Below are 114,271 nucleotides of genomic sequence, written 5' to 3'. Positions count from 1 at the left end.
GGGCTGGGAGAGCAGAAGTGCTCCTGCCACCCCATCTCCCTCCTGCTGTGTTCCTGGGGCTGGAGACAGGCAGTGAGGTGGAGGTGGGCATACCAGGGTCACCAGCAGATGGACTTCCTCCACGTTGCCAGCAAGGGGTGGGGAATGCCCTGGTGTGGGCGGGGGTGTGCTTTCTGAGCTTCCCCTGTGTCTTACCACCCCCCATTTGGCTCCATCACTCTTGGCTCTCACACCTGTTTTCCTCCAGCACCAAAGCTCAGCTGCCTGCACTTCCTTAATGGGAAAAGACAAGCAGGATGGTAAGGCTGGGAGGGGAGATGCCCTGGGCAGGGGCCAGGCTTGTCCAGACCAGCAAGGAGGTCAAGGCACAGCATTCCGGCTCCGGCTGCGCATACCAGGAGAGCAGCTGGTGGGCTGGTGCCAGTTCATTCCTGAGCAGCTGTGGGGCCCGGCACAGGGGCAGTGGGTGCAGGGTGCTTTACTGAGGGCCCCCCTGCTGGCCCCAGGGCTCGATGCTGACCCATGGTAGGACGGGAGCTCAACAAGGGTCCCACCATGGCCCAAGTCCAGCACAGGAGTACGGGGTGACATGTGCCACCCAAGAGTAACACCATCCCAAGGACGATGCTGGCACTTGCAGCACCATTTTTGGTACCCCCATTGCACAGGCTTCATTGTCCCCCCGAGGCGGCTACCGACCCGGAGCCTCCCCTCTCTCCTCCCCTGTGCTGGCATTTGGCCCCACAGCAACCCGCTGACGAATCCCGCCTGTAGTTCCTATGGCAGAAGCCAATTCCTGCCCCCCACTAATCTGCCCGTGCATGCAGCCTCCACCTGCTGAGCCAGCGGAAGCCGTGCTCAGCCAGCCCCAGCCAGCGCCAGGGCTCTAAAACCCACTGCGGCTGCAGAGCCTCTAGGGTGGCAAAGCCTTTGCACCCTAGTCCTGCTGCCGTGGGAAATCCCAGCCCTGCTTGCAACCAGGTAGTGAGGAGTCTGCAGGCAGCATCATCTGGCACCAGGAGAGCTGAGCTATCAAGGTAAGGGCAGGGTGCAGGCAGGCAGGTGACCAGAGTAAGCACTGCTCCTGCCGTGCCTTGTTCTGCCAGGCACCAAGGAGAGGGTCTGGTTCCAGCCTCCTCTGCTGAGCCAAAGTCTTGTCCCCCGTTTCGGCAGCTCGGCAGTCCTGCTCAAGGTCACCCTGCAACCGGGAGCCCGTGCTGAGCTCTGGGGCCATTACGCACTGAGGGACCCCAACCAGGGTCCGGAGCTTTCTAGTCCGAGAGCTGCAAGGAGGGTTCGGAGCCCGACCCCGGCACAGGGGGGGGAGTGAAAGCGGGGAGCAGCGGCGGAGGGGCTGCCTGCCGGCACCCTGCCCTCCTTCCCAAGGCAAAAGGACAGCACGGCTATGCCCCTCTCCCAGGGCAGTAGGGCCAGCCGTCTGTTCCAGGAGGAGGGGAGACACTGGCGAAAAGCCAGAGCACTGGACATTCCTGTGCCGGAGCTGCGATAGCGGGGCGACCCCAGCAGCCTCCCGCTCTCAGGTGCGGCCGATGCAGCTGAGGGGGTCGCCGGGTCAAAGCGGGGTGCGAGGGGTGGAGGCAGCGGGCTGCAGTCCGGCGGCCGCGGGGCCGAGGGCTGTCCCAGCCCGCCCGCGCGGTGCCCTTGGCGCGGCGGGGAGCGCTAGGACCCGGTCTGCCGCGGCCGGCAGTGCTGGCACCGGGCGCTGCGGGACCGGACCGTGCCCTGCAGGCGGCGGCGCCGCGGGAAGGAGCCGGCAGCCCCCGAGGAAACGTGTAAGCGACGCTGCGGTGCCCCGGCTGCCTCGGGTGCGGGTGGGTGCTGGGGCGGAGCGGGGCCCCCGGCAGCGGCGGCGGCAGCGCGCGGGAGAGCCCTGGCAGCCGTGCCGCGGCCGTGCGGAGCCGCCGGGGCTGCGGGGCCGGCCGGCTGTCCGACCGGGGCTCCGACCCTGGCGCCCTCGGCCCCGCTCCTGTCAGGGCTGGGTGCTGCTGCCTTCCCTTCCCGTCCCTCTACAGGACCGCCGCGGGGCCAGGGAGCCTGTCCCTCGCAGTACCACGGGGCAGGAAACTCTTCTCCTTTCGCCACACCCCGAAACAACCAGCTGGGGACGGTGTTTGGTTATCCTGCCCGTGGGGATGTCACCCGACCACTGGCACGGCCACCACTTACTGGCCCCGTCACCTTCCTGTGTCAGACCAAGCTCTCTCTGAGTGCTGGCTCCCTCCCTGCCCCGCCAGTCACATGTTCCTATATGGCCTCGGGGGTGCCTGCACCACAGGGGACCCCTCCAGGGAGCCCTTCCCGTTCTTGGGGTTCCTGGGGCTGTGCCACCGCTCACCTCCCTGCCAGAACAACTTCGACAACCCCATTCGCCTCTTGCTGGCCCTTTGTCCCAGTAACTGGGCACTCTCCCATGACCCTTTCTATTTGTAGGCTGACCGCTGGGAGCTTGCCCTGCCCCCTTGCAGCATTCCCCATGCAGGTCCTTTCTCCCCAGGCACCATTCCCTGGCTGGCCTCGGTGTGATTTGGCCCAGGGCAGAGGTCCCGGCTGCATTCTGAGCTCAAGGCATGGCACAAGGCTTGCTTGCAGGAGCCTGACCTCGCGTGCAGGCAGAAAAGAGGTGAAGGGACAGGCAGAGCAGGGTTTGTAGCATGGTCCTTGACTCAAATCAGTCCAAATCAGTGGTGCCTCTCAAGGTCAGGGCACTGCTCTGCTGGCCCTGTAAAGGTCTTAGTGCAAGAGGCTGGTAAACAGGGTCCTCACTGCTGCTTTTTGTCCTTATCCCTTCCGTGCCCTGGTGCTGTCCTGGGAAGGGAGTGAGCAGGCGCTGTAGGGGCTGAAATGGATCAGAAAATGTAGGGAGTGAGGGAAGCTGGCACAGCTGGCTGGTAGGAGATAGTGAAATTTATTAATGGTCCTCAGGCTTGTGCAGGGAAGGTGATGGAGGATGTGGTGGAGAAGCACCAGCTGTGCTGCCCTGTTTTCTGCACAGACATATAAGAAGTCCTGCCATTCCCTGCCAGGAAATGCCCAGAGCATCCCTGAAGGCAAGCTGGGTGTCACTGGGACCAGCAGGATGGGAGAGACCAGGCAGCAGTAGCAGAGAAGCCTGTCCTCCATCAGAGCAGGCAATCCTGCCCTGAGCTACTGCCAGTAACAAGACCCTCCAGGGCTCTCCAGAAAGCTAGGGGGTTGTGAAGCTCTTTTACTTCTTGAGAAGCCTGCTTTTTTGCAGGGAACCCAGCACCTCTATGACTGCAGATGCAAAGCAGGGCCAACAGCAGCACTGCTGGGAACTGCACAGCAGCTCAGCTCTGCTGTGAAGCTTCCCAACTTTACCATCCCAGGACACAGCATTAGCAAAAGTCAGAAGAGACTTTCCCACCTGCTTGCATCCTCTGGAGATGGAAGATCCTGTGTGGAGAGTGGAGAAAGGCAGGGGGTTGGTGATGTCTGCAGCTCCTCCCCAGAAGAGGGATCTTTGTGAGAAGCCAGCCACCCCTATTGTCCAGGCTGACTTTTGTCATCTGGCTTGCCAGAAAAGAGATTTACTGGGTCTGGGCAGCAGTGTTAGAAGAGGAGGCTGTTTCCCTGGTGACTGAGTCCCTATCAGCTGAGTGTGGGTGTACAGAATAAAGCCTGAGGCCCCGAGTCTCTGGGAGGGTAGTGCCAGGAGCCCCTCTTGTCCCTGAGGCACTGGGTCCCTGGCACAAAGCTGCTCCAGCATGTGTCATAGCCCAGGAAAAAGGAGAGAGGCAGGCAAGCTGCCTTTTGAGAAGTTACCTCTGCTGAGGAGGTGCACTTCAAGCCTTTTCCCATCCCATCCCTATGGAACTTGGGGTTCTCAGCAGGGGACCAGCCAGAACTCCTTCCTCTGTGGCCTGGAGCTGAGCAGCAAGCACAGCCCTGCAGGACAGCTACCGTTCTCAGGGTGACTGTCACGTCCTCATGTGATCCATCCTGAGCCTGAAATCTGCTTCCTAACACCATCCCTGCCCTTCTGCACAGTGTGTTACCTATAGACAAACTCTGCTTCTTTAAACCACCTTCAAACAAAAATCTCCTGCTTCTGCCCTCGGACTTCCCTGCTTACTTCCAGATTTCCCGGCTCCCACTCATCCCCAGTCCCTCCATGGGTTAGCACAGTGCACACAACAAGCCCACACTTCGGGGTGCCCTGTCCCACTTTGTGCATTTGGCTCCCCGTGCCGTTTATTCCCCCATCTCCCTGCTGCCACTCATTGCCTCTTCATCCTCATGCAGGATGAGGATGCTCACCCTAGTGCTCAGGGCCGTGCCTGCCCTGCCCGAGGGGTGACTTGGGATGCCTCCCCACCGTGGAATGCCAGACCCTCTCCCATCAGCCACCAGCTCGCCGCTGCTGCGCTCCCCCACGCTGCTTCCCCACGCTGGCTCCCGCATTCCATGGAGCCTCTTAAGCCCGCGCCCGGCTAATTCCTTCCCCGTGCGCCCCCCGTGCGCCCCCCGTGCTCCCCCCGTGCGCCCCCCGTGCGCTCCCCGTGCGCTCCCCGTGCGCTCCCCGTGCGCTCCCCGTGCGCTCCCCGTGCGCTCCCCGTGCGCTCCCCGTGCGCTCCCCGTGCTCCCGGAGCGCCCTCCCGGTCACGCCGCGGCTGCCGCCAGGGGGCAGCGCCGGCCCGCGCCCGCCGATGAGTATGGGGTGCTCAGCGCCGAGCCGGGGCTGTCCCCGGAGCCCCTCGGGATGGGACAGGTCTGCAGAGGGGGTGGGAAGGGGCCAGACGCCAGTGCCTCCCCCAGGGACAGGCAAACTCTGCCGCACTCCCCCCAGCCCCTCGTGTGAGGGGGGCAGGACCCCCCGAGGGTTCCCTCCTCCCTGGTCCGTGCTAGAGCATCTTCTGCCCACCGGTGGAGACTCAGCTTTGCAGAGGGGCTGGGGGGGGGGGAGGGCAGTCCCAGTGGTATCCTGGCAGCTGGACTGCTGGTCATGGGTTTGGCTTGCCCTTCTTTTGATGTCCCATGTTTGTGCTCCACTGGGTGGCCTGGGGGCCTCGTTTAAGCTGGGAACCCGCGGAAGCATGACTAGCAAGGAGAAGAAATGATGAACGGCTGGTACTGTTGGAAGCTGTGGGAAAGGGCCCTCCTGGAGACCTCCCTGGGGGATGTTTAGGAGCATTCAGCCGCAGCTCCGCTGCTGATTCGCCCAAAGGGGAAAGCATGACTGGATGGACTTAGTCTCCAGACAGGATTTAGTCAGCCCTGCCAGACATTTGCACAGAGCGGAATTCCTCCACGCCAGCCAGCAAATGTCGGGCCAGGCACAGACCAGGGTCGGCACGGCTGTGAGAGCTCCTGGACCTGTGTTTGGAGCACTCGTCTCTGCAGGTGGCTGCGTGCCACGGTCCTCGTGGTGCCACGGAGTGACCACAGAGACTGCCCAGGGAGCAGGCTGGCTGGGAGAACAGGTAGGCACCTGGGCCCTGCCCTGCCACACAGGGTGGGCAGTCTCTGGCTGCAGCAGCATTCCCAGAGAGCTGGAGCATGGCTCTGTCTGCTGCCACCAAGGTACCTCAGGGAGGCTGATGGGAAGCCACCGGCTTCAAGCTATCCTCCAGAGCTGGCATTCACCCATCCTACAGAAAGCCACCTTGTGCCTTTTAGATGGTTCTCAGAGACCCTGGGAGTCACTTGGTACCTGGATCCACTGGGCTGTGGAAGGACTTTGTCAAAGGGGAAGCGGGTCCACACAGCAGCTGCCACCTCTCTTCCTCTCACCAGGTTCCCTGGTTCCCAGCAGCACAGAGCTCCCCTGTGGTGTTTTACAAGTGTGGCTGAGTGCCAGCCACTTCTTTCTTAATGGCTGTGCTCCGTCGTGGGAGACTGGTGCTGCCAGTTAAGGAGGAGGATATGCCCCCGGCACTGCTTCAATGGGCCAGATGACCTTGGCTATAGAGTGGCTCCCTCTGCCAGAACCAGCTCCATCCTCAGCCAAGGAGACCTGGAGTGACACCATGACAGGGTGCTTGGAGTGGTCTGTGCCCTGAATGCCACAGGGTGTTCCTGCCTGCCGCTGATCCAGGGGTTAACCCTGTTTCCTCTGCTACAAGTGGGAGCCTGAACTGTGTGTCTTGGATTTATCTAAGTCTCAGTTTGGGCCCTAGCAGGTGGAGACTGCCTGCAGTGAGGTAACATTTCACCCTTGGCCCGTGGCAGCACAGCTGTCACTCAGTAACTAGCACCCAGCAGCTCAGCTGCTAATTGGTACCATTAGTCAGTATTTACTCCCTTAATGCTTGTAGGAGAAAGCAAATGGGCAGCTGGAGCTCAGGGGAGGGCAGCAGCAGTGCAGGGAGGGAGGCAGAGGGATAGGGATGGGGATGGAGGGATTGCTCTTGGAAGGATTGTGCCCAGGAGATGGTGAGGATGGGAGACCCTCAGAAGTGATTTGGGCAGAGGGGCTTGTGTCCCCCTGCCTGACAGCAGGGAGAGATCCTGTGTCCCAAAGATGCTGCTGTTCCACTCGGGCAGGCTGCCCCCACCTCCAGCAGCCTGAGAGGGGGCTGGAGCTTGATTGGACCCCACTGTCCATGCCAGGTCCCAGGAGGCCTGTGGGCACCATGGGCCCCTTGCTGAGCTGTGTCCAATAAGTGGACAATGGGATTTGTTTCTGCTTGCCCAGCTGGAAAACACCCATGGCCCTGCCACTGGGCTGGAGGCCCTTCCTTGTCATGTCTCCAGACCATTTGCTCACCAGGGCTGTGAGTGCTTCAGGTGTCACCGCATTGCACCTCAGTGCTACCAGTGAAGGGCGATGCTTAGCATGGGGAGGTGGCAGGGGCAGCAAGGGCCTCTGTCTCCCCTGCCTTTCCTTGCAGGGTTTCACCCAGGGCTGCTCTGCTGCTGGCAGTGAGGTCCTGCTGCCCTCAGGCCACTAGTGAAGAAGTCACAGGCAGCTGCCTGACTTCATCCCTGCAGGTCGAGTGGTGCAAGGAGCAGAGGGACGACAGGATGCTGGAGGTCTGCGTGGCTCCCTGCAAGCAGTGATGTGCCAGCTGGATCTCTGTGCCACGAGCAGAGTTCAGGAGGGTATCGCAGCCCACTCCTTCCCCAGCTCATCCCAGCAAGGCTCAGGCCAACAGGTGAGCATGACCTCTGTCCTACCACCTCAACCCAAAATACAGGGCAGGGCACCAAGAGCCCAAAGATCATCGTCAGGAGTCCTGCAAGCAATGACTGGAGACCTCCCACCCCAAAAAGAGTCTGCCAGCAGCTCTTCAGCCAGGATCCTGCTCCAGAGTCAGCCAGGACCAGCAAGGGAATAGCAAAACTAAAACAATCAGTCCCTGAGCAATCAGTTCACTGACCTCAGCAACAGGCTGAGATGCTTTGTAGGCTATCAAAGCACCTATGATCACTGCAGTCTTGTTATAACTGGATTCCCAGGAGCCTGTAATAGGTTTTTTTTGCCCTCATTAGCTAATAGATTAATAACCTGCTGGCAATTGACAAAGGTTCAGCATCTTCTATGTTTCCCTTCAGGTGACTGATTAAAATGCCCCTTTTCCCCCTTTTCCTGTACAGCTGCCTTGTCACACATGCAGGCAATTGGATACAGCTGCTAATCTGTTTGCCATTCCACTCCTGCCTGCCTGCTCTGCCATCTAGACATACTGGCTCTCTGTTTCTCTGCTCTGTGGCACCAAGGGCCAGCACAGTGGCTCTGTGAGCTGACCTGCCCATGCCTTCCTCTGGAATGGGGCAGGCAGCATCCAGTGGAGGGAAACGCAGTCAGTGTGGGTCATGCTCACAAAGGAGAAGGGTGTTTTTGCAATAGAAAGGGGAGCTGGATGGCATGCAGCCCCCTGGCCTCAGCTCTGCTTCTTTCTCACATGCTGCGGACTGATGGCCTTGCTGTGCCTCAGTTTACCCTGTCCCTAGCACAGGCACAACAGGGAAAGAGACATCTCACTGCAGAGGAGGGCTAGTGGGTTAATTAATGTATGGTTGCAAAGTGCTTGCAAATCTCCAAGGAAAAGGGTGGATGTGGGTGCCAAGTGTGAAGGATTCTGGAAACATTAAGTGCCTGCAAATACTGCCTAGCTCCTCAGGCCCTAAAACTCTGATATTGCCCAAGAGGCACTAAAAATATTCCTTTAGCTCCTATGATGCAATATCCACTGCCTGGAATAAATTTCCCTTTTTGCTCTTGCTCTCCAAACCAGCTGTTTGTTTGTTTTCCCCTTTTTGGATTTCACAGCTTTAGTTAAAGCAGGGGATTGCTACAAGGGAGGAGGGGGAAAAAAAAGCAGCTTTTGTGAAAGGTTTGGCAGCAAGCGTCACTGAAGGGAAAGCACTTTGCCTGTTTGTTCTGCCTGTCACAAACTAGCAGTGAGCAGAGCATACAAACTGGGCTCCAGGTGATGGCATCGCAATGCCTGCAGTGCATGTTTGAGTTTTCAGAAAGAAAACTCAAAGGGCTGGGCAGCTACAGCCCCACAAGCATGTCCGTGGGACTCCCAGCCTTATGTAAGGGAGAGGCTTTGCTGGCTGCCTTCCTCCCTTGCTTTATCCCTTTGCTCTGGGGAGCGCAGCAATCTGCCAACAGCAGCAGCGTGTTCTGGCACTGAGCTTCTGCTTTGGGGATGGAGAGGGTGGGAACACAGCAAGCCCCCAGGCCCCACTCGAGGCTGCCTTTTCTCCTTGCCACAATTACACAGGGGAGAAACACCCAGCTCTGAGTCATACAGTGGTGGGCCCAGTACCAGTGCTGGGTAAAGCACAGCTGTTTCCAGCTCAGAGCTGAGACTCTTTTCGTAGCTGTTTGCTGTTTCTAGGAGGTTTGTTATTGTACACACAGAGGTGAAGATGATAACATGAGAGTCACTAGGGAGCAGAGGGTTCTTCAAATGCAACACCTTTGCCAAGATGAAGCAAGGCTGCTTGGCCCTGCAGCAAGAGCTCATGTTTGTGGGGCAATAAATGAGTTGTTACTGGCTGTGCAATTTGTTGCCTTCCCATGTCCCATAAAGGAGGTGTCACCCCTCTAAAAATGCACGCTGCTATTGACATTACACGACCCAAGGACTTGCACCGCTCTTGGGAGCTGCCGAGCTCCCTGAGGGGCTAAAGTGCCTCTACAGAGAAGAGAACTTTGAGCTAAATGTCTCCTGCCCTGCAGCAGCCGGGGCTGGATTTTAAAGGACACTCACTCTCTCCCAGACTTAGCCTGCTTCACCCCACAGTGTCTTGCTCACTCCAGGTCTTCTGCCTGCACAAGAGAAGACATTGTTGGGCCCTGTCCTGCAAGCTGGGTGGGGGCACAGGTCTGTGCAGGGCAGCAGCCAGCAGCCGGTGCTGCGCTTAGGAGCTGGAAGCCGCCCCTGTCCGTGCCTCTCCTGGGGTGGGTCTGTCTCCTGGCCTCCTGTCTGCCTGCGGTCACCAGCGGCTGGGACGCTGCTCAGTGCTAATGGATTTCATCCTCCATCTCCAGTGAGAGGCGTCTCTATGGAGAGATGTTTGATTCCGGTGATTGGGGAGTGGCTGTGCAGACAGGACCAGAGCCACAAATTAGAGAACATTTAATCCTGTGCTTTGGTGCTGGTAAGTGCTACGCGCCCTGCTGCTGAAAGCCTGGGGTGAGGCAGCGGCTACACCCGCCCTGTCCTGAAGGAGAAACTTCCTGGAATATCCACTCAAAGGTAAATTTTGTGGTGTTTCTCCTCCTGATGGGGTCTGAAGTTATAATAGTTGAGGCTGAGAGCCTAGTCCTGGCTTCTGGAAGCACAAGTGTCAGTTTGGCTGGGCAGTGCCAGTCTGGACCCTGGGCTCAAGTTCCTGGGGGAATTGGTTCTCACAGCTTTTAGTCTGTGCTAAAGTTGGAGCTTATTTAGAAAAACAAAACTGTAGAGATGCTCAAATGTTAGGTCACGCTGCTGAGCAGCAAATGTGGATATCACAAGGAGAAACACGGTGCGTAAGTTGCTGTGGCATCCACGTTCCAGGGACTACTAAGGGGGCCTGTAGGGCTCTGTGGGTGACAAAATGGCACATCTCAAAGCTAGAGAGGAGGTGACATAAGACATCCCAAGCAGGTGACCTTGCTTTTCTGTTTTGTTTGCATTTTGCAGAGAAGAGAAGAGATAGGAGAGGAGAGAAAAGATGAGGCAAGGTGGGGAGAAGAGAGGTCTTGTCTGTGTTGCAGCTTACCCAGAAGACCTTCCAGATCAGAATGGCTTACAGAAAGGGGGCTGAGGAAAGGCAGGCCCAAGGCTTGGATCTGTCATTGCCTGGGAGATACAGCCTGGGAGCTTTAATTGGAGATGAGAGCTTTTAAATTTAATTTCATCTGATATGGATCTTAAATTTAAGGGAAGAGCCTCCTGTTGTACTATCTGGCAGCATTGTCTGCCGCTCTCCTCATGTTGTTAGCGTACCCTACTACCTGCCCCCAGAAGCCCATAACCATGACAAATATCCATGGCCAGTGCAGAGGGAGAGATCCAGCTGTGGAGGCTGCTACTGAGCAGATCAGTGAAGAGGTCTTTTCTTCACTGGGTGAGACTCGCAGTGTCATTGTTGCAGATCAGAAAGCACCGGTAGCTGTCTCAGCCCTGTTACCACTGCATTTTTCTTGGGCTTTGAGGGCTTTTTGCTTATTTGGTAATGTTTTGTAGGTCTGTCTTAAAATACAAGCTTGGTGCTTGGATTTTGCAGGAAGATGTATGTTAGAGATCATCTTGCTGAGAGAGCGTGAGAACAAGAATCTGCCAGAGCTTTTGGGGGTGTTTTAACTTCTGGTTTTAATTTCTAACCCAAAATGATCACCATCTGCAGAGAATTTTCTGAAAGTGTTTATTAATGGAACAAATGTTTTAATAGTCAAAACTGCTTCAGGGACTTTCTGGTGCCACTGCCTGTGCCTGCAAAGCACAGAGAATGGAGAGAGCCAGAAGGGCCCAGTTTTCCTTTAAACACCCAGCTACACAAAAAAATATTTCTGTCACTGTTTAACCACATGTATATAAGGTTAAATTCAGGTGCATTCCCCTCTGCTGGGGGACAAAGTACCTGGGGAATCCTCCACGTTTGCACTTTAGCTGAGCAATATGTTTTGATCCCAGCAGAGTAGATATAAATTCTGAAGAGATAGAGACCTGGAGGCAGCAGCCAGAAGAAACTAATCTTACAGTTTGTGCCTGCCCTTTGGATACTGAATACACATGGTACTCATGGCCTCCAAAGACAGAGGTATTGCTAAGGTGCACAGGGCTCTGCACATTGCCTGCCATCCTGGGTAGCACCACCAGGAATACACAGTGCAAAAAGCTGTCTTCAATCCTCTCTGCGACTTATAGGATCATAAATGGTTTGGGTTGAAAGGGGTCTTAAGGACAACCAAATTCCAATCCCCCTGCCATGAGCAGGGATGACATTCACTAGATCACTAACTCAAGAAAGTTATTATATATGAAAAAAATATATTTTTATACACACACACATATACATGTGTGCAAAGCATCTTCTGAGGCTGATGTTACAGCCCTTGGTGCTGAAAATAAAGTGCCTTTGCATATATATGTGTGTGTGTGTGTGTGTGTGTGTGTGTGTGAGTATAAACACGCATATGTATATTTGTGTGTACATATATATGCAAATCCGTATATATGTAAACATATATATATCACACCCTTATGTGGTGACTGCCAGCAGAGTGCTTTTGTCTGAATTATAATGCAGCATGGGGGACGAGTGAGGAACTAGAGGCCAGTTCACCCTCCATTTAGAGCCATAATTTAATGCATGCCCTCCCTTTAGAGCTGTAATATCTACTAATGCATGGACATTAAGAGAAGCCCGGTGCTGGGTGCGGCTCCGGAGTTAGAGGGCGCTTGCTTTGAGTTCCTTCCCCCGAGGAGCAGGCGGCCGCGGCCCCGGAGGGTTTCCCGCCAATGCGGGGGGTGGGGATGGGTAGGCGCGGAAATGGGGGGAGCCAGGGGCGGGCGGGCCCGGGGAAGGAGCGGCGGCAGAGCGCCGGGCGGCGCGGGGAGCGCGACGCAGGTGGGTTCGCCCCGAGGTGCGCACGGCTGCCCCGGAGTGGGGGCGGCTCCTCTCACCCCTCTTCTCCCGGGGGCGAGGGGGAACGGGGAGCGGGCGGGAAGAGGTTCCCGCCGCCTCTCCCACGCGGGAACCTCGTGGCACTGAAGGCGGAGTTTAGAGCGCGGTTCGGAGGCGGCGGGTTTCCGTCCTCACCGCGGAGAGAAGGAGACGGCAGGCAGCGGTGGGCGCTCGAGTTCGAGGTACTGGCTCAAAGTCGCCGAGCTTTTGGCCACCCCGTCTCCCTCCGAGGCTCCGCGCGGCTTTTCAGAGCTGCCGGATGCGTGGGGAGCCTTCAGAGGGAGCCGGGGGATTCCCCGAGCGCAGGATTCGGCGCCACAGCATGCGGAAAGGCGGCATGCGAGTCGTGGCTTGGGGGACCGGGCGAGGGGTATGTGATGCATAGATGTGCTTTTCGGGAGGGATCCTTCCTTGCTACCTTGCACGGCAACTCCAAATTCCCTCGCGTAGTTACTGCCGCGGGGAGAGCATGTCGTTTTGGGGATGCGAAGCGGAGCGGCCGGCACGTGGCTCTGGGGATGCAGAGCGCAGTGATGCTCTGATACTTGGGATGCAGGACTTCACCGAGGGGATTGTGCCGCGGTCCTCCGGCTGCAGAGGTGCACATCCCTGCCGAGCGGTGCGTGTGCACGGCAGTGTCTGCCAGCCTGCCTCAGCCGTGTGGGACCCGCTGGCAGGTGCGTGGGCAGGGTGCCATGTGCTGCTGTGCGAGAAGTGGGGAAGAGCCCCCTTGGCTGGCAGAAAAACTGCTGGGTCGGGGTTGCCCCACGTCCCGCTCAAGAAAATGCTCCCGGTTGGCTGTGGGATGTTGTGGATGATTTCAATGAGTGTTTCTTTCTATTCCTGAGTAAACCGTCAGCATTAATGGAGAGCGGGTCCAGGCAGAAGTGCCAAGAGCTCGTGTGGAGCCCTTTTGTGCTGTCCTCCTCACCTCTGTAGTTAAATCTGAGGCTCGCACCCCTGCTAGATGCTAATACTGCCAGACCAACACAGTCCCTGCCTGTACTCACCAGCGCTGCCATCTGCCTCTCGGGAATGGGCTGTGGAATTGCAGACTGTGTGGGAAGGCAGCAGCAGCTAAGCCCTTGAGCTATGGGATCGCAGACAAGTAAAGCCTGTGTCCTTGATCCCAGGGCTAGGGGCTGCAGGAGGAATTTGTGCAGCTGTTGGCCACAGCTGGATGTACTTCCCGGCTGCTCTGAAACAGAACACAACCCAATGGCCCCTCAGTTGCCTGTTGTGAGCAGACACAGTTGAAGGACTTCTGTGAGTGCCGACATGGGAAATCCCACTCTCCTTCTGCCCTGCATCCTGGCTTGGTGACATTGTTCCCACTCACCAGCACCTGCAAGCTGCTGGACAGCTTCAGGCTTCCTCAAGCCTGCCTTCTCTACAAAGCTGTCTCAGGATGTGACTGTGTAGGGATGCTTTTCCCTTGGGTTCGCTGGTTGTCTTTGTGCAGTTCATGGGCCATTGATAGTATCAGTCCAGTGCTGACACCACACATATGCCCCCCAAAGCACTCCTGCTCATGCTCTTGTTTTTTGCTCCTGGAAAAGACATGTAGGCTTGCTCTTGGCTCACCAAAAAGCTTCTCAAAGAGCAAAGGTACTTTCTTCTCAGCACCAAGTGCTGTAACATCGGCCCCAAAAGATGCTTTGCAGGATGACTCGTCCCTCCACAACTAGTGCAGACAAGAGGTAGAGGCTGTACCAGATACCTGGAGTGAGGAGGCTAAAGAAATTCACTTCGGCTTAAATCAGCAGATGTGGCACCAGCACACAGGACAGTATGGTACCTCCGTCCTGCAGTTGTCCCTCTTCTCCATTCCTCACCAAGCTGCATAATTAACTACTGGCATCAGTTCCCCAGCATGGCATTGCTACTCTCATTATCTTGGGCTGGGAGGTGTTAATGAGCCTCTTCCTCTTTGAAGATGAGCCATGGGCTTTGTTGTTGCCCTGGCCTGACCTGTCTTATTCCTTGTTGTGGTATGGGGGTAAGCCAGAGTGCGGAGGACAAGGCACGCGTTCACCCACTCCTGTTCACCCACTCCCGTGCTGCACCTTCTTCACTGCCCAGCTTCATTTCCAGTTCTCGTGGCAGAGGCGGGGCCTAGGGACCAGCCCGTTGGGAAAGAGGGAGCCCAGGGCCACCTGTGTGCCCTGTCCAAATGGGAAAGCACCAGCCACTGGCTTTAGGAAGCCAGCAGACAGCTTCTGGTTGTTTCCATGGGACACATATAGATCTTGGTTGTTTTTGTTCAGTGCAGCGTCCAGGCCCTTGGGAAGTGTTACGGAAGCTGCCAACGCCCGCTCTCATCCACGGAATTCTGTTTGCTTGCGGTCCTTGCCAGCTCCATAGTGACCCCACAGTGTCAACCTCGATTACCTTCCTGAGCCTTCCCAACACTGAGCTCTGTCCTGAGAGCCCTGCCTGCCCAGCCCAACACTACTTGGGGCTGCAGGACTGCCAGCTCTCAGAGTCTCATCTCCATGCTAACTTGTACTCAGCTGCCAACAAACTGGGACCCAAAGCACTGTGCAAAATGAGCTACAGGCATTTGCAGCTGGGCAGGAGTCAGGGTTTGACTTGCCACACAGCTATCTTTGATGAAGAAGTGCCGTAAAGAGTAATTGCTTCTTAGGTTAAGAGTGTGTAAGATGTGGGATGGGCAAAGAAGTGTGCAGAGTAGGGGCAGAGCTTGTATGGGTGGTCTGGAGGGACTCTGTTCCCCAGCTGAGGCTGCAGCATCATCTGGGGCTCCAGCCCATCTTCCACTCCAGATTCTGTGGACCTAACTGGGCGGTGGGAGGAGGCTGTACATGGGCTCTGGGGTCACCGTGTGGGAGAGGAGCCGTGATGCTGCATGAGCTCAAAGCTCTGTGTGTGTGGCTGTCATGCACTAACTGTGACACAGATTGGTGAGCCTGGCATTCTGGGCGCAGTGCTCAAGGCTCTCTTTCAGCCTCTTGGTTAAGCCGTGGGAGAGCACAGTCAGGCTTCATCTCCAGCAGACTGACTTTCCTTGGGCCAAAAGGGAGCAGAGGCCTATTGCCTGCTTTGTGGCTCGTGCAGAAGCTGTCAGCAGGAAGTCAGGCAGATTTCCGCGGAGCCTTCTTGTTTTTTCCCATCACACGACTGCCAGTGAGACTTGCTTTAGTTCATTTCCTTTAGGACTAGTCTGATAGGAAGGCACCTCGCTGTGAAATTTCCAGATGGAAATTCCTGGAGTGAGCAGACCAGGAAGCTGCAGAGGGAGGAGGCAGGTAGGGGCTGGAGGTGAAGAGCAGGGCTTGGAGGGACGTGACTGGGTGGGCACCAGCAGTGGGACTGGAGGGTTGTGCCAGCCTGCTCTGGCCTGTTACTGAGGCTCAGTCACGGCAGCAGGACTGTGTCATCAGCTGTGCTGTGCCAAGGGCAAGCCATCCACCTGAATGTGTATCTGTGTCCCTAGACTGACACTGAAGTGGCTCCAGCCTCCTGCAAAGCTGCTGGGGAGAAGGGTGTCCTGCCTGGGTTGCCCTGCTTGACGTCTCCTCTGCTGCCCAAGCTGGGGCTCCAAACATGGTCCTCATCCCTGCCTGGTTCATTTTGCCCAGCACCTCCAGCCACAGACACAGTTTACACCTGTGGCTGAGGGCCTGTTCACCTGGCTCAAGCCCATGAAGGCTTTGGAGTTTCGAAAGAGTTTTTGTGCATGGTAAACCCTCATGAGAGAAACTCCCGTTTTAATCTTGGGGATAACTCCTGGAGAACAGCAAGGGAGGAAGGAGGGACTGGTGACAGATCTGGCTTCTCTGTCCTGCCCAAGGCTCAGGGTTGAAGTAGATGCTAGCCTTATCTGCCTTGCCTGCTCTGCCAGTGACAGGCAGTGTAATTTCCTGGCCTCAGGACCAAGTTGGAGGCAATTGCATTTTTTCTCCTCCCTTAGTGGTGTACCCTTATTTCCCTGATGGTATTTGCTCTGGACTGGAGTTGACTTCAGCCCCCACAAGGAGCCCACTGCTGCAGGATGCACACAGTGCGTGGCGCTTTCATCCCATCAGGGTTTGCAGGTGTTGGGTTGTGTCTGAGGATGGCACACTGGGTGTGTCTTCATGGCATCCCGGCAAGAGCAGGAGTGTTATCCATTAACCACAGGAGGACACAGACCAACGGCAACACAGCCAAGCTATTATGGAGTGATCCACCCTACCCTGCAGCTTCTTCTTCCCATTTTCACACCCTCTCCTCGTGGCAACACAAGGCTGGCGTGTCTGTGTGGTGAACCACGTCAGGACACCGATCTGCTAGCATGTTTCTGAATAGGGCTGGAGGCAGCAGCTGTGGGGTGCCCACGTGATGTGGGTCAGAATCTATGCCTTGCAGGGGGATGAGGAAGGTGCTGAAGAGCAGTGCACTCCCCCTGCCTGGGCTCTGCAGCTGGGCTTGCTCCAAAAGTGGAGCCTTTGACCAGAAACAAAACCCGGCATCAGTAAATAGCCTGGCAATTGATACTCAACACCCAAGTCTGCAGTGCCTCCCTTCCTTCCCTGTGACTGTGAAGGGGATGCGGTGTGTCAGAAGGGACTGCTTCAGCAAGGCTCGGGCCCTGGGCTCCCTATCACCTGGCATCACTGTGGAGGTACATCAGCATCCACCCAGGCAAGCCCTGACAAGACACCTTGCCAGATGGCCAGCTCACCTCAGTGGAGGCTGCTGGAACCTTGGATCTCCCAGTGGGGTGTCTAGAGCTGCCTTCATCTCCTCTGCTCCCCATATTAATCTGGGGAGGCTCAGAAGCTTCTGGAGCCTGCCACCCAATGCCAGTGGCTGAAAAGTGACATTTCCACAAGAGCAGAGCACTCAGTGGCTCCCATCCAGAGTTTTTCATGCTTCCCTGAGACATCCTGAGGATGCTCAGGGTGCCAGACAGGCTGTGATACCATGGCTGTGGCACACTGGGCGGTGGCTGTTTGCACTGACGTAGCAGCACTGGCTGGGATTTGGAGGGGATGTGACTTGCTCTTTCCCAGCTTGTGGCTGGGCTTATTATTGTTGGTTGTGTGTGAGATTCTGTTTTGCTGGCATTTGGGCAGACACAGCGGTCCCCACCTCCTGTTTGCTCTCTCCGCCTGATCCTGCTTGCATAAAGATTTTCCTGTTTGCCGCTGTTTAGCCAAGGCCAGTGCCAAGGGTGGGAGGTTTGGGCTCTGCTGACTTATTTGCTCCGAAGGAGGTGTCTGCCTCAAGTCTTGCTTTGGCTCCTCATGTGAGACCTCAGTCCTGCCAGGCTGTTTGGGGAAGCTGTTATTCAGGGAAGAGGGTGCCAGAGATGGTGCTTCTGCCCTGGGTGTTTGCTCCAACTCCTTTGCTCGCACCACATCGCTGACAGCACGCTGCCTCCTTGGCTTTCCATTCCTCGCTCCACAGATCGTGTGTTGCACTCAAAGCTCTTCTCTGTGTCTGCCACAGAGCAGGGATATGAAAACCCCGCTCTCAGCAGGGGTTTTCCCATCTTCCGTCTTCTTTCCTGCTGGAAAACGTGCAGGTGTGTGTGGCTCCTCGAGTCCCTTCAGCTCCTGGGACTTGTGGGGATGGTCTTACCCCACTCTTTGGAAATGGCTGCAGCTTTGAAAGTGAGTGGTTTTGGCACAAGCAGACCCGCACAGGGCATCCATCCCTTCTCCTTCCTTTTGTTTCTGGGGATTGTGGGGTGCCCCTTGGCTGGCACAAAGTGGGTGTTTGAGGTGAGGGCATGATAGACTCCCTGTCTCTTGGAGTAGAGCCAGTGAGAAATAGCTGCATTTAGCATCTGAAGCCAGTTCAGGATTTGTAAGATGCTGTGGCTGTCCGGGCAGTGAGCAGAGTCTTGGCAGGACAGGTGGCTGACAGACAGACTGCACAGGACCCTGACAAGTCCCAAAACCTGCTTCTGTGCTCACCATCCCCTTTCTCCATAGGACTGAGACATTTAATGCTAAAAGCAGCGGTCAGCCAGGGCCCCTGTTCTGAGCTGGCCTGCAAGCAAAAGGCCCCTTTGGTCTGTGGGGACCCAAAATAGCCCATGTATTTCTGTCCTGGCCACTGGGACATGCAGAGGACAGAGCCAGCCTCGACTTACCACAGGTCAGTGGTGTTTGGCTCCTGCATGTCTGTCCCATCCTCTGCCAGGGGGGCTGCTGCTCAGTGGGGAGGAATTTCCTCTCTGAATTTTGGAAGCTGGGGAGGTGGTAACACCAAGGGAAGATTGTGTTGTTCTGGCTCTGGTTTCATTTCTCTGTCCACCACTAAATTGGAAACAGCTGTGCAGCCCAGACCAGCCTCCAAAGAACTGCTGAGGGGGAGCAAAGTGATCTCTGCTCCTGGGCCAGCACCCCAAACAGGACTTGCAGCCTTCTGCGGTGCCTTCCAGGTACAACTTTGCCTGGCCTTGGAGATGCTCTCCCGCCTTCTTGGGGGCAGCAGCTCAGCAGCTCCCACTGGGTTTGGGCAGCTCTTGCCTGCTGAGGGTCCTGCCAGTTCTGCACCTTTGAATCTGGCTCCATAGAGGAAAGAGCCAGAGCTGGAAGGACAGCCTCTCTCTTGGGAGGTGGAGGTGCCATGGGGTGCAGGAGGTGGCCAAGTGGGCAGGGGGTTGGTGCAGGCAGGTGCTCTCACTGCTGGTTGGCTGCTGGCTTTTCCTGCTCTTCTAGAAACATCCCTGTTTTGGGGACAAGAGAGTGAGGGCTCAGATTCTCCTTGGGGAAAGGAGTTCCTGTAAAGTACAGGGTGGCATTTGGGGTGGGAGAGTGGTTGAGCTCCAAGCCCCTTCTGCCTTGCCCCTCACAGCAGGGCTGTTTTGAGGACCTCTCAAACAGAATGTAAGCTGTCCCCATTCTTCTCCTCCAGACCCTCACTGCAGGTTTCTCCAAGCTCAGCTCCCTTATGCTGTTCCTGGCCTGACTCCTTCCTGGGTCAGCCAGCTCTGAGCTCGGTCCTGTAGCCAGCAACATGAAGCAATGAAGGGGGAAATCATCTCTACTCTACATCCCAGCACCCTAGGGGTGCCAGTGGCAGGTGGCCTCCTGCAGTCCTGCTCTTCCCCTCTGGTATTGCTCCCCAGGCAGTGACCTTGGGGTGGCCATGTGTTGTTGGGAGACATGGCTCTACTGAGCCCAGGAGATGGCAGGCTGTGGAAAAATTCATCTTACCCCTCTTTCATTCCTCAGCTGCGGGATTCTATCCACTGGGTTTCCTCCCACACATTCAGTGAGTCCTTATCTTCAGACTTGTCTGGCTAAGAGCTGTTTTGCTCTCAACCTGTTTTGCTGTGGGCTCCTCTTTCTGGATCTCACCTTTGCTCTCCTCAGCTGCAGACAGGAGGGGAAAGTGGGACATGGTCCTGTAGGCTCAGCCCATCCCTCTGACCTGCTTTAGCTGCTGCCCAAGGTGTGGCCAACCAAGATACCATGGTGTAGACAAAGACAGGGATTCCTCCTGAGCAAGCATGAATGCAGGGAGGGGAAAAGCTGCTAATGCAAAAGAGGTGCATCTGACAGCCACATCCCAAGGGGTCTTACCTGAGTGCTGTCCCAACCCACCAGGGAGCGTCCCTCCTCCCACCTGACTGTGTGGAAATAAGGACGTGCCTGTGGGCAGGCAAGAGCCATAACTGTGCCTTGTGTTGTGCACAAGGTTGGGATTGCCTTTGTCCTCTGTGCATGGCTGTCCTGGCGTGTGGTGGCCTGTGCCACTACTGCATCAAGACCCAGGCTCCTCCATGCAAGGAGGACCCTCTCCAGCTCAGGGCTGCCTCTGGCTGCTCCTCATGCTCCCAGATGAATTTTACATTAATGATATCTGGTTGTTCTCCCCAGGTATCCTGTAAGGTTTTTTCCATTTGGAAGTGGAAACGTGGTTTCCTGCCATTGTGCTTCTTCCTGCTGCAGCCCCCAGATCGATTAGAGGGAAGTACTCCTTCCCCCAGCACTTCCCTTCCCTGTGGCCCCCAAGCAGCACCTCCATTGGCCAGCCTGGCATCCCTGGGGACTTGGACCAGCCCTGCAGACATGGGCTGTGGGGGTCTGCCGGCTGCAGAGGATTGCTGGATGAGGATAAAGGTCTGGGGCAAGACATCCCTAGGCTCTCCCCAAACCCGTGGTGGTCCCTCAAGAAGCCAAGGTCAGGTGTCGTGAGCTTGGTGAGCTGTGCATGCCCATGGGTCACTCTGTGCCCCTTCCCACCTCCTTGAAGCTCCTGGAGGTGCTGAAAGCTGTCTGGAAGCACCGTCCAGGTGATGGAGATGGTTTCTGCCTGGGCTTGGAGGCTTCTGCAGCTGCACTGAGTGAAGCCCTGAGCAAATCCCTCCCTCAGCCCTTGAGATAAAGGGTCTTTATTCTAAATTTCCACAAATGGAGACTGAACCTGGCCCTGGAAAAACATGTCTCCTTCCACAGCCTCCCAAGAAGCAGGTTGGGGTTGTGGCTTGGAGGGGATGGTCCTTTCCCTGGGGAGAGCAGCCTAAGCAGGTGCCATCAGAGAAACCAGCTTCTTGGAAGAATCCTGTCTGCAAACAGTCTCCTGAGATCAGCTTATCTCTCCTCTGCTGACGCCTGCTCATAAATGACGTTTCCCCCTGCTCCTGCCCTTCCCCAGGCACTTGTATCTCCTCCCGCATCCCCAAACTGCTGGCCCTGGAGCAGGCAACAGCTCCAGTATTTGTGGGGCTTTTCCTACCTCTCCCAAGGCTGCGTTGTCCCTGCATCGTCCTGTGGCTTGAAGTGACAAGGAGCAAGGGCCTGGGACCACCCTGCCCTTCTGGTAAGCTTGTTGCGGTGTCATTGCAATGTCCCTCTGCAGCATTTGGTGGGCAGGAACACCCATCTCTGCTCCTGGGGGGGTTTCTCTGGCCAGGGACCAGATCGCACCTGGGCTTGGGCACTTGCCATGTGCTGAGGAGAGAGCTGTGTGGGTTCATCCTGGGGCTGCCATCGATGGGGTTTGAGCAGTATTAGTCAGGGCTGAGAACCCACTCAGCTGCCCTGCTGAAGAGGTGGATATTCAGGACTTCCTGGGACTCAGTAATAGTCTGATAGGGATAGTCAGACAGCTGGGATAGTCCTAGCTGTGCCACCTGGGGTAGTTTTAAGGCTGGCTCTTCCCTGTCACTGTCCTCTGCCCTCTACCTGGTAGGAAGCCCTTCAGGGAGAGTGCTGGAGTCTCTGGGGAATTTGCTGCCCAGCCGGATCACTTTACCTGCCTGGGGCGAGGGCCCCCAGGGAGCCTCTCAGGGCTCCTTGAACTCTCCAGATAAGGAACTTCAGCCTGGTTGGTCTACGCAGTTCAAAACACACGGGCTGAATGCTCCCCCTGCACCACACGGCATCTGAGATAACAACAAGCGCTGGGAGCAGGGTCAGGATCCACAGCTGCTGCTTTGTGAGGAGTTTGCAGTGGCTACTGGTGCAGCAAGCCCAAAGGCAGAGGGGGTTTATAGGTGCTTCTTCTTTTGTCCATGGAGGAGTGAAGGGAGTGAGGTAAAATGGGTCAGAAAGGTTGCCCAGGGACCCTCATTCTGTGGGGGGAGGGTGCTGCACAGAGCACCTTGTAAGAGGTTTTCTTCTGCTGTCCGAGCCCTGGCAAAGCAGAGGACTTTGTCTGCAGACAGCAAATCAAGGGAGAAAGCAGAAATACCTGCTCCCTCCTACTCCCCTGCTAAGCTGTCTGCTCAGGACCCAGCCATGGAGTAGAGCTGGAAGAGCAGATGGCATCACAAGACTTTACTGAGAGGCAGAGAGGACAAGAAGAATAGAAGTGCTGTGAGCTTGCTGATGGGAACAGCCAAAAAGCACTCCAGAACTAGGACACCTGCTGCAGGATATTGGGTGGATGAGTGATCAGAGGAAGAGATGCCATAGCAGAAAAGACAGATAAAGCTTTTACCTCACTGTTAGCTCTGCACCTTCCTTTGGGGAGCTCCTCAGAGCAGAGGAAAGGTAAGGTTAGAAAGCAATGGTAAACAGCAACAAGTGTCTTGGTTCAGGCAATGTTCCCCAGAAGGAAAGGGAGGGTGAAGTGCCTGCTTGTGACTGTGGCCCCTAGTCATTCATTTGCAACTGCTCCAGCCCCCAAGAACTGGGAGGAGGGAAAGATATGATGTTATTTTCTAAGAAGGGATGAAGGAACTTCAGGGAAAAGCCAACTGCTGAATCTGCTGCATGTCCTGGGTGTCTGTGCAGGGAAAGGGCCTGTGGGAGGTGAGGAGGCTCCTGTGGAGGGGCACCTAGGACTGGAGCAGCACTTCTTAGGAAGTCTCGACTCAGAGTGCCCACACTGCTTCCTCCAAAAAATTCCGGCTTTCAGCCGAGTTCTTAAGGGAACTTGCTGGTCAAGAGGGAGAGTCCTTACTCAGCTCCATAATTAGTATGAAAACAGGAAGGACAGTGTAGGAGTCAGCAGTCAGTTTTTCCAGAGAAAAGAGATCTTTGCATTGGTCAGATGTTTTTTCAACACATTCATGAGTGACCTGGAAAAGAGAATGAGCAATGAGATGACAGGGCTTTGCTGAGGTGATTGGATTACTCAGGTTCATGGGGAAAAGTGCCAGCTTGGAGGAGCAGGCAACTGAAATTCAGTTTAGATACATATCAAGTGATAGACAAGGGGGGAACGGAAGAAGCCCCAAATCCACAAACAAGATTATACAGTGAGCTAGCCATGAGCCGGCTACTCACAGCAAGGCCTGGGGCTATTTCAGATAGCTCAGTGTGCATGAAAGCACATGCTGAATCATCTTTCCCGGTTACAAAGCAGAACCAAAGCAGGAAAGCTTTGTGCCACTCTTCAAATTGGTGTCTCACCCCCACACAGTCCCTGTGTGCCCCCTGCACCAGCATCTCTGTAAGGATCGAGAGGAGCCAGGGAAGATTTGGAGAAAAGCAACAAGGAAGACTGAAGGCATGGAGCCATGCCTGAATGACTAAGTGAGCTAGAATTTCTGTTTGAGAAATGTGCTGTTGGGTGGATACAATCCAGGTCTGTAAAGCAGCCACTCCAATGTTCATCCACCCTTTGATGTTGAAGGCAAGGGAGTCCTGGTGAGGCCCTGCGTGTGGGGAGAGCTGCTGCCCCCTCTCAGGAGCTCCTGAGTTGAAGAGGGAAGCAGGATTTCACAGAAGTGAAACCCACTATGGCTACAAAACATATGAACATTATGTCCCTTCCAGCTCAAAGGCTGGCGAAACAGTTGGACAATTAGTTACCACTCATGCCACATTTACTCTTTCCTAGCATCTGCTTTTGCACTCTGATGGAGACCAGCCTTTGAGCTGGACCAGCCTCTGCTTTGACTCAAGGCACCTGCCTACCCTTGTTTTGGGAGGGCTTGTTTTTGTCTCAGCCCCACAGCGGTGGTGCGCAACTGTGCACACTCATCTGTCTTGGGCAATACAAGCGTGTGTCCTGAAGGTGGAGGTGGAGTTGCCTGAAGCCCAGCACAAGGTAGGAGGATCCACAAGCAGCATGGTCAGAGTTCAGGCACGCATATGAAATCTCATGAAACGGGCCGTCTTGTAAGTGTTTCCTATCTTCAGCTGAGTCATGGCCACCAAGGTTTCATGTGACCTGCATACCTGTGCTGGGCTTGTTCCCAGATAAACCTTGAGGGGCCCCTGGATCAGCCTTCCTGGCAGGAGAACTCTGGTGTCTCCCAGTGGGCAAGCAAACATAGGGGATGGGGCAAAAGGCTGGTGCTGCAACTGGTCCTGTCCCATCTTGGCCATGCTTGGAGGAAGTACTGACATTATCCCAGCAAAATGATCCCCTGACAAGTGGTGTCAGGAGGACATGAGGTGCTTGCCGGTGAATCTGCTGGCAACCCCTTGGCTATGGACTTCCAGGACACTTCGACACTTGGTGTGGTGTAAACGGCTTTTCTTTAAAAATTTGGCATTTCTGGGTATAATTCCATGGTGCCATAACATGCCTATGTGGCACCAGGGAATTTCTCGACTGGGAAACTAAGCATGCACTGTGCTCATCCTTGGTGAAGGCAGCAGGAAAAGGTGATGTGGGGAAAGGGAGAGGTAGGGAAGTGTCCAACGCCAGGTGACAAATGGCTGCCTGCAGGTGTGGCTGTCCTGCAGTGCGGGTTTTTCTGCAGAGCTTAGGCAGTTTTGGTGACAGCTGGCCCTGCCATCAGCTACCAGGGCTTGGCTGGCAATGGGTCTGCACATGGCCACCAAGGATGTCACTCAGCATCTGTCACAGTCTTTGTGTGTCATCAATGGGCAATTAAAATTGTGCCATCTCTTGTTTGTACCTGTTCAAATGTTCTAGCTTATGGTTTGTTAAGCCCACTCTTTATGATCTTGCTTCTGCTTACACATCAGTTCCATGGGGTTAAGACAGAGTGCTTTATGCCCAGGAAGAAAAGGGATGTCCTTATGCCAAGGCCCCACATTGCTCCTCCTTTTCTGTGTCCCTCAGGATGTGCAGCCACCAAGCTGGTGGCTGGGCTAAACACCAGCAGACTTCTGCGGGGGGCGGTTGGAGCTGTGCTGTGCCAGCTGGAAGAGTGGCATCCGTTCCACATCCCATCGGGTAGGGCAGCCCTCCCCAAGTGGGAGCAGGGCTGCCACCTGTTGCTGGTGTTGGTTCATGTAACCTCTTCTGTTTGTTGTAGGGTTCTTTGTAACAGCCAGCAGCTGGAGTGTTGCCTTGCTGCCCTTGGCAGGCACTGTCTCTTTGTGGAAAAAATTAGGAGGCATTTAGCGAAGTGAGACAGAAAACAAACAGAGCAGGGCAGGAGACTGCAGGCCTGCCAAGGAGGCTGGGCTCCTGACACAGGGATGTGGGCGCTCTCCAGACGGAAGCAGGAGGTGGTGGGAAAGCAGCATGGTGGAGAGCCCTGCCCCAGCACCCCCAGAGTCCTACTCCCGACCCCCCCTGCCTCCTCCCCAACACCCCCGGCTCCTCTCATCTCCTCCTCAGCACCCTTGCATTCCTCCCTTCCCTGGATGGTTGGGCAGCAGGACTTGGGCTGTGTGCCAGCTCTGGTACCCGATACCTCTTCTCCTCCTCCGCGGGTGCTGCTAGACCCACGGGGCTCCAGCCCCCGTGACTTTAGCCAGGGCCCGCCGCTCACCCCCGAGGGCGGGGGGTGTGGAAGCAGGGGACGCACTGCCTTCAAATACTCCGAACACAGGGCTCACCCTGGCTCTGTCGCCTCTCCCAGGTATGTCTATGGGGTCCGTCCCTGCCTCTGTTTCTAGGGACAGCAGTGGGACCTGGTGGGGGCTGGAAGGGGGATCAGCAGCTTGACTGGCAAGGGAAGCATGTTGGGGCTTGCTGGGGACCCACGGGGGAAGCTGAGGTTCTCTTGCCTATTTTGGGTTGAGGTCTGTTTGCTTGGAGACAAGCAGTGGCCCCGGTGGGGTTTCTGTGTGCGAGGGGATTGCAGATCCCTCTGCTAATCCCGAGTGAGGCACTGGCAAGCTGCCAGGAGGGGATTTTGGGATGTTTTCTCTGGAAGCCCGGATGGCTCACAAGGGCAAGGCAGGAGCTGTAATGCCCTCGAGCTGTCCGTGTGGGAAGGCAGGGGCGCGGTGCTGCAGATGGCTCCGACATCAACGGGGTGGCACCTGCCGGGTTGGCACAGCCCTCGATCCTTTGCAGGCATACTGTTGTCCTGCTCTATCTTTCCCAAGTGGCCCGAGGGGATTCCAAAATCCCTCTCCACATCCCACCGGCATTGTTTCGGCTCCATGGTAGCTCAGGCTCCCCAGCCGGCAGGGTCCTACTGGAGGAAGAGGCGAGCTCTGCCCAGAAGCCCAAGGGCACCTGCGCCAAGGACGGGCTGCGCTGCCTTCAGTGCGTGCCGGCGTTGGCAGGGACTACAGATCCCAGCATGCTGCTGCCTGCCTCTTCCTCCCCCTCCTCCTCCGCCCTACCTGGCAGGGCGCGGGCAGGGATGCTGCAGGCGGCGTTGGAGCAGGCATCCGCGGGGCATGTCCCGGGGGGGCCGGGGACACGGCGCCGGCAGCCCCGCTGCAGGTGAAGCCCTGGGAGAAGTGCCGAAGCACCCCATGCTACACCGCCCCGACTGGAAAAGGACAAGGCAGGCCTGCGGTTCCTCCTGGCGGCTAATCCCACTCTGCCCCGGGAAGAAGGGGTGACCGGGGAGGAGAGTCCCTTCTCGGGGCTCTGGGGGCCACGTCTCTGGGGCTCTCAGAGATATGCTTAAGCGGTGCAGCGCCTGGGCAGGTGGTGATGGGAAAAAAGGAGCGGTGGGTGGCCGGGAGGGGACAGCGGTGCCGGGGACGCCCTTGGCTTTTCAAGGTGACCCAGGAAAGCGCTGTGAGAGCCTCAGGGAAGTGGAATTGAAAACGGGAGATTTGCTGGTTCTGGCCAGAGAGGCTACTGAATTAAATGTGTCTTTTGTGCCACCGAGCCCCGGGCGTTGGAGGGAGCTGGGGCAGGCAGGGTGGGCAGACACAGCCCGCTGCGCACATGCTTCGCTCACAGCCCCGGGATTGGGGACAGAGAGCTGCAGGCTCACAAATCCCTTAAGAACCTGCTGCAAGCAGCTGGGCAGCCAGCATGAGCAGCCTGGGTATCTCGGGAAAGCAGTTTCCTTTTGGACGAAAGGCTTGCTGTGCCCAGCCAGCAGAATGAGGCTGTGTGCCACTACCCCTTGGCTTAAGGACTCTGAGCTGCAGGTTTCCAAAGCTTCTACGCTGTCCTCTCGTCATTTTCTGGGTTGGTGTTTGGCTCCCAGTACTGTCGAGTTGGGGTTAAAACCAGTGCTGCCCCTGCCTGGCATATGTCTCTCACTTTCCCATAAAATCTTCTGTTTGTTTTCCAGACGGAGAGCAGCCATAAGACTTGCTGGGACCTGTGCTAACTCTTGCCACACAAGATGACAGCAAGAGACGGGCCCCAAGACAGGTAAGGATTTGTTCTGATGTAGCTCTGGGGGCACATCCAGGATACCAGGAGGTGAGGGAGGACAGGGAGACCCAGCATCTGGGAGACCCCCTCTCCTGCATGCTAACTGGGCTACCAAGCTGTCCCTTCTTTCTCAGCTTTTCCTCAGTAAATGGGCTGTAAACTGTAAACAGTCCCCTGTAAACAAACCTGGGGAGCCTAACTCCCTCCCAGAGTTTGTGATGGATGCTGTGATAGGTACCACATGCTGAGGAGCAGCCAGCCTCTCCCTACGTTTGTAGCCTCCCGGGGAGGGCCTCCCACAGCCCCTCTGCAGGGCCACATATCTGGCAGCCCAGGCTAGCAAGGGCTGTGGGGCAGGGCACTAAATATTGTCTGGTGCCTCCCACTGCAGGGTTAGGGACAGTCAGAAGCAATACCCAGCTTCCACTTCAAACCCCACTCTGTACCCTTCATAGGTACAAGGCTGTCTGGCTGATCTTCTTCATCCTTGGCCTGGGAACGCTGCTGCCATGGAATTTCTTCATGACCGCCAGAGAGGTGAGGGCTTCCCTCACCCCTGCTGTTGTCCATGACAGTAATTGTCCCCTGCCATGTCTAAGAACCATGGTGTAGATGTGGCAGCATGGCACAGCGTGTGTGACCTTGTTGTGACAAGTGGTACTGAGGCAGCAGGAGGGATGGGCATGGGTCTGAACAGAGAATAAGGGTGGCCTTGGAAGGCCTCACAGAATCTCAGCCCCAGCAGGCTCCTTCCTTTGCAGTATTTCATCAGTCGCCTTCGGGACCCGGAGGAGACAAGCCATGTTGGGAACCAGACTGGTGAGGCCACCTTCACACCCTCCTACCTGCAGTCCGTATTTGACAACTTCATGACTCTCTGCGCCATGGTGCCCCTCCTTATCTTCACCTGCCTCAACTCCTTCATCCACCAGCGGTGAGCCTTGCTCCATCCTTGCCGCTGCCAGCCCCTATAGGGCCACCCTGCCCTGGCCTGTTCTCCTGTCCCAACACTGAGCCAAGCTACAGCCTGTTTGGTCAAGTCAAAGACAAAACACGGGTCTCCTGTTTTAGACTTTGGCTGGGATTCCTACAGTTAGAGCTTGGTCCCAGCCCCAGATTTTTAGGGCATTGGGTTTTCCTGACTAAGACCTTCTTTTGTAGGATTCCCCAGCAGATCCGCATCTCAGGCAGCCTGGTGGCCATTGGGCTGGTGTTTCTAGTCACCGCTATTATGGTGAAAGTCCCCATGGAGCCTCTTCCCTTCTTTGTCTTTACCATGATCAGCATTGTTTTCATCAACTGTGAGTGAAGCACTGGGGGAGGGAGAGGGACACAGCCCCATGGCTGATCCCTCTGGGAGAAAAGCATGAACCTCACTGTGGGAGAGCCAAGGGGGAGGGGGACTTGCCTTGCCTCACAGGGCAGGGGCCTTGGCTCCCTGCAGAGGTGCAGTCCGTCCTTGCCTTTGGTTTCTCATATCTGCTCGTCTTTTCCCCTTTGCAGCCTTCGGCGCCATTCTCCAGAGCAGCCTGTTTGGGCTGGCAGGGCTCCTGCCTGTCAGCTACACGGCCCCCATCATGAGTGGGCAGGGTTTGGCAGGCACCTTCGCTGCTTTGGCAATGATCTTCAGTATTGCCAGTGAGTAATCCCTGCCTTGCAGGTGACAGGGCCTTCCCAGACCACTGCTGTCACGGCACCTGCCGAGGTCATGCTGTGTGGAAGATGGCAGCAGGGGTTTTCTCCTCTCAGCTATCATCATCTTCCTTTCCTCTCCCTTCCTATGCTCTCAGTTGGTGCCCAGCAACCCGAGAGCTTCATCGGTTACTTCACCACGGCCTGTGTGACAATCGTGCTGGCAATCGTCTCCTACATAGTTCTGCCTCACATGGTGAGACTGCTGTCCTGGTAGGGAAGGGCTTGGGGACATCGGACCTTTGCACATCCCAGCACAAGAACCGTGGCCCACTAGCAGCCTCCACTTCTTGTGTCAGGGCAGGTTCTCCTGTTCTCCCTGAGCACTCTGGGATAATTCCCACCACAGATACCCTGGTATACTTGGGGTATCTAAGTCCCTGGGTAAGCAGGAAAGGATCAATATCAGACATAATTGGAAGGAATACTTTGCCCATATTGCCCATATCTGCTGTTGTCACACAGCACCTGGCGGCCTTCTTTCTGCACGCATGAATGAGTCCCCCCTGCTGTCTCTCTGCAGGACTTCTTCCGATACTACTCCATGAAGGACAAGACAGAGTACCGCGTGTACAATGCAGAGCTGGAGACCAAGAGAGACCTGATTAAGAAAGGTGAGGGGCTGAGAGAAGGAAAAGGGAAAGAGCTTAAAGAAAGAATGAGATAGGAGGACTGAATTAGATCTCGGCTTTATGGGGTCTGCTGTGCCCTACTTGTGTCTCTCCCTGCAGACGAGAATGGGATGGAGCAGAATAACTCAAAGATCATCCCTATCCACAACCCTGATGAGCAGCCCTCTGTCATTGCTATTTTTAAGAAGGTCTGTGAGTTTCCAGCAAGCCTTGTCCTGCCCTTCCTTGTGGGATGGGCACAGGTGTAGGAGAGCATGGGGAGAGGAGACCAGCCCTGCACTGGTCTCTTGCCCTGTGTTTGGTACCAGCATTTTTCTTTCATCTGCCTAGCTCTGGGTCTTGGCTCTGTGTGTCTGCTTCGTCTTCACTGTCACCATCGGCGTCTTTCCTGCCATCACAGCTAACGTGTCCACTGTCCTCGGAGAGGGAAACAAATGGGGTAAGTGTGCCAGGGATGGGGGTGAGCTAGGGAAAAACTGAGAACAAGGTAAGTGGGAGAAAAGAAGGTGGGGTTTGAAGGTATGTGTGGTGGGATAACTCTGTCTGGATGCCAGGTGCACACCAAAGCCACTCCAGCTGGACAGGGCAGATAAAATACGACAATAGGCTTTTGGGTTGAGATAAGGACAGTGAAAGATCACTCATCAATTACTGTCACAGGCAAAACAGACTCAACTTGGGGAAAATTAATTTAACTTATTTACCAGTCAAATCACAGTAGTATAATGAGAAATAAAATCTAAATCTTGAAACACCTTCCACTCACCCCTCCCTTCTTCCCAGGCTTAAGTTTATTTACAATTTCTTTATCTCCTCCCTCTGCAGTAGTGCAGGAGGATGGGGAATGAGGGTTGCAGTCAGTTCTTCACACATTTCCTCTGCCACTGCTTCCTTCTCAGGGGAAGAACACCTCCCACTCTTCCCCTCCTCCAGCATGGGGACCCTCTCATGGGAGGCAGTCTTCCTTGAAGTCCAATGTGAGTGCTTCCCATGAGCTGCAGTTTTTTATGAACTGCTTCAGCCTGGGTCCCTTCCATGGGACACAGTCTTTCAGGAACATACTGTTCCAGCACGGGTCCCTTGCAGAGTCATAAGTCCTGCCGGCAAACCTGCTTCAGAGTAGGGTGGTCTTCACAGGCAGCAGGTGGATATTGACTCACTATGGACCTCCTTGGGTTGCAGGAGGGCAGTCTGCCTCACCACGGTCTTCACCGCAGGCTGTAGGGGAATTTTGGTCTGACATCTGGAGCGCCTTCTCCCCCTCCTTTTCCACTGGTTTTGGTGTCTGTGGAGCTGTTTCTGTCACATATTCTCACTTCTCTCTCTGGGTGCAATTGCACATGTTGAGATTTTTTTTTTTCCCCTTTTTAATATGTCATCTCATAGGCCCTACGACTGTCACTGATGGCCTTTGCCAGTGGTGGGTCCATCTTGGAGCCATCTGACATTGGCTCTGTCAGACCTAGGGGTGCTTCTAGCAGTGTCTCTCAGAAGCTGCCTCTGTAGCCCACCCTGTTACCAAAACCTTGTCACACAAACCCAATACAGAATGCAGGAAGGGAAGAGGGAACCACTGCGCATGATGATTTGGATGTGGACACCAGCCTGGTTGGGAGACCATTCCAGGCCTTAGTGGGAAACTGGTAGGACCTAGATCTGAAAGACAGTCAGTCTCTGTGCAGTGGGTATGAAGGACTGGGGCACACTTGGATTCTCACTGACCATTCCCTTCTTCAGGTCTCTACTTCATTCCTGTCTCCTGCTTCCTGCTCTTCAATGTCTTTGACTGGACAGGACGGAGTCTCACTGCCCTCTTCACATGGGTAAGTGCTAGCAGGGAGCAAATGCCAGGCAGTGTCTATCCCTAGGTCCTTCAGCCATAGCTCTCACTGGGGCTGCCATCCATGCCTTGGAGCAGGAAGGAGGTGCAGAGATAACTCCTCCTTTAAGTTCTAAGCGCAGATTTATGGGTCAGAGCCGAGAACCACAGTGTTGTTCCGTCCTCCCACCTCTCTTTCAATATGGCTTGGATGAAGCTGCCTCCTCCATTTCAGCCTCTCTGTAAACAAACCTTCACTCCAGCTATGCAAACAACAAGACAGGATGGCGACAGGGAAAGAGGGTGAAAGACAGGGCAGCCCAAAATAAAACCTCTGGCCTTGGCACAGGACACAGCTGCTTCAAAGACCCTTGTCCTGAGAGCAGGGAGGGCCATGCCATGTGGGTCACAGAACTGTCCCCTGCCACATCCCCTTGCTCTCATCTCCTCAGGATGGGCAAGGAAAGGGGCTTTCCTGCCTGGGTCTCTTCCTGCCCCTTCACCCACCCTCCATGCGCTGTTTCCCCCTGTATTGTTCAGGATGTTTGTTTGGAGAAGCTCCTCAGGACTGTGTGCCCCATGGGGTCTGCCTAGGCCTGCCTTCCTTGCGGCCTGGAGCTGCTTCTCCGCTGGCCATCACTGCTTGTTGCCTTCGGTCTTGGCCATGAGCCGCCTTGCCTGGTGTCCAGGCCACAGCCTCCATGGTGGAATGACCCAGCAGGAGATGTTTCCAAAACAAGGCTGTGTGGAAAGTCTGACTGCATGTGGTTTGGGCCACATTTCCCTGGTTGGGGCCCTGCTCACTCTTTTTCTCCTCAAGCAGGAGAGGCAGCTGCTGTGTCCAGTTTGCCCCATAGACACGGCAGCTGGCCTAACCTCAGTTTCCTCCTATGTTCATGGAGTTTCCTGTGGCCACACCAGCCCAGCAGCTCCCAAGGCAGCTGTCGGTCTCTCCTCACCTCAGACCAGTGAACCCTGGCACCTCACTGAGGGGACTGAGACCCCTGTCACAGTCTAGGGGCTGCCTTAGTCCCAGCTGCAGGGACAACACGGGGGATGGTATCTCCTTCTTTGTCCCAGCCTTAGTTGCTCAGGAACTCTGGTAGGATCTAAGGAGACTGTAACTCGGTCCATGTGTTTCCCAGCACATTCCAAAACAGCCCTAGCATAATCCCTTTCTCAGATTGCTGGATCTTGCCCTGCTTGCTGGGGGATGGTGTAGGACACTAAGAGCTGGCTAAAACTGTTTGCAGGTGCTGAGGTGCCAGAGGGGCTTTACCTCAGCCACCCTTGTTCTGCACGCTGGCTCACTGCATGAGCGTGCATAAAGCTCTCTTGCCTGCCTGACTGTTGCCAGCAGGGGCTTAACCGTTGCCCACAAGCCCAGCTCAGTATTTTGGCTCTAGTGCTGCTTCAAGTCACTTGCAACAGGTCTTTCAGACCTAGAACCTACTTATGACTGTGGGTGGTGATGCTGAGATTTGTTGCAGCCAGGAAAGTCTCTCAGCAGCTTTGCCATCTCTGTGGCTCCTCCATAGCCCTGGCACAGTAGGGACAGCCCTGCCAGCATGCCATGGGATGGGGAATGTCCAGTTCTCAGCTGCTCAGCAATCTGTGTTTTTCTCCCAGCCCGGGATGGACAGCTGCCTCCTGCCAGTGATGGTGGTCCTCCGTGTCATCTTTGTCCCTCTTTTCATGCTGTGCAACGTGCAACCCCGTTACTACCTGCCTGTTGTGTTCTCTCATGATGCCTGGTACATCATCTTCATGATCTTCTTCTCCATCTCCAATGGCTACCTGGCCAGCCTTTGCATGTGCTTCGGGCCAAAGTGAGTGTGAGCTGGGGACAAGGGAAGGGTTGGTTATGCCCCCAGATGCCAGTCCTGGAATGACTAGTCTGCCCAGCTGGAGTCTAGCTCTGCCCAGCTCTGGCATCTGGAGAAGAGGCCACAGAAGGGAATTGTCGCTACCCTTAGTGTCCCATCTCCCAGGCTTGTGCCTCCATATCCTAGGGATGAGGAAGCTATCTGGGCTCTCCATTTTCCCTACCTGCCACACAGGGGAAGGGGCTGGATGCAGCGGGGATGCAGAGGGGAGCAAAGCATGGCACAGCACCCACAGCAGGGTGAGCAGCCTTGCCCAGCACAGGCAGGACAAGAGGCCCCACAGGGGTCAGAGAGGGATGTCCCTGGTGCCAGTAGCTTCAGGGTGGCCTGCCTGATGCACTTTATGAGCCAACAGTGTGGAGACTTGGAGTTCTTGTGGCTCTGGGAACCAGGGGGGATTTCTTCTTGCCATTCCTCCGCTGCAGACAAGCCTCCCAGCTCCACTGAACAGCAGGGCACTGGACACTCATCCTGAGGGTGGATCTGACACCTGTTTCTCCCCTAGGAAAGTGCTTGTGCACGAAGCAGAGACAGCTGGAGCTATCATGGCGTTTTTCCTGTCGCTGGGTTTGGCCTTAGGAGCTGCTGTCTCCTTTCTGGTCCGACTTCTCATCTAGCAGAGGCACACAGAGGGTGCAGGGACACCAAGAGATGGCTCCGCATCCTCCACTGAGGGCCTGGACACCTCAGCACTGTGGGGAAATAACAGCTTACACCTGTCCCTGCCAAGTCACACTGCCACAGCAGACATTACACCCAGGGATGGTTCCACTCCTGCAGGGTTGGCCTGGTTCCTGCCATGCTCGGCTGTGTGATGCCTTCAGGCCTACGTGCCTTCTCCTTCCCCATGCTGTGTGTGTTGTAAGACCCCCGGGATCTCCAAGAAGTCCAGCTGCCTCCCATGTTGCATAACTTCCCTGGCTCAAGGCCAAAAGCCATTTTCAGCCTCTTTGTCTCTGAGAGAGTGAAAGGCTGGTAACTAGTGTTACTCCTTCTCTTGCCCTTGTCTCCAAAGCACCTAGGAGATTCTCTCCTCTCCTCCTAGGGGGCCTGGAAATATCCCACACCCCTCGTCCTGCTGGTAGACTTGTGAATGGGGAGGAGAGCCCCAGCCAGCCTCACCATCCCTGCTCTCTGCTATACGCACATCCCCCCAACCTGTGTGTCCTAAAAGTGTAGACATCTGTGTCCCAGCCACAGAAAGAGCCAACACCGTGGCTTGGCTGAGGGAGGAGGAGGTCTCCACACCCCACATTCTCCCCCTCTCCCCTTATTTTTCGGTGATTCTGACATTGTTTTTTTTTTCAGCCTCCTGGTTGTGTGACAGGAGGTTCTACTGTGGGTTACAAGAGGAAAAGCAGCAACTCCCTTCCCAACAGAGCTGCCTTCCCTACCCATGTGTGCTACAAGGGAAGGCCTCACCTCTCCCTTGGCTTTCCTGTCCCTTGTTGTGTAAATGTGTCTATACAGTTGCCATTTTCTATAAAAAGAACAAAATACTCCTTTGGGTATGTGTTTTTGTCTCTGTCGCCACAGGGGAGAGGGGCTGTGGAGGGTTAAGGGTTGAAGTGAGAAGGCTCTGGCATTTCCTTACCATCCTGTAGTCCCCTGCCACCAGCATCAGAAATGGTGGGAATGGTGCGTGCATGCCCTGCACAGCCAGGCCCAGCTATGAGGACACAGCCAGTGTGGGAAGGGGATCATAGAAACATAAAATCAGAATGGGTCAGGTTGCAAGGGACTTGAGGATCATCCAGTTCCAAACCCCCTGCCATGGGCTGTGACAACTTCTACTCCACCAGGTTACTTGCAGCCCCATCCAGCCCAGCTCTGAAGACTTTGAGAGGTGGGGCATCCATGGCTTCTCTGGGCAACCTGTTCCAGTGCCTCACCACCCTCAGAGTAATAAATTTCTTGCCGAACATCTAAACCTTCCCTCTGTTTGAAACCATTCCCCTTTGTCCTGTAACCACATACTCTTTGTCCCTGTCCCTCTTTATTGTAGGTTTCCTTTAGGTTCTGGAAGACCACAATTAGGTCACACCAAAGCTTTCCCCACGCTGAACAATCCAAATTCTCTCAGACATCCCTTGAGGAGAAGTGCTCCATCCCTCTGATCATGTTGCTGTTCCTCCTACGGACTATTTCCAACAGGTCCCTGTTCTTACTGTGCAGGGGACCCCAGAGCTGGATGCAGCACTGCAGGTGGGCTCTAACCAGGGCAGAGAAGAGGGACAGAAAACTCCCTTGCCCTGCTGGCCGTGCTGCTTTGGACGCAGCCTAGGACACCACTGTCTTTCTGAGCTGTGAGTGCACATGCTGAACTCATGGCCAGCCTCTCATCCACCAGCACCCCAGGGATGCTGCCCTCGAGGTACTCCAAGGGACCACTGACACTTCTGATAACGAGCAGATGCACCTTCATATTTTGAAGTGCAGCGATCTGCAGCACTGCATCTGGGAGCTTTCCTTGAGCCTGGGAACAGCCAGAGTGCCACCTCCTGCTCCTGGGGTGAACTACACCAGCCTGCCAGTGGGAATCGCCTTCCCTCTGTCCCACATCATTCACAGCCATCACCGCTTTGCACCACCAGGCAACAAAACCCATGTCAGAGCTCGGGTCCCCTCATCCCACTTCCAGCTTCCTTTGCTGGTCAGGGCTTTTGTACCCATGGCTTCAACACAGAATCACAGAATGGGTGAGGTTGGAAGGTGAGGTGGATCATCTGGTCCACCATCTCTGCTTAAGCAGGGTCATCCTAAGGCACAGGCACAGGATTGTGTTCAGTTCTTGGGCATCTCCAGTGATGGAGTCTCCACGATCTCTGTGGGCAATCTGTTCCAGTGCTGGGTCACCCACACAGTAAAGTTTTTCCTCATTTTCAGGAAGAATGTCCTGGGCATCAGTTTGTGGTTTCTGCCTCTTGTCCTATTGCTTGGCAGCACTGAGCAGAGCCTGGCTCTATCCTCCACATCCTCTCTTGAGATACTTATAGGCATTGATGAGCTCCCATCTCAGTCATCTCGAGGCGGAATAGGCCCAGCTCCTTCATCCATTCCTCTAAAGAGAGATGCTCCTGTCCTTTAATCATCTTTTTTACCCTCCACTGGACTGGCTCCAGGGGCTCCATGTCTCTCTTGTCCTGAGGAGCTCAGAAGCGGACAGACTACTGCAGATACTGCAATGGTAAGGCTTAAGATTGATTTGTATTATTATTTCTCTTGGACACTGAAAAGACAACGTCTCCAAACACTGTTTTGCAGCGGCAACACGGGCCCGCGATACACTCCGGACCTGACACCTTCTGTCCCCGCCCCTTCCCCCGCTGGGCTTAAGTTCCACGCAGCCTCCGGCCGGCAGAACTACGCGGCTCCCGGCCTCGGGGGGAGCTGCAGGCTGAAGCTGGGGCGGTGCGGATTCCCGGTTCCCTGCCCCAGCCATGGAGCCGCCGTAACCTCTGTGGAATACTCTGGAAATGGTTTTCTAACCGTAGCTGTATTCCTCCGCGACGGGGCGCGGAAAAGAGTTCCTCGCCGGGGCTCCCTACCGCCCCTCGCCATGGCGCTAAGAGGTCCCGGTCCTGCTGTCCTCCGAGTGTCATGGCGAAGGGCGGCGGGCAGCCGCGCCTGGCGACCGCAGAGCGGCAGCATGAAGCCGAGCAATCATTGCACGCCCGCCCTCGCCATGGCCGCCGCTAAACGGCAACGCCGGTGCCTCCCATACACCATCGATCTGTGGCTCGCCGACCAAGACCCCTTTAAGGCGGAAGGATACAATGTGCCGTGAGCATCCCCCCCTCGTTCCGTGCCTATAAAAGGCGGCCGGTGGGGTCTGGAGCTCTTTCGCCGGTCCCTCACACCCGAGACGGTAGGGGCCGCACGGGGGATGGGGATGGGCCTGGGCCTGATGCCCCCACCGCCCCCTTTCTGGTTCTCATGCCCTGAAGATGCACTGAAAATAGGCATGTCTTTGTTTTGTAGATGCCCGAGAAAGTGCAGCACGAGGAGGAGGATGCGGAGACCTTCGCCTTCCAGGCGGAGATCGCCCAGCTCATGTCGCTTATTATCAACACCTTCTATTCCAATAAAGAGATCTTCCTGCGGGAGCTCATCTCCAACGCCTCCGACGTGAGCCCGGGCGGGAGCGGGCTCGTTCCTCTGCCGGGGGGTCGGGCTGGTGTCTTTCCAGGGGTGCCCGGGGAGGGGCCGATTCCTCGCTCTCCGGGAAGGCTTGTGCAGGGGAGGGGTGGAGGAGGCTGTCGAGTAGGGAGGCCATGTCGAGCATCCCTTTCTCCCCTAGGCCCTGGATAAGATCCGCTATGAGAGCCTGACCGACCCCTCCAAGCTGGATAGTGGGAAAGACCTGAAAATTGACATCATCCCCAACCTCCGGGACCGCACACTGACCCTGGTGGACACTGGCATTGGGATGACAAAAGCTGACCTCATCAACAACCTGGGCACCATTGCCAAATCTGGGACCAAAGCCTTCATGGAAGCCCTGCAGGTGGGTTGCCTTTGGCTACATGGGTTCCCTGGGTCACAGGCTGGCACTGAATGTACAAATAACAGATAAACAATAAAAAAACCTTCCTGCCTTGTTTGCCATGGGAAAGGTTGGCCTACTCAAGTGTGCTTCCCCTATCTTTCCAACACCAGGGAGGAGCTGAGGGTAGAGCTATTTGCCTGTTGGCACTTGCATGTTTTTCTCCGTGTGCTTGACCCAGTTCTTTGCTGCTGTGAATCAGTCACAGACATATTCTACCCCCACCCTGCTCTTAGCAGCTGCTCTCTGTTTTCACAGGCTGGCGCAGACATCTCCATGATCGGGCAGTTCGGTGTGGGTTTCTATTCTGCCTATCTAGTGGCTGAGAAGGTGGTTGTCATTACCAAGCACAATGATGATGAGCAGTATGCTTGGGAGTCATCAGCTGGGGGCTCATTCACTGTCCGAACTGACCACGGTGCGTATTGTACAAAAAGCCAAGCACGTTTTCCTGCCAGAAGCTCCCCTTTTCCTGGTGCTCCTTAGAACTGTGCTGCACTGTCAGTCACACTGGCTAATGCTGGCTGTCACATAATGTTGAGGCTCGAGGAGCTGGTCACGCTTGCTCTCTGCCCTGAAATGATGTTTCTCTCCCCACACTGCAGGTGAGCCCATTGGACGTGGCACCAAAGTGATCCTGTACTTGAAGGAGGACCAGACTGAGTACTTGGAGGAGCGTCGTGTGAAAGAGGTGGTGAAGAAGCACTCCCAGTTCATTGGCTACCCCATCACGCTCTATGTACGTAAGGAAAGGGCTGTGGGGACCAGGTGGAAAGCTGGAGGCAGGGGTGGATGGTGTTTGAAACAGGAGCACAGAAAAGGCCCTTTGTAGGATCCCTTTTGGTCCCTTCTGTGGTTGCTAGGTACTGAGCAGTGGTGCTCTCAGCTTCTGTGGCCAAAGGTGGTTTGAGGCTGGAGGCTTACTGGAGGTGGAGGTGGGTATCCAGCCACACTAAAGGCCTTTGATCTCTGCAGCTGAAGATCATCTTAAATCAGCCATTGAAAAAGGAGGGTTCCTGCTGCTTTTCTTAGACCCAGCTTTTGGTTGCATGATGAGGGGCTTTTGAGGACTGGTTCCAAGAGGTTTCATTCCAGATGATGCATTTGTTTGGCTTTGGAGGATACCATTTTTCTCATCTACAGCTAAAGGATCCTTGGTAATTTCTGGCTAAACCTAACTATTGCTTGTTTCTTTCTCCACAGCTGGAGAAAGAACGTGAGAAAGAGATCAGTGATGATGAAGCAGAGGAGGAGAAGGATGAGAAGGAGGAAGAGTCAGTGTCCAGAGATGAAGAGAAACCCAAAATTGAGGATGTGGGCTCTGATGAGGAGGAGGAGGAGGGGGACAAAGGCAAGAAGAAAAAGACCAAGAAAATCAAGGAGAAATATATTGACCAGGAGGAGCTGAACAAGACCAAACCAATTTGGACCCGCAACCCTGATGACATCACCCAGGAGGAGTATGGCGAGTTCTACAAGAGCCTCACCAATGACTGGGAGGACCATTTGGCTGTCAAGGTGGGTGCTGGGCTACCCTGCCTTCCAGGCAGAGGCCCCTTTCCAGCCCTAATCCAGACTCACCACATGATTGTGCTTTTGTGGAACTGAGCACTCTCAGGCCACTTGGTGATGGAGCAATCTGCACTGCGACTCCCATGCAGGTGGAAGGATTGGCAGTGCCAGTCCATTAGCAAGACAGGAGCATGTGGGGTCTCAGAGAAGCACTGTCTTTTCTGTCCAAGCCTGCTGTATGCCAGAGGACCTTGGCACATAGGGGATAGTGGGCCTGAGCAGGAGGAAATACAGGCTGCTTGGATGCTAGAGATGTTGCTGTGCCCCCTTGCCAGCCCCAGTGCTGAGGAGTGGCAGTTCAGCCTCCCTGCTGTAGGAGCTGGAGAAAGGAGAAGTGAAGCACCCCAGCAGCTGTTTTTTTTTTTCCTGGTTCCACAGCACTTCTCTGTGGAAGGGCAGCTGGAGTTCAGGGCCCTGCTTTTCATCCCACGTCGTGCCCCTTTTGACCTCTTTGAGAACAAGAAGAAGAAGAATAACATTAAGCTCTATGTGAGGCGGGTCTTCATCATGGACAGCTGTGACGAGCTCATCCCTGAATACCTAAGTAAGAACCCCCTGCCTCAGCCTCCCAGTGCAGAGCTGGGATCCCCACAGCCTGTGTTTCCACTTCCAGTACACAGGGACTGGATGAGGCACTAGCTGGTGTGGGTGCACAGCAGTCAGTGTTTTAGCTCTTTTCTTGCTGTGTTGAAGTTCAGAATCCTTAACCTGACACCTGCTTTCATTCCCCCTATGCAGACTTCATCCGGGGCGTTGTGGACTCGGAGGACCTTCCTCTGAACATTTCTCGTGAGATGCTCCAGCAGAGCAAGATCCTCAAAGTGATCCGCAAAAACATTGTGAAGAAATGCTTGGAGCTCTTTTCTGAGCTGGCAGAAGACAAAGAGAACTACAAGAAATTTTATGAAGCTTTTTCCAAGAATCTGAAGGTGAGTTGGGCACCCTACACCTGGAGGAGGAAAGGGCCCATGACCCATCTGCCTGAGGAGCAATCTTGTTCCTATGCTGTGTCTCCTCTGCATAGATGTTAGGATAAAGGGAGTGGGTCTCGTGAATGTCTCGGAGTGCCTTTGTGGGCACCTGTGCTCTCTGGCTGCCCTAGGCCAAACAGTCAAATGATCAGGAGCTGGGCAGATGGCTGTGCCTCAGGGGTGGCCAAGTGCATCCAAGTCCTGTCCTGGAGACAACATGCATCTCTTCTGCTCCCAGTTGGGCATCCATGAGGACTCCACCAACCGAAAGCGCCTTTCGGAGCTGCTGCGGTACCACACATCCCAGTCAGGCGAGGAGGTGACTTCGCTTTCTGAGTACGTGTCGCGTATGAAGGAGAACCAGAAGAGTATCTACTACATCACAGGTGAGCCAGAGCTCCTCTGAGCCTAGCAAAGTAGATGCAGGTAATCTGCATACAAACCCTAATTTAAAATACTTCCTGCTGCCTTCAGCAGGTCATCTCTGCTGAATTACAGCTCATTGCTGGGGGCTGGGGAAAGGCCACCAGGCCTAGAACCCTGGCTGCTGCTAGTTTTATTTTAGGGGTCCCAAGTGACTGGTGGTGTTTGTCCTGCTGTAACCAACTCTTACCTCTTGGTAATGTTTCATTTCTACTCTCCACAAACACAGGGGAGAGTAAGGAGCAGGTTGCTAACTCAGCCTTTGTGGAGCGTGTGCGGAAGCGTGGCTTTGAGGTGGTATACATGACAGAGCCCATCGATGAGTATTGTGTGCAGCAGCTCAAAGAGTTTGATGGCAAGACCCTGGTATCAGTCACCAAAGAGGGGCTGGAGCTACCTGAGGACGAGGAAGAGAAAAAAAAGATGGAGGAGAGCAAGGCCAAGTTTGAGAACCTCTGCAAACTTATGAAGGAAATTCTGGACAAGAAGGTGGAGAAGGTGAGATGGGCAGGGAGCTTAGCCCTGCGCTGGAGGGAGGAGGGCTGGGTCCTCCGTGCTGCAGGTGAGGGCCCCTGCTCAATGCATGCCTCTCATCTCCTGCAGAGGAGCCGCTAAAGGAGACTGGAGTCCCAGCATGCACCATCTTGCTCTAAGCAGCCAGGCTGCAGGCGAGGGGCACTGACCCAAATACGTGCATTGATGGGAGAGGGTAAGTGTGAGAAACGTGCAGTGGGTGCTCTCAGTGCTGGCTGAGCTGTCCGTATTAGTCTGCAGCAGTCCAGGAGCTGCTTGGAGCATCTCTGCTTGCTTTGGGGTGTCCCCAGGTGAACCAGGGGCAAAGACTTGGGCTGTAGTGTGCTATCTGGGCCCACTCCAGGGCTTATGGGGGCCTTGCTCAGCTAACCCTTGGCTATGTTGGCAGGTCACAGTCTCAAACCGGTTGGTCTCATCTCCCTGCTGCATTGTCACCAGCACCTATGGCTGGACAGCCAACATGGAGCGCATCATGAAGGCCCAGGCACTGCGGGACAACTCTACCATGGGCTATATGATGGCCAAGAAGCACCTGGAGATCAACCCTGACCACCCAATTGTAGAAACCCTTCGCCAGAAGGCTGATGCTGATAAGAATGACAAAGCTGTTAAAGATCTGGTGGTGCTACTCTTTGAGACTGCTCTGCTGTCCTCTGGTTTCTCCCTGGAAGATCCCCAGACCCACTCCAACCGCATCTACAGGATGATCAAACTCGGGCTTGGTAAGTAACCATGCAACTTCTCAAGACTGCAGCAGGCCTGAAAGCACATTAACTGGTCAGGCTAGTGTCTTGGGGCAGGGGGAGGCCAGTAAGGGAGCCATGCTGCTATGATGTGCTGAAGTGGCTCTGTACATAAGGTGGCCAGGAGAATCTGTAAACTTGGAACAAGGTACTTCAGGAGGGCTCAGGACTCTGGGTGGACTGCCCTGTCCTCCACAACACCAGGAGCCACCACCAGGATGTTCAGATGACAAGCTGAGGCTTTTTATTCCTTCAGAGTAAATGTGAAAAGTCTGTCATGGGTTATGTGACCCATCTGGAGAAACAGCTTGTGCTTGCACACAGCCTTTTCCTCCAAATTCACCGTTTAGCTAAAAATGTAAGTCAGAAGGTGCTGTGGCTTGGCACAACTAAGTCAGTAACTCTGTGCTGCCTAGTCTCAGTATGAGTAGGGTGTTCTGTTAGTCAAGCTGCAGGTAAGGGGATGGTAGTACAATTTTCTGTTCAGAGTATACTGAAACAGCAACCTGCAGGGTTGGAAACTGATGAGCTCTAGAGTCTTGCAACTGCTTTAGTTGTGACTTGACTGGATTTACTGCATTTTTCTCTAGAGAAATGTTCCTGACTTAAACCACATTCTCCTGGCTTAAACTCCAGGTTTTGTGACGCTAGGTGACAAATCTTTTGTAGTTAATCTTTATTGGCAAAGGAGTGCACTCTAATGGCATAGGTAGTATCCATATACTAGTGTAGATGTTAGTGGGAAGATGCTGCTGATTCAGGATTAGTGCCGGAGTTGACAGTAACTTGTAACAATGTTGACTTGTAATTATTAGCTTTTAGCCTGGAGGAAAGGAGACTGAGGGGTGACCTCATTGCAGTGTACAGCTTCCTCGCCAGGGGAAGCAGAGGGGCCTGCATTGATATCTTCTCCTTGGTGACGAGTAAAAGGACCTGAGGGAACATCATGAAGCTTTGTCAGGAGAGGTTTAGGTTGGATATTAGTTGAAGGTTTCTTACCCAGAGTGGTTGGCCAAAGAACAGACTCCCCAGGGAATTGGTCACATCACCAAGCCTGCCAGCATTCAGGAAGTGTTTGGACAACACTCTGAAGCACACGGTGTGATTCTTGGGGCTATCCTGTGTAGAGCCAGGAGCAAGACTTAAATGATCCTTGTGTGTCCTTTCCAAATCAGAATATTCTGATTCTGTGAACTATTGGATGCTAATAGCCCCATTCCTCAGGCTGGGGGCAGGAGACAGGTTTGCTCTGAGAGAGGCTGTACATCTGGGATTAGGTGTCATTTGGAGGCCTTATCTCTTCTTTCCTCCCCTCTCCCAGGCATAGATGAAGATGAGATGGCTGCAGAGGAGCCCAGTGCAGCTGTCTCTGAGGAAATCCCCCCTCTGGAGGGAGATGAAGATACCTCCCGCATGGAAGAAGTAGACTAAAGCAGGAAGGTTCTTCCTTCACCTGCCAGACCTCTATTCCATCATGTTTGCTTAGAAGATGGTCTGCTCCCACCAGCTGCTACTGACTTCTTGGTGGTGTCTGTTCTTTTGGCTGTGTTTGATTGGGGTTGTTTTTGGCAGGGTGCAGGAGGGCATGATTCTCTGTTAATAGTGATTCAGGTAGCCTGAGGCCTGTCTGTTCTGTGTCTTTCTGCTTGTGTAGGAACAGCTGATGGGGAGTATAGGTGTGAGGAGGCATCAGGCTTTCCTCTCTCCCCTTCATGGAGTGTCTCATGTTACCAGTAGGCATCAAACCCTGTCCTTATTCCATTGGGGTGGGAGAGCCCTTCCTGCAAACTGCTGCCTCCCTGAAGCCCCAGGATAGCATAATGTATTTTGGTTGGATTTTGTTTGATTATTTTTCTGGGTTTTTGTTCTACTGGAATTAAAGAATTGATGATTTACATTGTGGGGTCCCTTGTGTTTCATGCCTACTCTGCTGAGGAAAATGTCTCAGCCTCGGCCTGAGGGCACTGGACTCTGCTGTGTAGGTCTGTGCCCTGAATGCTTGTCTGAGCCCTGCTTTAGGAGATGTTTATCTCTTCCATGCCCTGGCAAGATGAAGTGGGTGGAAGGAACACATGACCTGCTGTGCACGTGGGGTCATCTCCAATGAGCAGTAGTTCTCCACCTGGAGAGCTGCATCCCCCCAGCCTAGGAGCAAATTTCCAATCTCTGTGGATCAGCTTGGTGAGCTGTGCTATGGCCTAAGCTGCTGCTGGCAGGTTTGATCTGAGCACTTCTGGGTCAGGACAGTGGCAGGAGCCATCTGCCTGTTCCACTGCAGTGTGGAGCAGCGTTTGGAGTGACAGCCCAGGACTGCAGTCAAGCTGCCTCTCTTCAGCTGTTGGGTCAAAGACTCAACTCCTTTCCTCCCACCTCCAGCCTGCCCTTTCTGGCCTTCTGCAGCTGCTGGGCAGTATCTGCCTTCTTTCCATCTGTGTCCTTGATGAGAAGCCTGGGACATCACCTCTGACTGAGCTGCCCCTTGCACTGAGCTCACACTCTGTGAGGTTTGTCACCCCTGGCCACAATGGCCCTTGGGGTTGGTCAGAGAAGAGTGACACTTAACTTCTCTTGCTGCATTAAGCTGTCTTGCTGCCCACATGCCAGCTGCCACAGGCACAAAATAGAATGGGCTTTAGCCAGTATCCATCTTCAACAGGGAGGCAGAGCCTGCTGGAATCGCTTGCCGCACACCAAGACACTGACTGTGCTGCCAGTGTGGCAGCTGTGTGGGTGCAGCCTGCTAGGGCAGTGGTGGAGCTGAGCTAGCAAATTGTTTAAAACCAGGATTTCTCTCGCTAGCAAGTGTTGCCAAATAGTGAATCAGTAAAAAATAACTTTTTAAGTTAATGTCCTGGTTTTTCTTTTTCCACTAATGTTTTGTTTAAATCTACATTTAAATTAGAAAGGTTATCCATTGTATTCCATTCCTAACCTGGCAATGTGGGTTTGTTTTGTTTTTAATCAAAGGAAATCCCATTCCATTTTCAGTCTGTTAGCAGATGGTGGGTGCAGACATGTGAGTCAATTTGTAGGGCAGGATGAAAATCTGTGAGGTTGCACAGGCACCTCCAAAAGCTCAGAGCTAGAAAAGGAGCACTGGTAAAACTGCTGGAGAGCCAAGTGCTCTGAAGCCTGAGCTGTGCTCAGCACCAGTTCTGGTATCCCTCCAGGCTCAGCTAAGTAAGTCACTACTGTCCCTACTCTCCTCTGTTTCTCTTGTAACCCTCACCTGAGTGTCCCCTTTTCCTAGCTGTGTTAGGCCCTAGTCCTGTCTCTGACCCCAGACTCATCCTTGCCTACAGTTTTTCACCAGGCCTCCCACACATACCAGGAGGATGGACCTTCCACACCTCAAGCCTCTCCTAGCTCTGGCTGCTGCAGTACACCCCATAAAGTGCTACATCACCGGTGGCCCTGGTTGCCATGTGCTCAGCAGGCCTTTGTATCACCTCTTGGTAGCTACACCCACTGGGAATTCCTTAAGTTGCACCATGAAAAGAACCTAGGAGCCAAACTAGGCTCATGCTAATGGCTCCTTCACCTGCCCACCAGCATAAACAGCATTCCTAACCTGGCTGTGCTCCCCAGTTGGGTGTGCAACCCTGGTTGATAGCAGCCTTGGTAAAGACAGAGAGAAGCACCTGTATTTGGAAAGACAACTCTGCTGTCCCAGAGAGACTAGGGACACAGGAAAAGTTGGAAATCTCTTCCCTCCTTCCAGGTACATCATAAAAAAAAAAACCCAACCAACCGAACCCTCCCCCCCCCCCCCCCCCCCCCCCCCCACATTTACACCCATGGCACTATATGCAGCATATTTTTAATTTAATAAAATAAAAAGAGAAAACAGTTGCCTTGCAAAAGTACCAAAACCTGCTTGTTTGTCAGTCAGGTTATGTTGACGAGAAAAGGATTGACTGATAAAACCCAGGCTTGTAGGGAAGAACAGCTTTCACTGCTCTGTCCCCTGCTGTCTGTGGAGCAGGAACAAGGCACCGCAAGCGGGCTCTGCCCCATGTCCCAACCCTCCAGGCACAGACTCTGGCCAGCCCCTGGGAAAACCAGGGCCAGTGCCTCCAGGTGGCAGGAAAAAGAGGGCTTGTTTGTGCTTGTCTGAATGGCAACTGCAAAGCCCAGAAACCATGGCACTGAGGGACTCCGAGGTGGTGCTGGGGCTTCTGGGCAGTGCAGCCTTTGGCCTGTAACAGCAGCAGATGTAACCAAAAAGCGACCTCAAAGGACTCGGCAAGCCTTGGGAACTGTCCAGCTCAGGTACTGCATAAAAATCATCCTGGGCTGAGGGGGCAAAGAAAGTGTCCTGGAGCAGGGGTAAAGAATCGATAAAACCAAAGTGGGAGGTACTGGCTTTCACTGCAGTGCCCTCCCAGAGCAGATTGCAGGCCTGGGGTAGGACAGTCTGGGAGTCCTTCCCTTGGCTGTGCCTGTACTACCCAGAGCCCCTCCTGGAATGGAGGAAGAGCACTCCCCACCCTTCGATGGGCTCAGCTTGGGACTTGCCTCACTCAGAGGTATTTCAAAAAGAAACCTAGTGTTTTGCTTGCCCTTTCCTCCTGCCAAGCTCTGCAGTACTAACAGAAATGGAGGAGCATTAGCCAGAGGCAAGACTGTGCCAGGGAAGAGTTCCCTTGTTCTTCAGTGACTTTGGGGGAGAAGCCACAAGACAGAGGTGGGGCAGGAATACCAGCAGCCCCGTGCTGGTGTGTCCCCAGGCCTGTGCCTTGGCTGTAAGTCTTTGACCGATTAAGGCAAATGGAAAGGTTTGGAGCTGCGTCAGCCCAGAGCGTTTCCTGGGCTTGTTCCAGCCCCTTTCCCAGGAAAAGCAGGTGGAAAACTGAGTCACTGGTCCTGCCTATCCATACCCCACTCTTCTCAGTTGGTTCTGAGAAATCCAGCAAATGCCTTCAAGTGAAGGCAGGACAGCAGGCATGGCTTAAATGCCATGGCCTCAGCTTCCTTAGACCTTTTGAACCGGGGTCTCACCCGGCGGGAGCTTCTTACTGCGCTTCTTCATGCGGCTGCGGGCGTAGACACGGAGGAACAGGGCCATGAAGACAACGGCTATGCCCAGCCCACCCACAACAGTAACAGTGTGCCCGTAGATGAGGCAGGAGAGGAGGATGGCAAAGGCCTGTCGCAGTGTCATGATAATGGTGAAGACAGCTGCCCCGAACTGGTTGATGGTGTAGAAGATGAAGAGCTGGCCACAGGCAGAGCACACGGAGAGCAGCACGGCGTGGGCGGTGAACTCTGAGTGGCGGGCCATGAAGCGCAGCGACTCCAGCAAGGCACCCTGCTCCAAGAGCGAGCCCACGGTGAAAAGGCAGGAGAAGACGTTGACACCAAACATCATCTGCACGGGAGACATCTTGTAGGTGAAGAGAGCGTCCTGCCAGTTGGAGGTGAAGCTGTCGAAGATTATGTAGCCAGCCAGGAGCACTATGCCAGAGAAAGTGGTGACAGTGGACACCGTCCTGTTAGGAGCGCTGGAGAGCAGGAACATGCTGACCCCCACGGAGATGAGGGCAGCAGTCAGGTACTCCCAGTACTCATAGCTCTTGCGCGACACCAGTTTGCCCATCATCATCACTGGGATCACTTTGGAGGCCTTGGCCAGCACTTGGGTGGGGAAGCTGATGTATTTGAGTGCCTCATACTGACACCAGCTGCTGAGGATGTTGGAAAGGGAGGCAAAGGAGTATTTGTACATAGGAGCCCCATGGCGTGGCTGCTTGGTCAGGGCGCAGTACAGACCAGCCACTGTGAAGGCCAGGATGCGGTTCATGAACACAAGGAACTGGGAATCCTTGAACTTCTCTCCAGGATCTGTTTCAGTGGCACCATACGTTCTCGTCATCACACGCTCCTGGAGGACACCCCATGTGAGGTAGGAAGCCTGCAAAGCAGCAGGAGCACAGCGAGAGTCAGGACCCACAAAAGCAGTTGCCAGCAACAACAGGAAGAACAGACCCCAGGAGATCCTTGCTTTCCCCAGTGTTGCTCACCCTCTGCATGGCAATGCTTCCCTGAGACACTGGTAGACGGGACCACCCTCCACTCCGCCCATCAGAGGGAACCTGCTGTCCCATGTGGTTACAACCAGGAACATCCTGTTCCAAAGCACACCTGCTCAGCAGACAGGGGACAAAAGCCCGCAATGCAAACATCCTGGTGAGAGCAAGCAGTTAGCTTTGAGCTACTTTAAGCCTGTGGAACCAGACTGACCGCATCAGGGAACATTACTGATACACAGCTGCGGTTTTGGTGCCAGCTCCCTGCGGCAGGTCCTGGCAGTTTTCCCAGTGGCCTCTGCATAGCTTTTCACTTCCAGCTCCCTAGGCCTGGTTTTTACATCCAAATCAATTCTAGTTTCAAAACCAGCAGACAAAATTGTCCATGAGGGGTGATCACTGTCCTGGCTGTCATCTCCACTACTTTTGGTGCAACAACACCAAGCCCCTCACAGAAGTAACAAACTTCCTCTCATCACACATCTCCCAAGAAAGTAAGACACAGAGAGATGGAAGAATTTGGTGGCCCACAGCATGTCTGAATAGGCTGGGGGAGTAAGCCAGAGAGTGAGTTGTTTCCTGGCTGTCTCTGTCCCTCTGGGAGCCTTCTCAGGAACCCTCGGCCAGGCCTGAGTCGGCAGACACCAGGGGAGCAACCCCGACACAGCCGACTGCGGGGAGACACTTTCTCGTGCCCCGAGGGTGCGGAGGGCAGCTAGGCCAGTCGCCTTAGCAGCAGAGGAGACACTAGAGACATCAGTGGAAGAAAGGGGCCGACTCTTAGCAGGGGTTCATCCAAGGTTTTATTCAGGAGCTCTGGGGAGCTCCTGCAACTCAGGGAGCCTCCTGCCGAGAGCCCCCGGAGTTGTGCCAAGGTTACATTTAAAGGGAGGAGGAACCAAAAGTAGATAACATTTTACCAACCAATAAATGACCCAAAGGTATGGGCACTAAGGGATAGACACTTAGGACAGCGTATAAAACAGGTCTTGGGGGGCTGACCCCTGGCCTCTGGCTAATCACTCGACGTCTTGAACCGAAGCTTCTAGATGAAGGGGATGGGATGCTGAGTGATTGACAGAGAGCCAGGGTGGGGATTTGGGGATGATCTCATCAATGGAGAGGAATTCCATAGGTAAAGGGAAGGTGGTACAGTCTGGGGTAAACTATTTGGGAAAACTACGGGGATATAAAAACCAAACTACTTCAAAGTATTACAAAGTATAAAAACACACTACAACACCTGGCTGCAGGACACCTGGATTTTTCTATCTCACTGCCCACACTGCTATTTTTTGTCCTCATAGATCAAAAAGGTTGCCCTTCCTCATGATGCTCAGGTGGTGGCTGAGACTTGGGGAATCTAAGATTTTAAATTCCTGTTTATCTGTAGCTGAATTAAGTATTTTCTCTCCAGTACTCAAATTCAGTCCATCAAGGCAGAATGCATCAGCCCCAGACAGTGAGTGACCCATGGGAGAGCGTGGGATAAAAGAAGGCTCAAACTATGTGCTGATCTGACATCAGAGCCAGAACAAAAGCAGCCTTAACAACCTGCTGAATCACAGAATTTTCAGAGGCTTTAGAGGACTGTGATCAGACAGACAGGATGCTCCAACCCAAATGACAAAAGTTAAATGGACCTCCACAGCTCTTGGAGGTGGATTGTCCTGTCCCATCCTCCAACCCTGCCTTGATCAAGGACAGCATTGCATGCTTGGTCTCCAAGGAACTGACAGTCATTAACCCACTGGCCACTTCCTCCTTCCACAATGGGACAGCCACACATGCACAGGACCCTTACCTGTAGACCAGCAGCACAGCAGAGCAGCTTGAAGACCTGTCGGGCTGTGGAGGACTCTGTGGGCTCTGCTCGGGGTGGCAGGGAGCCATCGTCCTGATGCATAGACTTCACCTCAGAGCCAAACACACATGATTTGATGACAGGGAAGCAAATGCCTCTGCCTGAACAGGATAAGAGAAGTTGGAGACATAATTAACCAAAGCCTGGACACCACATGCTGCACCAGCTTGAGAGGTGAAGCCTCCCTCCTCACTAGGCTCCAGATCTGCTAGCACGGGGGCCTCAGAGAAATTTGTTTCAGGATAGCAGCTGGACAGCACTGGGACACAGCTCTGTGAGCAGCTCAAGCCTGACAATGCAGGTTGAGGAAGAGAAGCTCCCACTCCTACCTGTCTCCAAGTAGTTCCTTCTCTTGAAGTACTGGATGAGGAGGAAGCCTGGTACCACAATACTGGCATAGCCAGCAGCATTAACAAAGAAACGGAAGAGCCAGAAGTCCCCCCACGAGTCCTGCAGGGCAGAGGCGATCTCTTCACCTGCAGCCATTGTAGGGAGGGAGGCCAGCAGGAGGGGAATGCAAAATCTGCAGAGAGAGAAAGAGGCAAGTGGTGGGCTACTGGTACACACGCAGCTCCACTCCACATGCCTGTAACACCCATCATCCAGCCTGATCCTCATCACCTGTAACATGGCCACCCAGACCCACTGCAGCGACAACAGTGATGCTGGCAGCACACAGAGTAGGAAGAGTCCTCTGGAGATGAAAAGCACAGGCCAGACATCTATATTTGCTTCTGGTAAAGGTGGTTGCTCTGGAACATGTGGACTTAGAACCCTGGATTCCCAGGATTAGAGAGAACACTGCTGTAACCATCTGGTTTTGACTATACTCTTACTCCAAATGTAAGGAGCACCTCCCACCTCACCTTTATAAGTTAAACTTCAGCACAGCTTTTGAGTGGAAAAGGAAAAGGCCATTGAACAGAAGAATTTACTCCTACCTAGAAGCTCATGTTTCAAGCCTGTGGCAATGAGCAACCTTCCTCTGGAATCAAACAGTTCAGAGCTTTCCCCTCCAGCTACACCAGGTGAATGGATGAGAGGCAGGGTTTGGGGCTGCCAGCTGTTTGGGTTCACCCACTTGGCAAAACACAGCCAGAAAGCAAGGCTGGAAAGGAACTTTCCTACCAGCTGTCTGGTTGAGATTTTACCACGACTATGCAATAAGGTATAGCTGCTATTCTTCAGCTGCAGCTGTAGGAAGTCATCTAACCAGCTTTAAAACAGCTTTAATAGTCCTTGAAGGAGTTCTTCCCTTCACTGTCCTCTCTCTCACAGAGGCAAACCTGTAATATTCAGGGGCACCAGGTACTCAATAGAATGTGCAAGCAGGTAACAACTTCCTACACCCAAGGCCACCTGCATCCCCCCTCACAAAGCAAGCTGCAGATTCCTGCATCAGGGTAAAACTTTTCCCTGGTCCATGCTACATCCCTGCCCCAGTTCCCTCAACTGAAAAAGCCTCCTAGTTGCCGTGGGGACCAGGTGAGAGCGCTGTGAGCTGGCTACATAAACACACACCAGAAAAGCTCCGTGACTGAAAAGGACAGAGATGTTAATTCCTCCTCCACCTGAAACAAGCGAGTCATATAACTGTGACCTCTAGTAGCCTCCACACAAAACTCAGAAATTTACAAACTTAGGGACTTTACTTTGAAAATGACAAACTTTAAGGACTTTATAGGCAAGAAAATCCCCTGCCATTTCATGAGCAAGTACTCCCATCAACCTCTTGGGAAAGATCTCAGGGACTTTTCTAATCCTCAGCCACTGTGGCCAGGCCCTTGGAGTTCAATAACCTGACCAAAGCTGGGGCTGTTTCACCCAGAAAACTCCCTTCTGTGACTTAAAAGACATAGAAATTCCCAGACCAGGGAGAGGTGCACATGGCTAGGGGTGGATTTCTTTGCCTGCTTCCTGCTCCTCTGTCTTCCCCCTCCCCTGGAAAAGACAGTCTGACACCTCCACTCAATCTCTCCTCCTGCAGAAGCACCACGGCAGGCTGTAAAGATGCTGTGGGATGCAAAAACAGGGCTCAGTGCTCCTGGGTTTGTCCGTATTAAGTAATTGTGGCTGACGGTGGGGTGCAGAAACGCCGTTCACTTTTGCAGAAGTCGGATATAAATGACAGGGTCTGTTGCCACATTTGCAACTTGAGAGGGACTGCAAGCTCCGTTCAGCACGATTGCGCCTGCTGTTACCCCGCCAGCTCCTGCAGCGCTGCCATGGGCGGAGAATCAGCCCCGCTCTCCCACAGCGACCGTGAAGAGGAGGCGACGGAGGGACAATGGCTCTCTATGCCTGCGCTAGCAATTCCCAGGCCCTGAGAGCTGACTGAGTGCAGCAGCTCCTGCCCTCTCTGCCGAGGCTGGGAAGGAACAGGGACGCCAGTGTTACAGGTAGAAAGCGGGGGGGCTGAGCAGGGAACATGCTGAGGCATGAAAGGAGCCTTATTCTGCGGAGCAGCCCAGGAGCCGAGACAACAGAGCCGGCCGCTGCTCCCCTGGGCACTGCAAGGGCAGCTCTCAAAGGCACCGCTTCAGAGCCGGGCTGGCACCCAGCCCTATGCCTGGCATGGACAATTTGGGTCCCGGCTCTGAAAAAGATCCCTGCCTACAGCCCTGATACTCTTCAGCGCGCCGGCAGCGCCTGGAAGGGCTGAGGTCAAATGCAAGAGCTGGAGCTGACAAGTCCATACTAACATCTCGGCATCTCGTGTCCGCTCCCTGTTCCTGTCCCTGTCCCTGCACGCAGCCTGGTCGCAGGAGTGCCTACCACTGTGTCCCCAGGGCGGACTGCCGCCTCTGCCCAGGGGCCACGAGCAGAGGCACGGGCTCCCCGCCGCTCCCCGCCGGCCGTGGGGCACCTCCGTCCCGGGCACGGCGCGGGGCTCCCGGGAGGGGCGAGCCCTACGCTTGCCGCTCCGGGGCTTCTTTGCCCGAGGCTCCGGTGGCCCCGCGGGAGAAGCAGCGAGCGGCCGGGTGCGGGACGAGCGTGGCCCCGGCGCCGCCTCCCTGCCCGGCGGCCACGTTCGCAGCGAGCAGGCCGGCAGCGCGGCGCAGCCTTCGCCCGCCCTCGCCGAGCAGGGCGGCTGCCGCCCGCGGGCCGGCCCGCCCTCCGCGCCCGCCCTGGCTTCGTTACCCACCTGCGGTCCGGCCCCGGCCCGGTGTCGGCCGGCATCCCTCGGCTCCGCTCCCGGCGCGGCGGCGGAACCCCGCCCGGCGGGCGCGCTCCGCGCCCCACAGCGCCCCTGCCGCTCCGGAGGGAGCGCGGCGGGCGCGGTCACAGGAGCACAGGATCAATCGGGCTGGAAGAGAGCTGAGATCATCGAGCCCAAGCGATGACCGAACACCACCATCTCAGCTAGACGTAGCACTGAGTGCCACAGCCAATCTTTCCTTAAACACCTCCAGCTAAGGCGAATCCACCACCTTCCTTGGCCAGTCTGTTCCAATGTCTCATTGCCCTTTCTGTAGAGAAATTCCTCCTACCATCCAACCTAAATCTCCCCTGGTACAGGTTGAGGTTATGTCCTCTTGTCCTGGCACTGGTTGCCTGGGAAAAAAGGCCGATTCCCACCTGGTTACACCTTCCTTACAAGGAGGTGTAGAGAGTGACAAGGTTCCCCTGAGCCTCCTTTTCTCCAGGCTAAACACTCCCAGCTGCCTGAGCAGCTCATCATAGGGCTTTTGCTCCAAACCCTTCCTTCACCAGCTCTTGCTCTTCTCTAGACATGCTCCATCACCCTCTTGAAGCGAGGGGCCCAGAACCAGGCACAGGACACAATGGGAGGCCTCACAAATGTAGAGGGACGATGACTTCCTTACTCCTGATGGCCATACTATTCTTGATTTAAGCTAAAAGCTTTCAAAGCTGACCCCCAGCCCCATCCCTACCCTCTGTCTCAGGTTAGCCCCCTCTGAACTGCCATCCCTGCACAGGGCACAGCCACAGCTGGTCTCCGGGCAGGTGCTGCCTGGGGGCTGCAAGTCAGTATGGCACCCACTGCAGCCCTGCTTCTGAATCCCCTATCCCAGCCCCAGGCATGGCTGCAGGGCCAGCTGGAGCCAGCATGTGGCCACCCACTGATGTTTTACAAGACACCTTTTTAAAACAAATAGTTTTATTTTAAAATAACAAAACAAACAAAAAAGTGCAGATCACTTGTTTCTGCTTTTTCCCTTTGCTCCCAGCTACAGCCCTGACCACACCATACCACACTGCCCCATAGCATCCGTCATCACTTCTTTGGGCAGCCTGGAAGTGCCTCATGTACCTTGTGAAAGATGTCCTTGAAACAGCCCCATGGGCTTGCAGCAGGGTTGAGGCCCTGCCAGAAGGTGAGAGGCAAAGATTCAAAAGAAACAGAGTAATCCAGCCCAGGACTGCTGAGGAAACCAGGCAAGGTCCAGAGGTCTGGGGGGTCCCTAATGTTGCTTTCCTGGCAGCATTCCCTCACAAGAAGGGAGGAAGAAGACAAGAGCTAACTCTAGAGCATCCCGGTCGATTGCACCATCCAGTATTTGTCCCAAACAATAGCAGCTGCTCCCAGGCAACAAGTGAGGAATTTTCCTGGCTGAGATGGGGTAAGTCATCTGTGCCTTCATTCCCACAGCACCTTTGGCTGATTTCCTAATGCATTGCATGTGCTACTCTGGCTGAAGAAATAAGTGGCAAGGAAGGGTGGTGAGCTGAACAACAGAAGGGATGGGAAGACAATGCTGCCACCTCTTCCACTTTCAGCCTGGGAGGATCTAAAACCCAGGGAAGACTTATACCCTAAGTTTTTTTACCCTGTTCCTAGGCAGGAGAGGGGGCAGGATCTTCCTGTCCTCTGTGACAGAGGAAACGACAGCACAGTAAAGCAGCAAGGTATCAGGCACAATGGCAGAAGCAGGGATCCACAACCTGGTCTTCAACATCTCCTATGCTCTTTCTTCAGCCCTGCAGCCAGATGTTCAGCAAGACAGCATGGCAATAGAGCACCTTGCTGGGATCCCCAGCCTCGGCCCTGAGCACTAGAGAGGCTCTTCAAGAGGGGAAGGCCCTGTGCTCCCACTCACCTTCTGCGGTGTGAAGGACTGAGGGAGCAGGCAGACTGGGGAAAGCCCTGTAGCCCTCAGGTCCCCAAGCCCCCGCAGTGATGCACAGCCCCCTGACACTGTGCAGTGTGGGGTGGGTTCCATCACATGAGGCCTCTGGTGCCCACAGCAACAACAAACATTTATTAGAGTGAGTGTTGACTCTCCTCACCCCACACTTATTCTGATGGGGTGCCAGTCGATGCTCTGTCCTGCCCACAGTGTGAAAATGAGTCCTCTCCTGCTCCTTCCCTGTGTGCGCTGGAGATCCCCACAAGTCAGACCCACAGCAGGGAGGGGAAATTCAGTCCTGCTGCAGTGCACAGATTATAAAAGAAAAGCCTCCCCTGTGTAGTGCTCATAATGCCACCTTCTTCCATCTGGGAAGGCAGCCTGAGGCAAACAAAACTCTTCCAAAGAGGGGAGGAGCAGTGGGATAAGTCTCCCAAAGTGTTTCTGCTCCCACTGAACTGCAGGCAGGCAACATCCTAGTGGGCAGCAGGGCAGCAGCACAGAGGAAGGAGGCAGCCCGAAGGGCCAAAGGAGTCCATCTGCTCATTCAGAGCACACAACAGGCTTCCCTGAGATCTTCAGGTCATCGAAGGGCAGCAAGGCAAGAAGCTGCAAAGACCAAGGGTATGGACATGTAAGCATCCAGGGCTGTGTCTCCATCAAGCTGGGGTAGGGGCCCAAATCTTCCCCCCCACCCAGTCCTCCAGCCTCCCACGTCCCCAGGGAAGTGCCAAGAAGCCCTGTCTAGGCTTTTCCTAGGGCTCGAGGCAAAAGGCAGTTATCCCACGCATCGCAGAGCCAATGCTTACAACATATAGGGAAGGATAGGAACAGCTAGAAACTCCTCCTAGAAGGGTCCCTCAAATCATCCAACTCCTGCACTCCCTGACATACTTGCAGAGCCACAGGCTTCCCTCCACAGAGACTCACATCATCGTTGCCATCAGCCAGGTCCTGAGCTGTCTCATTCTCCATGTTCCTCAGCAGGGTGTCAGCCCCAGAGTGTGAGAGGATGGCAGCGATGGCAGCATCCTTGCGGCCCACGGCCAGGTGGAGCGGAGTGCACCCGTTGTACATCTGGGCATCCACGTACGCCCCATGGCGCAGCAGGAACTGCACAGCCCTGCGGTTGTGGCACTCCACAGCCAGGTGCAATGGCGTCTTCCCGCTCGTGCCCTCCTGCAACCCATAGATCACGAGGGTGTGGCTGGGGGGGTTCCCTCAGATGGGCCCTGCAGCACCCACCCACACCCCCTTGACTGGGTGCAGAGGACAGTCCCCACCCTGATTGCTGTCACAGTACCCAACAACCTCTCAAGGACCTTTATTCTCTGCTCCCTCAAAATTCAGTGCTCCCAAGCCTCACAGCAGTGCCTGCCCCAGGGCTGAAGGGAGCGCCCCAAAGGAGAGACCCACCATCCCCAGCCTTTACAAAACATCACACCATGCCCAGTCTTACCCGAACATCAATATTGGCGCCGCTCTCCAGCAGCAGAGACATCATTGGGATGTTCCCTTTCAAGGTACTGATGTGCAGACAGGCCAAGCCTGTGATGGGGAGGCAGAAGAGAGCCACAGTCAGCCCAGACCACCCTGGGGCACAACAATCCCATTCTGCTGTGCTCCTGGATCCCTGCATTCACATCTCATGGCCTCTGCCCTAATCTGGCCACCAGCTCTGCCACTGTGCTACCCCCAGGTCTCACCTTGCCAGTTCTGGAGCTGCAGGTCCTGGTGGTGCCCACGGGGCTGAGCCGTGCCATCCGGTGTGGCTGGCCCCTCCAGCAGCTGCTGGGCGCACTGCAGGTGCTGCTGCTCACAGGCCAAGTGCAGCGGGGTGTTGCCATTACGGTCCTGCAGCCCGGGGTTCACTCCCTTGTGGATCAACGCCTGGATCACGCTGGGCTGCTCCAGGTACACAGCGAGGTGGAGCGGGGTCTGGAAAAAAATTAGAGAGGGAAGAGATGTCACCCAAGGGGTCTCCAGCTGGGTAATAAGATATAAACTTCATGATTTATAGAAGGTTGAATTATTTTTTTTATTAAGAAACCCATACTTTATTATAGACAGTTATGATGTAGCTGGACCTAACTGGTCCTCTAATTAAAATACTATCACTATTGGTTAATTAAGAAACTACCCTTTGGTAAACAAATCTCCGTAACACGTTCTACATGTTCACAATACTCAGTGTAGTAAGTTAAGAATTCTCATTCTTTTCTCTGATCTTCTCAGATCCTTTCCCAGAACGATGCCTGGGAAAGCTATGTTTTCTCTCTGTGGCCAGAGAGCTGTTGCCACAGGGGAGGATGCCCTGTAGGACACCACGTGTGATGAGCCCCACCAGTCTCCAGGAGCTAGCCTGGCAGCAAGAGCTGACTGCCACACAGGACATCCCCATCCATGTGGTGGCATTACATGTGGCTGATACTGCAGGGGTCACACGGCTTGCTGTTACCTTGCACCTCAGCTCACAGATCACCCATGGAGACATCTCATTCTCCCAAGTTATCTGCCCTGCCACATTCAAGCCATGCCTCTTCCATGGCTGTCTGCAATGTCCTGGGGCTGTGCAAAGAAGCTCTTCACCCCGCAGTGCTGGGAGCTGTCACACCTCTCTCAGGGTATCTCCACCTCCCTTATTCCCCTCCCTGCAAAGAGGCTGCACACACAGGACCTTCACCATGCTCTAGGGAAGCAGGTGTGGGCTCCTGGGGAAGGGGCAGATGGAACAGCCTATGGCATTTCTCTTCACCCGTCTTCTGCCTATCACAACAGCATACCTGGAAAAGATCATTTTGGATCTCCAGCACCTCCCTGGGTAGCTGAGCGATGCAGCAGAGTGCTACAGCTGGGACACAGTGGATAATGGCCAGATGAACCAACCTACAGAGGGTTAATGGTGACAGGAGAGAAAAAAAAAAGGAAAATAAGTCCCAAGTGCCATGCATGGGAGCAGAGATCCTTCCCTGCTGTATGAAGGAATAATCTTCCTGCTTCCTCCAGTCTCCTCTCCTCCAGCTTGGAGGTTCTCCATCTTGCCCTCTCCCTGGGGAAGCTCAGCAGAAGGCCAAGGCAGGAACATGGTCTGAGGCTCCACATGGCAGTCCTTCACTCTGATCCCCATGGGGAACAGACCCTCCTGTCCCTGCTAAGCAACACAGGGTCCTCCCTCAGATCTCACATGTGTAGGGTTTCAATCTAGCACTGCCCAAAGCCAGGCCTCCAGGCCTTTGGTGTAGGTCCAAAGAGCCTGGGAGGTCTTTCCCAGAGTCCAGGAGCCAGGTTTGGTGGCTGTGGAGAGAGGTCTGGGCTCTGGCAGCTACCCGGGGAATTCCAGTTCCCTACTGCCAGCTGCACACTGTACTTCTGCTTTCCCCTCCACAAAGGCAAACAGTCAAAGCTGGGCAGGAGCCCAGGGCTGGTCCAAGATCACCTGCATGGCACAGTCCCCATGCCAGGCAATCTGCCGGCCTCACACTGATTTCCTCTTCTCTTCCCCACATCCTTCCCTTTCAGCGCTGTCATGGCAGGGCTGGCACGCAGCCCGCCAGCACAGAGGGACACTAGAGATGCAGCTGTCCAAGCCTGGTGGCAAGCAGGGAGCTCTGGTCCTCAGGACTGCAGTCCCCACTAGGGTGGCCAGGCACCCGAGTCCCCCAGCCCAAGGACAGGTCTAATTTCCAGACAGCCCCTGCACAGTCAGAAGAGAAGCGAGAGCAGAACAGAGGCAGCGCTGAGAGGGAATTTCCAGTCTCCCCTGCCAACCTCCTGTCTCCCAGGTCCCCTGCACTGAAGGGCCCATCCTCCCACAGGGCAGCCCCCACAGGCCAAACCTGGCCACCGTGGTCAGCAGGCAGCATCTCCCGCTCTGCACAGCAGGGCAGGCATGAGCTCAGCCTCCTGACCCTCACCACTGCACTAGAGGCCCTGGGTGGCCTCTGTCTCTGGAAGGAACCAGCTCCAAACTGAACGCTGGGCTCTGCCACCCATGCTGCTTTGATGGAGACTGACAGGGCCAAGAGATGGAGGGTGAAAGCTGTGCCAGCCCTAGCAAGACACCCCACTCTCTAGACAGTCCAGCTCTGGGATGCCACCTGCAATGTGGGGCATAGAGAGCATCCCTCCACAGGCAGGAGAAAAACACCTGACCCTAAAGAACTGCAGACAAGAAGTGGGGCTGGGGCTGTCTTTTTGCCAGTTGCACTGGGACATGAATGTGCTGAGAAGCTCAGAGGCCAGTCCCCAAGAATGTCTTTTACTGACCTCCTCCCAAGTCCTGCTTGAAGATCAAGCCAGCATCTGGGACCCCAAGCATCTTCAGCTGAAACCTGATTTTGGAGGCAAAGTGGACTTTCCAGTTTCTAAAGGCCAGTTCCTCTCCACCTGCTGCCAGGGACAGGCTGTGCCCAACATGAGAGGCTTTGTCCCCGGGGAAGCCCCAGGTTATGTTGCAGCAGGGAAATCCCCGCTGGAAGGGGAGGCCACCCACACTTGCTTGCCTCTTGCATGGGGTGCCCCCTCACTGCCAGCACTCCCAGGGCAGGGGAGGGGGCTGCAAGCAGGGGCCGTGGGCAGGGTCTGACCACCCTCCATGGATCATGAGGCAGAGGCACAGCCAAGGGGCCCAGCCCAGGAACAAGGCAACCAGCTGTAAGGACAGCCCTCCCCATATCAGGCTTTTACTAACCTAGCATAGGAATGGTCTGATCAGGGAGGTTCCCTGCTGGATTTGGCATCAGTCCCTGTGGTAGCACCTCAGCTTGGTGTCCTTTGCACACTTGCAGGGACAGCCCCTGTTTCTCCAAACCTGCTCCCAGGCACCACGTCCGGGAAGAGGCTGCAGGATCTGCCTTGTTCAGGTACAGCAGAGTTAAGACTGCTCAAATAAGGGACTTTCCACGGCAATTCAGCTTGAACTTTAAACCGCTGGTGCTTTCGCTTTCCAGAGCCACGCAGGGCTCCCAGGGGAGAGAGCAGCGCTCATGGTTGTGTCCCAGGGCAGACAGCCCCGGTGCCCCAGGAATCCCCCGGGCCCCTCTGTCACTACCCACACCACACTGCACTGTCATGTGGGGACGAGTGGGGAGGTCACCCGGGGGAGATGGAAACCCCCGAGCAGCCCTCTGCCACTGCCAGCACCTCACTTTTTCTGGCTTGGCTGCCTTTGCAGCTCAACAAGGCAGTGGAGCCGCTCGGGGCTGGGCTGACACTGAGCTAGTTTGGGCATCCATGCTGCAGAGGCAACGGGGGTGACCGTTCCCCTGGCCAGAGCTCCAGCTTTCACCTCCAGCTGGGATGTGCCTGCTTTGAAGGATTGCTTTCCCCCCTCCCCCTTCCTTCTCCACCCGGATGCATCCTCCTCCTGAGCTTTCATTTCTGCATTCGTTCCCGCCTTTCCTCATTATCAGCCCTCAACTTCCTGAAATGGCTGCAAGAACCTGCGCTACTTGGGGGAATCATCCCAAGGCCGGAGGGCTGGGAGGAGCTCACCGTGAGCACATGTGCACTGAGGCATTCTGTGCCACCGGCAGTGCTGCCAGCTAGGAACTGGGATTGTCTCTTAACTCAGGAAACCTCTTACACCCAGGAGACCCGAGGTGCAGGCATCGTGCCAATCTCCACTTTTTTCCACCGAGGCTACAAGCACACCTCTCTCTGTGTCACAGCAGCCGCGTGGTCCAGCTGCTGATGGGCTGCTGTGTGCTGGCACATGGTGTTCCAGAGCCAGGGCATGACGACGGAGACACCCACTCGCTGTCAGAACCTCTCCATGCCCAGCCACAGCAGTGTGCCCTTGCCAGAAGAAGCCCTCTGCCCTGCCATACTTAGATCCTTGCCCATCCAGGGCTGCCTGCACATCTCTCCTCTGTTTTCCTCCACTTGCCTGCTCCCTCCCTCCCCATGCTCTTGCTGCAGTGCTCCTGGCTGCAGCCACAGGGGTGGGTGTCCAGCAGGAACTGTCAGAAAGGGCAACAGGGAGTTTTGAAAAGGGCACGGGATGGAGGAGCTGTGAGCAAGGGAAACACAGCAGGAGCACAGACTGCTGGGCTCATTCTCAGCTTTTCCACTTGCTCACCAGCTCTGTCCTGGCATAAGAGGGCTCAACACTGAGTCACAAAGGCACAGGACATCCCCGGCACAAAGTGATCTACCCATCATCAGAGAGATAACAACCCTGGAGCAGAGAGGTTGGGGCTATCCCTGGGGATATCCCAGGGAATGAACATGCCATGCCCAAAGTGATCCTAGCTTAGGCACAGGAAGGCATCCATTTCCACAGCACTGTCCATCTCCAACTTCTGAGTGACCTTAAGTGTCCAGTAAGAAAAGTTTCCACACATGAGGACTGGTGGCAGGAGAACAGGGTAAGGGGTGACACCCAGCTCTGACACACAAGCAGAACGGATGAACTCTCACCAGTTCTCTGGCTATCCTTTTCCATCTCTCTAGAAAAGGAGCTGACCATGCAGATCCCCCCTTCTGTAGAGCAAGACACCTTGTCCACAAAGCAGCCTTGCCCTTCACCATATCACCCCATAAACACCTTAATCAGGGGATCCAGCATTCAATGGAATTTGCTTTGACAAGTTTTTTCCCTCTCTAGATAAGGTCCCTGCCTGCAGCAGGAACAGCTCATTCCCAGCTCCTTGTTTTGGCTGAGTGCAGCAGTAGATCATGCAAACAATTCACACAAGAGAAACTTGTTCAGGGGAGGAAATGGCCCAGCAGCAATAGAAAAGAGAGCAAGGGAGGAGGAAAAGAGCAGGGGAATTCCACGCTTACCCTGCTCTCCTGTTCCAGCCCTGTAACCTGCACTGCTAACCGCTTCCTCAGCCACCAGCATGAACCTCTGCCAGCGGGCTTAGCAAGCACAGCTCATCCTGCCCTGCAGCCCTGAACCAGCCCAGCCTGGCTCCCTTCCTTCCTCCCCACATACCAATGCAACGCTGCCCTGCTCCATAAAGCTGTTCCAGCTGCCCTCTGGCAGCTCCAAGGGAGCAGTGGATCTCAGCTGCCTTATTCCATATTCTGTGTTCCTGCCCTGCAGGTTTCATCACCCCTTCCCTAGGAAGGGCACAGCTTGAATTTGAGTTGAGGTGGGGTTTGAGATGGGACTGGAGGGAGGCTGCAGCTAGAGGGATGCAAAGCCCTTTCAGTCACGTTGAGTTCAACATTCCTGACCTCCAATCTGGGCAGCAGCTGCTTCCCAGCCCTCTGTCCTGGGGCCAGAGTGAGGGGTGGGAACTGACAGGTGAGCAGAGGAGACAGTCTCACCTTTCCTGGGGTGTTCTGCAGAGGATCTGGTCTGAGTGCTTGAGGATAAGAGAAGCTGGAGGCTGACTGGCAGGAGAGGCAGAAGGGCTGTGGGCACCCCATTTTTCAGTGAGGTAGGAACAAGAAGTTACACTGACCTTACAACCTCTAGATTTTGCGCCCACACATTTGAGAATTTTGCTCCATTTCTGAGCAGATGGTGGTTCTGGGATTGCAGAAGCACTAAACATGTCCCATACTACTATCTAGGCACAGATGGGCCAAGCCAGAAAACAGGTCAGACTACTCAAGCAGGGGCCAGTCACCATCAGAGAAGCATGATGAACAGCTTCAATAAAAGCAGCAAACATCCCAAAAAGTCCATTGACTGTGGACAGTCCGTTTCAAACAGAACGAACTCACACCTGACTCCTTGGGAGGCAAATACATTCTACAGTTTCTGTACACAAAGAGATATCTTGAGGTCAGAAGAGCCTCTTGTAACAAGAGGACAGCGCCTGGACTTTGCCAGGGCCTGTACAACACACCCTAGCAATCATTTACAACCCCACAAATATCCTCACTGTCTCGGGATTTTCTTTTAATGAGGCACGAGACATGGGTCTAAGATGCCTCAGGGCCGCCCTTCAGCTCTGGAACTGCCCCAGTCAGAGGGGCTTCCCAACTCTGTGACACAGAGAGCATCCCACACAGCCCATTGATAGGCACGCAGCAACCACTCTCACAGCTCAGAGCCCCCAAGCGCTTCCTACACACTCATGTCTGACTACTCATTTTTTCACATTACACTAAAAAAACCCAGACCCAAGCCAATAAAAAATTAGTTATTTTGTGTTTAATTAGCTGAGCTCAACCCTGTCCCAGCAGCAGTCAAGCCCACCTGCAGAGTCCAAGGACCTAAAGCTCTCTGCACCTTGGCTGATCTGTTACAGCCAGGCTTCTGCATCCCAGGACACGGAAATTTCCAGCCATTCTTTCCCTTCCTCTGTGCTGAAGTTCCCTGTGTGTGTCCCCAGCTCCAAGGCAAACCTAGACAGGTGGAAAGTTTGAAGAAACTTCCTCTAGGCCAAGCTGAAGTCATCCAAACAGGGAAAAAACCTCTAGCATGCAGGATCCCAGAAGGCTGCCAGGACTTACCCACTTTATGCCAAGGCTGTATGTGTGTGACCCCTGCAACAGCCAGAAACTTCAGGGGCATTCCAAAGCAACTTGTGCAGAGCTGCCTGGCCTTGCTTAGAGAGACACCAAGCTCTCCTGTTTATCAAACTCCCGAACACACACAGAAGAAGAGCTGAGAGTTCAGGGACAGGGAGCTGGACACAGGAAAATCTCCCTCCTGGCAGACCCATGTTAGGACTCACTTTCTCTGATGCCCCTCAATTGGCAGCATGTTAGGGAATCACTTGGGATGGACTTGAATCTTGGCAGTCAAGCAAGGTTTCTGAAGAGCCTCTGGTAAAACCAAGAGCATCTCCACTTTCCATTAACTATGGCCATCCCACTGCTGGACAGCTGGCAACAGCCCAGCAAAGCAGGGGGATTCCCAGCCTGACCAGCAACAAGGTGCGCTCCTGCATCTGACTTCTTTAATCCTTCTGCTAAAACTGAGTCTCTCCAGTCCTCTGTTCCTTTTTTCTTCCTTCCTTCCCTTTCTTTTATCTTTGCTGAGCACTCCCCCAGGTCCACGGGGTTCAGCAACACCCTTGTACAGCAGGGCAAGCAGTGAGAAAGCAGCCAAACTGGAGTAGACAACATGAATGGGGACAACCTCTATTCCTCTGCTCAGGGGAGATCTCCAGCCCAAGACCACATGGCTGGAGAGGGTTATGATTGGCACATGCCAATGAATGGTTAGAAGTGGCTCTTGGCCCCTTGAAGATGAGCCTCATTCTCAGAGACAGCCCGTGCAGGCAAAGGAGGCCCCTTCAATACCATCATGTGAGGAGTTCAGAACATCAGCTCCCATGGGGCCCTGATTTTACTCGATTAACTGTCCCCAAGCCCTTGTTAAGGCATTTCAGCCCACGAGTCACAGGCACGTGATTTCTTATCAGCAGATGGGGCACCACTTGTCTCTGGTGGAAGGAGGAAGTCAGGCTTCCTCTGCTCCCCTCCCTCCCTGAAACAGACACCCAACCAAAACCACGCAGTCCCATTTTCCATCTGAAGGAGGCCTAGGTCTTCCTTCTGTGATCGAGCTGGGGTCCCTCAACTTTCATCCCTGCAGAGGTGCTGCACTGCTTTGCATACAGAGCCCCATGCAGAAGAAGACAGTCACTCTTCTGCAGAGGCACTGCCCCCAGCCTCTCCATCACCACGACATCAGGTACAACGGCAGAAAGTCGTGCGTGGCCCAAGGACCAGCATGGGCAGGAAGGAAAACATGTTTTTAAGTTTAAGATAGACTATACAGTCCCGGAGAGAGGAAACTGTGCTTAACTTCACACTCTCATAAATCACCTCTGCCTCTCCAGAATTGTCAAAGGCTGACACCAGCCCAAGGAAATGGGGAGGTTTTCTCTTGTGCTGGAACAATATCAGGTGATCCCTTCACACTCCATTTCACCTCTAAGGAGCTGGACCCACACTCATCCTTTTCCCAGGATGGTGGAATAGTGCATCTGCCAGGTGAGGTTGAGAAGGATGGGGATTCCTCAGTGAATCCTCACAAAGGCTGAGGTGGTCTGGAGGCTGGGCACAACAATAAATCTGCCTGCAGTCCCCTCAGAGGCAGCCAGGCCCAGAGCTGGAAAGCCCCTCTTCACTTCCACACAGAGCAGTCCCATCAGGACCCAAGTCAGCAGAAAAGGAGTTTGTTTACATGGAAGAGACAGATATTTGGAGCTGTTGGTCACAAGGAAAAGATGGATGCTTGGAGACCATTTGAGTTTGAGTGCACAGGGTTTGTTCTCTACCTGCCCACACAATAAGCAGGATACAGATCACTGCCCAAAGTGCACTCACCATCTTCTGCTTGCCACCCCACTCCTCATGCTTGACTTCTCCTGCCCTCACAGCTGAGCCACACTCTCTTGGGAACTAAGGTGCCTTATTACTGCAGCTCTGACTTCCCTGAGGCAGAGGGGCTGCCAGTGGCACAAGGGAGCCATGGAGAGGATGACATTTGGGCAAATAATTCTTGGAAGACAGCACCCACGCATTTCACTGGCCATTATACCCCCATCCTTCCTGTTAGCCAATTTCCTTCCTGCCAAAGTGAGACTCCTTCTAACTTTGGGCACAAGGAGAGACAGTTTTAGTCCCATTGCTTCATCCTGCCTGCTCTGACACTCTTCTGCTGCGGAGGCAGGCAGGGAGGTATCCAAGGAGGATCCTGCTGACACTCCAACCACCCAAGCATTGCACTTCACCTCTGCCTCCACCTCCTGTTTTTACCCCACAAGTGCCAGGCTGACAAACACAGGCACACCTTGAGATGGCACAGGTAGGTAAGTCTGAGGGAGCTATGGACAGTGAAGATTTTTGTTAGATGTACAGCCAAGACTTTTGCCAGCTCCCTCTGTTCAAGCCCAGTGCTCCTCTCAGCTCAGTACCAGCCAGGGCATCTGGGGAAACGGGAACTATTTAGGCAAAACCCCTGGACTTTTTGTATTTTCAAAATTACAATTACAGGAAAGTGTAGTTGCCCAAGTCTTCTGAAATATAATGATAGTATGATTTTAATTCTCTGCCTGGAGGTGTTTTGTGGCAGACATTTTAAAAAGGCACACAGGGAAATATGCTGCTGACAGAGATGAAAAGAAGAAATGAAGATGGGTTTGTCTGGCCGGATGAAATGGATGTAGCCTGTGGCCATCTGATCCCTTTTCTCTGGGGACCTTGTGTCACTGGATGAGCAATTGCACCATAGACTTTAGCATTACTATCAGCCCTGACTTGTTTGCACATACAAAACCGGTGGCAGCTCAGTGAGTTCCTGGGTGCTCACACTCCCCATCTGCATCGACCTGAGTGGTGGATGTTCAGCACTTCTAAATATAAATGCCACCTACCTCTGCCGCAGGGTCAGGAGGAGAGACAAGAATAGCAGAGGCACAAATCCACAGCCTCACCACTCTAACCACAAGAATAGTGTTTTTTCCCAGCAGTGGGAGTAGATCCCAGGAAAGCCTGTCTCCTGTGTGGACATGATGAGCCCAGAGCTGTACAACCAGCAGACCTACAGCTCCCTCCCTCAGTCTTAAGAGATTTCCTGTTCTGAAATGCACTGTGAGTGAGAGAAAACAGAAGAGCAAAGGCAACCTCTGAGAGCCTCTCCTGCCTACAGTAACCAAGACACCACTGATTAATGTTTTCCTGGTTAATAAGATGTTTGCATTAGGTCTCTCCAAGAAAGTCTGACAGGCAAAGGGCTTCAAGCACCAAACAAGACAGCCTCAAGCACTAAAAGCATCTCCAAGCAGCTGCATCTATGGGGCTCACTAATAAATCAGTAAGCAAGGAGCCCTGGGCACACCATGACAGACAAACCTGGGGGGAAGTGTTACTTCCACACCTCTGATTAAAAGATGCCTGGCTCTCTCCATGGGCACCTCGGCTCTAGCATTACAGCTGGGAAAACTGGCAAAGCTCCTCCATTCTGAGGAGCCACAGAACCAGCCTGTAGATAGGGCAGGACTAGAAAGCCTGTCTGGGGAGTGTGGGAGGCTGGGTTTAGTGTAACTTTGCTTGCCATGAGACTTCCAGCCAATCCTCAGAACAGATCCCAGAGTCAGCATCAATGAACTAATTAGCAGATGCACAGATTCCTTCCTAACAGGGAAGTAAACACTCAGGCTGTCTCCCAGCTCATCTTCAGCTTCAATCCAGATGCGTTCGGCCAGGCAAGGACAGAGCTTTCTTGCTGCTCTCGCTACTGCTTGATCATGTCACTGCCTCTAAGTTTCTCTTCCTCTTGCACCATTACTCAGTATAAAACTCTAGCCTGGTTTTGGGGCAAAGCTTCGCCCTCAGCTGTGAGAACACTTTGCTCACGCTCTGTGTGTACACTCATGATGAAAACCTTCCATCGAGGGAATGTAACACAGGAAAAAATGCTGTGATTAGCCGAAGGTAATTACCAGAAGCCAAACCAAATAACTCTGGTGTGATGCCTCTGCCCTTGAGAGGGCATTACGGATGTGAGAAGCCCCTCTCCTTAAGAGAAACACTTGTCTCTGTCACAGAAGATCAGGAGGGCAGCCCCACGTCGGGTGTGCGTCACAACTCTGCCAAAAGCCGTGGCTCTGTGGTAAAGCTGGCAAAGCAAGGCAATTCCCACCTGAGAACAAACAGTTCTTAGGTTGCTCGGTTGAGCAGCGTCTAACACAACCATCACAAGGTCTTGCCCTGCACGGCTAATCTTGTTTCAGGACTTGCTTACGTGCCATCTCAGGCAGCCAAGCCTTCCCCATTGTGGAGGAAACGTTGCATTCTCTGGGGAAGAGACAGTGGAGGAGGCTCGATTTGCTCTCCCCTTTCTTCTAGTTGCTAGCAGCTCCACGGCGAGTGGAGGTGGGCTTCCTACGGTGGGTCCATTCTGTGCCAAGTAGTCTGGGGTGCTTCTCCTCCTGCTCACTCCGCTGGACCTGGCTCAGATGCCTCAGGCGGGTGAGAGGGATCACCCACCCAAACCAGGATGCCAAGCATCCACGCACACCAAGGCAAGGCGGGAGGCTCTTAGGACAGGGGCCTGGGGAGACCTTAACAACACGGCTGAGCGGATGCTCCTCAGGGGAGGGCTGGAGACCGCGACAAACACAGCCTGGCTTATCTCTAGGCACCGGCTCCCCGCCGCTGCCAGGGGAGCAGCCCGGGGCTCGGGGAGGCAATGGCTCGCAGCTCCCCGGGGGTCACTCACGTGTCTCCGTCCTCCGAAAGGTAGGTGAGGGCCTCCAGCTGCTGCCGGCTGAGCCCCTCGGGCCGGGGCGGCGGCTCCTCGGGGCGGCCCCCCGGAGCCCCCGGCAGCCCGGGCAGAGCCTCGGGCAGGGCGCCGGAGCCGTAGCTGGAATCCAGCCGCTCTTCGGCGGCGGCGGCCTCGGCGAGGGTCTCCTCGGGGGCGGCAGGGGGGCCCTCGGGCGCGGCGGGGGTCTCCCTGCCGCCCGGCAGCGAGCGCAGCGACTCGATGCCCGAGTCGCACTGCCCGTCCTCGCCGTCCCAGCCGGCCGCTTCCTTGCGGCACTCGCCGCCCGCCGCCCGCGACATGGCTCAGCGCCCGCCGTCCGCCCGCGCCGGCCCGGGTCCCGCTCCCGGCCCCGCTGCCGGGGGGCTCATGGCCGGAAAGCCAGAGAGCGGCGGCCGGCGCAGAGTCTAAGGCGCCCCGGCTCCGCCTCCGCCGCCTCCTCCTGCCCCTGCCCGCACTGACTCAGCCGCGCCCGGCCCGCCTGCCCGGGATTCCCCCGCCGCCGCCCCGCCCCGGCACAGCCAGGGACTGCTTCTCCCCGCCCTCTTCGGCTGGGGGAGCGCACGAGCACCGGGAGAGAGGAAAGACGGTGGCCACGGCAGCGGGGGCCGGCATTCGGAGTGCGCAGGGCAGGGAGAGGGCAGCGCTGCGCTTCCCTGGGCCGGGCGGTGCACGCCGGTCTGTCCTGGGCCTGCCTCCCCCTGCCCGGCTGGTTTGGGTTCTTTAAATAGCGGGCAGGTCTGCCAGGGCAGGGAGCGGGACCTTTTCCAAGCAGGCGGTGTGTGGGTGAAGATACTGCAGCCTGTGCAGGTGCTGAGTGAAGCCACAGGCTCCGTGGGAAACAATATGGTGGATGTCACTTGTAGCAGAGGTGCAAACCAGGCGTTTGCTCTTCCTGTGTGTGCACATTAAACTGTTCCACCCACTGAGACCCCTTCTCATCTCTTCTGCCTTTACAGGGAAAGCCAGGACGTCCCTGTAGCTGCCTGCACAAGCCTCTTGGTCCAGCTGCTTCTCACCACCGCTCTGTGTTACAAACAGAAATGCTTTCAAAGCCCAGAGTAGCTACCAGGGCTCACACAAGAGCAGCCAAGACATGGAGATCAAAGCTGAAAATAGAAGGTCGAATGAAGGCCCAGCTCAAGTGCCTGTGAATGATTGACCAAACTGCATTTCAGTGCTCTCTTCCCAATGCCAAAACTCCTATGGATCTGCATAGATGTAATGTAATTACATGTAATGTAATTACTTCCAGTGTCCCAAGCAGTGAGCTTTCCTCAAAAGACAAACTAGATAGCTCTGAACACAGCTAACACTTTAAAATCAGTTTCACTTTTTGCTTTTATTGCTTGAGAGGACTTTCTGTCTCTGCAGGATGCCAATTCTTCCAGTTCTGAACAGGAGGGGAACAACCTCCTGCAAGGAAGCTTACCTGGGAAGAGCTTGGTGATGGATACTGGATGAACTCACAGGAACCCCATGCAGAGTGACAAATATTTCCCTATCCCACACTGCAGCTGTTGCTTTGGGTTTGTAGGAAGAAAGGTTTTGGGGTGTGAGGGCAGCAGCAGGGAGACAGATAAGTCTCTTTCGGTGTCAATTACTTCCAGTCACAAGTTTTCTTCCCATGCGCAGGATCTAGTTCCATGTCTCCAGTTGTGTCTCTGGCACTGTGTCACTGCAAGATTACAATTACTGAGGGAAAGGAGCTTCTCCCACATCTGTTAGCTCTGTTCAGTGCAGTATGGGGATCTGGGCCATATATCCATGTCACTCCCTCTCACACCCTGGTGCTGGCTGCATCCTAGCTCCACCTGTAGCTGTTGTTCCTGATCTGCACACAGATCAGGAACAGCTTTCCATACCCAACTACTAATAGGTTATCCACCAATTGCCTTCCTAAATGCCTTTGCCATTTTCTCTAGTAACATCCTAAATGCAGCTCCATCATGGAATGGTTTCTTGTACACTTTCCTGTGGATAAAGTGGTCAAATCAACACAAATTTGTGTGGTGATACACAAAGATTTAATTTTTCTGTCAGCTAATTGCAGCTTATCTTTGCATCAAGCATCAGTCACACCTTGATTATATTGTGATGTGCTGTTCCACTTGCGAAATAGGTGTGGATCCTAGTTCCAAGACTAGCACATGTCCAGGAACAGTTCAGCCAAAGCACAGAACCTGGAGTAGTAAGCCCTGGACCAGCTTTAGCAAAGAGGCAATTCAACACCCACCACTGGGGACTCCACAGTCCAGTCCCTTGCAAGGTGTCTACACCTCTGGCTAGCAAGTAGCCCCTGGAAGTGGCCTTCCTCTGCTGCTGATGTGAATTTATCTGGAGTTTGTGCCCTTGCAGCTTCCTTAAGGTGAGCCTTGAACTCTTTAGCTGGCTGGTGTTGTGACAGGGCTGTGTTGCTGTGGTCTGCTGCAGCTGAGTGGGGAGACCAGGCGTGCCCCATTGACATCAGCTGTGCCCCCCCCAGGCATCCATGGCCAGCCACTCTCTGCTCTGACCTTTCAACTGCACCCACTAACACCCAGCTCAGGCACCATCTCCTGTCACCCCTCTTCTGACTGGGTGTGCTTCTATTAACCTTTCAGACAATTTTACTGGAAAGTCTGAAAGAGGAACTTGGCCACTTTGCCCCATTATTTGCCTTCTGTTACTCATTCTGTGAGGGCTGGGCTCCTTTTTGTGCTGTCTTCCAAACAGAGAACTTTTCTGCCTGGCTGTGCAAGTTTTAGACTTCTATTATTTTCAGAGGCTTTAAATACAGAGAGATAACACATATGCATAAATCTCTATATATAATGTATTGAAGGCAATGGTAGAGGGATTAAAATTAATTAAATATGATATGAGGCAAATCTAGATGTTCTGATTTAGTTTAGAATGTTTTAAAAAACAAAGCTCTGATTCTTGGGTGTCTCCAGTCCCCTTTAATATGTGTCACTTAAAATGGTTAATACTGCAGGGAAAATCTAAAGAGGAAGGGATCTATTCCCACTAGAAGTCAGTGCCAGCACGCGCTGTTCAAGGCAGCAGCGCTTTCCCACCACATGGACATGGGAAGGAATCCCTAGGCTACCCGGACTCCTGGGTATTGTCCCTGATAGTCAAGCACAGCCCTCTGAGTGACTAAATAAAAAGAAGGCCTGGCCTGGCTCCAGCATCTTCTCTGTTCTTTGAGCTGTTAACTGGGTAAAATAAGTGAAATGCAGCTGAGAGAGATGGAGAAAGGCAAATTATACCCAGTCTGTGTCTGTTCTGAGAAAATATAATGGTCCTTTAATTACCAGCTGTGGTCCTGTCATTTGTAAGCAACATGGGTTACCTGAAATTGTGATAAGCAGTTATTGCCACAATAATTCACACCAGGCGACGTGACTGGTGCTACCTTCCCCCTATGCAGACTGTCCCCTGCACAGCTTTCATCCCACATGAGCACTGAGCTGCCCCATTCCCTGGGGATGCAGCCCTTTTCCCTCATCCCCAGAATCAGAAATGCTGAGTCCATAAGAAAGGTGCTAGATCCCCATTTGAGGAAGGTCTTTCTGCATTCTCCCCACCAGAGATGTTGCTGGCACCCCAAGCAACAACCTGGACCTCTGTCTGGAGCTCCAGCTCCAGCTCAGAGAGCTCAGCCTGTGAGCTGGGCATTCAAGGGAAGCAGAAGCCCTGGAAGAGGATGAAAGTTGCAGAAAAGACAACAGACTCTGTTCTGACTGTGGTTTCACATATCTGACAGCAAAGCAGTTCTGTAGTGCACCAAACTGGGTCGCTTCACCTTCTGCCCCAATAAAGGAAAGGAGGAACGTGACTTCAACAGAGCAATGCAAAGGATACCCATTTTCTGGGGTAGTTAGACCAGAAAGCACTGGCTGCCCTCTCCTGGTAAGTCTGGCTGAAGTCACAGGGTCACTTTGAATCGCTCCAGGGATGCTGCTCTGGGCATCTGCTTGTTTTTTTAATATGGAATTATTTCCAGACAGAATTTTTCTCCTTGCAGTCCGTGTTGGATGCCTCTCATACTTCCACTGTGCACTCCTGGAATGTATGGGAGCCATCATGCCATTGTGGTGACAAAACCCGGAGCAGATCAGGTTTGTCCACATGTGGTAGGTGGTCGGCAAGTTGCCCAGCTAACGCCCTTCCTGAGAAGATTCCCACTGTTGCTCAGAGTCCCAGTGAACAGGGAAGTTTCTACCTCCTTCTGTTGTTCACTGTGTGTATGATGTGTAGGAAGTTGGACAAGAGGATTAGTTAATCCCTTGAATGGGGATCACACCTAACTCACTCCACTCTCAGCATTCACTTCCACAAACAGAAAGTGATTGGTATAAAGATGCACTGAAAATCCTCGACCTTACAAAGTGAATGAACAAAACCCCTAGATATTTTAACAAAACTTCATTCTAAATTATATCCTTCTTGTGTAACTCCTGTCAGCCTGGTGGCTGCTGCAGCAATGCTCTCTGCTTGCATCTGAGAAAATGCACGGTTGATAGGACTTGCTATGTATTTATGTGTGTGTGTGCTCAGAGCTCTCCCAAAGGAGATGGCAGATGTGGTTATGAATGGGGAGGGAGTGGCAGATGGTCTTGGAGAACTGATAATAAAACCATGCTTAAGTAGGTGGTGAAACTGTGCCCTAGGTGAGAAATCTTGTCACCTGGGGCTCTCTTTATAGCTAGTGATGAGACAGACTCACTTCAGAGGGTGGCTCTGATAACCTCTGTCTGGCCACATCACTCTAATGAAGAATGCTCCTCCCTCCCCATGGAATAGCTGTGGAAAACAGTGCTCCATCGCCGGTCTATCGTTTATTCATGACTCTCTAAGTACAGTTTATCTGGCAGAGACTACCCAAGACAAAATAAAACCTCAACCCACCCAAGCATCCCTTGGCTCACCTTGCCAGAGAGCACAGGACAGATGCTGCCAGTGCTGCTCCTGGGCTTCAGCCTTGCTGCACTGGTCCTGATGGCTGGTAGGAGGGAGGATGGGTTTACTTTCATTTTTGAGTTGATTCTGCTTGAGCTGCTTTCTGCGTCACCTCAGCCCCTCACTGCAGCCTTGCACCCCCTCTAGCCCAGACCTTGTCTCCTAGCAGTGCTCCGAGTGGCTAGGTATTGCTCACGCAAGCTCGGCTCTGCTCTCAGGAGAGTTAAACCTCCCAGCTGCCAGACTCAATTAGGGCTTGTGTCTCTCCACACTTGCATCAAAGTGAGTTGGGAACAGGCCTGGTAGAGCCACACTACTGAAAACAAGTGAGGAGCCCAAGCAGGGGCTGGGAGAGAGGGGTGAGCAGGGTGACAGGGAGGGGACATGGGGATGAGTGAGCTGTTTGAAGTATTCAGGTGCTGAGCAGGAGCAGGTGGCCATCCCATTGGACAGAGCAGTTCTGACACCATGAAAAAGTGATGACCAAGTCTTTATTGCCCAGGTGATGGGGCACACAGAAAGTAGGATTGCTGCCATTCCCCAGGACTGTGGCCAGACTGACAGACCTGGCCTATACAATGACCCCTGAGCATGCAGAGGGTTTTAGCCCCTTCCTTAGAACAGCAACTTCCCTGCCAGCCAGGTCTATGGGGACAGGGATGCTTCTCCAGGTCCGGGTAAGTCAACTTCTACCTTTCAGTGTGGGGAAGGCGAACTGCAACTGAAACCTATTTTCTGCTTTTAGGGAGGTGACTCCTGGGACTAGAGATAGACTAAATTCCCTGAGCCATTAGTTTCCGTGGTTTATTCCTTTCTGGGGGTGATGGGCCAAAAATTTAAGTGAGAACAAAGCATTTGGCAAGGGAGGATTTGGCTCAGTTTCCAGGCACTTGGGGCGGTTGCCGCTGCTCTGGAGCTATATTGGACAAAATGTCCTGAGGACTGTCAAACAGCATCTGGGCAGTGCTGAATCCGCTTTTCATTTCTAGGGGGAATGTGAGGGAGGGCCCTGGGTATCCTGCTGGGCTACTGCAGAGAGGAAAGTGATTTAACCTGACCCAGAAACCTCTGTGGAGTCTCACAAAAGCTGTGATGATGGCAAAATAGACTCTCATGAGGCTGGATGGAAAACAAACAAACTGTATACAGGCAGCCTGTCGGAAAAGAAAGGATCAGAGTGGGGATCAAAGACTTTTCAATGACAGCAATTCTATTCAGTGAAATGTGCCCCAGAGCAGCAGCTACAAACCCACCTACTTTGTGAGGTTTGAGATTTTGAATGTTTGGGGACTGCAGTTGTGATGTGTACCCCTGCTACTGATGCTAAACAGAAATGAGCTTCCCTGTCACCAATTAATGACTCCTGGGGGTTTCCTTCCCACAATAAAAAAAGCACACCTGAATCTCCTCCCAGCAGACATGAAGTCTGAGTGCAGCAGATGAAAACACAACTAATGGCACATATTTCCTTGAGGACAAAGCTTGCAGAGGTAGGTGGCACCCAGACAGTCAACACTACTGACCAGCAGTGGCAAAGGGATGTTGTTAACTGGAGCAAGAGGCACATTCCTTCACCCACACTCTCCTTGTTGCATTAATAAAGAGTAATTTAATTGGAATGACACATTCTGGAAGGCTCAGGCAGCCGGCACAAAGTATCCTTGAAATTTCTAAATTGAATAGGCATTAATTTCTGAGCATAGAAAATCCTGCATCCTAACACGAGGGGATTCTCTGCCATGCATCTTCTTAAGAGACAAAAAGCAGCAGACGGCTAGGAATCATTGATTGCTTTGAAACAAAAGACTGAGTCTGGATCACACTTGGACTATTGGAAAAAGTAAATCTAAACACAATGATGTATATATCTATATGATGCTGTAAAATCCATTTTTATATTTAGGCTACAAATACCAGCACAAGGATAGGTTATCTATGACCATCTGGTTTAAAATGCAGCCTCCATCAAAATTTTTTCTAGAAATTGAATGCAAATTTGCTGCATGGGTAAGAACTAATAACATATTTAAGCAGGAGCTAAAAGGCTATTTTCTGTAACTACCAGAGACAGGAGAGTGAGACCTTTTGCGGTTTGATGCATTATGGAAAGTGAACGAATCCTGCTAATATGATGTCATGCTTTGTGCTTGCTTGGAGCAGATATGAATGTCTCTGCAGGGTGGCAGATACAGGGTTTCTGGAGAACAAACCTATTGGTAAGGGCACCACCTCTACTTCAGTTGCTGTGTCTTCTTAAAAGCCTCCCTGCTTCTTTCAACCATTTTGTCACATCAGAAAGGCCTCCATCCCAGAAATATCCCATTCTCCAACATGATTTTCCAGTAGAGCATCCTGAAACCTACAGGAATAACTGGAGGGAAATGTCACAAATTTTTTTCTCAAGCCCCCAAGAAAAGAAGGGTTGAGTGGATCAGGCTGTGTGTTGTAATTACAACTTCTGGGTCCTCCCTGTGATCATGACACAGAACATAATCTTGGAAAGGCCTAAGCATCATATATACTCTTGTTTCTCCCATTCCTGGGAGTCCTGTGCCCTTTGTTGCACATTATCAGCCATGCCTTTGGGTACCTGCCCGAGGGTCTAATTCTGCCACATGCCTGTTTTCCTCAGAAAGAGGCTGAGAACTTACACAACTGCAGTTCAGACAAAGCAGGGCACACAACCTCTTTTGTGGCACCTCATCTCAAAAATAGCACAACTGGTGATGTGCTTGACAGTGTTGTCTCCAAGATAAGCTGCCAGGACCAGTATCAAAGATGCCTGACACAAAAAACTCTACCTCTGGCTCACCAGTAGCCACTGACTCCGCCAGTGGAGGATAAATTGCACTGTGGTTAGCTCCATAAGGGTGGCAGCAGCCTGCTTCCCAAGGGTTAGTCCTTGTGGATAAAAAGCCCAGGATGGGCACATCAAAGGAAGCTCCTTGAGTCTGTGAGTGTGCTGTGAAACTCCTTGCCACAGAATGCATGAAGCATCTACAAGTCCAAAATCAAAACAAATTCAAAAGTAAATGGACAAATTCCTTGGAGAGAAAGACACCGTGGGCTATTAAATGCAAAGGCATAATCTGGTACCACCTTTCCCCCATCTTCACCCTCCTTCTTTGCTCTTTTTGTGTGATTTTCACTTATTTGAGCTAAAAACAGTGCTGTTCCTGGAGGGCAATCATCCCTCAGGCACTTTTTGGTCTAGCTGAGGTCACATGCTATAAAAAGCAGAAATGCATATAGGAATGCAAATTATTTTCAACTGTCTATTAGTGTGCATGGAATAACATGCTGCTACAGGAATTGTGGCAACTCTGGGCTTGTGCCTCTTTGCCTTGCTCTGCCATGACGCACATCCATGGGTGAGCTCTCCTCAGAGCATGGGATCCATCACATGAGGGTGGGTCTGAAACCCTCAAGAGCCAAAGTCTGCCGGGATGATTGGGCAGGGGGTGTCTGAGCAGTAGGCATGAAATTCCAAGCAGGCTGCTCCTGCTTGCTGCTGTTCCCATGGAAACAGGGGAAAGGCGAGAGGAAACACATCCCCAGCCTCTTTTGAAGATGAGCTCCTTCAGCAGCACCCCCGGCCATCACATCTATTCCCACAAGAAGCAGGGGTTGGCGGTTCCCCTCGGATGCATCTCCTTGAGTGCAACCATCAGGCCTACACGCTGTTCCTTCCTCATCCCAGGCAACAGTGGACAAGGGCATGCCAATCATCCCATCGCCAAGGCTGAGCCTCGGAGCTCAGAAAAAGAGAAGAAGTTTCCAGTAAATTCTGCAGCTTATGCTTCTCCCTAGTTTGGATCTGGGGAAGCACCTGCAGAAACATCTGATTACCTGACTGTCAAGGAAGCTGGGCTGTACCTGCAATATCCAGATCTTGACAAGTACGGACCCTTCCCAAACTCTGTGTGTCCCCCCTGTGAGTTTAGGTTGAGGGTCTGAAGAGACTTTTCCACTCATCCCTGTAACCAAGCATGTTAGCTCTGTGGAGCGATAAGCTGCAGTTGGCTCTGCAATAGCTAGCTGAGAACCTTTGGGCCCGGCACAGATCACAGCAGGGAAGATCCTGCCCGACCTAAGGTTTTCCGTGAGTGCCAGCATCAGCACTGACGGTCAGCACTACCCCACTTCCCCCGACCAGCTGGGGTGCCCACAGATTAGAAAAGCAGAGGGGGCACATGCAAAGTGCTCCCGGTTCTCCCGCTTCATCCAGAGGGAAGGAAAACCCACGGGACCCCTCACCTGTCCATCAGCTGTCCAGCTGGGACCGAAGACAGCCTGACGACCCCTCGGCGTGGCTGAGAGCAGGAGCTTTCCCCGACAGTGCCGGGCGGCAGCTGCGCTCCCGGTGGGGTTCGGGAGGGGCTTCTGCACCGGGCTCCCTCCCTCTCCGCTGCCGGCCGGCGCCTCAAGGTCACCCGCCGCACCCCTCGGGCGGCCGCGGATCCCGCCGTGTCCCCATCCCCATCCCCATCCCCATCCCCATCCCCATCCCCATCCCCATCCCCATCCCATCCCATCCCATCCCATCCCATCCCATCCCATCCCATCCCATCCCATCCCATCCCATCCCATCTCATCCCATCCCATCCCATCCCATCCCATCCCATCCCATCCCCGTGCCGTTCCCCCCGCCTCCGCCGCGGCCCTCCCACCGCGGCTCTGCCCGCCCTCCGCCGCGTGTAGCGGCGCTGCGCTGCGGCGGGGCCGGGGCCGGGGCCGGGGCGGGCGGCCAGCGCTGCCGCCGAGCCGCGGCTGGGGGCGATGCCGCCGCGCCGCCCGCCCGCCGCGCCGCCCCGCCGCCCGCCCGGCGACCGGCGAGGCAGCGCCCGGCGGCGGGCGGGATAATGCGGCTGCCCAGCCCGCAGGCACCGCCAGCGGGGCGCCCCCGCCGCCATGTCCCCCCCGGCCTCGGCGGCCGCCGCCAGCGAGGGAGGCAGCAGCACGCCGGTGCCTCCGGAGGAGGAGGCAGAGGGGGCCAGAGAGGAGGTGAGCAGAGCGGCCGCCCCCCGGCCCGGGGCTGCCCCCTACCACCTTCCTCCCCTTTTTGGGCGCTTTGCATGGCGCGTTCATTGACCGCCCCGCCGCGGGCCGGGTCGGGCTTTGCCCGCGCAGGTACGGAGCCCCTCGCTTGGAGCCCCTCTCGCCCCGCTCCGGCTCCGGGGATGCGCTGCGGGCCGGCGGGGCGGGGGGGGCACGAGGGGTTTGGGGGGCGAGGGTACCCAGCCGCCTGTCCGCGCCGCCGATGGGCTGCCCCGGTGCGCCTCTTCTCCATCGCTTGCCGGTCACCTGGGGATCGCTGCGGAGCCTCCGCGGCTGGAAAGGAGGTAGCAGCCAGCGCCGTCCGGAGCGGGGGCCGGAGCTGGAGTGGCCGGGATGGAGGAGGAAGGGAAAAATCAGAAACGAAAAGCGCGGGGCACCGTTTGGGCTCACAGCCGCGGGCAGAGCGTGTTATGCCTAGGAGAAGTGGACGTGGAGACCCCCTCTTTGCTGTGCGCTGGCTTCTGGGGACATCCAGGATGTGGCACAGCTGGCTGGGTCACTGTGAGGCAGGACGCGGTGGGCAGCAGGGTAGAGGGCTTGGGGACATGGCAAAGCCAGGGGCTGTTGCTGGCGGTTGCTCCCAGCTGGAGAGCCGGAAGGTGCAGACTGGGGCAGGTCAGGTACCAGCATAGCCTTGCCTCCAGGTGTGCTGCAGTCTCCCTCAGCAGATGACTTTTCTGGAGTCCCGGCAGCAGATGCCAGAAAGGGTCAACAGCAGGGTGCCCTGTGCCTTGGGAGCACCACCGGGAGGCAGGAGTGCCAGCCCTTTTGTCTGCCTGTACAGATCCTGCTTGCAGCTTGGGCTTCCCAAGAAGAGAGAAGGCAACTGCACTGACTGGTGAGATTCACTTTATGCCATGGGGGTGCTGACCCATGGAGGGCAACTAGGCAGTGTAGGAAGGGCAGTGTTCTCCTGCAGGTGGTGGCCTGCCCTGTCTGGTGAGACCACAGCTCAAAGGGCAGCTAGGGAGGTACTCAGAAGCTGGTGCATCACTTCCCCTTCTGCTGATGAAAAGCTGCAGTTTGTGAGTGCTGCATAATCCTGGTATTCTCTGCCTCCTTGGCTTGGGCAGAACATGCATGCCCATGCATAGTTATTCTATATATACAGACTTATATTTAGATGGAAATAATTGCAGGAGAGGAATGCTGAAGTTCAAGGGCTGGGAAGCTGCACAAATACTGTGTACTCTGTGTCTGTTCCTCTCTTCCTGCCCGCATTCAACAACTCCTGATGATCTGAGCTCAGCTCTTCAAACAGATCCTGACGAGGGTAGCCAAACTGTGAGGTGCTTTTTTCACGTGAGGACGTGCTTGTGCCTTGCTGCGATGTGGTCTCTTACTGTCGGTGCTCTGGCAGTGCTGGTTCTACTTTCTAGGCGGCACAGACTTTTCAGAGGTGCCAGAGCAAGAGCCAGTTTGGGTGAAAGAAGTGTAGCAGGGGCAGTGCCCAGACGAGTTTCCCTCACCTACAGTGCCCCCTGGCTCGCAGGGATTGTAAGATTGTCCGGGCTTCAGTTACTCAGTGGTGGCTGCCAACGAGAGTGTCAGTATAATACTCCATGGGAGCAGGCGGAAGGGCTGTAGTCCATGACCTGCTCTGTTTAGGCTAAGGGCGTCCTTCTTGTGGCCAGAAGCTATGACAGACTTGCATGAAGCAGCTGGTGGAGGAGAGGGAAGCTGCAGCCTCTCGTGATGGTGCCATGCTTGCTGGTGTCTCATCTGATGCGATGAGGAGAGACTTTAGTGGCGAGCTTGGATTCATGGACTGACCTAGTGCAATCCTCTTGTCTTCAGAACTACCGGGAGGGGAGAATGTTCCTCCTCCCCTCTAGTGCCTATGCAGTGCCATACGGACTGTGCAATGTCCTTGTTTCCATCAGATCCAGCTGCTGGTGCCAGCATTGCCAAGTGTCCCCGCAGTGTGGCTCAATCCCACATGTCAGGGTCCATTGGCCAGGGTGAGTGGGAAGCCAAAGGAGATGACTGGAAAATGGAAAACTTGCCCTGTCCTGTTTGAAGGTGTCTCATCTTGATATCTCAGGTTGCTGTGTCTAGGAGCCAGGCAGGGCTTCAGGTGCTTCTCATCTTGTCCCAGCAAGGCAAGTAGCAAGAGCTACTAGCCAGAGCTGACTGAGCCCTTGTTCCATCTTGGCATCACATGCCTACACCCACACTTAGTGGTGGTGAACTGAATTTCACCCATCAGTGCGTACTTGGAGGGTAGGAGGTGCCAAGAGACAAGCTCTTCAGCCTTGGAACGTGCAAAAACATGTCCTTGTCCTGCTGCTCAGGAGGGATCTGATGGAAGGAACCAGTGCTCCTCCAAGCTGCTGTGTAAAATGGAGACCTTGGTACCGCTGCAGGATCTGACTGCTGGCAGGATTTCCTGGCTTGTCGGTGCTCAGCCTTCCTCTGTCCTCTACAGTTGGCAACCCTGCCAGCCTGGGACTGAGCCACCTCTTTCTTGTAGGCAGGTAGTTCCTGAACCTGGGCTGTAGGCATGGCCTGTGTGATGTGGGTATTTGCTGGGACCATCCTGGCCAGGACTTGTCAATGTTTGTCCAGAGCCTTCGAAGACAGTGGTAATTCCTAGAAATGACTGGATCCTCCCTAACTCCCTTTTTCTGGGGATTTGAGGTCAAAGGAATCAGGGCTTATTCATTTCTTGCATGATGTAAATGAATCCTGGGGAAGAGCCATGGAAACTGATGCTCAGGAGTCCCTCTGGGGTCCCCTGGAGGCTGCTGCCACCACCTGGCACTCGGGAGCTACCTGGGCCTTCAGGCTGCTGCTCTGGGGGCTTTTTTTGGGTTGTTTTTTCAGCCCTCTAGAGAGCTGTCTCTAGGACACCTTGCCCTCTGAACCCCAGGCTGTCTCGAAATATGAAAGTTTAGCATTCTGGAGGTGAATCAGAGATTTCACAGAGGTCTCTGCAGGGAGATGCAGGTGAGAGGCATGGGAGGTAATGACATGGAAATACTTGTTAAAAAAAGGGACAGTGGATGGGGCCAGAGCCAGGCTGTTACTGGGAGTAGCTTGAAGAACTTGGTGGGGTTTAGTATTCAGAGATGAAGGGTCAAGGTTGCAGGGGTGATTAAGGGATTTTGACCCATGTGCTTGGCCACTGACGTGCTGGGCAGGTTTGTCCCCTTGAGGCTGTTTTTTTAAGAGCATCCCCCAGACCTCAAAGGAGTTTAGTGCAAGCAGTGTTAGGGGTCCCCTCTCCTACTGCCTCTGCCCTGTGCATTGTGGGTGTCTCCTTTGCATCATGGCTGGTTGTGAGTCACCCCCTCCATCCCCTCCATCCCTCCGCACGCATCCCAAGCAGCAGCTGCAGGTGTGGGCCTCCATCTCTGTCCACTTCAGGAGCAGCGTCAGAGGCCAGTGCCACTCAGGAGGGAGGGGAGGCCCAAGCAGCAGCCTACCCCTTGCCTTTCCCAAGGTGTGTCTCAGCACCTGCCAAGGGTTGCCCCATGCGTTCCCCGAGGTGAACTGAAGCACAGGGAAGGGAGCTGGTTGGGAGGGATCCCACAGCAGGTTCGGCTGAGCTATGGCCAGCCTTGCCCCCTAGCACTGCAGAGGTGTTCCGGTGCACCTGCAATAGCAGATTTGCTTACCACTCTCCAGTGCTGGAGCCTGAGCAGTGAGGGAGGCTCGGGTGATGGAGGGAAACCCTGTTTGCAGTGAAGTAGGGCAAGTCTTTTGCCTCATTCCATCAGACTGCAGCGGGCAGATGACGATGGCGTTTATATCAGTGCCTGCTCTCCTCCCAGGGACACTGTTCTGAAACAGATTTCTCTTTCCCCGGCTTTTTCATCTTGCTTGTTTGCTATGCTGGACTTATCCAAGGCTGGATAAGAGCTCAAGGAGACAATCTTATTCAGCTGCTTCTGCAGAGGAATCTGTGGAGCTGCTTGTTTGCTCCTGTGAGCCCTTTGCAGCCTGGGAGAGGAGCAGGGATGCTGCAGTTCCTACTGGGATTAGACTCTGCATCTGGCTCCTCCTCTGTCTCTGCTGTGGCTGTATCCCGTCACTGGCACTTGATCAGCTTTCGGAGCCCCCACCAGAGCAGCCGAGGTGTATGTGTTTTGTCTCAAAAGCCTAGGACTGGGCTGGGTTGTAAACAGTTTACAGCAGGGGTTAGTGTGACCCTGTAAAAGCGCTGCAGTATCTAAATACTGCGTAGTCCTAGGAGGAGACTAATGCATGGACTAGAGCCCTGCTAACACAGTTCCTGGAACCAAGCCTGGGCTGCATCGTGCTCCCTGCCCTGGGTGGGTAACCGCAGTGGGGCTTGCCTACATCTCTGCAGGGTGGCAGCCAGCATCTCCCTTCTCCTGCGACACAGGAGGAATGTCAGGGGCTGGGGACTGACTATGAGGTGGAATTTGCTTTTCTGAGACAGACGTGTCCGAAGACCTGTCATTCTGGTGCCCCTTCCTCAGCTGGCAAATGAATGACCTGGATGCTTTGCTTTATTCCTTGTGCTGTTTGCATATCTGCCTCCTAAACAAGGTGCTGTTTCTCAGCATTCACACCCCACAGACACCCCAGGTTTGGCATGTACCACTCCAAGGGCCCTGTTCAGACCCTCCCCACGCTCCTTCTTTGGCTGAGCTACTCCTTTAGATCCTCACAGTCAGAGCTGCCGCTGCCAGGGAAAGCCTGCAACGCGGAAGGCAGCAGTGAGAGAGGAAGCCTTTAGCTGCCTGGGCAGTGGTACAGTATTCCAGCATTGGAGAGCCGTGCTGCAACCAAGCAAAGGCAGAGGAGTCTGAGCAGGCTCTTGTAACTGCAGCATTAACTTCAGAAGGGAGAGCACAGCTCAGGTGGCTCTGCCTCCTGAAAAGCCCCCCTTTCTTCTCCTCATTCCCTTTTCTCTTACCCGGGAGTGCCTCCTTGCTCCATGACTGTGAGGCTGCTGCAGTGGCCAGTTGCACTGGGAAGACTGGGCTGCACATGTGTCCGTGCCAGCAGTGCCACCCTGCACCTCTGAGTTGCCTGCAGGCCAGCACCACCCCGCCTGCCAGCCTTGGGCTCTGTCTGTCTGTCTCCAGGTCCTGCTGTCAGCTAGTGGCTTCAAAGAGAGGAGCTCAGCATTACTGATGGCTGGGAGTGCCAGTGGGATGTACCACCATTCCCCTTGCCAGCAGTGGTTTCTCTGGATGTGCTGCCTGCTCTGCTCATCATGGGCTGGCTGTTGGGGTGGGCAGGCAGGGGAGCTCTCTGCCTCTAGGAGGGAAACCTCTGTTGGAGATTTGGGCAGGATCCCTGAGTGCAGTGATAGAAGTCCCACTGGCAGGCTTTGACAAGGATGGGGAGGAAAGATTGGCCTGTGGGACTCTAGAGCACCAAGCCAGGAATGAGGGTCTCTTCAGAAGAGCAAGATGCATTTCTTAAATGAAAGAAGAGACGCAGGTCTGTCTTATACCTGCCAGTGCCCTTGTGATTTCTGGTTCTTGCTTTAATTTTCGTTTTCATACCAGAGTGAAAGTGCCCCTCCTGCTTCCTAGCAGTGTGAGCCCATTCAGTTGTTTGGGATTCCTGGCTGAGAGACCTCTCCAGCCCTGCGTGCTCAGGAGTGGAGAATAATGGAGCCAGTCTTGGACTGCAGTGCTGTGAGCAGTGTCATTACAGCTGGTGTTGGCCCCTGCCACGGCAGCGGTGGGCTCAGGAGCTGCTGCTGCCTGCAGGTGCAGAGGAAGAGCAAAGCTTGAAGCCTCTGAGTGAATTTGGTGGCATCTGCACAAGGCTGGGGTTCTTGATCCCCTCTCTCAGGTTGCACCTTTGGAGATTGCTGGATGAAATCTTCTGTATAAGGAAGCAAATAGTTACTTTGTCTGTTCTTTCTTTGGGTAGGATGATGTCAGAGTTCACAGACAGTGGATCAATATTTGAGACTTCAGAGTGTTGCAGAGTGACAGAGGTTTCCTTAACCAAGTTTTTTTCATGGGTTCGTGTGAAACCCTGCACTGTACTGTGGTAAAGGCACCAGTGCAATCCCTGTAAAAAATTGTGTTGCTGAAGTTCTGCCTTTTCTTTACCATGAAAGACCTAAGAGCAGTTTTTTCCGAAGTGTGGACTGTCACATCTGAATCCCAGTGCAAGCAGGCACATTTGCCAGCAGCTGTGAGTGGCCTCTTGCCCTCCTTGCTGCTGCAGATTGGTAGGATGCTTCTCCCTTCCAGCCTGAGCACTTTTTAGGATGTTACTCCATAATTGCTTTCTCTCCTACCAGAGGTAGCTCCATTTTAATAGTGGAAAAGTACTTTCTCATTGGTATGGTTTATAAAGCACTTGAGAAGCACTTCAGAGCTCCTTAGGCTGCCAAGTGTTGTAGTGGGAATTGTCATTACCAAACACAGACCTTCCCAGCTGCAGAAGGTCGGTTTCTCCATCTTACAGGCAGCTTGTGCCGCCCTGCTGGAGGAATTGGAATGTTGCTCTTGGTCATTACTGGGAAATGGGGGAGAGACTCATGTGCAGTGGGATGAGCTGTGGTGAGGGGTTCAGGTGGGCTGACATCAGTTAGAGCTGCCTGTGCTGGTGGGGGTGGGTGCAAAAGCTGAGGAATGTGGAAGAGATCTTATCTTGTGCTCCAATAGCTCTCCCTGGGAAGTGGTAATGGTAGGGTTTACTTCCTCTTGGGGAAGGGAGATGCTCAGGGTGCAGCTGCCAGCGTTGTCCTTTGCCACTCTCCCCCCATGTCCAGCTGGGCTCTGTCTGTCTCCCATGGAGGGGCAGAGCACCAGAAATGGAGATGGGGGTGATAGTTGCCTGCTCTGCATGACTGTCATTCTGTGAGAGATCCCAGCCTCTGCCCTGCCCGCTGAGGCCAGGAGCCCCGTGGCATCTGCTGTTTGGTCTCTGTTCGCAGAGCCAGAGGTGCTACCACAGCGCCCTGCTGCCTGCTCCCCTTCCCCTGCTGCTGCAGCCTACTGACTCCTCTCTTGTTTTCTCTCTCCTTCTCCCCGGTGCCCCGGAGCAGCAGCGGCCAGTGAAGCAGTCTCTCAGCAAGTCCCTGTGCCGAGAGTCCCACTGGAAATGCCTGCTGCTGTCCCTCCTCATGTATGGCTGCATGGGAGCCATGACCTGGTGCCACGTCACCAAGGTGACCCGGCTGACCTTTGACAGCGCTTACAAGGGCAAGTCCATGATGTACCATGACAGCCCCTGCTCCAACGGCTACGTCTACATCCCCTTGGCTTTCCTGGTGATGCTCTACGTGGTGTACCTGGTGGAGTGCTGGCACTGCTACACGCGCAACGAGCTGCAGTACAAAGTGGACGTGGAGAGTGTGCACGAGCGCGTGCAGCGGATGCAGCAGGCGACCCCCTGCATCTGGTGGAAGGCCATCAGCTACCACTACGTCCGCAGGACCCGGCAGGTCACCCGCTACCGCAACGGGGACGCCTACACCACCACCCAGGTGTACCACGAGCGGGTCAACACCCACGTGGCAGAGGCCGAGTTTGATTATTCCAACTGTGGAGTCAAGGACATCTCCAAGGACCTCATTGACCTGGAGAGCTACCCAGCCACACGGCTCCGCTTCACCAAGTGTTTCAGCTTTGCCAACGTGGAGTCTGAGAACTCCTATCTGACCCAGCGGGCCCGCTTCTTCACCGAGAACGAGGGCCTAGACGATTACATGGAGGCCAGGGAGGGGATGCACCTCAAAAATGTGGACTTCAAGGAATACATGGTGGCCTTTTCTGACCCAGACAACCTGCCTTGGTATGTATCTCACTATGTCTTCTGGGTGGCAGCTCTGCTGACCCTATCCTGGCCCCTGCGGGTGCTAAATGAGTACCGCACCTCCTACGTCCATTACCACGTGGAAAAACTCTTTGGGTTCGATTACGTGGCGGTGACGCCGGCCGAGGAGCGCTCCTTCTGCCGGAGGATGCCCCGTGTCAACACGGTGGACAGCACCGAGCTGGAGTGGCACATCCGCTCCAACCAGCAGCTGGTGCCCAGCTACTCGGAGGCGGTCCTGATGGACTTGGTGGGGCTCTCCGGCTGCACCAGCTACTCTGCTTGCCGCTACGGGGGCTACCGGCAGAACTGCGAGCGCTGCCACAGGACTATAAGCAGCTCCTCCATCTTCTCCCGCAGTGCCCTGAGCATCTGCAACGGCAGTCCCAGGATTCCTTTCAGCAGCAGCCGCTTCTCCCTGGGCCGCTTGTACGGCTCGCGCCGCAGCTGCCTCTGGCAGAGCCGGAGCGGCAGCCTGAATGAGCAGAGCTGCCCCACTGAGCAGACACGCCTCTCCAGCCAGGTGACTGTGGAGGAGGAAGACCCCCCTCCTTACCAGGATGCCCTCTACTTCCCCGTCCTCATTGTACACCGCAACGAAGGCTGCCTGAACCACGACCACCGTCACCTCCATCGCAATGGGTCCTGCGTGGAGACCTCACTGTGAAAGCGGAAGGCGGTGAGATCTCATTGTCCATTGCCTGGCCCAAGCCGGCACAGGATATGGGGAGAGGAGCACAAGGGGGATAGCCCAGGAGGACATCAGGATGGAGTGGACATGGCATCCTGCTCCGGCAGCCAGCAAAAGCTTCCCCCGCTGTGGCTCTGACCTCCCAGAGGGGTGGATGCTGATGCTCCCCCTGACATGGCACAGAACTCTAGACCGATCACCACATGCAAAAAAAAAAAAAAAAAAAAACCAACCAAACCAACAGCAAAACCATAATTCATGGTATCAAGACCCAAAGGGGGGGATAAAATGACAAGCCTGATGCAGGGAGGGGGTGGCTTTGGCTCCTAGTCCTGGCTCCAGGCTGGCTCGTGCTCCAAGGAACCAGCAGCCACCAAAAAGCACCCTGCTGCACACCTGCCCACCCTGCTTCCCACACTGGAGCGAGACCCCTCACAGGGTGGAGGAGAGCAGGCCCCTTGGAGCAGGGTGTCGCTGCCTGTGACAGAAGGTCGTGGGTACCCAGGCACGTGGAGCTAAATGGCAGGTTAGAGCAAAGGCTGAAAGCCACGAATCCACCTCCTCCCCTTCCCCCTGACCATTCCCCACCCTCCCCACTTTTTTTTTAGACCATGCTCTGACTGTTACTTTTTTCTCACTGCTGGGAATGGCATTGCCTCCAGAGGATCCCATGCTCAGCTCCTTAGGAAGTTTCAGTGTGCCAGCTGTGAGTCAGCATCCCCTTGGTAAAGTGTTTTCTGTTTGGGCATGCAGCACCGGGGAAGGAATGAATGTGCAAATCCAGATGGAGCAGAGATCTGCAGCGTTACTGATGTGTTTGCTGGAGGAGGGCTCAGCTGGAAAGAGAAAATGGGAGGCCCCTGGTGACCTGGGGAAGGGGAAGAGGATGGCACTGGAACAGACATCATGGTATCAGGTGGCACATCAAGTGGCTGGGGACCCTTCCTGGCTTTGAAGTGAGTCCTAATTGGTTCACCCAAGCATCAAGGAAGTCTCTGGTAGGTTCAGCTGCAGTTCACCTATTGATAATGGAGCAGCAGGTTGGTGCAAGTCTGCACAAGCGAATTTTGCATGAGATCCAGCTGGACTCTGGCTGTGGACTCTGAGCTGCAGGCTCCTGGAAGCCTCATTTTGGCAGAGAGCGCTGAGGGGATAGGAGGGACAAATGCAGAAGCATGCCGGAGCATTGGGAACTTTGTCTGGGGAAAGGAGGATCAAAAGGATTCTGTTTCTATGGGACCCCACTGTTGGTGCAGGAGGCACTGCCAAGAGGGATGCTCTGCAGAACAGAGGCCGAGGATATTTTAGAGGAAAACCTGATTGAAACAAAACGTTTTGCACGACAGAGGTTTTTGCAGAGAGATGTCAGGCTGTCAGAAGTGAAGTGTCTTCTGTGTAGCTCATTAGCTACTGGGTTCTTCTGCCTTGCTCTTGTCAGGGCAGGTTGCTCTGGGCTTTGTGCTGCCCCTTCTACCCCACTGGAAAGGGTCTCAGTGACATTGGGCAGAGCCTTCATGTCACTGAAGTTGCAACAGTGTTTGCAGCATGCACACACCCAGCTTTTCCTCCTCCGGCAACACATCCCCAGATCTCTTGTGTCTTTGTTCTCAGAAAAGCTGTCTCCTTTTCAGTCAGCTCTTTGGGGAGTGAATGCCAAATCAGCCAGAGATTTCTCCAGACAGCACTACTCCTCAGCTTCACCCCGCTTCCTGCATCAGCTGTGGCAAACAGAAGCTAAGAGCAGCACATCTTGGGTGACAAGGGCACGTCCAGTGGCACCTGGGCATTTGCTGTCTGCCTCCCCATCTGTCAGAGAAGGGCAAACAGCGAGGCACTGTATTTAGTCCAGCCATCTTCCTCCTGCCAGCCATTAATGAGGGGTCTGGCTCTCTCATCGTGCTGCTGTACTGCTTTGCTCCCCAGGTCTTGAGGAGGCTGCAAATGCACCCATGTACCACACTGGTCCTAGTTTGAAAGTCATCTCCTGCTGGCAAGCCTGATGTGGTCAGCACCTGTGGGCATTGTAGGGCTCCACTCTTCATTTCCCCCAGAGCAGTCTGTTCTGTTCTGCTCTGTATGCCTTGCATATCCTTGTTAGTGTCTCTTGCCCTTCAAGTCATCTTGTCCTCCTGGATCTCAGGTGCTAAACTACAAAGAATAGTGGTTTGAACAAGAAGTCTCTTAAAATCTCACTCTGTTTATGATTCTGTCTTAACATCTGCCCTTACTTTCACTACCAGAGCTAGATGTTGGCTTAAAGAAGAGGGTCCCTCGGAGGACAGAGAAGCATAAGGTCTCTGGTGTAGGCACATCCCTCTCTGCAGTTTGTTCTCATTATTTTTGGCATAGATTCAGACTGGGCGAAAGCAGCCCTGGGATTTCCTTGCTTAGTAATGACATTTGGCTTGCTGTGCACTCGTGCTTCTCTCTCCAAGGGCCTAATGTAAGCCAAGGCCAATGAGGAGTGTTCTCCTGACTCCAGGGAGATAATGGTGTGTGCTTGTGTGTCCCAGCACCAGAGACAGTGGAGCTGCAATGGGTCATTAGTGAGGAATGAGGTCCCCGCTTGTCCTTCCTGACATGTTCTCTTTGAAATCTGCACTGTTGCTTAAATTAGGCTGTAATGGCTCATCTTTCTATCTCCAGCCTCCAAGGTGCCTTGGACAGATGGATTTTATCTCAGTCTTGGCAGGCCTTTAGTTCCCTGGGGCAAAGACAGTCTTCACAACAGAGACAGATTAGCAGGGTCTCTATGCCCCCCAGCTTTTAGCACATGCAGCAGAATTTCAGGCACCGTGTCCTTGGCTCTTTCTGGGGCTTTCCATGAGAATGCCTGGCCTTGTTCCTCTGGCCCCATTTTCACCTGTGAAATCTTATTCTGGAAGTGGTCTATCCAGGTGGATCTTTGAGGCATAGCTGCTGTTCTGACCCACAGGATCCATACAGTCTTCCTGTTACTGAACACCTTCCCCATGTACCTGGTGCCAGCTGCAGCCAGGTCCCAGCTGCAGGCCCAGTGCTACTGTCTGTGGCTGGTCCAGACCCACAGTACCATGACCTCTCTAGTCAGTGTTCCCCACTGCATGCCAGGATTTCTCAGAGATCTCATCCCTCATATTCTTGGTGCTACCCAAGGGCACCTGGCAGAACTGCCTCCCAGTCCATTCCATTCCATTTTTTCAAGGGTGAAGACATGACTCAGGCTCAGGAAAGGGAGATGGTGCACTTGGACATGGTAGGGGAGCAGGACTGGGCAGCAGGAACAGGAGCTGCCTGGTGGCTTGACAGAGAAGTGGTGGAGCTGAAGAGAAGAAACTGAAACTAGGGCTCATCCTGGCATGTCTAGTCAGGCAGGAAAGTTCAAAGCAGAAAACTGGGCTCTCCCTCCTGTCTCCTGGCATGGGACACTACCAGCAAAGAGGGTTTCCACCTAAGTGTTGGTGAGAGAACGCAGTGCCCTGGGCCAAGGGCAGCTGCTGTAATTCTCCGTATGGCTCAGGTTACGAGTGCAGATACCCAGAGATGGCCTGTCCCTGTTCTGGCACATGGCCTCTCCGTGGTCTAGTGGTCCCATCTCCTGGCACATACACACCACCCACCACAGCTCTGGGCTATGCAGCAGTCAGGTGCCTGCTCTTCTGGAGACTTGTGTCTGCTCTCTGCCGTATCCGCGTTGGTGATGACGGTTCCTTTGGCAGGTCATTCGAGGGCTCAGTCTGCTCCTCTCAGGATAGCCTTCTCCCTTACATCTAACCTGAGTTCTCCCTGCTGTACCTTAATCCCATTACTTCTCCTTCATTGACTGGTGAGTCTAATTGGCTCTGTTCCTTTTTCTCATGGCCTTCCTGACACAAGCAGGCCTCTTATCTGTAGCCTTCTCTTCACCAAGCCCAGAGTCTTGATCTCACTTGCCAGACCCTGGCTTGAGTGGTGGTGCAGAAGTTTTCACTGTGTAGTGAGTATGTCACTCCTGCTCTGAGCCTGGCCCGGGCAGGAGGGCCAAAGGTGCAAGCAATGCCTTGGTCTGTCAGGGTGGCTGTGTCCTCATTCCTGGTGCAGAAGATCTCTTGGAAGTGAAGGGAGCTCACAGAGCTGCTGGCCACTTACACAAGGAAAGCAGGACAGCACACATCACCCTCTGGGAAGGTCAGAGCTGGGTGCTTGTCAGTATGATGGGACAATAATTAGGAGGATCTCTGCAGTCAGATGGCTTTGTTTTTGTCCATACATCATTCTCACATTGCCGTTTTCCATGGGCTGAGATTCAGGCTCAGCATTGCACTTAGCAGCAGACCTTCCTCATAGGAGGGAGGCAAGAATGCTACCAGCTCCTCTTTGTGGCCCTTCATGGTGCTAATGCAGCCCAGAAGAGGGATAGTCCTTACTGCTTCAAGGCTGGAGAGTTGGTTTGGGCTATTTGGTGTTTCCCACTCTTCAATATACTTGTCAGGTACTTAAAAGCTCTCCAGCTTTTCTGAACTAGAGAAAAAGAGAGAGGGACAGAGAAGTGTGTGAGAAGCTCTGGATTACCTGATCATCAAGACACATCACCACCTATTTATCTTTCAATACAGTGGAAGCTTCCCAAATAGTGCCTAGCACCTTGCTTGTGCAGAACCAGTTGATGACACCAACCAGCCCAGTGGTACTTCTTTGAGCCCTCTGTGTGTCATGTCTCAATCCACACCAAGGAGGGAGGTTTCAGAGAGGGCTGTCAGGGTGAGCAGCTGTAGGGGCATTCTTTAGGATGGTGAGAGGGAATCTGAGCCTATGGCCAAGGCCAGGCCTTCCAGGCAAATACAGTATTAAGGCTAGGGAAGCTGCTGTTCATCTATTGTCAAACAAATGCAACCCCCTTCCTTTCTGCTCCCCCTAAAATACACATTAGAAATCCAGCTGGTCCCTGCCATCTTTGCTATTTCTTCACTCAAGAGGCTGCAGAGTCATTTAATAAGTGATGGATGCCCTCCATGGGGTGAGAACTGCAGGAAAATATTTATGAAGTGGAAGTTTAAGAAAGATAGTAAATGCCAGTAAAACACCACCTGCTTATTAGCAGGTGGGACAAATAATGCCTTTTAAGCTCTCCTTCCAGCCTTTCCAACCTCGGCTTCAGTACTGCTGTCTAATGTCACCAGGGTGCTGCCTTTAGCAGGGGACAGACTTTGCTGCAGTGTGCTCCCACTCTGCTGCAGTCGCTGTAGGGGCTGGGTCTGAAGTGCCACACCAGCACCAAGATGTTGTGTTACCAAAGCTCTGTAAGTCTCAAGTTGGCATATGTCCTTCTGATCATGTTTCATTCATATTCAGTGGTTAGAATAAAGTCTGTAGGAATATGATCTGGATCCAGGTAATGTCAGGAATGAAACAGTTTCAGTGATAGCTCTATCCGGTGCTGCTGCTTCCTGTGATGCACTTGGGCCTACACTCTCCACTGAGACAGGTATGCATGGGGACCAGAGGCTGGTTCATAGGACCTGGGACCCCAGTGGGGACTTGGGGCTGAGCCTGCCTAGGGCTGTTTTCCCAGTGGGCATTCTGGAAAAAGTGGAAAGGGGTCATAGTCACTCTTCAGGTAGAAACTAATGGGCTATATTCATTCCTAGGGTAATTTTACTGAAGCCAGTGGTACTATACTAATGTGAGGTTGGCTTAGCAGCTCCTCAGAGGGGTCTGTCCCCGAGTCCAGAAAAATTGATCTGTCACAGTGCTGCTTTGATGCATAGATTTTTTTGTTGGGACTTGGCCAACATGAATGAATGTTGAATGTCTGTAGTTTCTACAAGCAGTGGGTTGAATTGTTCTGCTCTACTGCCTCACAGCTGCTCTGCCAAGGGGAACATTATGGATGTGATCTCGTCAACTCCCTCAAAAGCAAGCTAACAAGCAAATTGACCTCCACAGCACCGGGAGAGGAGCTTTCTCCCATGGGACCGTAGCCTTTCTGCCTCTGAGCTAAGAGGTCCCAAGGACAGAACTGAACCTGCAAGACCCATGGCCTCGTGGCCTGCCCTTCCTCCTTCCCTCCTTACCTCATGTCTGTCTTGGGGGAGGGACAGTTTCCCTGTGGAGTTCAACAGGCTCCTCTTCCTGCAGCTCGTGAACAGGCTCTACCAACAGGTATATCATCCACCTATGCAACTCTTCCAGAAGCTGCCAGATTTTCAGGAGCCCATTACAGTGTGCAGCATGGCCATCCAGCACTGAGATTAAGCACAGCGGCTGCTGGAAAGCTAAGTGGGTTTTATTCCTCCCCCATTCCCCAGGAGGACTCTTTTTGTTGGGCCATTTTGTTCGTTCGTTCGTTTGTTTGGTTTTTGTAAACTTCATTTGGGGGAAATGAAGCTCGTGAGAAATTGGTGCCCATCCTGAACCCTCCCCAGTCCTTTGAACTCTGTGAATGGATGGATCACCTACTGTGATTATAATTTAGTGGATTTTGTAGAACAAAATAACTTCACACACAGACACATGAGGTTCTTTCACTCTCCATCAGCACAAGCTGCTTCTGCAATCTTAGCTGCTCACATTAGTGAAAGAAAAAGCCTAGCTAGACTGTGGTGAGATGACGTAGTGCTTTGTATCAGTCCCATGGTCCCAACGTCCATTAGCAGCGCTGTCAGCTGCCGTGACATGAATTCAGACTTTGGATGGCAGCCCATGAACCAGTCAGGGTGAAAATTTGGAAAATCCCAAGCCTGAGTCTATGCACATTTCCAGAAGCAGATGGAGAGGGAGGATCAGCTGAAAGCAGGCATCACCTCCTGCTTGGCCCTGGCAGAAGCTGGTGGGCTCTGTTTGTGCTGCACCTGCCCCCAGGAAGAGCCTGTCCCCAGGGGCTGAGCAGAGGGGAGTGAGAGCAGCAGTGTGTCTGATGGAGCAGCACTGCTCAGCTGACTGGGGAAACAGCAGTGACAGCCAGACCCCAAAATAACAGGATTTCGCTTTGGGAATGCCAATGGCTTTTTCAAACTGAAATGCCACAGGAAGGCCTTAACAGTTGTTAGGAGTGTTTCACATTGCTGTTCCTTGCTTAAAGAAATTTTAAAAAATGATTTTTGGTGATGATGTGGGTTGACACTCTCCACCCCTTCCATCTCTGTTAGTAATGTGCCATGCTGGTGGAGAAGGAATGCCCAAAGCAGATCAGGATGGTGGCCCTGTGGCTTTGCAGTGGGATAAGTTGATCAGGAATGAAAGCCAGAGTTTACAGTCTTTCTCTGCCCCTGGAGGTGTGATGTGGCTCCACCCAGACGTGGCAGGGCGGGGTTCTGCGTGCTGGTGCACAGCTGGCATCTGCGGCCCTGCTGAGGGTTGACATGTTTGTGGCTTTGGTGTGGTGACACCCATCCACCCTTGCAGCAAGGGCTTTTCAGGGTGACAGAGCATTGCTTGTTCTTTGTGAGAGGAAATTCCTGACCTGATTTCTGTGAGGAGATGGTGTGAAGTGTCACATTTGCTGCAGAGAGTGGCAGAGAGCAGGGATAAAAGCATGAAGCAAGCTGTGTTTGAGAACAAGTTAATCCATTGCTGGCCATCTGAAACTGGAGAGCTGCCGGATCTGCTCCCTGGACAATGCTTTGCAGCTCTTCTCACTCTGCCCAAACTGTCACTGATGTGCAAACTGTCATTCCTCTGAGCTAGCCAAAGCACTCCCCTCCCCTGAACTCCTCCGAGGCCATGCATTCCCATCATTTTGGTCCCTCCCTGCTGGGCACCATGAAATGCCAGCAGATGCATGATGACCACAGGCATGCTGGTGGCCAGACCTCACCATACCCTGCCTGTGCACAGCCTTCCAGCAGCGCTCCCTGCCCTGGCGTGCCCACTGCTTGCTTGCTGCAGAGCGACTGCAGCACATCCTGCCATCACTTTAGCATCACTTGGTGCTTTCCCAGAGAATTTTGCAGCACTTGTCCGAAGTTAGAAAACAGAAGGCCTTGATGTTTTGGTGGTCCTGGTCTCCAGACCAGGGAGGAGAGGAGAGGAGAGGCAGGTCAGCTGTTGTGGCAGTGAGGGAACAGGGGACAGCATCATGGTGAAAGCAGCATATCTGCTGGAGAAGTCTGCAAACATGGGCTCTATGCTTCTCTGCTGGGGCTGAGGGCAGCTGACAGAGGGCAGAATAGGATGTGAATGCTCAGCAAGACATGGGAGGAAGAGAGCTGACTGAGAACCTCTGTAAAAGGTTCTGGGTTTTACAGAAGACAGAAGGCAAAATGGGGCAGGAGGGTGCAGTGCAGTGTTGGAGCAATGGTGCTGTAAGGCAGGGAGGGTGGGGGGGAAATGGAGCAGGGCATTTGATAGAGAAGCTCAGGAACAGAGTGGACTTTCAAGGCAATCTGTGCATGCTCTGGCTGAGGAGAAAGGCAGGAGGTATTCCTTAGTTGAGGTGCCCAGGCCATGTCGCACTGCGTTGTTGGAGCAGCAATGCTGCCTCCAAGCCCAGCAGTGACAGCTTGAGCACGTGTCATCAACCACGATGGCCACAAGGTGTAAATGTCACTAATGAATAAATTGCCTTGTGCCTTGGAGAGGCTAATCCATCACGGCCAGAGACAGGGATCTGACAAGCCTGGCTATTTCAGGCATGCCCTGTAGGGAGGAGGAACGCTTCGTTTCTGAGCCGTCCCCTCCACCTAGGGAAGCCAATGCAGGGCTTGGCTCTGCGCCACTTCCCATCTTCCCATCCACACGAGCTCAGGCTTCATCCCTCTTCACTGCAACTGAAGAAGCACGAGGGGATCTAGATTAGCCAAAAGTGCCCTGTCAGCAGGGTGCTACATGGGCTAGCTGGTGACTGAGGTTGGAGGGAGGATGCTGGACACAGGGCACACCTGCTGTAGGGGTGATGGAATACAGTGGTGGGTCCCCAGTGATGGGGAGAGCTCGTGTTAGTTGTCTGGGTGTGTTTCAGGGCAGAAGTGCTTGGCACTATGTTTTAGAAGTGTGCTTATTCTCCTCAACCCACTGTGCTGTCCCACAGGCTGTGCACAGGACCCCCATTTTCAGGACCCCCCGTGTGTGAACCCCAGCCACCAGCACCCTGGCTGACTCTGCAGAGGGCCAGCAGGTACCAAATGTGCAGGGACAGCTCAGCCTAGACAAATCCAGCTCCATGGGAGCAAAGGGAGGCTGAACACAGCAACCGTTTCTGTGCAGAGCCTCTGCTCATCCTTGTGGCAGCCTGCTCCTCCTCCCCAAGTCGGTGTTAAAAATCAACCTGCCATCCTGTTTGTGACATATGCCAGTGTGACACCTTGCAAATCGATGCCTGGGTCTCTGTGAGCAGAAACCGCCAGGCTTGGGAAGCTGGCCACTGTCTCCTGCTGCCGTGTGCGCTCTGCTCAGAGCAGTGGGAGCCGGGCTCGCCATCTGCTGTGGGAGGGAGCCAGCCGGGTGCCCTGCTCCGGCCTGATGGGACATGCCGGTACAGCCCGCGGGAGAGCCCTCGGGTCATTCCCCCTTCTTTACCTTCCGGCCACCCCTGTCTCTCACCGTCTCTCTGGCACAGACCCATGGGTGAGGGGTGCTGCCAGCCTGACTCCACTGAATGCCACTGATGCTGTGTTGGTGGGTGGTGGCAATGCCCGAGCTTGTTCCCTCCACCAGACGGAGGCCCACAAATGACCCCCCCCTCCTCAGAGCCTGCCAGTACTCCTTGGAGATAGATCTCGTGGGAGATCTAAGGTATTTGTTCTGGCCCTGCACTCAGCACAGTGACCAGCTAGTTACCCACCCTGTGGTGGCTAGACTCAGAGCTGACAAGTGACCCACCAACAGCAGGAATGTTCACACTCCAACAATCTGCTGTTGCTGTCTGGCCAGAGTGTGTGACATTTGAAATGGTTTCAACCCGTGCAGACTGGCAGATAGTTGACTGTTGGTCTTGGGTGTGGGCAAGTGCTGCAGGCTGCTTGGTTTGGACTTTGCTTTTTGGCCAAGAGATGGATGGGAGAGAGGGCAAAGAGTTCTCCAGGCAACAGTTACCTGTCCAGGCATCCCTGCACGTGGCAGCCCAGGAGTGGGTTTGAAGGGTGGTTAAGTGGTGTTAATGGTCTCAAGCTGTTAGCAGGAAAATGAGCAGTGAATATCCTTAGAAAAGCAAGTCAGAAGTTGTTCTGGTGATGACATGTTTTCCTAAGCCCTTTTCTTTCTATCCCTTGTCCTCACTGGTTCTGGTGGCCAATTCCTCCTCATGTGTCTGCTAGCATGTCTGCAGGATCTCATTGCTGCCCTCCAAGCATGAGCTTTCATTGCACAACTGGCTAACCAGCTGCAGCCCTGTCCTTGGAGCTACAGGCAGGCTTGCCTAGGACCAGTCCACCCCCATTAAACCCCCACCCTCGCTGCTGGAGCTGTTGCTTCATCAGCCTGATGCTGATCTGGGTCTTTTCTGCTGTCTCTGAACATGAGTTCTCATCTCATTGAGGTGTGTCATCCAGTGAAAATATTTTGTAAATGCAAATAAAAATAAATAAGTATATTCAATACCTCGGTCTCGAGGATGGGAAACAAGTAGTGGGAGTTGCCCAGGTAGGGAGGTTTCACAGCTGCTACTGCTGGTTAGGAATTCTTCTGGACGTGTCCATCAGTAGTTGGGAAGGGAGCTACGCAAACCTGTGAGGGCTTGGGGCTGAGCCCTGTCAGCACCCTGCTGCCAGGGCAGCCCTGCACTCCATCCTTTCTGATCTATGTGGGCGTGACACGGTGCAGGTAAGGGTCCTGTCAGCCAGGGGCCAGCAGCACCTCGGTGTCTGTACCCATCAGGCAGGGCAAGGCGGAAGCGGGTACGTGGTGAATAAATCCTTTTGTGAACACTGGGAAATGGTTTTTACTTTTCAACTCTGTCAATATGATCTAGCTCTGTCTGTCTCTCTATATATGTACAAACAGTATATCACAATGTTGCCTTTTTTGTTGGAAATATCAAAGTACAAAGATTGTAAACCAAATCGGTGTAATAAAAGTTTCAGATGATTCACTGAGGTGGTTGCCCGCAGTGGGTCTGTGAGCACTGGTGTTGGGCAGGGCTGGGAGGCATGGGAAGCTCCTGCATTGCTCAGAGGGTGGGAGGGGATGGAAATCAACCCACTTGCTTAATTCCCTGATATCTCCTGAGCAGGGTGGTCAGTGGACCAACTCAAGTATGTGCCTTGTCCCATCCTCAGGTGCCTACAGCCTGTAGAGCAAAAGGATGCTGCTCCATTTTGCTCCAAGCCCAAGGAAGCTGCACTGTTTTCAAACTTGTGAGCTATGTGGGCCAGCCGTCCTGAAGGGACCCCTCTGGCTTGAAGTTATGCAAAACACAGATTGTTTTGGACAGGTTTGCACAGAAGAGCACTACTAGGTAAGGTAAGCATCTGGTTGTAAAGAATTCACCTGTTGCAAAGCAGGCTAGCACTGATTAAAAGCAGAGCAGCCCAAAGCAGGAAACCATGGTGGTGAGACCTCTTTTAGTTATTGAATTTATTTCTATTTGCTTTTCACCACCCATATCAGACTCCAGAGAGATTTACTAAAAATTCAAATAGATTATTGAGCAGAGCAAAAGCCAGGAAAAGCTGCTGAGGAGCTAGAAACAACATTCTCTCAATCCTCTGCCTCTCACATCCTCCTCAGCAAAACCTTAAAGTTAGGTCTGGATTAGACCATTTAGGTGGCAGAAGCTTCATCTTAGCTGCTTTACAGGTGAAATAATATTCAGTTGCCTGAACTAAGCTTGCTGCTGGAGCACAGAAAAGCATCACAGGAGGTGAGACTTAGGGTGCAGTGAGAGGGAGGGCTTAAGAGGCAGATTGCTCTGTGGTGCCACTACAGTGCCTTGAGATCAAATGTCTGTCTCCAGTGAAGTCACAGGTTGGATGATGGGGGTCTGGGAAAGGCTGCGGTGGCGGCCACAAGTTAAGTGTTTCTCAGAAAAGCAAATAAAACCAAGACCCTGAAGAAAAGTGTTTCCAAGACAACACACCCAAAGCTCATTGCTCCCTGGAGCACTTTATTCAGAGGGATTCAGTGGTGGGGTGCTGCAGAGATGCCAGCCTCACTGCTTCCCGATTGGCCCACACAATTTCGTGAATGAGGAAATCAGTCTCCTGTTCCACCTCTGCGTGACGGAGATCAAGCTCAGTCAAAGTCTTGTTGTTTGCCAGCCCTTCAAGCAGCTGCTTCCCACCATCCTGCAAAAGGATCAGAGGGGATGGTTAAAGGGGGATATCCAAAACAGAAGTGTATTGCTCCTTTTCCCTCCTCCCCAGGGCAACTTCTGCTGCTGCCAGTGTGAGGTCCATGAGATGGTGCCAAAAGGGATAAAAGCCTCTACCCAGGTCTGAAATGTTGCTCAGAAGAGAAGTGCAAAGAAGGAGTGTAACTTAATGCAGCTCTCTGTGACATGACACATGCTAATTACTCCCTCTGGGTACCATGTCAGGAGTTCTCAAGCTCATGCTGGTTAGTAACACATCTGGCAATGATAACCTGAGAGGAGTCTGCTCCCCCCTGTCCCCCCATTCCCAGCTTACTGCTGGCTGGGCACAAATGGATTACTGTTCCTCATCTTGGCAGTTGTGAGAGCCCCAGAACTGTCAGTTTTCTGTCTGGATGCCATTTCCCAGGCTGGGTTGGCTTTCCTGAAAGGAATATCTCAGGAATGGAACTGAAGACCAGCCTTCATGAGACAGAAAATGTGATGTAGCCTTAGGGAGGCAACCCACTCAGAGGCATTTCCCCCCCATACATGAAGCACTGTATTTAGGGATGTGACAATTTGAACTTTTTTATGCTGTTGCTATTCTCTTCCAGGTACCAAATACACCTCCTGCCCTTTCTCCTCCATCCATCCAGACGGCCCCCTGATCCCAACACCCTGCCTCTTAGCCCTTTTGCCAAAAAGGGCAGAGCAAAAAGGACTGGGAAGAGGTCTCTCTTTAATGGGCTACAGAGGTCAGAATTGAATGCATCTCTAGCAAAACCCCCAGTTTTCCCAAAGATAATACTACCAGCCACCATTTGGGCTGCCATGGAACTCCACAAATGGGTAACAGGAGAGCTCATCAGAAGGAAGATTCTAAGCACAGAGATTATTATTTACTAAACAAAAATCCTTCTATCCTTTCCAACCTTTGCCCCCTTCTATCATTAAACTCAAATGGGTTTCCACATCCAGGACTATAAAACTCAGAACTCACAAAAGGTTTTCTGCCATCAAATCCTTTTAAAACCCTTGTCAAACACATTGATGCCAATATTCCTGCCAGCAGGGACAGCTGGTCTTGCTGTCTCTTTATTTGACAGTGAGAATAATCGAGGCAGCACAGAAAGTTTAAAAGCCAGCATGATTGCTTTTGGCTGTCTAGTTTCAGATTTCTAAAGCTCTTTTTAATCAGCAGAAGAGAAGCGGTCTGGTTTGTGGGCATGTTGCATACTGCAGCTCTTAGGGATGTAGTAAGATCTGTGGATGTTCTTCTGTCTAGAAAATGTAAGGCTATGTTTTAGGAGCCACTTACCAGCACACAGACATGACACTCCTGACCCACCGCACCGCTCCCCGGCCACAGGGTGAGTTAAAGCAGCTCAACAACCAAGCCAATTTTCTAACACTCTCCTCTGAGCCTGTGATGGACAGGAGAAATTCTGGGAAGGGTGACGCTATCTGTGTGCTGTTGAGTGACAGATGGCACAGCAGATCCAAAGCATAGAGGATATGCATGAGACCCTTATCTCATGCTGCCTATCATTAACTACACTCTCATGTGCGAAGCGTCTGTGATTTTTCCCAGACATGCTTCCTGGTTTTCAGTTTCCTAAGGGGAAAATCCCTCTCTGCCCAAAAGCCCAAAGCCTCAAAGACAGATTCAGCCCTATGAACAGAGCTACATGTAACAAGTAAGGTAAATGCATGTTCCTGCAGAGAAGGTGGTTTTCTCTTTCCTGACATCTGCTACAGTCTCTTCCCTGCTCACAACTGATTATTATCATAGCAAGAATGCAAAATGAGGGATGCATTTGCCTCTGTGGCTTTGAGACAGGCTCAGGATCTGTTTTGCAAAGCCACCACACAGGGTCACAGACTGCAGGCAGAAGAGGCTTCTCTTACCAGCCCCAGGTGGTTGCACGAGAAGTTGATGCTCGTCAGAGTGGTGTTCTGAGCCAGGACCTGGGAGAACACTGCTGCAGTTGGCTCTGACAGGTTATTACTTCCCAGATGGAGGCACTTCAGGCTGGTGTTGGTCAGCAGGGCACGGCCAATCGCCTCCCCGCCTTTGTCCTCCACGAAGTTGAGGCGCAGATTCAGGGAGGTCAGGGTGGAGCTCTCAGCCAGGCCTTGAGCAAGAGCCTGAGCCCCCAGGTGACAGATCTGGTTGTTACACAGATTGAGGATTTCTAGTTTGCTGTGGCTGATCAGCTTGCCAAGAGCCTGTGCCCCGTGGTCCCTGATGAGATTGTGGGACAAGTCCAGCTCCAACAAGCAAGGGTGATGCTGCAAGTTACGGGCCAGGAGCTTGATCTTGTCATCATCCACTTTGCTTCGTGTCAGCTTGAAAACCTGTGGGCATAAAAACCAGGGTCACTACAACAGCCAAGGCTTTGGACTGAGCTTTGTACAAGATCATCATGGAGTTAAACCTATGATCCACCAGACAGGATTCATCTCCCTTCACTTCAGACACCTTTAGCTAGCAGGCTCAAGTATTTGCTTTCCTAGTGGGCTGATACTTCCAGCAAGCAGGGTGTGCCACTGATGTCCCATGCCTATTCTAGGGAAAAAGGGTTTGCCTCCTGGAAATGCCTGTTCCTCTCCTCTGACTGCACAAGATCTCTAACTGGGGGCTAAATTAAAGATAAAGCTGTCCAAACATCTGCAGCAACTAGCAGCAGAACCCAGCCCAGATCACAGTCGAACCTGTCTGAATGAACACGTGCACCGGTGATAACCACAGTACAATGTCCTGTGTGCCTTGGGCATCCTAATAGCCACAAGAGAGGTAATTTCTCTTCCCAAAGCATGAGAATCTATGGGGAGTTCATCCAGCTTACTCTGGCTCCACTCTGGATAGCAATGCCCACTGATGTTTCGGAGGGGCTGAGTATCTGCACTGCAGTTGCCACAGAGCTGAAGATACTGTTAGTTCTTAGGGGGAAAATCCCTCATTGCTCTAAAGCGTGTTTCCCTGTGCTATTCTTGGGGGTCTTTGCTCCTCTGGGAGAGGCTGGCATGCATTTACTGAGCAAAACTACCAGAAACTCCTTATGAAAACTTCCCTCTGGACTGCTCCTCTCCTGCCTCCCAGAACTATATGAGGAGTTAAAACAGTGGAGTGCTGCTGCCTCTTAGGCTACAGGCAACAAGTTTTGGGGGAGCAAATATTTTTCTCACTGATCCCCTGACAACCCATTCTAAAAAGGACATGGCAGAACAAGGTACTCAGCACTAGGCCAGCAGGTGAACATCTCTGCACTCTCTCAGAGTCTGTAACTTGCAAAAGGAAGGGTGGTACCAGCAAGCAGAACTGGTCCCTGTATTTCTATCCACAGGCAATTTGAAGATCTATCTGAGGCAGTAAGGTTCAGTTTGGTGTATATTACTTTCAAGTTACGGCACATCTTCACGGCAGCAGCCAAGTTGGAGCAGTCCAGCTCAGTGAAGTTAAAGAGGTTCCACTCAAAGTTCATGCCACAGCTCTTCACATCATAAATGAGATGAAGCTCTTCAAGGTGAGGGAGAGCAGTAATGAGCTCTTTCAGATCGTAGTGATGCATGTAGACCTCACTAATTTCAGCATCCTCTTCTGTGTCAGAGAGGTCATGGCTCTCCTCCTTTGGATCCTCCCGCAAAGGTGGCAGGAACTGATTGATCTCCAGTTTCCGCACGTAGCCTTTGCAGAGCGGGATGAGCTCTAGGACCTTCTCGGGGTCTGTGGTGTTAGGGATGATAAACTTCAGAATGTTCTCCAGGTGACGTTCAAAGAACATCCGTTTCCAGCTGTCTCCATAGTTGGAGATGTCACACACTTGCCAGCGCTCCATACAGCACCTCTTCCAGTACTCCTCATGGCTTACTGTGTTGGCAGTCACAGTGAGTGGAAGGCTGGTGGAGAGCTTCTCCACCACCTTCTTTTGGTGCTCAGGCAGAAGATTGCTCAAAATAGGGTTCTCTGGAAGAGATAAAAAGAATGAGAGGTTGGTCTGGGCATAGGAACAGTTGCTGGCACTATGGTTCTGCCCGGGCCCCCAGCTGTGTGCCCATGCCCTCCCCTCTGCTGATACTGGCTCTCTCCTTGGTTGTCAGAAGCTGGAGCACAGAGCTAAGTTGGCAGAACACATGCAGGATTCATTTGTACATTTCCATTTATGATTTCTAACTTTTGCAATGAAACATCAGTGCAATTTGGTTTACTCTCCTAAGATTTGGGAACTGTGCCAGACACTGAGCTCCCCATTTAAACTTTGTTTGAATGCGTTTTATATTCAGGGCAGGAATTCTGCTCCCAAGAGAACTAATTCAGCTTTACAGTGATGGGAGAGCTTGGCCTGCCATTTGCTGAACTGTCTCCCTTTTGGTTTCTAAGCATATTGAAGAACGGTATTTGAGAACAACTGTGTGCTTTTCATGCAGGTCCTTGTGCCTATTTATCTTAATTCAAGCATCGGTCTCACCTCAAATTGATTCCTGTTCCTTTTTGCTGAGACACACTCCTAGCTTTTAGGTCTACCTTGCTTAAATAAAAATTTTGTTTTCCCAGGTACTCTTTCCCCTGAGTCTCTTTCCCAACGCTTGCCCTAAGTTGTCTTCTCTGTCACAGCTGTCTTCTCTGGTGGAAGTTCTTTGTGCCCAGAAATGCCAGAGAAAAATCACGTGTACTCACGCCATGAATATTTGGTCATGTGTACACAGTTGTGTTGAGTAACATAAATCATCAGTGAAGAAACTTATCTGTGCATGGGAAACCAGATTATGAAACACAAAGTGGGATTAGCTTTATAGTTCCCCTATTTCTGGGGCATTCCCTTCCTAAGGACACTGACAGTTTTACCACAGCCTCTTCCTGGAGTCTATTTTCCAGTGTCCCACAGCTGACACTGTGGTGACCTTCTCTGTAAAGTCCCATGACACAAGCAGAGGTGGAACATGTATGGGCAGGGCTGGGCTAGCTTCACTCAGGCTCACTCAAGCCCCACAGTGGGCAAGGTGCAGCCTCGCAGCTCAGGTAACAGCATGAGGGTCCCCATGAAAACGAGCACACTGCGTTTATGTGTGCACAGTGCAGATCCAATGCAATTGGCATCAAACTGACTGATCAGGCTGCTGGGACTGCAAGGTTGTCCCAGCTCAGACCCTCAAGGACCTTCAGCTCCTGGCATAAGGCAGCACTGAGCTCCTCTGTACTGTCTTACAGTCCCAGTGTGGACATAGCCTTAAAACTATCTTTGGTCTTTGCTGCCACTTTACTGAGTCAGCCAAAAAGACAGGCCCTTCTTCTCCCCCTCCCAGTCAGTTCTCAGATGAGACACGCTTCTTCTGTTTTGCTGTATTTCATCAGTCCACCTGCTTCAAAAGCACATTCCCTGCCTGAGGATATAACTTGTCACATCACCACCAAAAGCCATGGAGCGGGGCTGAGCCTGTGAGTACAATACTGAGATGATAGCTCCTCTGGGCAGGAGCAATTCTGCATCTCTTTGTACAGCACTCAGTACAACAGGGCTCCATCCTCGAGCGCTACCCTAACGTCTCTATGAATCAAGAGCAGGAAACAGCAACTGCACAGCCCCAGTCATGGTTGAGGTGAGTCCAGAAGAGCATGGATGGAAGAAGATGTGATAGAACAAGGTCACTACAGAGTCACATCCTGGAGTTCAGCCCAGAGGACTACAGCCATCCCTGGAATGTACAAATACATACTTAGCAACTAAACAGTTTGTTTAACTGGCTGCCCAAGGGGATATTTCTCCCCATCTGCTCCTTTGGCAGGGCTGGGTGCCACACTGCCTTTCTGATGCATCTGCCTGCTTTGTTGACCCTCTGTTCTCTGGGACTGACCCTCTCTCCACATGTCCTAGAGTAAATGTGCTCCCACTTACTTTCAAAATTGTGAGCAATGTGCTGGAGGCAGAGCTCCGTGAGGTGGGGGACAGTGACCAGGGACCAGCTGAGATCCTCCGTGATGCAGCGGCGTGTGTAGAATGAGCCACCAGTGAGGCTGGCCCGAGGTGGACATGGTGAGGGAATGGATCTGCTCTTGTCACCAGCTTCTGGCTGCTGCATCCTTGCTCAGGACCTACTTCTCCTTCAGGAGAAGCAAGAGGAGAATTGCTTGAGAGTCACCACTATGTGGTTACCTGCAAAATAAAAAGGCAGCTTTAGAAAGTAGCTAGCAATAGTAATGGTCAGCTCACGCTGCTCTACTGTAACACACTTGCCCCTTTGCCTGCCTCCTCTGCTTTGGACTGGAAGCACTGCAGCCAAACAACTATTACTCAGCTTCATCTTTATACCCTGCCCTGTACAAAGAGGTCTCTAGGCACCACATGCAATAATGAGATAATAACACGGTGTTAATTCAGAGTGCTGTTGAAGAGGATGGACAGGAATTGATTGTTTACTGTCTTTTCCAATAAAAGTAATAGGGAAAGCTGGCAGGAGCTATGCTTAAAGCAAAGGGTTCTTCACACAGGCTGCAGTTGAACTGGGGAATTCCTTGCCACAGGATGCTGTGAATGTTAGGAGTCTGCAGACTCTAAGAAAAGTCCATGATAGAGAAACCCTTTGGGAATGTTGAAATACACAGAAGTCATGTGGCTCAGTGTGAGCAGCTGAACACAGCTGGAGGTGGGGAGAGTGCTGGAGGAAAGAACACACACTTGCATTGTTTTTCTACTCTTCTCCAGGTGTCTGCTTCTAGCCACTGTCAGAGATGGGTTTTTGGGCCAGCTCTACCCTGGTTTGATCCGGTATGCTTGTTCTTATGACTCTCTAAAGACAGATGCTTTACAGATGAATACATTTAAGTGTATTCTTTTCCTGCTTTTCTCCATTATTCTCCGGCTGAACTCCTTCCAAACATCCATTAACTGATGAGATGGGTCAGACCTGTTCAGACCACACTGAGCCTAAGCAGATATGAGCTAAAAGAACCAGCCTGGAGCAGAAGGAAGGATGCCTGGTCCTATTAACTTTGCAGAGCTTTCCCAGCCCGAAGTTTTCCATTTGCTGTTTCCTATTCCAACCTCAAGGCCAGCGCTCTCAGAATCCCACACATATGGTCATTGCCTGGAAGTCCTAATGGTTCTCTAACCAGCCAGTCTGAAAGAGGCAGAAAAGACACCAGGAAGGAATCATCCACTTGAGTTCTGGGTTCCACAAGAGCATGTAAGTCTGGTGAGCATCCCCCAGGGCATACAGACCCATGCTGATCCTTACTGGGGCAAACTGGACTTAACAGGGCTGCAGCACAGGGATGAGCAGTTACAGGCTACAGGACACCTAAAAGAAGCATGAGGCAGAGGTAGATAGCAGTGTCAGAGGTGAGAACACCTTCCTGCAAGACCAAGAAGATATCTCAGGGCAGTGGTGGCCTTGTACCACCATAGGGTCAAAGGATCCTGTGGAAGGATAACTGCCATGTAGTATCTTTGACCACCATATCCCTCACCTGAAGGGTGGTTTGATCCAAACCAGCTCCTCCTTTGTGAGGGATGTGACCCAGACAGTGGTCCCTAGATGAACCATCTTAGTCCTTCCTTCCCCTGCACAAGGTTGCTCCTTTCACCTCTGCTTTCCCAGGTGGTGCTACTTCTGCCCTCTCCCTGAAAGCTTTGGAGCTGGCTTTGCTAGTGTTACTCCCTCTGCTCCTTCCCCCTCCAAAAGGCATCTGAGGAAGGGCCTGCAAAAGAGGGAAGAGAGGAGATCTGTGAAATGCTGAGGTCTTGAAGAGAGGAGCAAATGATTCATGCTGTAATATGTCAGTAAAGGCTTCTTCAAATGCATTTGAGGCAGGCCTGAGAGGGACAGTCAGGAAAGGGTGGAGATGGCAGTGGCAGGGCATTCTCTGGGCCAAAGCAGGAGGATGAAGGGTGCCAAGGACAGGGAAGCTGTATTTCCTGGGAGGCAGTAGTGTACAGATGACAAAGGTAAAGGCTGTAGAAAAAGGGAGCTTGATCTGATGAAGGGTGGAAGCAGAAAGAGAACGAATGGGTGCTAGGCAGCTGTGAGGATGCTGGGAATCCTTTCCCTGCAAAGGTCTTTGTGCCTATGGAAGGTGCTATAATGATGGGTCACCTTTCAGGGGGAAGAGACTTGATTCTCCACAGCACACTAACCCAGATGAAACCCAGCTCCTGGTGCTTGATGGACTTCCATGGAAGGGCAAAACACCGCTAGAAGGCAATGAGGTGGCATTAACAGAAGTGACTGGGAAAATTGTTTTCTCCTTGCTCAGTCCTTTGTCCTGTTCAAAAAGCATCTGTATCATTTTGTCCCCCAGGCCAATCACAGCTGATTGGAGCTTCTGATGGCTTTCCTGACCTTTTGGAAACAATCATTAAAAGGCAGCTGTTGGGGAGAGCCAGTGCAGCATTGGTGGCCTAGGATTATTTCCTGTCTGTTCCAGCAGATAATGGGATTGCCTGTTTACCCATGGCAGGTTGATTTTCAGAGGGTAGGCAACCTATGCCACATGCAGGGCTGCCAAATGGGCTCCAAGAGTCCAGGCAGGAGACATGGCTGCCCTGAGGCAGTGCTGCCCAGGCTGCTGAGAGGCTTTCCCTTGATCTGAGCCCCAGAGCAAGTCAGCTCAGCTGACTCCACCATGCCCACTTGTCATTCACTATGAAGCCAACAGGAGCAAGGCTGCAAAGCATCCAAATCAACCCCATGCCTGTGGTGCCAGGTCTGAGTCACTGCTCCCAGTACATCCATTCCCACCACACCAGCGTGGTGAGCACACCTGCCAGGTGCCCTTAGCACCAGGGAATGGCCTCCTTCACTGCTCACCCCCTCTGCCTTGGCTGTGGGAGTCTCACCCAGCCAGAGCTGAGACTCTAAGCCAGTTTCCAGAGCTGGGTTTGCTAAGCACGTATTTAAACACAGGGGTAGCACCGTAATTCACTATCAATAAACCAAGTCAACACTGTTAATGCATGCTCCTTCCCACCCACTCTGCATACACATCTGTCACCTATCCTAAAAAGGCTTTATTAGATAATATACAATGAACAGAGACATGTAGTAAATTCCCAGTTTTTGTCATTTAACACCCAGATCACACTGAAAAGTAAATAATGCTTGAACTTCTTAAAAAAAATAAAGGAAATCACACATCTCTTCCCCAGGAGGAACTGACAGAAATCTACTCACACAACCAAATTATGCTGCTACTAACATGTCTTACAAACCTTCTTCAGCTACACCTGTTTTGATCTGGAAATAAAAGATTTTTGCTCTTTTTATTCACACCAAATCCCAGAGAGACAAAAAAAAAAAAAAAAAAAAAAAAAAAAAAAAACCCAAAAAAAACCCAAACAAACAAACAAAAAAAACCCAAAAAACCCTGCATAGAAACTGGTGACCTTTGGCTGATGCTTCTACCAGGATTACTGAGATTCAAAAAATGGAACAACAGTAAACACTGTGCTTACTGGAGAGTTTGTAAGAGCAGGATAAATTATTTTTGATGGTGGTTATGCCCCAGCCAAGACTGTATTTGCACTGAAGCTCTGGCTGCCCATTAATTGAGGAAGCTCTTATGCCACTGCAGCAGCACCCTGAAAATGCCAGTTGTTTTGCAGGTGTGCTGACCTTAATGCTGTTACCTGTAGTTCAGGCAAGTGATCCTGAGTCTGGCTAACACCACTGATCCCACTGACAGCTGTGGTGATTTGCTAGGCTCGGTGGCACCTCCAAAAGCTAACTGCACTCTTAAGAGTGCATTAGGACACTGTGTGGCAGGCTAAGCCTGGGCCTGAGACACTGCAATGGGCTTTGAGTTAAAAAAAAAAAAAAAAGTGACAAATGAGGAATCTATTTAGCTTCAGATATAATGAAATTTGTCTGTAATGGGAGATCGGGCAGAGTGAAGCCAGCTGGCCGTTTGGGAATTTGGTTCATGTCACACTGTAATCCTGGCGGTGTGAAGGGCCAAGACTGTGGTCCTGCATCTCTGTCAGCATGACCTGGGAAGCGCCGCTGCCCCAGTGGAATGTCGGAAAACCAAAAGCCCTTTCGGCCCTGAGCCCTGCCCACCGCAGTCCGGTCACTGCGCGCAGTTGGCTCTGCCGAGCCGGCCCCCAGAGGCTCGGAGAGGGCTCCCTTCCCCAGGGGGCAAGGAGAACGCCTGGGTGCCCCGCCGGCCCCACCAGCCCAGCTCCGTGGGATGCCGGCCCTGCGCTCCCCCCTGCCAGCCAAGCTCCTCTCCAGAGACCCCGAGAGGGACGGGATCTCATCGGCGCGGCCGCTTCGTTACGAGTCAGACCTGCGAACCGCCGGGCAAGGGCCGCTCACGGGCGCTGGGTGTCCCCAGACCTGCGAACCGCCGGGGAAGGGCCCGGGGCGTGAAACGCGCGGGTCCCTCCCGGCACCTGGGCCTGGGGGATTCGGCTGCCGGCTCTGTCCTGCTGCTGCCGGTCAGGGAACGGAGCGAGACCAGGACCAGCTCGGCCCCTGCGCTCGCCACCGCCGCTGTCGCCACGGACGCGGCCGTTACCGGGGCGGGGCTCCCGCGGGCCGCGACCCCCGGCCGGGCACGCGTGGGGCTCGGGACAGTCGGGCCCGGTGCGCGGCCCGGTCCGAGCCAGGCCCTGGCTCCGCGGCCGCTGTCACACACAGGGCCTGCCCGCCGCCAGGGCATGCGGGGCGCCAAGAACCAGCAGGAAGGCAGAGGGACGGGATTTGGGATGGGCTCCCCCGTCACTCCGCCCCGTGCAGCTGCTGAGAGTTAGTGCCGTGGGGAGTTGGAGCCCCCTCTTCCAGCACAGAGGAGATGTCTGAGCTCACCAGCATGCTCCAGGAGGGCTGGGTAGGGAGGGAACATTTGCCGAAGTCCCGGACACTCCTGCAGCAGCAGCTGCTGCTGTGGCCTCATGGAAAGAATGGGGTAAGGTGTGCAATGCAAATGGTTCGGTACCAGTCAGTATTCAAAGCATGAATACGTCACTGTCCTCAAGATACCCGTTTCCTTGCATGTTTGTATGGCTAAAGATATGCTGTCTGTGCCTGAAACGGGCTTGCTTCAAGGCCTCATATTTTGGGGCAGAATGACATCAAAGTCAGGTCTGAGGAGGAGGAAAGCGAATCTGAGAACTCCACTGATGGCAAGAAGATCCTGGTCCATCTGCTGCATGTTCTCCTTGACCTGTTCATTTTTAATTCTGCTGTTAAACATCCTCTACAGAGGTGGTGAAAGACCAGAATCCCCATCAAAACAAACATCATGCTGTGGAATATAAAGAGTAAACAAGGGGATGAAAACATGCATCTCCACTTTCCCATTTCTCAGATCTAAGCATTGCAGTATTTGCCAGGGTATTTCCAGTCTGAGAGAGGTTTTTCTTTCACTCTTTTGGAATGCTGATGTAGCGGGCACAAGAGGAGCGCAGCCAGCCTGTGCCCTGTGGGAGCATACATAACACTGGTGCCAGCTCTCATGATAGTCCTGCAAGTCCCATAATAGCTGGCAGTTTTAGGAAGCTGTGCTGACTTTCATATAAAATTTACCTCCTAGTCATGAAGAAGATGTTAAAAGCATGATCCCAGATCACCCCAAAGGCTCAGCAACAAAACAATAAATGCAAAGAGGCATAGATTAAAAAAAAAAAGGATCAAGACTCTGAGGCTTCCTTTGTGAATTTCAGAGATGGAAAGTTAGACCTTGGCAGCAATGTACTTCTTTTTCTAGGTGTGGCCTGATTCTGTCACTCAGCTCCCCAGAAGTCAGTGACACTGCCTGTGAGTCAAGCTGGTGGTCAGCACAGTGGGGTAGTCAGAAGGTTTGCAAAGCCCTTCACAAATGCTGGCCTCACATTGACCATGGGACTCCTGGGTCCATGTGTTACTCCTGGGAACACATCTCCAGGGCTTTTGAGACCTTGAAAAGCAGAAATGAGAGCATAAAGCCAAAGATATTTTCTCTTGCACTGATTTCCATGTACACATTCAGTCAGACTCCTGAATTGCAAAGGAGATAGCCAAACCAGATCCACAGAAATAGCACCCCTGAGTTGCCTGCATAACAGTGATCAATTTCTGAGCTGAGCCTTCAGCAAGCCATCAACACTGAGGTTTTCAGCCCACCTCATGGACAATATAATGCAAATGTCACCTTTTGGAGACTTCACAGTCCAGCAGAGTTCAGCCGTGTCTACCCAGTCGTTGACTCCCAGAGACAATAGTGCCCAATATTGCAGTCAGTTGTCAAAATGGATGCAATCAGGTGTTGAATCATATGCTGAAAAGAAGTAGTGGTAGTTCAAAAATAGCTATGTTAACTCTTTTGGTACCTTAGCATTTATTTCCATGAGTGTAGACATTAGTGTTGTTCCCAGTGGAGTGTGCAGTGGCAGTTGCTCCTTAAATGATGTGGAGTAGGGATGCAGGGTAAAACATTGCCTCCATTCCCATTCCCATCCCCACTGCTGACAGCTGAGAGTGAGGATGAGGGACGGTGCTGCTTCCTGGCCCCAGTGACTAAGGCACTGTCCTACCAGCAGACCCCAGGTGCCCTCTGTATCCCTCCAGCTACCAGCTCTCAGATTTTCCCTAGACAGCACCTCTGATGGTGTTGTGCATTATCAGCTCTGCCAGCTTTGCCTGGAGTTGGAGGACAGTGTAACAACAGTCAAACCTCATATCACAACAAATAAATTGGACAGGAGCCAGGTCCTGCAGTGCCTTGTGTGGGAGGAACACATCCCACAGGGGATCTTCTGCTGCTAATGTGAAGATTCAGGTGCTCTTCTGGAAACAAAGCTGTGGCTGTAGGGAGACAACCTTTTTTAGTGTCCCAGCATGATGGACTAGAAACATTATCCTCCCTGGCTTTGCCCAGCCACCAACACGTTCTGCAGCCGAGCATTTCTCCTCTACCTCTCCTCTTCCTCTCCCTCTCCCTCTCCTGCTCTCCAGTTACTCCGGCACCAGCTGTCTCTTCAGGGACTGCAGGAACACATCTGGTGAGCTTTCTGCCCACAGCAAGTAGCAGGCTGTTTGTTTGCAGTGGCAGCTGGAGGTAGAAGGAGTGAAAAAAAACCCTCTCTGTGCATGTGTCCTCCTGGTCAGCTCTGCTAGTGCATCTCCTGCAGCCTGCAGTGTCCTCACATCACACCATGATGGCCAGAAGTCACCGCACTAGTCCAGGATAACATTTCATTTGAGTGCTGTGCTCCATGTGGGGCAACCTCTCTAGCTGATGCCTGCAGCGAGGCAACCTCCATCTGTCAGATGTGGTTCATCTCTCCATGGGGAAGAACCATGGGCACGGCTGAAGGTCAGGTTTGAGAGGAGCCTGTTGGTGTTTGATGTCTGCCTGACACCAAAGGGATTCACTAGGGTAGGAGCCAGTGAGGTTTGTCCTCAGCACTGATGGAGTCCTCTTTCATGAATGGCTTCTACCCTTTCAACAAGGAGCACAGAAAGTTGCCAAAACTGGGCAGGACTCAGAAAATTGAGGATGCTGGGGAGCAGGGACTGTCTCCAAAGCTCTATTTCTAGGCCCTCCTCTGGCTGGCTCCCTGCAGCTCCTGCTGGAAAACACTGTTTACAAGCAGCCAGCAGTTCCTGGAGTCCTGGGGGAAGCAGCAAAACAAATGACATCCTGGAAGGAGGAAAACTACCCCTGCACAGCCAGTGCTGAAGGACGGGGGAGCAGGATGCTCTCTGGGCTGCTGCTCTCCCAAAGCTTTCTGCTCTCCCTGGGTTGCAGCAGGAACCATGCAGCTGCTGACAGCTATTAATAGATGGGGAGAACGTGGGCTCTTTTTCCTACTGCTTCCTGGGATGAATGGTAATTACCCTTAATGAGACTGGATTTGGTTCTACCTCCTACCTTCCAGCCCCCTTGCCTGTGCTGGCAGGGAGAGCCCAGCCCATCTGCTGCCTGCACTGGCTCTGTGGGGAGCAGAGCTTGGCAGCAGGAGTGGAGGCTCATCTCCCCAGGACATCCCCCAGGCCTTGCTCGTGGATGCTGGGCTCAGGGCAGGAGGCAGAGCCTGCCAGCTGACAGGCTGCAGCAGCTCCCCTCAGCCCGGCCTTTCCAGTGCACACAGGAGCCCCATGGGGGGCTGAGATAAATCATCCCACCACAGGCTGAGGGTGCAGCTGGCTTGGATGCTCTCTCTTCGAGATTAATTAAAGAAACAAAACAGGGAAACAAATAATCAGGGAATCTGACATGTTGCCATGGTTGGCATCCTCATCATCATGCATCACACCAAAGATTGTGAAAAGGGGTATCCTTCCTCCCTTGCTGGTGCAAAACCAGCCCTAGAGTATTCCTGGACTTGCCCCCACATCTTCCACAGGGCACAGTCTAGCTGCCATTGGGTTAATCTGGGTATGACCTGCACAAGGGGGATGGTTTTGTTCTTCTCACACCACTGCGCCTCTGGCCTGAACTCTGAAGCAGGAAGGTTTCCTTCATTCAAGTAACTTCAAAATAATACTGATAAATAGTGCAGGAGGTGTTCTCTTCATCCACTGGGAAGCTGTGCCTCCTAGGAATCACCTCCAAGTAGATGGATGCAAATGTTAAATCTTTCTTGTACATCCCAGATTCTGGCTCTGGGGCAGGATATCCTCTGCATTAGTGTTTGCCCAAGATGCTTGGTAAGGCTGCACTTCACAACCCACCTGTGTGCTGTTCTTCCCACCTGGACAGCCACAATGCCTCAATGACTCTTTATCGCTCCCTGAAAACTTAGATTTTTCCTTTCTTGGTTCAGCTTAGCATCTGGTAACACTTTAAACCATGGGAACCCCTTCCCTTCACTGACCCTTGCTGCTTGCAGCAGGGCAAGAGGTAAAAGACTGCCCCATCTGGCCAAGCTAAAATTTCCCAGACAGTTCATTTGCCTCTTAGTTTTTAATTAGTTTTTTTCCAGATCATATGTTTTCTTGACTGAATCAAAGAAACCTTCCTGCAGGCAGGATCTGTGATCTGTGCCCAGGGACCTACTGGTTCCCATTTGCAAACCCCTGCCTCCTTGCTTCTGGAGCCCTCTCTTTTTCCCCTCTCACCGAGATCCCTCACACGTCAGACCATAAGTTTCAAGTCCCTCTGCTGACTCCCACTCAGCCCCTTGTGTTGCATCCAAGTGCCAGATGGCACTCTAGGATCGAGAAGGAGCTGTGCCAGGCTCCCCTCCCTTTCTCTCCACCCTTCAATCTAGGGAAAAGAGAGAGAGAAGCAGCACTGCCAGATTTCAGGCTGCTGTGTTTGTGCCAGCTTCTGTGGTCTTCAGTCCCACTTCCAGTGGGATTGACATGGGAGGTACTGGCACAACCCTGGAGCAAGGGGTGCTAGGGAAGAGAGGACCTACTCTGAAGCTCCCCTCTGTGCCCAGCTCTGTGTTATAGTTAACAACCAATGCCGAGGACACAACCACATCCACTGCTTCCTCCATGCTCCCCCAGCCCTTCTTCCTTCTTTTCTTGATGGAAAATGTCTTGTTTATCTGGGGTTGCTCACCAGCACTAGGTTACTGCCCGCAAAGGTCTGCAGGTCTGAAGGTTTAGCAAGCTCCTCTTGGGCAGCACAAGTGCCCAGGCCCCCTGTACTGAAATGAGGAGGAGGAGGAGAGGAAAAGCAGAGCAACTG

The 114,271-nt window shown here is 53.5% G+C and overlaps 6 protein-coding genes across 17 annotated transcripts; 3 read left to right on the top strand and 3 right to left on the bottom strand.

The window, feature by feature from the left end:
- The first annotated feature begins 884 nt into the window (after positions 1–884).
- On the top strand, positions 885–34,555 carry SLC29A1 (solute carrier family 29 member 1 (Augustine blood group)). 8 transcript variants are annotated; one of them, XM_059841405.1, is made up of 14 exons: positions 885–1,037; positions 6,973–7,136; positions 26,939–27,021; positions 27,480–27,561; positions 27,786–27,958; positions 28,186–28,325; positions 28,528–28,662; positions 28,815–28,912; positions 29,240–29,330; positions 29,448–29,536; positions 29,679–29,787; positions 31,086–31,171; positions 32,797–32,996; positions 33,559–34,555. In XM_059841405.1, exons 3-14 carry the CDS (start codon positions 26,993–26,995, stop codon positions 33,668–33,670), a joined length of 1,344 nt encoding a protein of 447 aa, XP_059697388.1. In that variant the 5' UTR covers positions 885–1,037; positions 6,973–7,136; positions 26,939–26,992; the 3' UTR covers positions 33,671–34,555. The 8 variants fall into 8 exon arrangements, with proteins under 8 accessions (XP_059697388.1, XP_059697386.1, XP_059697389.1 ...); XM_059841403.1 differs by lacking the exons at positions 885–1,037; positions 6,973–7,136 and adding an exon at positions 11,981–12,054; XM_059841406.1 differs by lacking the exons at positions 885–1,037; positions 6,973–7,136 and adding an exon at positions 12,158–12,293.
- A 1,951-nt stretch (positions 34,556–36,506) lies between these two features.
- On the top strand, positions 36,507–43,739 carry HSP90AB1 (heat shock protein 90 alpha family class B member 1). 2 transcript variants are annotated; one of them, XR_009485749.1, is made up of 12 exons: positions 36,507–36,921; positions 37,035–37,181; positions 37,354–37,560; positions 37,858–38,017; positions 38,205–38,338; positions 38,803–39,117; positions 39,550–39,715; positions 39,910–40,100; positions 40,381–40,528; positions 40,795–41,063; positions 41,169–41,274; positions 41,488–41,627. XR_009485749.1 is itself a non-coding variant. In XM_059841401.1 (12 exons), the coding sequence occupies exons 2-12, from the start codon at positions 37,035–37,037 to the stop codon at positions 43,271–43,273; spliced, it is 2,181 nt and encodes a 726-aa protein (XP_059697384.1). In that variant the 5' UTR covers positions 36,508–36,921; the 3' UTR covers positions 43,274–43,739. The 2 variants fall into 2 exon arrangements, 1 of the variants encoding a protein (XP_059697384.1); XM_059841401.1 differs by lacking the exon at positions 41,169–41,274 and adding an exon at positions 43,164–43,739 and having other exon boundaries at positions 36,508–36,921; positions 41,488–41,821.
- Positions 43,740–45,650: 1,911 nt separating this feature from the next.
- On the bottom strand, positions 45,651–52,993 carry SLC35B2 (solute carrier family 35 member B2). 3 transcript variants are annotated; one of them, XM_059841397.1, is made up of 4 exons: positions 52,881–52,993; positions 50,065–50,258; positions 49,676–49,836; positions 45,651–47,756 (listed from the first exon to the last, which is right to left on the bottom strand). In XM_059841397.1, the coding sequence occupies exons 1-4, from the start codon at positions 52,913–52,915 to the stop codon at positions 46,818–46,820; spliced, it is 1,329 nt and encodes a 442-aa protein (XP_059697380.1). In that variant the 5' UTR covers positions 52,916–52,993; the 3' UTR covers positions 45,651–46,817. The 3 variants fall into 3 exon arrangements, with proteins under 3 accessions (XP_059697380.1, XP_059697381.1, XP_059697382.1); XM_059841398.1 differs by lacking the exon at positions 50,065–50,258 and having other exon boundaries at positions 52,881–52,949; XM_059841399.1 differs by lacking the exons at positions 49,676–49,836; positions 52,881–52,993 and having other exon boundaries at positions 50,065–50,145.
- Positions 52,994–53,840: 847 nt separating this feature from the next.
- Positions 53,841–68,441, bottom strand: NFKBIE (NFKB inhibitor epsilon). The gene is made up of 6 exons (XM_059841400.1): positions 67,967–68,441; positions 57,612–57,714; positions 56,535–56,766; positions 56,288–56,376; positions 55,759–56,007; positions 53,841–55,437 (listed from the first exon to the last, which is right to left on the bottom strand). The coding sequence occupies exons 1-6, from the start codon at positions 68,308–68,310 to the stop codon at positions 55,372–55,374; spliced, it is 1,083 nt and encodes a 360-aa protein (XP_059697383.1). The 5' UTR covers positions 68,311–68,441; the 3' UTR covers positions 53,841–55,371.
- A 9,360-nt stretch (positions 68,442–77,801) lies between these two features.
- Positions 77,802–92,933, top strand: TMEM151B (transmembrane protein 151B). 2 transcript variants are annotated; one of them, XR_009485748.1, is made up of 3 exons: positions 77,802–77,959; positions 85,005–87,463; positions 92,288–92,933. XR_009485748.1 is itself a non-coding variant. In XM_059841394.1 (2 exons), the coding sequence occupies exons 1-2, from the start codon at positions 77,867–77,869 to the stop codon at positions 86,439–86,441; spliced, it is 1,530 nt and encodes a 509-aa protein (XP_059697377.1). In that variant the 5' UTR covers positions 77,802–77,866; the 3' UTR covers positions 86,442–92,933. The 2 variants fall into 2 exon arrangements, 1 of the variants encoding a protein (XP_059697377.1); XM_059841394.1 differs by having other exon boundaries at positions 85,005–92,933.
- Positions 92,934–98,435: 5,502 nt separating this feature from the next.
- On the bottom strand, positions 98,436–104,745 carry TCTE1 (t-complex-associated-testis-expressed 1). Its single transcript, XM_059841396.1, has 4 exons — positions 104,547–104,745; positions 102,051–102,619; positions 100,561–101,010; positions 98,436–98,644 (listed from the first exon to the last, which is right to left on the bottom strand). The coding sequence occupies exons 1-4, from the start codon at positions 104,728–104,730 to the stop codon at positions 98,468–98,470; spliced, it is 1,380 nt and encodes a 459-aa protein (XP_059697379.1). The 5' UTR covers positions 104,731–104,745; the 3' UTR covers positions 98,436–98,467.
- Positions 104,746–114,271: the final 9,526 nt, after the last annotated feature.

This window comes from Haemorhous mexicanus, chromosome 3, assembly GCF_027477595.1.
Source record: "Haemorhous mexicanus isolate bHaeMex1 chromosome 3, bHaeMex1.pri, whole genome shotgun sequence".
Classification (NCBI taxonomy): Eukaryota; Metazoa; Chordata; class Aves; order Passeriformes; family Fringillidae; genus Haemorhous; species Haemorhous mexicanus.
Note: the sequence above shows the minus strand (reverse complement) of the source record. Positions and strands in the feature narration are given on the sequence as shown.

Coding starts and splice junctions, on each gene's coding strand:
- SLC29A1 (XM_059841405.1), top strand. CDS start 26,993: ATGACAGCAAGAGACGGGCCCCAAGACAG. Junction 28,326..28,527: donor CAGCATTGTTTTCATCAACT/GTGAGTGAAGCA, acceptor TCCCCTTTGCAG/CCTTCGGCGCCATTCTCCAG. Junction 32,997..33,558: donor TGCATGTGCTTCGGGCCAAA/GTGAGTGTGAGC, acceptor TTTCTCCCCTAG/GAAAGTGCTTGTGCACGAAG.
- HSP90AB1 (XM_059841401.1), top strand. CDS start 37,035: ATGCCCGAGAAAGTGCAGCACGAGGAGGAGGATGCGGAGACCTTCGCC. Junction 37,182..37,353: donor TCATCTCCAACGCCTCCGAC/GTGAGCCCGGGC, acceptor TTTCTCCCCTAG/GCCCTGGATAAGATCCGCTA. Junction 39,118..39,549: donor AGGACCATTTGGCTGTCAAG/GTGGGTGCTGGG, acceptor CTGGTTCCACAG/CACTTCTCTGTGGAAGGGCA.
- SLC35B2 (XM_059841397.1), bottom strand. CDS start 52,915: ATGCCGGCCGACACCGGGCCGGGGCCGGACCGCAG. Junction 50,259..52,880: donor GGGCCGGGGCCGGACCGCAG/GTGGGTAACGAA, acceptor CTCTCTCTGCAG/ATTTTGCATTCCCCTCCTGC. Junction 49,837..50,064: donor AAGGAACTACTTGGAGACAG/GTAGGAGTGGGA, acceptor TATCCTGTTCAG/GCAGAGGCATTTGCTTCCCT.
- NFKBIE (XM_059841400.1), bottom strand. CDS start 68,310: ATGTCGCGGGCGGCGGGCGGCGAGTGCCGCAAGGAAGCGGCCGGCTGG. Junction 56,767..57,611: donor TCCAAAATGATCTTTTCCAG/GTATGCTGTTGT, acceptor ATTTTTTTCCAG/ACCCCGCTCCACCTCGCTGT. Junction 56,377..56,534: donor GCAGCTCCAGAACTGGCAAG/GTGAGACCTGGG, acceptor TCCCCATCACAG/GCTTGGCCTGTCTGCACATC.
- TMEM151B (XM_059841394.1), top strand. CDS start 77,867: ATGTCCCCCCCGGCCTCGGCGGCCGCCGCCAGCGAGGGAGGCAGCAGC. Junction 77,960..85,004: donor CAGAGGGGGCCAGAGAGGAG/GTGAGCAGAGCG, acceptor GCCCCGGAGCAG/CAGCGGCCAGTGAAGCAGTC.
- TCTE1 (XM_059841396.1), bottom strand. CDS start 104,730: ATGCAGCAGCCAGAAGCTGGTGACAAGAGCAGATCCATTCCCTCACCA. Junction 102,620..104,546: donor CATTGCTCACAATTTTGAAA/GTAAGTGGGAGC, acceptor TATCTCTTCCAG/AGAACCCTATTTTGAGCAAT. Junction 98,645..100,560: donor CGTGCAACCACCTGGGGCTG/GTAAGAGAAGCC, acceptor ATCCTTTTGCAG/GATGGTGGGAAGCAGCTGCT.